At 42.5% G+C, this 144,179-nt stretch overlaps 2 protein-coding genes across 4 annotated transcripts; one reads left to right on the forward strand and one right to left on the reverse strand.

Annotated features, from left to right (window-relative positions):
• Positions 1 to 8,318: 8,318 nt before the first annotated feature.
• LOC139267429 (zinc finger CCCH domain-containing protein 6) lies at positions 8,319 to 75,231 on the reverse strand. The gene is made up of 13 exons (XM_070885742.1): positions 74,769 to 75,231; positions 47,194 to 47,383; positions 46,920 to 47,036; positions 45,157 to 45,238; positions 44,302 to 44,490; positions 30,757 to 30,887; positions 25,126 to 25,254; positions 24,143 to 24,254; positions 23,152 to 23,261; positions 22,041 to 22,378; positions 19,851 to 20,422; positions 18,560 to 18,790; positions 8,319 to 10,787 (listed from the first exon to the last, which is right to left on the reverse strand). Exons 1-13 carry the CDS (start codon positions 74,861 to 74,863, stop codon positions 9,274 to 9,276), a joined length of 3,810 nt encoding a protein of 1,269 aa, XP_070741843.1. The 5' UTR covers positions 74,864 to 75,231; the 3' UTR covers positions 8,319 to 9,273.
• Positions 75,232 to 75,448: 217 nt separating this feature from the next.
• LOC139267431 (ADP-ribose glycohydrolase OARD1-like) lies at positions 75,449 to 120,804 on the forward strand. 3 transcript variants are annotated; one of them, XM_070885745.1, is made up of 7 exons: positions 75,449 to 75,550; positions 80,793 to 80,898; positions 99,063 to 99,139; positions 99,642 to 99,801; positions 112,398 to 112,456; positions 114,442 to 114,554; positions 120,518 to 120,804. In XM_070885745.1, exons 3-7 carry the CDS (start codon positions 99,104 to 99,106, stop codon positions 120,618 to 120,620), a joined length of 471 nt encoding a protein of 156 aa, XP_070741846.1. In that variant the 5' UTR covers positions 75,449 to 75,550; positions 80,793 to 80,898; positions 99,063 to 99,103; the 3' UTR covers positions 120,621 to 120,804. The 3 variants fall into 3 exon arrangements, with proteins under 3 accessions (XP_070741846.1, XP_070741847.1, XP_070741848.1); XM_070885746.1 differs by having other exon boundaries at positions 99,066 to 99,139; XM_070885747.1 differs by lacking the exon at positions 80,793 to 80,898 and having other exon boundaries at positions 75,466 to 75,550.
• The last annotated feature ends 23,375 nt before the right edge of the window (positions 120,805 to 144,179 follow it).

Raw genomic sequence — 144,179 nt, forward strand, 5'->3', positions numbered from 1 at the left:
TTCATCTTTTAAAATTTGAGGAACACACATCTTCAGTAAGATAGTCTAATCCCTTATTTTCTCAACATCCACATACAAGGACAAAATAATGCATAAATTGATAGTGGTACTCTGGAGGCCTGTCTTCAGGGTAGCCAGGAGCACAGCAGTACCAAAGCATTTGTTATTCATGAACTGTCCAGGTGAAGACAATGATTGAAAGCATACACAAACTGCTCCATGTAACTGCCTTAAGAAAAACCTTAAATGAACTGTGACTTTGCCTGACAGGCCCTGCCCTACCTGAGGAATATTGTAGAGAGGTAAATTCCTATTACCATTTCCAATTGAAACATACAACTGCCTGGATCAGTTAAAAACATATTTCCTCCTTTGCAGATAGAAGACTTGGGCCCTGCATACTCTCATCATTTATACGGCGGCAGACTAGGAAAAGGGGAGGTGCAACGAGACCTGGGTGTCATGGTTCATCCGTCACTGAAAGTGGGCACGCAGGTACAGCAGGCAGTGAAGAAGGCAAATGGTATGTTGGCCTTCATAGCTAGGGGATTTGAATATAGAAGCAGGGAGGTCTTACTGCAGTTGTACAGGGCCTTAGTGAGGCCTCACCTGGAATATTGTGTTCAGTTTTGGTCTCCTAGTCTGAGGAAGGACGTTCTTGCTATTGAGGGAGTGCAGCGAAGGTTCACCAGACTGATTCCAGGAATGGCTGGGCTGTCATATGAAGAGAGACTGGATCAACTGGGCCTTTATTTACTTGAGTTTAGAAGGATGAGAGGGGATCTCATAGAAACATGTAAGATTCTGACGGGACTGGACAGGCTAGATGTGGGAAGAATGTTCCCAATGTTGGGGAAGTCCAGAAACAGGGGACAGAGTTTTAGGATAAGGGGTAGGCCATTTAGGACTGAGATGAGGAGAAACTTCTTCACTCAGAGTTGCTAACCTGTGGAATTCCCTGCCGCAGAGAGTTGTTGATGCCAGTTCATTGGATATATTCAAGAGGGAGTTAGATATGGCTCTTACGGTGAAGGGGATCAAGCGGTATGGAGAGAAAGCAGGAAAAGGGTACTGAAGAAATGATCAGCCATGATCTTACTGAATGGCGGTGCAGGCTCGAAGGGCCGAATGGCCTACACCTGCACCTATTTTTCTATATTTCTAATCTGGGAGGGGAGGGGAGAAATTTAGGGCAGCACCCAGTTACGCTGGATCCCCATCCTTTTTTCTGCCCATCACAATCTTCTGTACTTTTGGAGCACAATGGGCAAGAGTATTATGATGCCATACAAATAAGGGAAATACATTACACGTTGCCGATTTCTATCATCTGAACCCTTGGCTGCCAAGGACACCTGTACATCCTAGCATCCAGCAATGGTAAGAGCTTAAGTGGGGGGCGGGGGGGGGGGGGGGGAGGGATTTAAAAGGCCAGTTTCCCTATTGCAGTCAATTGCTGAGTGACTGATTGCAATTTTAAAATCATTCTATTGATAAGACAAAGCAGTTAATTACTTTAAAAAATCTTCGGGCGCACCATCGGGACCACTTGTGTCAGCTGTGGCTCAGTGGGTAGCACACTTGCCTCTGACTCAGAAGATTGCGGATTCAAGTCCCATTCCAGGGACTTGAGCACATAAATCTAGGCTGACACTCCAGTGTAGTGCTGAGGGAGTGCTGCACTGTCGGAGGTACCATCTTTTGGATGAGATATTAAACCTGATCTCTCAGATGGATGTAAAAGATCCCATTGCACTATTTCGAAGAGCAGGGGAGTTAACCCCGGTGTCCTGGCCAATATTTATCCCTCAATCATAACAAAAAATAGATTATTTGGTCATTATCACATTGCTGTTTGCGGTGCGCAAATTGGCTGCTGCGTTTCCCACATTACAACAATGACTACACTCCAAAAGTACTTCAATTGCTGTAAAGCGCTGTGGGACATCCAGTTATCGTGAAAGGCGCTATATAAATGCAAGTCTTTCTTTTTTTATAAAAAAGTGAGATATTGCAGTCACTTTAAAATCCTGCACTAGCCAAAAAATTTAAATACCCAATCGCCAGGAAGTGAAATAGAGCGATGGGTAAAAAAATACTAGGTGTTTGTAGGTCCTGTCCCTCCATATGTATTGCAGCAAAGTGAGTGAAGAGTAAATTCACGCCCATTAAGTAGGAACTATTATTTCAATATGCAGTTCATTAGCCTTCTGTGTATAGACAAGTATTAGTAGTTGCTTTGAATGAGAAAAATCTAGCCTCACAAGAATCCAGATTCTAATATGAAATCCCATGTCGGGGCAATTTATGGAACAAAAAGTATACATGTACCTTGATTCCCAAATCTTGTGAGCAATACACTGGTAGTGAATTGGCCAATGGAGTTTGACTCTTTTCTGCTGTGTTGGAGCCAAAGTGAATTCTCAATGAATATACATTCCCTTGAGGAATAAAAATGCCACTGAAAAAGTGGTACAACCATGGCCAACTAGAGAAGGTAAAAACAGTATTAAGGGTTATGTTACCGGACTAGTAATCCAGAGATACGAGTCCAAATCCCACCACAGCAGCTGGGGAATTTAAATTCAACTAAAAAAATCTGGAAGCGCTAGTGTCAATAATGGAGACCATGAAACCAACTGATTGTCGTAAAAACCCATCTGGTTCAATGATGTCCTTTAGAGAAGAAAATCTGCTGTCCTTACCCGGTCTAGCCTATATGTGACCCACAGCAATGTTGTTGACTCTTTACTGTCTTCTGAAATGGCCTAGCAAGCCACTCAGTTGCAGGTGGCTCACCACTACTTTCTCTAGGGCAATAAAGACTGGCCTTGCCAGTGATGCCCACATTCCATGAATGAATAGATTAAAAGAGGTCTTCAATGTTGCTAGAAAGAATAGTTAGCCTGAGGATTGGGAGGGTTTTAAAAATCAGAGATGGATGACCAATGATAAAGATGGGGAAAATAGGATACAAGAGTAAACTAGCAAGAAATATAAAATCAGATTGTAAGAGCTTCGACAAGTATGCAAATAGGAAGAGATTAGCAAAAGTAAACATGGGTCCCTTAGAGACAGGAGAAATTATAATTGGGAATAAGGAAGTTGTAGAGACATTAAACAAATATTTTGTGTCCGTCTTCACAGTAGAAGAAACAAAGAACATACCAGAAATTGTGGGGAACCAAGGTTCGAATTAGAGTGTGGAACTTGGAGTAATTAATATTAAAGAAAAAAAATACTGGAGAAATTATTGGGACTAAAAGCTGACATCCCCTGAACCTGATGGCCTACATTCTCTGGTTTTAAAAGAGATGGCTGCAGATAGCAGAAGCATTTGATTTTCCAAAATTCCCTAGATTCTAGAACGGTCCCAGTGGATTGGATGTAGCAAATGTAACCCCGCTGTTCAAGAAAGGAAGAGAGAAAACAAGGAACTATAAGCAAGTTAGCCTGACATCAGTAGTAGGGAAAATGCTAGAATCCATTATTAGGGATGTGGTAACAGGGCACTTAGAAAATCATAATATGATTAGCCAAAGTCAATACTATTTTGTGAAAGGGAAATTGTGTTTAACAAATGTATTTAGTTTTTTTTTTGAGAGTGCAACTAGCAGGGTAGATAAAAGGCAACCAGTGGATGTAATATATTTGGATTTTCAGAAGGCATTTGATAAAGTGCTACACGAGGTTGTTACACAAGATTAGGTCTCATGGGATTGGGGATAATATATAGCTCGGATTGAGGATTGGTTAACAGACAGAAAAGAGTAGGAATAAAAGGTTCATTTTCAGGATAGCAGGGTGTAACTAATGGAGTGCCATAAGGATTCAGCTATTTACAATCTATATCAATAACTTAGATGAGGGGATTTTTTTTTAATAAAAGGAGACACTAGTAAATGTTGGGATTCAGGGGGATTTGGGGGTCCTTGTACACGAATCACAGGTTAACTTGCAGGTACAGCAAGCAATTTGGAAGGCAAATGGTATGTTAGCCTTTATTGCAATGGTGTTGGGAGTACAAGTGTAAGGAAGTCTTGATGCAATTATCATCATCATAGGCAGTCCCTCGAAATCGAGGACTTGCTTCCGCTCTAAAAGAAAGTTTTCCTTGAAGCGATTTCTCTGCCCATCTGCGGCTCGTTTGCCGTGTAGGAGTTCCAAATAGAGCACTTGATTAGGGAGTCTCGTCTCGGGCATGTGGATGATGTGACCCGCCCAACGGAGCTGGTTGAGTGTGGTCAGTACTTCGATGCTGGCCTGAGCGAGCACACGGACGTTAGACGTGCGCATCACCTGTGCCATGACAGAAGCCGACGACTGCTGGATGGACCACCGCCTAATCCGCTCCATCATTAACATTAATATAGTCCCCAAAGCAGCGATGGCAACGGAAACAATGCCGCAGAAAAAAACACTATGGCACTCAAAGACCCAGTTAAGAAAGCCCTATACAGCCAGCGCCTCACTACCAACCTGACAACCCTCGATGATCCCAAGACACAGTGCCCACAGCACCTGGTTTGCCCTCAAAGCCTCCATAATCAGCACTTGCGAGGAGACGCTCGGTCACTCAACCAGGAAGCACCAAGACTGGTTTGACAAGAATGACCAGGAGCTAAGCCGCAAGCGCAAGGCATTTCTGAACTAAAAGCAGCTCTACAAGCAGCTGAAGGCCGAGGTCCAAAAAAAACCCATGACCTAAATAGATGGTGGGTGGAGAAAGCACAGGAGATCTGGTGCTGGCCAACAACCATGACCAGCGAGGATTCTTCAGCGCAGTCAAGGCCACTTATGGCCCAAGCACCCAAGGCCCCACCTCACTGGCCAAGAATGGAAAAAGCATTCATCAAGAACACCGAGGCAGTCAGGGCCCGTTGGAAGGAGCACTTCGAAGATCTCCTCAACCGAGATTGCAATTATATAAGGTTTTAGTAAGACCACACCTGGAGACCAGTTTTGGTTTTCTTACCCAGAATTGGATATACTTGCCTTAGAGCTGGGTGTAACAAAGGTTCACTAGATTGAATCTTGAGAGAGGGCTGTCCTATGAGGAAAGATTAAATATACCTATATGGTCTGGAATTTAGAATAGAGGGCTGAATGGCTTAATCCTGCACCTATTTTCTACGTGTCACTTTGAAACATAACATTTTTTAAGGGACTTGACAGGATTGATGCTAAGAGGTTGTTTCTCCTGGCTGAGGGTCTAGAACTAGGGATCATAGTCTCCAGATAAGTGGGTCAGCCTTTTAGGACAAGAAATTCCTTCACTCGTGTTGTGGATCTTTGAATTATTGACCCCAGAGCTCTGTGGATGCTCAATGAGTATATGCAAGACTGAGATCAACAGATTTTGGAGAACTAAAGGAATGAAGAGATTATGGGGATAGGGCGGGAAAGGGGAGTTGATGTAAATCGTGTTAAATGGTGGAGCAGGCTCGAGAGGCCGTTATGGCCTTCTGCTCTTATTTCTTGTGTTATGAATAAATACCAAGGTCCCTGCTTTGAGCAATGTTAAAAGTCTACACATGTAGGGTGAAATTGAAATTATTAGCATTCTGGTCAATGACCAGTCACTCAAATCAGCAGTGACATTAAACTGGTACCCAAAAGCAATACTCAAATTTACTTTTGACTTTTGCTAGAGAACGTTGTGGGGAATTTAGAACACTCCATTATCCTTTCCCCAAATCCAAATGCTCCACCCTTTGTTTCTGATTGGTCCCCTTGGAGGATAAGCCACACCGTGAAGTTTCACAGGAATGTGCCACTGGAACCACCCAAGGTCTCATTGACTTTGCAAATTGTAACTCGATCCATTTTGACTTCCTGAAGCGGACAGAGCTCCCCAGAAGACAGCAAGGGCAAGCCAAAGTCCTGTACCCCAGTCCAAGTACATCCCTCCCCCAGTCAAAGTGCCTTACCCCAGTCCAAGTGTATGCCAAAAAGTGCAGCACGGGCAATGGAGGGAGGGGGTTAACAGACAGCTGTCTGTCAAACAAAAGTGCAGTATAAATAGTTACTTCGAATCCAAACAGCAACAAATGTGGCTCCTTCACTGTATCTTTATGGGAAACACCCGAGAAATATCCTTCCTAACACACAATTCTGATTCTTAATGCCAAATTTCTCCCTACCCTCCTGAAGGAATCAATTCATAAATGCAAAACCCGCAGAGATCACTGGACAGTAATCAAAAGCCAAAATGCCAGCCTATTTCCTCCTCCTTACTCCAGCATTGCCAGGCCAATGTAGTGCCCTCAGCAAAACCTGGTGTTAAGGAAATAGGTCTTAAAAGTTTTGCATCTTGCACGACGCAAAACTCAGGTGATGTCTTTCCTGCTGAACCTAAAACTGGCCATCATTCATGCTGTTCAAGATATAAACTATCTGAAGCATGTTTCACTTAAACACAAAAGTATTGGTTCAATGCAAATATGCAGCCATCCTCAGATGAAAAGGTTGCTTCTACAACTAGTCACTTAGGACCTCAGTACAGTGCAGCAGCTCTATCAGAATACTGCTGGAAAGTCAGATTCAATCCTCCCCCTACCATCTCTTCAATTCATTGTGATCCAAACCAGATAGCTATTTTATTTGACAGTGGCAACCAGACTGTATCTTGTGCTTTCTAATACCCTGTAATTGATCAAAAATGACTGGCAATTTTATCAATGGAAAGAACGTTCATTTAAATAGCACCTTTCACATCAAGACATCTCAAAAGTGCTTACAGCCAAATAATTACTTCTGGTGTATTTTGTCGTTTTGTCGGCAAACATGGCAACCAAAGTGCACACAGCAAGACTGTACAAATAAAATAAATTACTAGTTAATCTCTTTTGGTGCTTTTAAGGGATTAACATTGGCAAGGAATCCCTTTCACTTCTTTGAATAGTGTCTGGAGTGAAGTTAAGAGTCATAACTCAGATGAGAATACCACGAGCCAAGCATACAATTGGAATTCTTCATATCTTATTGGGTACAATCCCATACACCTAGAAGTCACCTCAGAGTTCAGGGAAATCAGTAAGAGTTTGCAAGGCTGGAGTGTCCCAAACTCCATCATATAGCCCATGAACCCATCCATACAGTACACCAGTGTTTGCAGAATAGGCTGTGTTCCAGAGTGGTCTGTCAGTTTTGGAGATCTGCTTTTATAAATGGCTGCTAGTACCTGCAAGGATCCCCCCCCCCAGAGAAAACAGCTCAGTGCACAACTTTTACTTCTTTCCGTCAAAATATTACTCTTCTCATCCCTGAAAAATGAAGTAACAGAAAATTTCAAAACAGATCCGATTTTCCAACTTACAGACTTATTACAAGATGTAGATACAATTACATTTTAATCAATATAATTTATCAACACATTTAGCATGCAAAACCTAAATGCAGATGATCTTGAAAACAAACCCAACTGGACCCTACTGGAGCTTTACTTCTGCATGGATGGACCAGTGCAGAATGACCACTGTGCATTAGTGTTCACAAGAATTACATCAGCTCTTATAATGGTGTAGAATTGTTTAGGTATTTAGACAGTTGGTAACAACAAGCATGCATTTCAGTCAAACTACTGGGTGCATGCATTTCAGTCAAACTACTCGGTAAGTGAAGACAGGAGTCCCAATAGTCTTGTTTTCAATTCAGCCCAAAACAAAGGTGTTAAATCTAAGTGTAATGTTAACTAAAATGATTCCTGGTCTAGGGGTCGTAAGTCCACAGTAGTTTAATTTACATTTTTAGCTCTTCAAAAGTATTGGCTTTAAAAATGGAAATGCGTAATGCAGATGATGGAGCACACAGACCTACAAGATACCAGCACTGCTTAATAAGAAAACATGAAATATTATCAGACAAGGACAAGTCTTCCATTCCCACAGCAACCTTTCAAAAAGCATTTTGTCCAACAAGAATGTTATCATTCCAGAATGTCACAACCATTACAGTAGGTAAGTGTTTAGTTTTGTTTTTTATATAAACATAATGCACTCTTTAATTTGCTACTCAATTCAGTATCTCAATCTGGATCCTGAGAATTATTACTCTAATTTTCCTTGCAGGTCATGTACTTTTCAGTTTTAAAGCTGTCTTTAATCTTAATATTTAGCTTCAGAGACTCAAATTCAAATGACTGCAGGTCAAGTTGAAGTATTATATGCAGCACTACATAAAAATCAACTAAAAATTACAGCATACATTTAAAATATACGTTAAAAGATTTTAATACATTTGTACAAAAAGCTTTTACATTAGGCTTTGTTTATAAAGCTAGCTCTCAGTAGCTCAATATGAAAATATGGTGTCATACGTAAAGAACAAGTTCAGAAACTTTTATTAATTCACAATAATCCACTACTAGTTCCTTGTATTAAATGGATAAGTAGTTGTTCACTAAATTTCGGACTTATTCTAGACCAAACAAAAAGGTTTTCACAATAAATGCTTTATACATTGTGTACATTGATCTTCTGTAAATTATGACATGATTCTGGTTAATTTGCCAATTTAAAAACAGATGATCAGCTGTTACATTTGCTAAACAAAAAACCCACATAATTGTTGAAGTACATAACAAGATGTACAGTGCAATATCTATGAACAGTGTCTAACTGCAAATGGTTCCACACTCGATTGTGACAAAATATCAAAGCAACTAATTTAAAACAAAACTGCAGTGCACGCATGACAGCATCGATTAACAAAACTCAAACTGGTTAGGACGTAAGTATACCATCGTCGGAGTGGTATGATTGAAACTGTACAATATAAAAGTGGCAGTCATTTTTCTCTTTAAGATTAGCTCTCACAACAAAAAAAAGTTACTTGAAAGTACTAAAAACAATATACAGTTTTTCAGTGTACTACTTCAATAATACATAATCACACAATACCCAAGCAGGAAATAACTTAGAATGCGAGAACTGTACAATAGATTTTAAGCAAGTTCAGTACACGGAAAAACGATTACTTCACCGGGAAGAAGTTTAAATGTGGTCACAGGTATATTCTCTCTATACATATATATATATATATTTCTATTACCATAAAAAATTATTCATTCAAAATGTAGTTCTTGCATACTCAGACCAAAAGAAAATGAATCATACAGTCTGGCATGTGCCACTGCATGCATTTCTTTGAACAGTTAAACAGACTGTACATAGTAAAAAAATAAATAAAACACTACCAACAAGCCAAATAAGTTAAAGAATCAGGACAAGCTACAATATACACACTGAATACCAGTCTTTCGACGAGTGGGTTCTAACAGAAAGGTGATGCTGTTGGATCAAAAGTCTTGAACATTTCTTTCAGTGGTTTTTTACCCTTTTTAACGTTTAAATCATCTTCCTCCACTTGGCTAGGAGGTCCAGAATGTTTTGTTTGTCTTGGGTCACTGTACTGTGGTCTGATTAGGCCAGCTAAAGCCTGGATTGGTAGATTATGTACTGCAGGAGCAGGAGCAGAAGCAGCAGCTGCCTGGGCTGCTTCAGACTTTGACTGTGGTTTGTAACTGTCCAACTTCTCTGCGCCAAGATCAGTTGTATTATCTGCACTACTACCTTCCTGCACCAATGAAGATTTATACAGAGATGAATCACACTGAACATTTTCTGATTTTGTGGGATTTTTTGGTACATGTAGTTTCTTTAGTTGCTCTCCCCCTTCCCTAGAGGAATCGGCTTGCGTAGTTAAAACTGGAGTCACCAAGCTTTGTGAAGTCTGTGTCCGTGGGTCATAGAGACTGATTCCACTGAGCAATGTGCTGGGGGATCCAAGACCTATGCCACTTGCAGACAGTTTGGGAGCATATGGAGGGAGTGCAACCTGATCCATCTTAAGAGTGGCTGCTGACACTTGTGACGAACCACTACTTACTTTTGATAAGCGAGGATCTACTCGGGCAATGTGGGACTCTCTTGAAGTAGTATCTGTGCTGTTGCTTTTCTGCAATCTAGGATCTGATGACTTTTGTAAACGTGGGTCTAAAGGTCTGTCAGAAGAAGCCCTCGAGTCTGCGTTCTTTTCTGTGCCTTTTATTGCGCTATTCTCTTTGGACCGCAAAGACAACCGTGGATCAGCAATCTGACGAGGATCACTTATAATACTCAGAGCTCTGTTCAGGCGTTGATTAGCTATTAGTGGAGGGAGAGGTAAATTTATTGAAGATACCGGGTCTGGCTTTGGCAGTGGTAGTGGAAGGAGTTCCTCAGGTGTCCAAGCAACAAGTTTTGCAAAGTGGGGTTTAGAGAGGGTGATGTCCATCTTGATGTGGCTGAACTGCTTCAGCTGACAGCGTGGATCCCGTAATGTTGCACCAGGTATTGTCTCCAAAGGTATTATGGCCGGTTTCTCCCTCAGTTCTCGTTCAGTCTCTTCGTCATCGTCCAGCCCTTGCTGCTTATTGTTTGAGATAGGATGGGAATCATGTTTAGGGCTCTCAGTAACAGAAAGGCCTATACTGGCATTCTCATGTACCTTCATCTTTCTGGGATCTCTTGCTAATCTTGGATCAGCAGAGACTACCTCTGAAGGCTTTTTGACTTCTCCAGCTGCACCTTGTCGTAAATCAGCTCGTAATCGAAGATCTGAAGGTTTATTTTCAGGGGCTTTTTCTTTTACAAGTCTGGGGTCCATGTATGTGTAAGATGTCTGCTCCTTTACAGGAGGCTGCTGGTGCTTCATGGTCTCGCTTTGTTTCTTGAGAGTTTTCAGTATTGATTTTACACTGCTACCGTCTTCCTCTTCATCACTCGAATACCAATTTACAGTCTCATCTGAAACAAGTTAGGAAAACATCAACATGAATTCTACTAGTAAATTCTAAATACCTATTTTGAGTAACCAACATCACTGTAATGAGATGCTTTGCCAATGAGAAGCAAATTTAAACAATTCTGCCCCTTCCAGCGCTATGCATCGTATACTGGAGTGCAGCTTGCTCCCAAGACTACATCAATGCTGTGTTAGATACAGCCAATAGGAGCAAGAGCATGACACAGGCAGCAGTTAACCATTCAGTTGTCGAATTTATGCACAAATGCTGTAGCCATGTCAGTGGAATCAAAATGAAGGGCTCTAGTAAAATGAGTTTAGGCAGTGTTAAACCAGTTACTGCTGAGTGGGACTCCATAGTAAAGAAGTCACATAATTTAGCACCAGCAGACAGTTACAAAAGCTGATCATAACAGAGGTCAATCTGAATATTGTTCCTTAGGTTTTAAGTAAAAGAATGAAAGGAAAATATTTCTTATCGATAACACCTGCCACTAGACACAAAGAATCTGTCTATACAATTTTGATGTACCGAAGACATATAGATTGTACTGACACTTCTAGGTCACCATTAAGCAATTTCAAAATGATCTAAAACACATTACACAAATGATTGTATGCAACAAGCTCAAGTTCACCCTTTAACTAAAGTTATGGTTTAAAAATGGACCTAAAAGGATAAAATGTTAGTTTACATTGAGCTACACAGTGCTAATAGATCATAATCTAGCTATTACTAAATCTTACACTGGATGCACACCTCCTGTCCACAAACCTTACTTCCAGTTGTCACAATTTTTAGCCATGTATTTGTCAACATTTCCCATTCAATTTTGTTGTGTAGCTGGTGTAGTTTAGTCTTTGACCACTAGGTGGCACCATGAAGCAAGATTTTTGAAGGCTTATCCAAATCCATCACCATCTTGTATACAAAGCAATTCATTAAATTACATAGTATTGACGGTACAGAAATAGGCCTTTCAGCCCAACTCTCCTGTGCCAGTATTTATGCTTCATACAAGCCTCCTCTCACCTGAATTCATCTAACCCCATCTGCATATCCTTCTATTCCTTTCTCCATGCACTTAGTTTCTCCTTAAAGTCATCTATGCTATCCGCCTCAACTACTCCATGTGGTAGCAGGTTCCACATTCTAACCACTCTGGGTAAAGAAGTTTCTTCTGAATTCCTTATTGGATTTATTAGTGACTATCTTATATTTATGGCCCTTAGTTTTGGTCTCCACCGCATGTGGAAATATTTTCTCTACGTTTACCGTGTCAGCTGTGGGTTGTGGGTTCTCGGGACTTGAGCACAAAAATCCAGGCTGACACTCCAGTGCAGTGATATACTGTCGGAGGTGCCGTCTTTCGGATGAGATGTTAAGCCGAGGCCCTGTCTGCTCTCTCAAGTAGATGTAAAAGATCCCATGACATTATTTCAAAGAAGAGTAGGAGGGTTATCCCCGGTGTCCTGGCCAATATTTATCCCACAACCAACATAACAAAAACAGATTATCTAGTCATTATTACATTGTTGTTTGTGGGAGCTTGCTTGTGTGCAAATTGGCTGCTGCGTTTCCTACATTACAACAGTGACTACATTCTAAAAGTACTTCATTGGCTGTAAAGCGCTTTGAGATGTCCGGTGGTCGTGAAAGGCGCTATATAAATCCAAATCTTTCTTTCTTTTCTATTCCATCAAATCCCTTCATAATTTTAAAGAATTCGACTAGGTCATCCCTCAGCCTTCTCTTTTCTAGAGAAAAGAGCCCTAGCCTGTTTAGTCTTTCCTGATAGTTATAATCTTGCAGTTCCGGTATCATCTTTATTGCACCTTCTCCAGTGCCTCCATATCCTTAGCAGTTTTCCACATTGTCGGGTAGATACCAGTGTTGTAGCCGTACTGAAACAGCTTGGCTAGAAGCGCGGCTAGTTCTGGAGCACAAGTCTTTAGCACGATAGACGGAATGTTGCCGGAGCTCATAGCCTTTGCTGTACCCAGTGCGCTCAGCCGTTTCTTGATATCATGTGGAGTGAATCGAATTAGCTGAAGACTGGCTTCTGTGATGGTGGGGCCCTCAGGAGGAAGTCGAACTGGATCATCCACTTGCCACTTTTGGTTGAAAATGGTTGCAAATGCTACAGCCTTGTCTTTTGCACTAGTGTTCTGGGCTCCACCATCATTGACGATGGGGATGTTCATGGAGCCTGTTGTTAGTTGGCTAATTGTCCGCCACCATTCACAACTGGATGTGAGAGGACTGCAGAGCTTTGATCAAATCCGTTGATTGTGGGATCGCTTTTCTCTGTCTATAGTATGCTGCTTCCGCTGTTTAGCATGCATATAGTCTTCTGTTGGCACTTCATTTTTAGGTATGCCTGTTGCTGCTCCTGGCATATTCTTCAGACTCGAGGAAGGTATACAGTGGTGTTCCCCAGGGGTCGGTACTAGTACCACTTCTTTTTTTGATATATATTAATGACTTGGACTTGGGTGCACAGGGCACAATTTCAAAATTTGCAGACAACAAATTTGAAAGTATAGCAAACAGTGAGAAGGATAGTGATAGACTGCAAGACAGACAGGCTGGTGGAATGGGCGAAGTGATACATTTTGGTAGGAAGAACAAGGAGAGGCATTATAATCTAAAGGGTACAATCCTAAACGGGGTGCATGAAGAGAGAGAGAGATCTGGGTATATATTTGCCCAAATTGTTGAAGGTGGCAGGGCAGGTTGAGAAAGTGGTTAAAAAAACATACGGGATCTTGAGTTTTATAAACAGAGGCATAGAGTACAAAAGCAAGGAAGTTATGATGAACCTTTATAAAATACTGGATCGGCCTCAATTGGGCACTGCATTTTAGGAAGGATGTGAATGCCTTAGAGAGGGTGTGGAAAAGATTTACGAGAATGATTCCAGGGATAAGGGACTTCAGTCACACGGACAGGCTAAAGCAGCTGGGGTTGAGAGGAGATTTGATAGAGGTGTTCAAAATCATGAGGGGCCTGGACAGAGCAGATAGAGAGAAATTGTTCCCATTGGTGGAAGGGTCGAGAACCAGAGGACACAGATGTAAGGTGATTGGCAAAACAAACAATGAGGACAACAAGGGACATGAGGAAAAACTTTTTTTTTTTTTTTTTTTAAACGCAAGTGGTTAGGATCTGTACTACACTGCCTGATAGGGTGGTGGAGATAGACTCAATCGTGGCTTTCAAAAGGGAATTGGATGAGTACCGGAAGGAAAAAAACAAATTGCAGGACTACGGGGAATGGGACTGCTGAAGTGCTGTTACAGTGAGCCGGCACGGGCTCAACGGGCCAAATAGCCTCCATCTGTGCTGTAATCATTCTATGATTCTAACTGCTCACAGTACTCAAGTATAGTCTAACCAAGGTTCTATACAAGCTTAATATAACTTCTTTGTTTTTTAATTCTGTTCTCGAGAAATGAACCCGTGTTTTGTTTGCATTTTTTATTTGTTCCTCTACCCCATTTTGACTTATTTTACAAGGGGTAGGAGGCCTCCATATTTCTCCGATCAAATGCACCACTTCACACCTATCTATATTGAAATTAATTTGCCATTTACACGCTCACTCAGCAAGTTTTCTATCTTCTTGAATTTTGCCGCAGACTTCCTCAGTAATAACTATATACCCAATTTGGTGTCACCCACAAATTTTGAAATTGTACCTCCAATTCCAGAGTCCAAATCATTTATGTAAATAGTGAACAGCAGTGGAATGCCACTTCCCACTAGTCTGAATAACTACCTGTTTTGTATCCAACTTGCTACCCATTCTGCTACTTGTCCTCTGTCTCCACATGATCTGACCGTAGTCATGAGTCTACTGTGCAGTACATTATCAAAGGTATTTTGAAAATTTAACCTACTACATTACCCATGTCTCTTTGTTACCTCTTCAAAGAATTAAGTAAGGTTGGTAAAGCATGCCCTTCCTTTGTGAAATCCGTGCTGACTATTAATTATATTTTCAGTTTCTAGGTGTTTATTACATCAGTCAGTATGATTCCATTATCTTTCCTACCACTATTATAAATTTATACTTTTATAAATATATAATAGTGCCTCTGTTATCTTCTCTAGCTTCTTTTAGTATGCGTCAATGTAATCCATCTGGACCAGGGGTTTTATCCTCCCTAAGTTGATCAATTATCTGCCCCTTTTCTACCTTAAACGTCTTGATATCTTTTTTGATTTCTTCTTCTCATGTCATGTCCATCCCTTTACTCTCCCTGGTAAATACTGAGCAAAAATTATTTAATATTTGTGGTCATTTAAGTCATTACCTGAGAGTTTATCTTGTGCATCCCTTAGTGGTTCTACTGTTCAACTGAAGAGTTTGCATCCATATGCAAACAAGGTTTGACATTCGATGGAGAAAAATGCTTGGGATACTGCCCCTTTAATAATTTGTGCCTTGTTCAGGTGTTCCTTCTCTAACTTGCTGTAAGGCCTTGTTAAGAACCACGACATTAATATGTGTTCAGAGATGGAGCTAAGTAACAGCAAGAACACCGAAACCTAATACTGCAAGTTTGTCAAGTAGCTACAAGTCAGATCAGAAATGGAACAAGTGACAGGCAGGGAAGAAACATTGTGTCTTGGGATTGAACTTCTTTCAAAGAATAAGGAACACATACATAACAGGTCGTTAATATGCTCTTGTGTTCATTCAACATCCACATACAAAGAGAAATATACAAAGCAGTACAGAAAATTGGTCATGGGATTCTGGACGACCTACAATTTCAGGGTGATTTGGAACACAGATGCTCCAGGCATTTATCATACGGAGTGATTAAGATGAGCTCAAGAGGAATGTTGGGCCAAAAAGCAACCCTGGAATAAGCTTCACTTTGGAAAATCTTACAATCAAGAACTTGTAAACAGCCGCCGTGGGTATTTATCATTAGAAGACATGTAACAGCCAAATCAGATTTTAAGACCAGATGATAGCACAAGCCAGAGCAAGAGGCGCTGTAAAGGGTTAATAGCTTGTAAAGGGTTAATAGTTCACTGAATCAAGTGTCACAAAGGCCAGTCTTGTTAATGGCTTCACTTTCTCGACTATTATGAATGTGCTTGTTAGTTATTGCTTTCTGTCTGTAAAACACAAAGACACGATTCACCAGTAGCTAAAAATACAAAAAATATTGGTGATGCCAAGAACTCAATTTACAGTGGAGGTAAGTGCTTGCCCAAAACATAAATGTATCAAAATTCAAAGAAAAATGCTCAAAAGTTGCAAATTAATTTTATTTGTTCCAGAGTGATTGGGGAAAATAAGTAAATTGTCAGTTGACAACAACAACTTCTTTCTGACCTGGGTTCAGAATACCTGATTAAAAAAAAGACCAGCAACCTCCCTCATAGTAATGCTATAAATTAATTAAATACAGTGTCCAACATTTGGAGTTGGGGAACCAGATACACATGGCAAATCCAGTAATTGGATCATATAGGATTACATATGAGCCCCCCCCCACCCCGCAATAGATAAAAAGGTAACCCCCACCCAGAGTGAGTGTCCTATACATATTTTAAAAAGTGACGCTGCCATTTTCCGTTACCCCATCAACACCTCAACGCATGAAAACTTGGAAGCATCAGTTGTTTAAAGTTCCTGGGCCTGAAGGACTGGAAAAGGCTTCTTCCCAATTGGTGGGTTTTAACCAATCAGGAAGAACGCCCTTTTCAGTCCTCCAGGCTTGAGAACTTTAAAGAGCTGCCCAAATCTGGGTTATGCACAAGTGCGAAGACAAAAGGAGCCAGCAGGAAAGTCACAAGCCAGATCAAGAGGCGCTGTAAAGGGTTAATAGCTTGCAAAGGGTTAATAACTTCACTGAATCAACAGTCACAAAGGCCAGTCTTCTTAATGGCTTCACTTTCTCGACTATTATGAATGTGCTAGTTAGTTAATGCTTTTTGACTGTAAAACACAAAGACACGATCACCAAGGCCAGTCTTGTTGATGGCTTTACACAAAGACACCATCTTTAAGGCCAGATTTGTTAATGGCCTTACGGAATCGACTATTGTAATTGCGTTTGCTAGTTAATGCTTTCAGTCTGAAAGATACGGTCACAAAGGCTAGAGGGGATGGGACCATCATCATAGGCAGTCCCTCGGAACTGAGGAAAACTTGCTTCCACTCTTAAAATGAGTCCTGAGGTGGTTGAACAGTCTAATACGAGAACCACAGTCCCTGTCACAGGTGGGATAGATAGTCGTTCAGGGAAAGGGTGGGTGGGACAGGTTTGCCGCATGCTCTTTCCGCTGCCTACGCTAGATTTCTGCATGCTCTCGCGATGAGACTCGAGGTGCTCAGCGCCCTCCCAGATGTACTTCCTCCACTTAGGGTGGTCTTTGGCCAGGGACTCGCAGGTGTCAGTGGGGATGTTGCACTTTTTCAGGGAGGCTTCGAGGGTGTCCCTGTAACGTTTCCTCTGCACACCTTTGGCTCATGAGATTGGAACACGATAATTCAATCATCAACGGAACAAGGTGAAGCCCCAGACAGCCATCATTGAGGAATGCGACGATTGCATATCGAAGAAAGGTATATGAAAGTTAACTTTTAGACCTCTCACCACACAGAAACGATTTCAAGGAGGATAGAAGAGAGGATTGACCAGCGGAGCAACCCACGTCAGCGCGTTCCGTCGTCCTTGTTGGACGGGAAGTAAAGACTGTGTTTTAACCAAGTCATTACTGTCCAAGTTTGTACAACGCATGCTGTGTGTTTAATAAACTGCTCTGGTTTAGAAAATAGAGCAGTAATAGGACATTCGGCCCTTAGAGTCTGCACCACCATTCAATATGATCATGGCAGATCCTCTATCGCAACACCACTTTCCCGCTTTTTCCCCATACCCCTTGATGCCTTTTGTTTCTATAAATCTATCTATCTCCCTCTTAAATATATTCAGTGACTTGGCCTCCACAGCCTTCTGTGGTAGAGAATTCCACAGGTTCACCACCCTAAGTGGAAAAATTTCTCCTCATCAGTCCTAAATTTCCTACCCCCTATCCTGAGACTGTGATCCCTTATTCTAGACTTCCCAGCCAGGTGAAACACCCTCCCCGCATCTAGTCTATCCAACTCGGTCAGAATTTTATACATTTCAATGAGATCCCCTCTCATTCTTCTAAACTCGAGTGAATGCAGGCCTAGTCGACCCAATCTCTCCTCGTATGACAGTCCTGCCATCCCAGGAATCAGTCTGGTGAACCTTCGCTGCACTCCCTCCATGGCAAGTATATCCTTTCTTAGGTAAGGAGACCAAAACTGCACACAATACTCTAGGTGAGTACCCTTGTCTTCACCATTTATGCCAGTCAAGTCTAAGTAAATAAGGACATTTAAAACTGCCTACATCACTCACTAGGACCACAGGCCACCAGGGCCTACATTCTACCCCACCCCAAGGATGGAGCAAAAAGCAGATATTTTTACATAAAGGTTGAATAAATGAGGAAGAATCCGGCTTAGTTGCATTGTCTCTAGTCTGCCAACACTCATTGTCTAGATGCAGATACAAGGATTGATCACTTAATTAGAAACCTGATGGTTGTCAGCACCCAAACTCCAAGAATTGGCATCTTCAGGACGGAAAGGGAAAAATTGGTGCAGCAAATAAAAATAAATGTGTCTTGGATCGGGAGAGAGTAAACACCATTCTGTCTCAGAAAGAAAATAGTCTCCAACCAATCAAATTAACAACATCTTTTAAGACTAACCTTCATCTCTGCTCTGCAGCAACTGCGACTGGTTATTGTCAGATCCTCCCTCTTCCTGTTGCTTCTGCTTAATTCTTAGAAACAGAGCTTTTTGTTTGGCTGGGAGGAAGTCTGGAACAGTAACAGTAGGCTTACGACCTGTTGAACTGCTGGCATCCGATTCAGTGTCACTGTCTCTAGAATCATCTGTACCCATGTAAGACTGATGATCCCTCTGCTCAGATGCTCCATCTGCATATTTAAAAACAAAGAAATGTGTTACTTTGTGAGTAAATAAGACACGACCAATGAGTCACAAATAAGTCTTCAAAGAAACTAACTTTATTTATATTTTTCTGAAACAGCCATATCTTTTTCAGTTAAATTTTATTGCACTATAATCTTCAGATTAATTTCTATTTTATGTCTTCCTGGTCTAGTTACAAGTAAGGAACCATTTCCAGACATATACCATATCATAATATAGTGTTAGGAGATGTGTAAGACTCGACTGAGTTAAATTGTTTGGCTACACATTTGGTTGGAAGGCAGAAACCCAGTGAAGGCACATAATTCACCATCTGGGGAATTACAAGCAAAAAGTCTATTTCTTCTATACTGTGATACAGCATTCCATCTCAATGCAGTTAGGAACAAATAACTAAATAAACCAGTTTAAAGCACCTAATTGAAATGCTGCCATAATCATAACGAAAACTGTCTATTTCCACCTCCGCTCATCTGCTGCTGAAACCCTCATCCATGCCTTTGTTACCTCCAGATTTGACTATTCAAACTCACTCCTGACTGGCCTCCGATGTTCTACCCTACTTGAGGTCATCTACAACTCAGCTGCCGGTGTCCTAATTCGTACCAAGTCCCGTTCATCCATCACCACTACATTTGCTCCCGGTTAAGCAACGTCTCTATTTTAAAATTCTCACCATTGTTTTCAAATCCTTCCATGGCCTCGTCTCTCCTTATCTTTGTAATCTCCTCCAGCCCCACAACTATTGCCGCTCCCCACCCCCCCCCCCCAGAGATATCTGCGCTCCTCTAATTCTGCCCTCTTGAACCATTAACTTCTGGTCACTTGAAACTGTTACTAGATCACTATACCAGTGGATAGTGGCAATGTGTCCCAACTCCATAGTGGAACCCTGCCAGCGATAATTGAAAGACTAGTTTAAAACCACAAATACAGATTTTAATATCCAAGTGGTGTCTGAACAAAGGTTATTTTAATTGTGACATACTGTTACTTTATGCAGCACCTTCAAGCAAGTTCAATTAAGTGACAATCAAGCCGTACCTCCCATATGGTTTTCTTGCTCCAAACTATGTACTGCTTGCTGCGAATAGTAAGAGTTATAGAAGTCCACTGGATTTTGGATTTGCTGGTATGCGATGTCTTGCTGGTATGCCATGTCTGGCGGCATTTGTTGAGATGCATCGACTGGAAACTGTGGATGAGTCTGATTTTGTGATGGTGGTGGTATCTGATGTTCCATGGGCATGTTCATCATCGCTCCCTGAAATCCCATCTGACCTGGAGTTCCATTTGGTCCTGAATTTATTGGTGGACCTGGAAATCCTGGCGGGAGTGGTAAACCAGGGTGTCCTGGAGGAACTGGTGCTCCAGGTTGGCCTTGTAACACTGGCTGTCCAGGTAAGCCTGGCGGCATGACTGGCCCAGGCATACCTTGTGGAGCTGGAGGACAGGGAGGACCAAAACCACCTGGAGACTCTGGAGGTCCATTGGGTCCTGGAGGCATCATGTTTTGGTCTGGACCTGGACCGGCTCCAAACATCTGAGGGGCAGGCGGTGGTTGGTTTCCTTCAAATGGTGAATGTGGGGGCGACTCGCTGTTATAAAACTGTGGCCTAAAAACAGCAAATGATTAATGAAAAACGGTAGAAAATCATCTCTTCCTCTGAACCAGATAGTGAGACAATTTAAAGTGTCACTGAATATCCTTGCTACCCCTACCCTCTAACAGGTTCAATTATTCTTTAAAAACCACCACCCTTATAAGTAGAGGTCAATCAAATTTATGATGAATGCGTCACAGATCTGTCTTGTGGAAATTACTGCTTTCTTCCATTCCTTGGAGGATACCATCTCTGGTTTTCCAACCCTCAAATGCTGTACTGTGTCCAGATGGTTGACCATGGCACTCTTTTTACAATCACATGACCTCTGCTCAGGACATTTTCTGGTGATCAATTAGTTTCCCTCGTATCCAAAATGTTGGAATCTTTTTCAACCCTCTCGACCTATTGTTTTTGCAGAAAATGTCTGATAGACAAAAATATATTGCTTTATTTAAATATATCAGCCAGATCTCATTACATATTGCAAATCTGATTGATTTAAAGGAACTATTAAAATGGCAGTAAGGGACGAACAAGTTTTAATTATAAATGATATATCCCAAAACGGCAGCAGTGCTCTCAATGCTGATTTGAATTGTTAGATAAGCAGCTTGAAAATATCAGTTTGGAGTTAGAGTTGACTCCAGTTCGAGAAACTGACTGTATGTAGAAAGCACAAACCCATTAATGAAAATCTATTTTGCTGTAGTGCTGTGACAACTACAGACTGGGATAGTCAAGCTGCTTGATTCCTCAATCATAAAAACTGAAGTGACTAAATGTTTTCTTGTTTTCCTATAAAGAGGAAGTCAATTCCAACTCCAAACTGATATTTTCAAGCGGCTTATCTAACAATTCAATTCTATCAGACATTTTCTGCACAAAATAGGTCTAGAGGGTTGGAAAAGATTCCAACATTTTGGATACGAGGGAAACTAATTCCAATGTTCCGATGATTTTCAAAACCAGCTATGCCTTTGCCACAGACCAGATTTGTAGAAAAAAATAGAAGTTAATCACAATGTCAAATAGCTTTAACTCAAACACTGCTCCTTTAAACTGAAAATCAGTACAGTACTTTCAAAAACCTTAAAAACACAGGTGAAGTCAAACAAGCCATTTTGGAAGATAAGCCTGATGTTTGTTACTTTAGGCTGCATTTACACTACACAAGTTTAGCTTAGGAGTGAAGATGCAGGAGGAGTAAAGCGCATACACTAAACTTGCATCATGTAAATGCAGACTTGACCCAGATCGGACTCCAAAATAAGTGGAGCGAGACTCCCCCCTCTAGAGTCTTGCTCCACAGTTAGGCCAGGCCTCAACTCCTTATTAGATATAGTCTGCATCTAGCCAATAACTGTAGCATGAGTGTGAATCAAAATGTCTTTGCACTGAACTAGTAGCGTAAATGCATCATATCAAATCTTGGAGATAAGTTGGATAACGTGTATACGTTGATTATTGGGAGGACACAAGGAAACCCTCAACATATAAAAGATTTCACATTTGCAGTGAGCGTATACTAGTACATTTTAAACTCTGTTCATTTGAATGAAGCGAGTAACCCACTGTACCTGATCACTGGCTTTGATTCCAGTAATAGATACGCATTAAATCAACATACCTCAGTCCCATCTTGTGAACAAAGACACTAGTTGGCTGTACAACAATATCAAAGATAGAGGGAATCTTCCTTCCTGGTGAAGTGGGTTGAGGCTGGTTGCCAGGAGGACCCATCGGCATTGGGCCAGGAAAGTTTGGTAGTTGTGCAGGAGTTGGCAGTAATCCAACCCCTGGTGGCGGCTTTGGGAGAGGACTTATGCCTTGTTTCCTAAGTTCTTCCACTTCAAGTTTATCATCATCTTCATTATACACGTACTCATAATCATATTCATAACCATCAAAATCATTGGTGTTGCCATGGTCATTGTTATCATAATTTATACTTTCACTGTTCAACACCTGACAAAATATAATGAACATTAATTTGTCAAGCAGGCACAAGTTAAATAAACAATTTTGCAAGATTTACAAAAGCAAGCACAAGTTTCTAAAGTTTAGAACTTAACCTAGCTAAGGGTGCAAATAAATTTCATAAAAATAAACCTATAACCAAATACTCTTGCTTAGACCAATAGTCGGTTAATCAAATGCAATAACTTTACCATTCCTTGGTAAGTATATAATCCTCCATCAGACAAATGTGAAATGGCCACACCTAGAAATGATCAATGACCTTTAGCTTTCAACTTGGCCAAGACACAATGTAAAAATGTAATGCAGTTAAACACAACAGAAATCCGACCCCCAATTTTATCAAAATCATTTTAGGTTTCATTCAATAATATAAAATCAATGATTCTCCCATCCCAGTCTGCAAGTTACGATTCTTCATGAGTCTTTAAATAAGCTTCAGACAACTCAATCATAGGAGGCAACATACCTGACCCTATACTTAACCATCCCAGATACACACCCTCACTTACACACACGCCACAGAAGCTGGATGGCCAGTGAAATGGAACCCGTCAAGGATATTGAAGCCAATCTCCGCATCGCCAGTACCATGCTTGCTAAGATCAGCTATCACAGCACAGACCAACAAATGAACCTGGGATTTTCCTGATCTGTACCACTGAAAGGCACATCATATTGTGCATTTACCTACACAGCCAACAGGGCTATTTGTAATACATTTTATGTTTTTAATTATATGCATTTGACGACAAACAAACCTTGTTTAATAGTTCCCTTGTTTCATCAGTAAGTGGAGCATGAGAGAACTTGCAGTTGTCTCCTTGGTAGCACTTTGCTCCTGTGTGGTAGAACTTGCATGGATATTCACGTAAAGGTACATTAAGGAACATAACTGATTTAATTGAAACACTTAAACAGAACAAGGAAATCTGTAGGAGAGAGAAATTTTAGAGCTCGTGAAATCTAAAGGACCACTTCTTACATACAAGTACATTCTCCCATTAATAAAAATCAATGGGAAAATTATAATACACCCTAGACTTATCAATCAAGTAACTTTATGAACCACATTAACACAAACATTCACTTAATGCTATAATAGAGCAACTTGAAAATACACCATTCAAAAACCTGTTAACTATTTCATTTGGCTAGATGATTCCAACTGCACTTGCATTAAGCTCAAAAGAAACTGGATTTTGGAGCCAAGATTTGCTTTAATTTCCAAAATGGACGGGGGAGGGACAAAACAAAGATGGTGTTAAAAAATGCATAAACAACATAAGTGAAGCACAAGGAACATGGTACTGCAAGGTAAATTGGATAAAAAATTAAAGTTATATACAAATGTGTGCAGAGGCAATTGTGGAAGTAGAAACATGCAGAGGCAACCATGAAAGTAGAAACATGTTCATTTTAATATTTATTTTAGTCCATGGTTATTACAATAATAAAGCTATTCCTGGCACAAGTCACTTTCATTACTGTAATGCTAATGGTTGCTTCGGCATAATGTGAACTGAAATGGGACAAAACTAACCAACTCAAGAAGGCAGACATTTACCTAGACCTTTAATAATTGAGGATTAATATTTCTGCATATAAAGGCTTTATTAAATATTTACAAGCCAACCCAAAGTTTAAAAGCTAATCAAGAACTCACTGGCTTCAACACAAGGTCGAATGAAATCCAAAATTTGAGGATGAATATTTACACATACATGCAGCTAATAAAAAGATAAAGGATATCATGCATGAAAATGCATTTGTCGCCTTTGGTACAAAACCCATTAAGGTAGAATTTGCAGATGTCCTTCTTCTTCTGTACGGCTCCATCATGACTATATCTGCATTGGTCCCCCTATTTAAAATTCAAAAAACATATAACAGCTGCAAATCATAGCAAAAAGGAAGCAAATTTGGTGCCGTTAGAAAGTACTCTTGAAAACTTTGTGCAAGTTGCAAATTTCTTGAGGCTCGAGACTTGTAAGTATCAGTTAGAGTGGTACTATATTGGAGTTGTTAACCTGTTCTCAGTTATAAAATATAGAAAGTGCAGTGTGATATATATATATATACACATCTGAAAAATTATGTATAGTCTGCTGAACTGAATTCCTAAAATGCTATTTAGCAGCATCTCAGTCACCTTACTTTATGATTTACAACTGGTGTTAGGAGGCAATTTGTGTGGACTCACTTTCCATGATAGTAAGGAGTTCTAGTCTACAGACACTATTGTGATGGACATGATGCCCCATTCTGCATTGTATAAAATTATTCTTTAACTTGCTTTATATAAATTAAATTAGGTGTTTTAGCCTGAACTACGAAGATGACAGCTTGGCATTTTCAGGAACATTTGGTGGACATCACATATGATTTCTGCTATTAACTCAACAAAGGGATATTATTAACTGTGCGGTAAACCAAGCCTGTTCATTGCAGGTTTTAAATTGTAAGTTCCTGCTCACAGTGATGTGGGTTCACCTATGGAAATCTGTTATGGAGAGAGAGAGATGGAAAAGAATTCAAATATAATAACCATGAATCAGAACTATCCACAATCTACCTTTACAATGTCAATTGGGGGTGGGTGGGGGCGAAAGGGAGGAAGCGATAGGAGTTCCATACTACCTTTTAATCTACAGTTCTAACTGATGCATACCAGTAAGTTACTTTAGATTATTAAGAGAGCATGACGTACACACATTTTGCAATGGAGAACATACCCTAGTACAGCGTCCCTCCAGAAAATACTTGCATATGCCTCCTTTCCTATTCTTTTCCCCTGTACCGTGGTATGAAAAATCTTGATTTTTCTTCTTCTTTCGTGAAAAATTTGTACCTCCATAACCATCCTGCAAAAGACAGTAACGTTGCTTGAAACAGTTCAGGTTTTTTTTCTTCCATTTTACATAACTTGCAGCTCAAAGCTATCACATCAGGGTTAATTAGTACAGCTTTCTAACATTCTCAAGACTTCTGATAGATTAGGTTTCTATCCACCTTCCCAATCATCTAATCATAGAGTTGTCCCTACCCAAAATGTCCACTGTAACAAAAATGTGTATTTTGAATAAATGTGATTTTTTTTTCTACTGCAAACATAATTAAAACAATTGAATGAAGCTTACATTTAGCTCTGGTATGCAGAAGTAAAGAAATCTGTTCACTAGAGAAGAGAATGCTGCCAATGTAGCAGTAAAGGAGGAGACTGTAGCAATATTGGATAGGATAAAAATAGATAAAGAGGTACATTAAAGGTTGACAGTCCTCAAAGTAGAAAAGTCACCCAGTCCAGATGGGATACATGCTAGGTTACTGAGGGAAGCAAGAGTGGAAATTGTGGAGGCTCAGGCCACAATTTTGCAATCCTCCTTGGATATGATGGTTGTGTCAGAGGGCTAAAGGATTGCAAATGTTATAACGCCGTTTAAAAAAGCAGAGGGGGATAAACCTGGCAACTACAGACCAGTCAGCTTAACGTCGGTGATGGGAAACCTTTATAGACGATGGGCTCAAATTTGGCCCACCCTTTTTCAGCACACTTACTGGAGATGCGCCACTTTTCTCTGTTAATAAGTGCGTCGAACAAAATCACTCCCCGGCCTCTACTCGGTCTTCGCGCAGCGTGGCCAGTTGGGTCGGAGCCAGCAAACAGTGAAAGGACGTCTGCACGTGCGCAGGGCAGTGTCCACGCATGTGCAGTAGCTCCTCGCCCCCAGCCTTTGTGTGTGTGTGGGACCCGATGCCTGCCCCTATCCCTGGCCGAGTGGTCTCCCGGTACGATCGACCTCAGGTTTGAAATTTTATGCGCTGTAGCTATTTTTGAACTTTCTTAATGGCTTGTCATTTTCCTGGAATTTTGAATATTTTGAAAAAATTATGTAAATATGTTTTGTGAATAGTGGTGACCATTTGTCAAGCCTAGTCACCTGGTGCTAATGTGAAAGAACATAAGTGACGGAGGAACGCAGAGAATATCTTATTTATTGAAGTAGACTTTATTTAGATAATATGGGCTCAATTTTGGCCCAGTATAATCATTGCAAACAAATAGTTGTTTAAATTAGTTGAGAGATTAGGGTAATTTAATTTAACTATCTTTTACTTCTTTTATTTTTGTAGTTTAAGCTTCCATGAATGCTTCTGTTGTATAGTAAATTAACTTTGCGAAGTTTGTCATATGATGTCCTGTATAGCTGTTTGATCCTATTCACATTCTTTAGTCAAGTCATTAAGTTCTGCTGGCCTCCGATGTACCTACCTGCACTGATTTCTTAACTCTCCGCAAGGGTTTTCTGAAGTGGCCACATATGCTGGCCTAAGTAGATTTGGAGTAACTATTAGCTGGCCAAAGTGGCCTAAATGACCAAAACTGGCGTCGGTGGCTAGTAATGCCCCCTTTTGAGAAAAACGAAACTAAAAAAATCATAACTAACTCACTTACACGGAAATTGAACGTGCAAAATGGGGATTTTTAAGATACTCCAGAAAAATCAAGTTGCTCCAAAAAAAAAACGGAGCAACTCCGAACAAAATTAATTGCCATTTGGAAACATATGGGCTAATAAATGAAAGTCAGCGCGAATTTGTTAAAGGCAAATCATGTTTGACTAACTTAATTTCTTTGATGAAGTACCCGACAGGGTTGATAAGGGTAGTGTGGCTGATGCTGTGTACATGAACTTTCAAAAGGCTTCTGACAAAGTACCAGATAATAGGCTTGTCAGCAAAATTAAAGCCCATGGGATTAAACAGACATTAGCAGCACGGATACAAAATTGGCTAAGGGACAGAAAGCAGTGAGTAGTGGTAACAGTTGTTTTTCAGACTGGAGGAAGGCATACAGTGGCGTTTCCAGGTATTAGGACCACTGCTCTTTTTGATGTATATTAATGAACTGGCCTTGGGTATACTGAATATAATTTCAAAGTTTGCAGAGGACACGAAACTCAGAAATGCAGTAAACAATGAGGTTAATAACAGAGTCAGGAGGACTTAGACAGACTGGTGAAATGTGCAGACATATACCAGATGAAATTTAATGCAGAGAAGTATGAAATTATATATTTTTGTAGGAAGAATGAGAGGCAGCAATATGAACAAAATGGTACAATTTAAAAAGGGTGCAGGAACAGAGAACATAAGAATTAGGAGTAGGAATAGGCCATTCAACCCCTCGAGCCTGCTCTACCTCAACTCCACTTTCCTGCACTGTCCCCATATCCCTTGATTCCCTTAATATTCAAAAATCTATCGATCTCTGTCTTGAATATACTCAAAGACTGAGCCTCCACAGCCCTCTGGGGTAGAGAATTCCAAAGATTCACACCCTCTGAGTGAAGAAGTTTCTCCTCATCTCATTCCTAAATGACCGACCCCTTATTCTGAGACTGTGACGCCTGGTTCTGGACTCCCCAGCCATGGAAACATCCTCTCCCTGCATCTACCTTGTCTAGCCTGGTAAGAATTTTGTATGTTTCAATGAGATCACCTCTCATTCTTCTAAACACTAGAGAACATAGGCCTAGTCTGGTCAATCTCTCCTCATAGGACAATCCCCCATCAGTCTGGTGAACCTTCGTTGCACTCCCTCTATGGCAAGTATATCCTTCCTTAAGTAAGGAGACCAAAACTGTACACAATACACCAGGTGCGGTCTCACCAGGGCCTTATATAATTGCAGTAAGATGTCTTTACTCTTAAATCAAATCCTCTTGTAATAAAGGCCAACATACCATTTGCTGGGGGTGTATATAAACCCACCTTTGAAGCTGGCAGGACAACTTAAGAAGGCTGTTAAAAATGAATATGGAATCCTTGGCTTTATTAACAGAGGAACACAGTACAAAAGCAAGGAAGTTATGCTAAACTTTTATTAAAAACATGATTAGGGATCAGCTAGAATATTGTATAGAATATTCAATTCTAGGCACTACATTTACTGCCTAGAGAGAGGGTGCAGAGGAGGTTTTCTAGATTGGTACCAGGGATGAGGGACTTCAGTTAAGTGGATAGACTGCAGAAGCTGGGGTTGTTCTCTTGGAGCAAAGAAGATTAAGAGGAGATTTGTGAGGTTCAAAATCATGAAAAATGATGAGTAAAAAAAAAAAGAGAAACTGTTTCCAGTGACAGAAGGGTCAGTAGGCAGAGGATACAGATTTAAGGCGATTGGCAAAAGAACCAGAGGCAACATGAGGAAACATTTCTTTTATACAGCGAGTTGTTGTGATTTGGAATGCACTGCCTGAAAGGGTGGTCGAAACAGATTGAATACCAACATTCAAAAGAGAACTGGATAAATATTTGAAGGAAAAAAAATAGGGCTATGGGGAAAGAGCAGGGAAGTGGGACTAATTGGATAGCTTTACCAGCACAGGCATTGATGTGCTGAATGGCCTCCTTCTGCGCTGTCATTCTATGATTTTCAAGGAAATACAATAAATAAAGCTTTTATACAAGTGAACAGAGATTTTAGTTGCAAAATTTTATTATAGATTTATCTCAATTTTTATAAAATAATCTGTAAATGGTTTTATGTTTACAGTCCAGAAGTTTGAGATATAATTTTGAATTAGTGGAACTGTTGATCCAATCTGCTACAATGCCAAACATTTAGGTAATGGGCAGGCTGGAGTGTTTTATGAAGCAGTATTACATCAAGGCGTGTAGACAAAGTAATTAAAGTAAAACGCAAAGGAGTTTAATGCCCCCAAGATCTATTGCTAACAATACACTTACAAATAACAAATATTAATATTAGTGGTTAGCCATTCTATGATGATGGTATAATATCCTTGGCATTAAATATAAAGGCTCTAGCCAACGAACACTTTTGCATTTTCTATTGTCCTTAGCATCATCAATTCATACTTAGAGACCAGGCCACAGCCTACATGTCTGATCTCTGATCCTTTTTCCTTTGGAATGCACTGCCTGAAAGGATGGTAGAAGCAGATTAAATAGTAACATTCAAAAGAGGACTGGATAAATACTTGGAAGGGAAAAAAAACCATAGGGCTATGGGGAAAATCACAAATGACATCCTTTGTGACTGTGACAAAGGAAAACTATCCCTCCTCGTCCTGCTTGACTTGTCTGCAGCCTTTGACACGGTTAACCACTCTATCCTTCTCCAACGCCTCTCCACTGTCATCCAGTTGGGTGGGACTGCACTCCCCGGTTCCATTTTCATCTATCAAGCCAGAGAATCACCTGCAATGGCTTCTCTTCCCGCCCCCGCATCGTTACCTCTGGTGTCCCCAAGGATCTATCCTTGGCCCCCTCCTATTTCTGATCTACATGTTGCTCATTGGTGACATCATCCGAAAACAGAGCGTCAGTTTCCGCATGTACGCTGATGATACCCAGCTCTACCTCACTCGACCCTTCCACTGTCTCTAAATTAACAGGCTGCTTGTCCGACATCCAGTTCTAGATGAGCAGAAATTTTCTCCAATTGAATATTGGGAAGACCGAAGCCATTTTTTTCGGTCCCCGCCACAAACTCCGTTCCCTAGCCACTGACTCCTTCGCTCTCCCCAACTCCTGTCTGAGGTTGAACCAGTCTGTTCACGACCTTGGTGTCATATTTGACCCTGAAATGAGTTTTCGTCACATATCCGCAGCGTAACTACGATTACCTATTTCCAACTCCGTAATATCGCCCGTCTCTGCCCTTGCCTCAACTCATCTGCTGTCTTTGTTACCTCGAGACTTGGCTATTCCATCGCACTCCTGGCTGGCCTCCCGCATTTTACCCTGCGTGCTAAGCATCCCTGATTATAATTGCTTAACCATTGGTGGTCGTGCCTTCTGTTGCCTAGGCCCCAAGCTCTGGAACTCCCTGCCTAAACCTCTTCACCTCTCTTTCCTTCTTTCCTCCTTCAAGACATTCCTTAAAACAAACAAGCTTTTGGTCACCTGCGCTAATTTCTACTTACGCGGCTCGGTGTCAATTTTTTTAATCGCATAATACTCCTGTGAAGTGCCTCGGGGCATTTCACTACGTTAAAGGTGCTATATAAATACAAGTTGTTGTTGTTGTTGGGAAATTCTCAATGATCCATGGATCATTAACCCCTCACATGCGAACTCCAGCAATGAATATAAATTAAAAATGCAACACAGATTAAAAAAACATTTAAAAAAAAACACAATGGTATATTGGATGATAAACAGTAGCAGAACTATCAAACCACATGAATTGAGCTGCATGATATTGGATACCATTCCATTGCATCTTACATAACAACGTATCTTACATTTAGTTCATGTTCCAGTGGCAGAACTTAATGCCTTCATATAAGTTGCTCTGGGAAAGGATGTTACAATAAATTAGCGATTTTTTCCTTTACCTCATCACCTCCATCCATCATACCACCATCAGCTCCTCTTCCAGGTCCCCAAACCTTGCGCTTCTGTTTTGGTTGTCCTCGCATACCACGGCCTCGACCAATTCCTCGGCCTCGACCTTTCTGCATAATACCTGGAACAATTATATATCAAACTAAATTTGCAAGTTTATTTTGTACCCTCAAATCATACATGCCTTTCCTAGCTAAAGACCTGTGTCTGAGTCTGTATATTCTAGAAACTGCATACAAGAAATTTTGAGTCACTGGCCTTCAGCATTTCCCTTATCGGGAGGTGGATTTTTTCATAGCCGAGAGCAGAGAATCTGGAGCGAGGAATCAGACCTGACATAGCCTATTTCAGTTCCAATGCATCTTTGTAAATCATTTAAACGTGGGCATTGTAAAGATACTGATGACTGGATAGTATAGTGTGCTATACACTGGCCTTTTACTTGGGTTAAAATCAAGGAGAAATTGGTGGGATGAAAGTTTCTTCTGTCTGTGGGACTACAAGGGTTCTACGTGAAATGAGCCTAGGCAGTCAACATCAATTCTTAGTGAAAATGGGGCACAGACCAAATCTTCTCCAAATTCAGCATTAAGTTGCCAATTTCACAGATGGCCTGTGCATGGAATAAAAAAGTCACACGCTCTAAGTTTAGGGCTGGGATACATTATTTGGTTAGATTTACTTTGTGTCAATCAATGCTGCAGCTGACTTGGGAATGTTTTGATGCAAACACGTGGTGCCTGATATTGGAAGATGCTCAGTTTCCAAATGCTAACATTTCTTAACATAAATTTCTTCAAAAATATTCTTCAAATTCTTCATGCCCGTTTGATCTGGGCAGGCTGTGAATAATTAATATGCTGTACTGGTAGCTCACTGGGATAGAATGCATCAATATTTTGCATCATGGAGCATAAGAAACATGCTCATACCCCACAACTCCAAGAACATGAAACTGCCCTATCTCAACTGGACCATCTCGGGAGTTAGTGAGACTTCCAATAGGTTAGGGGGAGGGGGTGAGAACTCAAGTTCTTACATCTTTCAACAGTCGCTTCAAGGTTGGTACTTGGAGCAGGGTATGTGCTCACTTACCGATGCCCCTCCACCACCCCAATTTAGTATAAAGAGAAAGTATCTAAACACTGTAGACAACCTGTTTTATTTCATAGAATCATAGAGCACAGGCCATCCTGCCCATCGTGCCTGTGCCGGCTCTTTGAAAGAGTGATACATTAGCTCTTTTGTCACAGTCTTGCAATATTTTCTTTTCAAGTACATATTTAATTTCCCATTGAAAGTTATTATTGAATCTGCATCCACCACCTCTCAGGCGGTACATTCCAGATCATCATAACTCGCTGTGTACAAGAAAAAGGTCTCACTTCCCATTTGGTTCTTTTGCCAATTAGTTTAAATCGGTGTTCTCTGGTTACCGACCCTCCTGCCAGTGGAAACAGTTTCTCCATATTTACCCGATCAAAATCCTTCATCATTTTGAACACTTCCACATTAAATCTCCCGTTAACCTGCTCTACTCCAAGGTGAACAATCCCAACTTCTCTAGTCTTTCCACATAACTGAAGTCCCTCATCCTTGGCATCATTCTAGTAAATCTCCTCTGCACTCTCTCCAAAGCCATGACATCCTTCCTAAAGTGTGGTATCCAGAATTTGATAATACACCAGCTGAGGCCTAACCAATGATTTATAAAGGTTTAGCATTAACTTCCTTGCTTTTATATCCTTCTATTTATAAAGCCCAGACTCCCATGTGTATTGTTAGCAGTCTTCTTAACTTGTCCTACCACCTTCAAAGATTTGTGTGTGAACCCCCAAGTCTCTCTGTTCCTACAACCCCTTTAAAATTGTACCATTTTGTTTATATTGCCTCGTCTCATTCTACATAAGATATACGGCACAAAACCAGTCCATGCAGGCATTATGTTCCACTCGGGCCTCCTCCAGTCTTTCCTCATCTAAATCTATCACCATAACCCGCTATTCCCTTTTCACTCATATGCCTGTAAAGCCTCCCCTTAAAATGCATCTATAACATTCACTTCAACCACTCCCTGTGGTAGTGAGTTCTGTATTCTCATCAGTCTTTGGGGAAAGAAGTTTCTTCTGAATTCCCTATTGGATTTCTTGGTGACTATCTTATATTGGTGGCCTCTAGTTATGCTCTTCTCCATAAGTGGAAACGTTCTCTCTGTAGCCACTCTATCAAAACCTTTCATAATTTTAAAGACCTCTATTAGGTCACCCCTCACCTTTCTTTTTTCAAGAGAAAAAGAGACCCAGCCTATTCATCATTTCCTGTTCGGTATATCCTTGCAAATCTTCTCTGCACCCTTCTCCAGTGCCTCTATATCCTTTTTATAATATGGCGACAAGAACTGCACGCAGTACTGGAAATGTGGTATAACCAATGTCCGATACAGGTTTAGCATAACTTCCCTACTTTTCAATTCTATCCCTCTAGAAATAAATCCGAGCGTTTGGTTTGTTTTTTTATGGCCTTGCAATTTTTAGTGATTTGTGTATTTGTACTCCGAGATCCCTTTGTTCCTCTACCCCACCTAGACTGGCACCCTCCAAGTAATAAACTTCCTACCAAAATGTATCACTTCACACTTCTCTGCATTAAATGTCATCTGCCATGTGTTTGCCCATTTTACCAGTCTGTCTCTATCCTCCTGATGTCTGCTACTATCCCTCACTGTTTACAACATTTCAATCTCATTCTTTTTAGTATTTTATTGGTTTGGAAGTTTTTCCCTTGAGCTTTGCTTTGCACAAAAACAAATGCTTTAAAATGTAATCATTTGAATATAGCACACTTGTATGTCAAGATATTTATCTGACTGTCTTCAATGTAATTCCATAATCTTCCAGCAGGAGGTAATTAAATATACGTAGCTAAGGGACTTTCAATGGCTATGTACATCACTGCCAATGGCTATGAACATCACTTCCACTCATCCGTAATCAATTCTCTTGCAAAGTCATTCTATATAATGTCCCAGAAATGTATAGCATGAAGGTAAATAGTTTTGCAATGAAAATGATATATCATGCTGAGTACAACAGAGAGGAAAAAAAAAGTGCATAGAATCATAGAAATTTACAACACGGAAGGAGGCCATTTTGGCCCATCGTGTCCGTGCCGGCCAACAAGCGGCTATCCAGCCTAATCCCACTTTCCAGCTCTAGGTCCGTAGCCCTGAAGGTTGCAGCACTTCACGTGCACATCCAAGTACTTTTTAAATGTGTTGAGGGTTTCTGACTCTACCACCCTTTCAGGCAGTGAGTTCCAGATTCCCACAATCCTCTGCATGAAGAAATTTCCCCTCAAATCCCCTCTAAACCTTCTACCAATTACTTTAAATTTATGTCCCCTGGTTGTTGACCCCTCTGCTAAGGAAATAGGCCCTTTCTATCCATTATATCTAGGACTCTCATGAGGTCACCCCTCAGCCTCCCCCGTACCAAGGAAAACAAACCCAGCCTATCCAATCTGTCCTCGTAGCCAAGATTCTCCACTCCCGGCAACATCCTCGTAAATCTCCTCCGTACCCTCTCCAGTGCAATCACATCTTTCCTGTAATGTGGTGACCAGAACTGCACACAATACTCCAGCTATGGCCTAACCAACGTTTTATACAGTTCAAGCATAAACATCCTGCTCTTGTCTTCTATGCCTCAGCTAATAAAGACAAGTATTTCGTATGCCTTCTTAACCACCTTATCTACCTGGCCTGCTACCTTCAGGGATCTGTGGACATGCACTCCAAGGTCCCATTGTTCCTCTAAACTTCTCAGTGTCCCACCATTTAATGTGTATTCCCTTTCCTTGTTAGCCCTCCCCAAATGCATTACTTCACACTTCTCCGGATTAAATTCCATTTGCCACTGTTCTGCCCACTTGATAAACTGCAGGAAGATATCAGTCGCTTTCTTCATTATCAAACACACAACTGATTTTATCATCTGCAAACTTCTTAATCATACCCCCTATAGTCAAGTCTAGATCATTGATATGTATAACAAAAAGCAAGGGGTTAAGTGCTGAGCCCTGCAGAACCCCACTGGAAACAGCATTCCAGTCACAAAAATACCCATCAACCATTACCCTCTGCTTCCTGCCTTTGAGCCAATTTTGGATCCAACTTGCCACTTTGCCCTGGATCCCATGGGCTTCTATTTTCAGTTTGCCACATGGGACTTTATCAAAAACCCTGGTGAAATCAATATATACTACATCAAATCTCATCGACCCTCCTTGTTACAGGGGAGGTCCCAGCAGATTGGAAAACTGCAAATGTAACACCCCTATTTAAAAAAGGAGGCAGACAAAAAGCAGGAAACTATAGACCAGTTAGCCTAACATCTGTGGTTGGGAAAATGTTGGGAGTCCATTATTAAAGAAGCAGTAGTAGGTCATTTGGATAAGCAAAATTCAGTCAGGCAGAGTCAGCATGGATTTATGAAGAGGAAGTCATGTTTGACAAATTTGCTGGAATTATTTGAGGATGTAACGAACAGGGTGGATAAAGGGGAACCAGTGGATGCGGTGTTTTTGGACTTCCAGAAGGCATTTGACAAGGTGCCACATACTGCACAAGATAAAAGTTCACAGGGTTGGGGGTAATATGTTAGCATGGATAGAGGATTGGCTGACTAACAGAGAACAGAGTCGGGATAAATAGTTCATTCTCTGGTGGCAACTAGTGACGCAGGGATCAAGTGCTGGGACCCCAACTATTTACAATCTATATTAACGACTTGGAAGAGGGACTGAGTGTAATGTAGCCAAGTTTGCTGACGATACAAAGATGGGAGGAAAAGCAATGTTTGAGGAGGACACAAAAAAATCTGCAAAAGGACATAGATAGGCTATGTGAGTGGGCAAAACTTGGCAGATGGAGTATAATGTTGGAAAGTGTGAGGTCATGCACTTTGGCAGAAAAAAATCAAAGAGCAAGTTATTATTTAAATGGAGAAAGATTGCAAAGTGCTGCAGTATAGCGGGACCTGGGGGTACGTGTACATGAAACACAAAAGGATAGTATGCAGGTACAACAAGTGATCAGGAAGGCCAATGGAATCTTAGTCTTTATTGCAAAGGGGATAGAGTATAAAAGCAGGGAAGTCTTGCTACAGCTATACAAGGTTTTGGTGAGGCCACACCTGGAATACTGTGTGCAGTTTTGGTTTCCATATTTACAAAAGGATTTACTTGCTTTGGAGGCAGTTCAGAGAAGGTTCACTAGGTTGATTCTGGGGATGAGGGGGTTGACTTATGAGGAAAGGTTGAGTAGGTTGGGCCTCTACTCATTAGAGTTCAGAAGAATGAAAGGCAATCTTTTCAAAACGTATAACATTATGAGGGGGCTTGACAAGGTGGGTGCAGAGAGGATGTTTCCACTGATGGGGGAGACTAGAACTAGAGGGCATAATCTTAGAATAAGGGGCCGCCCACTTAAAACAGAGATGAGGAGAAATTTCTTCTCAGAGGGTTGTAAATCTGTGGAATTTTAGACAGAAATAGACAGTTTCTTAAACGATAAGGGGTTATGAGGAGGGGGTGGGGAAGTGGAGCTGAATCCATGATCAGATCAGCCACAATCTTATTGAATGGTGGAGCAGGCTCGAGGGGCCGTATGGCCTACTCCTGATCCTATTTCTTTTGTTCTTATGTTACCTCCTCAAAATATTCAATCAAGTTAGTCAGACACGACCTTCGCTTAAAAAAATCCATGCTGACTACCTTGATTAATCCATGTCTTTCTAAATGACCTTCTGAATTTTTTCCAATAATTTCCCCACCACCGAGGTTAGGCTGACTGGCCTGTAATTACTTGGTCTATCCCTTTCTCCCTTCTTAAATAAAGGTACCACATTAGCAGTCCTCTTACACCACACCTGAAGCCAGAGAGAATGTGAAAATGATGGTCAAAGCCTCTGCAATTCCTCTTTTGCTTCGCTTAACAGCCTGCGATACATTTCATCTGGGCCTGGGGACTTACCCACTTTCAAAGCTGCTAAACCCCTAAATACCTCCTCTCTCACTATGTTTATTTCATCTAATATTTCACACCCTTCCTCCTCGATAACCGTGTCTGCATCACTCCTCTCCTTTGTGAAAACAGATGCAAAGTATTCATTAAGAACCATACCCACATTTCCCCCCTCCACACACAGATTACCCTCATGGTCTCTAATAGGCCCTACGCTTTCTTTAGTTATCCTCATGCTCTTAATATATTTATAAAACATCTTTGGGTTTTCATTGATTTTACTTACCAAGAATTTTTCATGCTCCCTGTTTGCTTTCCTAATATCCTTTTTAATTTCACCCCTATACTTTCTATACCCCTCGGTATCTGTTATGAGCCTCCCTTTTTTTCTTTAACCTATCCTGTATCTCCCGAGACATCCAGGGGGCTCTAGATTTGTTAGTCCCACCCTTTTTCTTTAAGGGCACATATATGATCTGAACTCTCCGGATCTCCTCCTTGAATGCCTCCCAGTGCTCTGACACTGATTTATCTTCAAGTTGCTGTTTCCAATCCACTATGGCCAAATCACCTCTCAGCTTAGCAAAGTCGGCTTTTCCCCAATTTAGAACTTTTATTCCTGGTCTATCCTTGTCATTTTCCATAACTACCTTAAATCTAACTGAATTATGGTCACTAGCACCTAAATGCTCTCCCACTTCCGCCTGCCCAGCTTCATTCCCTAAACCTAAATTCAGAAATGGCCCCTCCAATGTTGAGCTTGCTACATACTGACTAAAAAAAGTTCTCCTGAATGCATTTTAGGAAATCCGCACCCTCTGTACCTTACGCACTAATTTTATCCCAGTTAATATTAGGATAGTTGAAATCCCCCACTATTACTGCCCTATATTTTTTGCACTTCAGAATTTTGTCCTACATATTAGCTCTTTTATCTCCCTCTCACTGTTTGGGGGTCTATAGTACACTCCCAGCAGTGTGATTTCCTCTTTGTGTTTTTCAGTTTGACCCATATGACCTCGTTTGATGATCCCTCTAACATATCATCCCTCTTAACAGCTGTAATAGTTTCTTTAATCAATACCGTGACCACCCCCCACCCCTCCCTTTTTAACCCCCTCTCTATTCCATTTGAAAATCCTGTAACCAGGAATGTTGAGCTGCCATAGCAGAAAAAGGTAGCAATACTATAGCTATGGTCAGAAAACAACCTTTATTAACCTTCACCAGATATCAATGTGGTCTCCAATACTGCAAATCCTCTTCTAGAATTATAGGTAGCTAGAACTAGCCATCCTTCATATTACATAGAAACATAGAATATAGGTGCAGGAGTAGGCCATTCGGCCCTTCGAGCCTGCACCACCATTCAATATGATCATGGCTGATCATGCAACTTCAGTAACCCATTCCTGCTTTCTCTCCATACCCCTTGATCCCTTTAGCCTTAAGAGCCACATCCAACTCCCTGTTGAATATATCTAACCAACAGGCCTCAACAACTTTCGGTGGTCGAGAATTCCACAGGTTCACCACTCTCTGGGTGAAGAAGTTTCTCCTCATCTCGGTCCTAAATGGCTTACCCCTTATCCTTAGAATGTGACCCCTGGTTCTGGACTTCCCCAACATTAATAAGAACATAAGAATTAGGAACAGGAGTAGGCCATCTAGCCCCTCGAGCCTGCTCCGCCACCCAACAAGATCACGGCTGATCTGGCCATGGACTCAGCTCCACTTACCCACCCGCTCCCCATAACCCTTAATTCCCTTATTGGTTAAAAATCTACCTATCTGTGATTTGAATATATTCAATGAGCTAGCCTCAACTGCTTCCTTGGGCAGAGAATTCCACAGATTCACAACCCTCTGGGAGAAGAAATTCCTTCTCAACTCAGTTTTAAATTGGCTCCCCCGTATTTTGAGGCTGTGCCCCCTAGTTCTAGTCTCCCTGACCAGTGGAAACAACCTCTCTGCCTCTATCCTCTTCATTATTTTAAAAGTTTCTATAAGATCACCCCTCATCCTTCTGAACTCCAATGAGTAAAGACTCAGTCTACTCAATCTATCAGCATAAGGTAACCCCCTCATCTCCGGAATCAGCCTAGTGAATCGTCTCTGTACCCCCTCCAAAGCTAGTATATCCTTCCTTAAATAAGTAAGGTGACCAAAACTGCACGCAGTACTCCAGGTGCAGCCTCACTAATACCCTATACAGTTGCAGCAGGACCCCCCTGCTTTTGTACTCCATCCCTCTTGCAATGAAGGCCAACATTCCATTCGCCTTCCTGATTACCTGCTGCACCTGCAAACTAACTTTTTTCATGCACAAGGACCCCCAGGTCCCTCTGCACTGCAGCATGTTGTAATTTCTCCCCATTCAAATAATATTCCCTTTTACTATTTTTTCCCCCCCAAGGTGGATGACCTCACATTTTCCGACATTGTATTCCATCTGCCAAACCTTAGCCCATTCGCTTAACCTATCTAAATCTCTTTGCAGGCTCTCTGTGTCCTCTACACAACCCGCTTTCCCACTAATCTTTGTGTCATCTGCAAATTTTGTTACACTACACTCTGTCCCCTCTTCCAGGTCATCTATGTATATTGTAAAAAGTTGTGGTCCCAGCGCCGATCCCTGTGGCACACCACTAACCACCGATTTCCAACCTGAAAAGTACCCATTTATCTCGACTCTCTGCTTTCTGTTAGCCAGCCAATTCTCGATCCATGCTAATACATTTCCTCTGACTCCGCGTACCTTTATCTTCTGCAGTAACCTTTTGTGTGGCACCTTATCGAATGCCTTTTGGAAATCTAAATACACCACATCCATCGGTATACCTCTATCCACCATGCTCGTTATATCCTCAAAGAATTCCAGTAAATTAGTTAAACATGATTTCCCCTTCATGAATCCATGTTGCGTCTGCTTGACTGCACTATTCCTATCTAGATGTCCCGCTATTTCTTCCTTCATGATAGCTTCAAGCATTTTTCCCACTACAGATTTTAAACTAACCGGCCTATAGTTACCTGCCTTTGAGTCTGCCCCCTTTTTTAAACAGAGGCGTTACATTAGCTGCATTCCAATCCAATGGCACCTCCCCAGAGTCCAGAGAATTTTGGTAGATTATAACGAATGCATCTGCTATAACTTCCGCCATCTCTTTTAATACGCTGGGATGCATTTCATCAGGACCAGGGGACTTGTCTACCTTGAGTCCCATTAGCCTGTCCAGCACTACCCCCACAGTGATAATGATTGTCTCAAGGTCCTCCCTTCCCACATTCCCGTGACCAGCAATTTTTGGCATGGTTTTTGTGTCTTCCACTGTGAAGACCGAAGCAAAATAATTGTTTAAGGTCTCAGCCATTTCCACATTTCCCATTATTAAATCCCCTTTCTAAGGGACCAACATTTACTTTAGTCACTCTTTTCCATTTTATATATCTGGAAAAGCTTTTATATCTGTTTTTATGTTTTGCGCAAGTTTACCTTCGTAATCTATCTTTCCTTTCTTTATTGCTTTCTTAGTCATTCTTTGCTGTCGTTTAAAATTTTCCCAATCTTCTAGTTTCCCACTAACCGTGGCCACCTTATACGCATTGGTTTTTAATTTGATACTCTCCTTTATTTCCTTGGTTATCCACGGCTGGTTATCCCTTCTCTTACCATCCTTCTTTTTCACTGGAATATATTTTTGTTGAGCACTATGAAAGAGCTCCTTAAAAGTCCTCCACTGTTCCACAATTGTGCCACCATTTAGTCTGTGTTCCCAGTCTACTTTAGCCAACTCTGCCCTCATCCCACTGTAGTCGCCTTTGTTTAAGCATAGTACGCTCGTTTGAGACACTACTTCCTCACCCTCAATCTGTATTACAAATTCAACCATACTGTGATCACTCATTCCGAGAGGATCTTTTACTAGGAGATCGTTTATTATTCCTGTCTCATTACACAGGACCAGATCTATGATAGCTTGCTCCCTTGTAGGTTCTGTAACATACTGTTCTAAGAAACAATCCCGTATGCATTCTATGAATTCCTCCTCCAGGCTACCCCATGCGATTTGATATGACCAATCGATATGTAGGTTAAAATCCCCCATGATTACTGACGTTCCTTTTTCACATGCCTCCATTATTCCCTTGATTATTGTCCGCCCCACCGTGAAGTTATTTTTTGGGGGCCTATAAACTACACCCACCAGTGACTTTTTCCCCTTACTATCTCTAATCTCCACCCACAATGATTCAACATTTTGTTCATTAGAGCCAATATCGTCTCTCACAACTGCCCTGCTATCATCCTTTATTAACAGAGCTACCCCACCTCCTTTCCTTTCTTGTCTATCTTTCCGAATTGTCAGATACTCCTGTATGTTTAATTCCCAGTCTTGGCCACCCTGCAACCACGTTTCTGTAATGGCCACTAAATCATACCCATTTGTGCCGTCAACTCATTTACTTTATTTCGAATGCTGCGTGCGTTTAGGTAGAGTGTTTTAATACTAATTTTTAACCATGATTTTTAGTTTTGACCCCTCCTGCAGTCCCTTTATATTCATACATATTGTCCCTTCCTATCACCTTGTGGTTTACACTTACCCCAGTGCTACTCTGCTCTGTTGCCTCCTGCCTTTTGCATTCTTTCTTGGGGTTCTGTTCATCTGAGCTCTCACCAACTCTAACTAGCTCAGAGCCCCCTTCTGGGTTCCCATCCCCTTGCCAAGCTAGTTTAAAGCCCTCCCAACCATACTATCAAAACCACCCGCGAGAACATTGGTCCCGTCTCTGTTGAGGTATAACCTGTCCGACTTGTACAGGTCCCACCTTCCCCAGAAGCGGTCCCAATTGTTCAGGAAACTAAAGCCCTTCCTCCTACAACAACAGGAGAGTGGAGAGCACCGGTTTCAACTGTCACAGGACGGGAAAGTGGAGAGCACCAGTTCCAACTGTCGCAGTAGAGAGAGTGGAGAGCACCAGCTCCAATTGTCACAGGAGAGAGAGTGGAGAGCACCAGCTCCAACTGTTGCAGGAGAGAGTGGAGAGCACCAGTTCAAACTGTCACAGGACGGGAGAGTGGAGAGCACCAGTTCCAACTGTCGCACGAGAGAGAGTGGAGAGCACCAGCTCCAACTGTCGCAGGACAAGAGAGTGGAGGGCATCAGGTCCAACTGTCGCAGGAGAGAGAGTGGAGAGCACCTTTTTGTCAAAAGCCTTTTGAAAGTCCAAATGCACCACATCCACTGGTTCTCCCTTGTCCATTCTACTAGTCACATCCTCAAAAAATTCTAGAAGATTTGTCAAGATTTCCCTTTCATGCTGACTTGGACCGATCCTGTCACTGCATCCAAATGCGCTGCTATTACATTTTTAATAATTGATTCCAACATTTCCCCACTACCAATGTCTATAATTACGTGTTTTCTCTCTCCCTTCTTTTTTTTAAAAAGTGGGGTTACATTAACTACCCTCCAATCCATAGGAACTGATCCAGAGTCTATAGAATGTTGGAAAATTACCACCAATGCATCCACTATTTCGAGGGTCACTTTTCCTGAAGTACTCTGGGATGCAGACTATCAGGCCCTGGCGATTTATCGGCCTTCAATCCCATCAATTTCCCCATCACAATTTCCTGACTAATAAGGATTTTCTTCAGTTCCTCCTACTCGCTAGACACTCGGTCCCCTACCTAGTATTTCCGGAAGGTTATTTGTGTCTTCCTTAGTGAAGACAGAACCAAAGTATTTGTTCAATTGGTCTGCCATTTCTTTGTTCCCCATTATAAATTCACCTGATTCTGACTGCAAGGGACCTACATTTGTCTTCACTAATCTTTTTCTCTTCACATATCTATAGAAGGTTTTGCAGTCAGTTTTTATGTTCCTTGCAAGTTTACTCTCACGCTCTATTTTCCCTCTCCTAATTAGACACTTTGTCCTCCTCTGCTGAATTCTAAATTTCTTCCAGTCCTCAGGTTTGCTGCTTTTTCTGGTCGATTTATATGCCTCTTCCTTGGATTTAACACTATCCTTAATTTCCCTTGTTAGCCACGGTTGAGCCACTTTCCCCGTTTTATTTTTATGCCAGGGATGTACAATTGTTGAAGTTCATCCATGTTATCTTTAAATGTCTGCCATTGCTTATCCGCCGTCAACCCTTTAAGTATCATTCGCTAGTCTATCCTAGTCAATTCACGTCTCATACCATCGACGTTACCTTTCTTTAAGTTCAGGACCCTAGTCTCTGAATTAACTGTGTCACTCTCCATCTTATGGTCACTCTTCCCCAAGGGGCCTCGCACAACAAGATTGCTAATTAATCCTCTCTCATTACACAACACCTAGTCTAGGATGGCCAGCATATTAGTCTAGAAAACCATCCCTTATACACTCCAGGAAATCCTCCTCCACCGTATTGCTACCAGTTTGTTTAGCCCAATCTATATGCAGATTAAAGTCACCAATGATAACTGCTGTACCTTTATTGCACGCATCCCTAATTTCCTGTTTGATGCCATCCCCAACCTCACTACTACTGTTTGGTGGTCTGTACACAACTCCCACGAGCGTTTTCTGCTCTTTGGTGTTCCGCAGCTCTACCCATACAGATTCCACATCATCCAAGCTAATGTCCTTCCTTACTATTGTATTAATCTCCTCTTTAACCAGCAATGCTACCCCACCTCCTTTTCCTTTCTGAATGTTGAGTTCCCAGCCTTGGTCACCCTGGAGCCATGTCTCCGTAATCCCAATTACATCATATCCGTTAACAGCTATCTGCACAGTTAATTCATCCACTTTATTACAAATGCTCCTCGCATTAAGACATAGAGCCTTCAGGCTTGTTTTTTTAACACTCTTTGTCCTTTTAGAAATATGTTGTAATGTAGCCCTTTTTGATTTTGCCTTTGATTTCTCTGCCCTCCATTTTTCCTTATCTCTTTTCTACCTTTTGCTTCTGCCCCCATTTTACTTCACTGTGTCTCCCTGCCATATTAGTTTAAATCCTCTCCAACAGCACTAGCAAACACTCTCCCAGGACATCGGTTCCGGTCCTGCCCAGGTGCAGACTGTCCGGTTTGTATTGGTCCCACCTCCCCCAGAACCGGTTCCAATGTCCCAAGAATTTGAATTCCTCCCTCTTGCACCATTCCTCAAGCCACTAAAAAAAAATATGCAATCATGCTGCCCTGATACAGATAGAGGAAGAAAGTAACTAACACCTGTAAGCTAGTTACCTCCATAATATTGCTCATCTTCGCCCCTGCCTCAGCTCACCTGCTGCTGAAACCCTCCTCCATACCTTTGTTAGCTCTAGACTCAACTATTCCAATGCTCTGCTGGCCGGCCTCCCACCTTGCACCCTCTGTACACCTGAACTCAGACATAACTCGGCTGCCCGTATCCTAACTTGTACCAAGTCCCATTCAACATGCATTTCTACTAAGCCAACATTTCAGATGCAAAATATGTAATTTCTAAAAGATACAGATAGAACAACTGACCTTTCTGGATACCTTTCATTCCAGGCTTTCGCATCTGTCCCATAGGTGGCCCTTTTGGAGATGTAACAGTTGAGGCTTCCTTTGCCTGCTTGTACTGTTTCAGTTCATTAGCAAAGTCATCGCACTCTTCCTCTTCATAGGCATCATACTTTTCCTCACTGTAGTCGCTGTATTCAGCATAGTCCCGGCCCTCAGCATAGTCCCGGCCCTCAGCATAGTCCCGGCCCTCAGCATAGTCCCGGCCCTCAGCATAGTCCCGGCCCTCAGCATAGTCCCGGCCCTCAGCATAGTCCCGGCCCTCAGCATAGTCCCGGCCCTCAGCATAGTCCCGGCCCTCAGCATAGTCCCGGCCCTCAGCATAGTCCCGGCCCTCAGCATAGTCCCGGCCCTCAGCATAGTCCCGGCCCTCAGCATAGTCCCGGCCCTCAGCATAGTCCCGGCCCTCAGCATAGTCCCGGCCCTCAGCATAGTCCCGGCCCTCAGCATAGTCCCGGCCCTCAGCATAGTCCCGGCCCTCAGCATAGTCCCGGCCCTCAGAATAGTCCCGGCCCTCAGAATAGTCCCGGCCCTCAGAATAGTCCCGGCCCTCAGAATAGTCCCGGCCCTCAGAATAGTCCCGGCCCTCAGAATAGTCCCGGCCCTCAGAATAGTCCCGGCCCTCAGAATAGTCCCGGCCCTCAGAATAGTCCCGGCCCTCAGAATAGTCCCGGCCCTCAGAATAGTCCCGGCCCCCAGAATAGTCCCGGCCCCCAGAATAGTCCCGGCCCCCAGAATAGTCCCGGCCCCCAGAATAATCCCGGCCCCCAGAATAATCCCGGCCCTCAGAATAATCCCGGCCCTCAGAATAATCCCGGCTATCAGCCTTGTTGTTATTGTAAGATTTCTGTGCAGGTACAGGTGCAGGGGATTTCATGTAATTTCCAGGTCCTTGTGCATGCTAAAAACAAAGGTAGTTTAGTTAGGTCCAAATACAGAAGTTTTATATCTACTTCAGCTTCACCTTAACATTATCAGTACATTTTATCAACTGAGTAACAGATCCATAACAATGCCTTTTTGCCAGAGACTAAATCCAGATCAAATTAAGTTAAGGTTTCCTCTCATGAGGGTTTTTAAAATAAAATGAGTTCTAAGTATTATGATCATTCTGGTGATGGTAGTTGAATTAACAACCACAATACAATACCAGTTACCATTTAGTACTAAATTCATCAACTTCACCTTGAAGTATGACAACTCAGGAAATGGAATAAGAGAAATACAGTAAAGGTAACATTCTGAAAATATTGTTGCACAACATTGTCAATGCAATCTGGTTGAGAGCTCAGTACTGCACAGGACTAAGTATACTTGATTCCATCACTAACAAGAAAGTTGGAAAAAATCTTCCATCCCACAGAGCCTCATCAAGCAAAGTTTGACTGTAATCTTCATTAACTTTCTCCTTTATTTATGGACAATAATCAAGCCTGGTGCTAGCACTAGGAGAAAAAGGCACTACTGAAGTACTGAATAATGCCTTAAATGCAATGTGGGGGAATGGGAAAGAGGGAAAAATGTTTTAATGAAAGTGATCGCACAAGACATTTCTTAAAGAGACACTGTCCCTAGATGATCCTATAGGGATAATGCACAAATGAACCCAGGTAAGGATTTCTACGCAGATTTGGTCAAAGATGCACAGAAATTATAACTGAAGATTTAAAACCACTCCATTAATAAATGACATGGTAATGCACGTCTTGAGCTTCAGTCAAGTGAAGAAATCTTAACAAAATGTAATATATTTCAAAGCAGTTTAACAATTCCAAATTTATCCCAAAATTCAATTTGAGTATAGAGAGAAAACAGTTAAGGAAAGACCCAATAGGCTCATACAAAATATTAAGCCATACTACTGGACCTCTTGCAGTGCTATTGAAGATGATTCGGAAGATATGGTTGACATTTGAAGATGCCATGACAGTGAAGTGGATATCACTTTCTGATTATTCCTGACTAAATATGAAATTACAATATATTTTGTGTTACCAACAGTTTATTTTGAAAAGTGTCACCCATGCTATATGCAAGACTTTTAGATAAGGCAAAGCTAGAATATCAGAGACAGGAAAGTGGGATTAGAGGACATGAATTTAAATGAGTGATAAACAATTTTAACACAAATCAGGATGGATTTCTTTGCCAAATATTATATTATAAGAACAATCTACCTAAAGAGTGGGGCAAGGGAAGGGTCTCAAGATGCCATAAAAGGATCAGGTTATGAGCTGAATGCCCCACTCTTAACATTAACATGTTTTTAGGTTAAAATTACACTTTGAAATAGAGAAGGATTGCACATTCTTTTCTGCATTACTCAAGAACACTTCCTCGTCAGCTGATTAAAAAGAGCACCACGCATGTTCCTGTAGGTTTCATTTGGAGCATGACTCCCAAGCCCACGTTTTTTGCTCTTCACTGCTTTCCCGAGATTTCCTACAACATCAGGACTGGAGTAGAGTGGTTACTCAACACAAATTAGTACATGCATTGCATTAAACTATATGTACTAGATTAGCCCAAAAATAGAGCCCTCTTGTTTAGAAACCACAACATAACCATCTTTGGTTACCTACCGGAGGGAAAGGAGCATCATATTCCCTGTAGGGTGCAGGACCTTTCTTGTATGACCTTTCAGTATCAATATCAGAGTCATAACTGAAGTCTGAATCACCACTGGAAGGAGAATGTCGCTGTAAAAGAATTTAAGTTCACTCAGTATAATAAGCCCCCACACACTATAAATGTGAATGCTTAAAGAGGATGTATTTTTTCTACAATAACCAAATTATATCTGTAGAAAACAGATCAATAAAACAATAGCTGAACAGGGTTGTCTGTTCACAATACCTTGTGTTTCTCTTTCTTCCTCCTCTTTGCTTTTTTCTTTTCCCTTTCTTTCTCTCGCTTTCTCTTCTTCTTCGATCTTCTGTGGGATGACTTATCCTCTTTCTCACTTTCTTTTGATTCTTTCTTCACGTCCTGGTTTCCTTCAAGTCCATCATCATCTATTTCCCCATCTTCAAGTTCCCCATCCTCCCTGCAAGTCCAAATACCACCACCATAAAAAGGTCACATCATGTGCAAGAGTTGCTACATTTTTAATGGGAGCCTGAGCTGGGTAAAGCTTTTCCTGTCATTTTTTAAAGTTGGCTTTTAAAAAAAAAACACATTTGTCAAACTTTCTCTTCCAAAAAACATAAAACTGCCCTTTTCACAAATATCAGAACCAAATAGTTGATCATGCTGACCAAGTGATCACTTGTGAGAAATTAAATAAGTTATTTATATTAACTTAATTGTGGAGTGCTCATATTTCAGACAAATATGGCAAGCCAGATTCACTTTCCAGTGAGATCTGTAAATCTTTGAACTAAAAATAGTTTATCCACTGCTATTGTATAAATGGATTCCAGGACTAGTTATTAAATACAATCCAAAATTATTCTCACAAAAAAAGAATTATGCCACTGAAGAGCTGACGGTGCCCATTTGAAGCAAAATTAACTGTATTATGGCCCATTTTATTTCTTTGGACATACTCCTCCTCTTTGGGTCACCAATATTGCATGGAAATATCACGACAAATAGACCACGTGTAAGACCAACATCTAGAGAACAAAAGATGGAGTTATAACAAAGGAAAAACATACTGAAACAAAAAGAGCAGACCCGACATGAACGAGAAATTACAGCAACAAGACAAGTGAGGCACAGCAGAAGATAGCAGTTATAAAAGTATTGAGATTTACATAGTTGGTGTGTCCAACTTAACATTTCACTTTTGGAGGTTTTCTTTTCTCTTCTTCACCCACCAACTCCCCCCCCCCCCCCCCAACCACCTCACCAGTAGAATCATAGAATACAGCACAGGAGGCCATTCAGCCCATCATGCCTATGAAGTTGCTCAACAGACAGCACGTAAAATACTTTGCTCACTTCAAACTTATATATATTCTATAATATTTGGCTTGTCAGATCCTACAGTTCCCTTTGTTCACTTCTGGGGTGACCTTCTTTGAAAGAGTTATCCAATTAGTCCCACTCCCCTGGTCTTTCCGCTTCGCCCAACAAACTTTTCCTTTTCAAGTATTTATCCAATTCCCCTTTGATAGTTATTACCGAATCTGCTTCCACCACCCTTTCAGGCAGTGCTTTCCAGATAACAACTCGCTGCATCCAGATAACAAAGTACTTCATCCAAATGGCCATTCTCCACTTGGCAGCCAAGTAGCCAATTTAATTATTGGGAAAGACCATAATCAAGAATAATTATGTCCAGCAGGAGCAGAAGCCCTGGCTGATTATACTCCTAACTAGTGGATATTCAGGTCAAATGAAGCAACACATTAGTTAAAAATCGTACACGCCCAGGATTCGACCCAGAGAGCTTCCTGGTCGATATAGCTCAACTTCATATACTCTACACTTCCCTGGATGGGTTCGGCTGCAACAGTCCAGAAGCTCAACACCATTTAGGACAAAGTAGTCCGATGATCAGCAGCCCATCCAACACCTTAAACATCGACTCCCTCTACCCCCAGCGCACCGTGGATGCAATATGTACTATCTACAGGTGCACTGCAGGCAACTTCCAAGACTTTTTTGCCATCATCTCCCAACCCTGTGACCTTCACTACTTAGAAGGACAAGGACAGCAGATGCATGCAAACACCATCACATTGAAGTTTCCCTCCAAGTCATACACCACCACGACTTGGAAATATATCAGCATTCCTTCATCATTGCTGGGTCAAAAACACAGATCCCGACCTAACAGAGCTGAGGGGTGATCACCACAGGACTGCAGCTGTTTAAGGCGGCGGCTTAGCACCACCGTCTCAAGGACAGCTAGGATGGCCAATAAATGCTGGCCTTTCCAGTCACCAATATCCCAAGAATGAATAATTTTTAAAAAACTGACAATCTACGAGCTCATTAGTGCAGTATATTGTCAGATTGTGCACTTCAGCTATATAAATAAACTGCATAGGACAGATGGATAGTTCTGATCTAAAACTACATAGGCAACTGCAGTACTACTTCACTGAAATTGTACAATCTGAATGGAAATGTTTTTATTTTAAGATACTGCCAAATGGCCCAAGCACCTAATTTAAACACCTTATACTTATAGTTGACATTAAAGACAGTATCAGCTAAATAAGACAGCGTTATTCTACATTTACACTGCATGCATGATTAGCATGCCAATTGATTACCATATACTGTAATTTCTTCCAAAATTGGGCTTTACTTTTATTTAACTGAATTTTAGTAGTTAGTAAGGGTTTTACTAAAAGAGTAGCTAGTCATACAGTTGTAGCTTTCACAATTCTGGCAGCAGGGACTAAAGAAACGTGAGCAATAAGTTTGTTGGACTTCAGTTAATTCAGGATTTTGGGCCCAAGTTTCGAGCCGTGCCTAGAACGGCGCAGTCCCGACCTGGACGCCCGTTTTTCGCGCCACAAAGTGCGCCTAAAAAAAACCCTCCAGATTCTCCACCTCCCTGCTGGTCCTCTGGCCCTCGGCGCCGCGCAGCAGGAGCTGTAGGGGGCGGAGCCAGGTCCCTGCGCCGAATATAGTGCCGGGACCTCTGCACATGCGCGCTACAGTGGGCGCGCAAGTGCAGTAGCTACAGGCGCCCGAAACTATGTGGGAGGGGCCCGAAGCATGCAGCCCCTAGCCCTGGCCGAATGGCCTCACTGGGGCTGCGTGAATAAGGCTCCTCCCACGGCCAGCTCCTGCTTCCTCCTGACCCGACTCTCGCTTCCGGACCCCCCCCCCCCCCGGACTGGACCCGACACCTGCCCCGCCCCCCCCCCCCCCCCCCACCTGACCTCCCCCTCCCTCCCTCCTTCCCACTACCCCCCCGACCCGACCCAACGCCACCTACCTGTAAATCTGGTGCTGGGGACAGGCCTGCCTGAAGTCTTGGGCCCGGCCCGTTCAGCCTCCCTCCCCCTTCTCCTCCTCCCCCCCCCCCAATCTCCTTCCACCCCCCCAATCTCCTTCTCCTCCCCCCTCGCCCAATCTCCTTCCCCTTCCCCCCCCCAATCTCCTTCCCCTTCCCCCCCCCAATCTCCTTCTCCCGCCCCCCCCCAATCTCCTTTCTCCCGCCCCCCCAATCTCCTTTCTCCCCCCCCTCCCCTTCTTCCCCTTCCCCCCCCAATCTCCTTCTCCCGCCCCCCCCCATCTCCTTTCTCCCGCCCCCCCAATCTCCTTTCTCCCCCCCTCCCCTTCTCCCCCATCCCTCCCCCTTCTCCCCCCCTACCCCCCTCCTCTCGCTGTCAGAAACACAGTCACTGACAGACAGAGATTGAGAGAAACACAGACAGACAGAGAGGGGAGGGGGGTAAAAGGAGAAAGAGACACTGACAGAGACACACTGAGGGGGGCATCCAAGCACGCTGTTGGAGGGCACCCAGTGCTGCAGTCGGTAAGTAGAAAATGTTTTATTTATTGATTTAAAAAAAAAATTATTTCTTATTAATTTTTTTTGATTGATTTATTGGTTGATTTATTGATGTATTTATCATTTATTATTGATGATGGCTCTTTATTTGTAAAACTGAAGTGTTTAATGTTTGTAAACTTCCCTTTAAACACCACCCCTCCCCCCCCCCCACCATTCCCTACGCCTGATTTGTAACCTGCGCCTGATTTTCTAAACTGTAGACAAGGTTTTTTCGAGCGTACAAAAATCTTCACTTACTCCATTCTAAGTTAGTTTGGAGTAAGTTTTCACTCATGAAACTTTGAAATCAGGCGTAAGTGGCCGGACACGCCCCCTTTTGAAAAAAAAAATTCTGTTCCAAAGTGAAACTGTTCTAACTGACTAGAACTGGAGCAAACTAAAATGACGAGAATTCCGATTTCTAAGATACTCCGTTCTACACCAGTTGCTCCTAAAAATCAGGAGCAAATCATGTGGAAACTTGGGGCCTACGCGTGGAGCTGATTAGACTTTAAACTGGTTTGGAAATACAATGGAGTTCCATTCACTCATTTATGGGTCAGCACTTATTTAATTATGATCACATGCACAAGTTATGTAAGTAGAAGATTCATATAACTCGTGACTACCTCGGTATTTGAAGCATATGGTTAGTTTAGGTCTTGTATATTTGTATTGTAAACTGTGTGTGCACAACAGTCAAGATACACTTTCCAGACACAAGTCATACAAGTGTATTATGCTTCAAAGTCCAGCAATAAAATTGATTTGGTGGGGGTGGGGGGGGGGGGGGAAAGAGGTGTGAAAGCAGGGGACGATGGAAGAGACAAGACCTAAAATGACAGCACCGGTATTGATAATGTTATGGCAGGCAGAGTTCCCTTCCAATTAAAGACGATCCATGTAGATATAAGCTATTTATTTATTTATTTATTTATTTAGCATGTTGCTCAAATTCCAGAAAGATCACATATTAAGAAATGAATCTGTAACAGCACCACTGCTATTGCTCCCTATTACATATGTAGTTTCTATCAGAAAGGGAGGTGGGAAGGAATGAGTGGCAAAAAAAAACTAGTACAGGGTACCAACTGTGTAAAGTTTGAATTGTACTGAAAAACATAACAAAATCGCTTAGTGCAAGAAGAGAACTAAAATCCAACAAATACTATGTTACCTTGAATTTTCTACAATTTTCAAATAGGCACTACAAATAATTATCCAGATATAATCTACATAAGCTCTGATCCAGCGTCAAGAAGAGATAATATGCACAGAAATTGTTGAGTGCAATTAAGCCAGAGCAATAAGAAAGCAAGTATCGGCAAAGTGAGCTACTCACTGGCTGCTGAAATAGTGTCAGATGCACAGTAAGCAGAATGAAAGCATTTAAGAAATAACATAAAAATTGATTCCAATGCCAGATAAGTATGCTTAAAGAGTACTATTAGCATCAATTAGATTTAAATTATGAACAAACTAGTTTAGCTTCTTCACTTAGCAACCAAGCAATAATAAATGCAGGATTATAACAAACATTAACAAAATTCTCCAAAGTTTTTGCACTTTGGAAATGCACTTCAATTGGAAAATTAGTACCAAACTACAAATGTTAGTAATACCCACATATATTCCCAAATATCAACATAGGTGCTGAGAGAAGAAGCCAGCATGCATGTGAAAATATAATTATAAATTATAAAGGCACAATTTTCAAAGCTACAACCTTTTGGATAAAGTTGGTTCTTCCACTCATAAATGTGTTTTCCATCAGCATTAAGTTGCTCATTTTTGGCAAAGCACAAATTCATCAACAAACTGATGTAACATTTTTTAAGCTATTAATGCCCCAATGAAGCGATCATTTTAAATTTAAATCTTCAACTAACTGATGTTAATTCAGTATTAATGGACATAGAAAGGTATCAGTTTACAGCTTGCTTTACATTAATGATCTAAGTGAAATTTGCCAATTTTAAATTAGCAAGCTTAAAAGTTAAATACAGAACATGAACAGACACTGACACTGGCCAAGTCCCCAAGACTTTCTTAGCTGGAATAATTAGTAATGCAGGGAAACTTCAAGGAAAGAAAAGGGAGAAAATAAGTTTTATAAGAACCCAGGACGACGGTATGAAAATATCTGGGTTTTTAATATTAATGAAGGAATACAGTGCATCTGACAAAACATGCAAAGCAGGTCTTGTCGATAGCTCTGACCATGGCAATTTTCCAAAGGTGCCAAGTACTTAGGAATATATTTAAGTATGGTTAAAATCTAGTAATTGTTTTAAAAAAATGAAATGTCATATAGCATTATTAAATTTTTTTTTCAGAAACTTAGCAAAACCATTTTTAAAAAATACTGGTCTCAAAACATTACCAGGTTCAAAAGGACATGGGTATTTAGGAAACTGAGTAAGCAGAAGATTCTGTTAAATAATTAGTATGGGCATAAGAAACTAAGAGAGTATTTGTTTAATGAACAGTGGCATGTGATCAAGATTGTTTTTAAGATGCAGTGTACTCCTTCAATAACTATGAAAACCCAGATGTTTTCCTGCAGTCAACTGGCATTCATTTCATATTTATTTTCTCCATTTCCCTTCTTAAACTTTCCATACAGCAACTATTGCAGTTATGAAAGAGATCTAAAGTCATTGTTGGTTAGCACTTGGGTGCTGTAAATATACAAATAGCGTATTAGATACAAATCAAAGGGCTGTAGCATTGCTGTAAACATTAAGATCCCACCTCAAGTTTGGTCTCCTAAACATAGTGAGGCTGTTCTTGCCTTGTAAGAGTAAAGAGGCAAATATCCAAGATAATTCCAGAACTAGGAAATAAATTGTAAGATTAAGGAGTTGTCATTGCTCTGTTTGAAAAAAGTAGATTTTGAGGTGGCTTACTGGACCATTGAAGTGTTCGGGGTTCAGAGAACATCAGATGAAAATTTGAAAGATAGGTCAAGCAAAGTTTTTTTCAAAACAAAAGGATGCAATATTAAAAATCTGAGGCCTGCATGCACTTTTTGTCAACTTTTCCATCATAAATTCCCATGAGCACATTAATAATGGAAACTGTCTGTGATTACAACCTCTCCCAGCTGAAGCAGTACTGTGCCATCACTGGCAGGAGGATGCAATCCTACAGATATATATAGGCAGTTTTTATTACAACAAAAAGTTTACAATAAATATGTAATGGCAAAATGTATGACTTTAATATTAGGACTAAATTACATTTGTACCCTGGTCCAAATACCTCTCCCGCCACCTCCACTTGCCCTACTTGACCCGAAGACGACACTCAGTCTTGACACACAGCGTGCAATGTACGAACAATATATGTTTATGGAACAAAGTTATTCGGGAATATTATTGAAGAAAATATTGTGAATTGCCTCAAGTAGTAACTAGATTCATTTCTAGAGAAAGAGCTGGGTTAAAGTATGTGATTTGAAAGATAGGTTAAGCAAAGTTTTTTTCAAAACAAAAGGATGCAATATTAAAAATCTTAGGCCTGCACGCACTTTTTGTCAACTTTTCCATCAACTTTTCCAAGCAGGGTTGAGAGCAAAATGGAAAGGCTTTGTTGGACAAAGGACAGTTTCACATTCTTAAAAAAATATCATAAGTAATGAAGGGCACTTGCCTGTCTCCCTCCTGCTGTCAAACAGCATGTACTAAGAAGGACAGATGTGATGGGCTACAATTGATGGCCACTGTACCACATCCAAGTAAAGGTGGTAGCAGGAACACTTTGGTTGAAGTTATAAATACTATAAAGCTTCAGTGGTTTTCAGATATTTAATTTGTTAATTGTTACGTATTATAGCGCATCACCCATTCAAATGAGGTAGATCACATGTTTGTGATATTTTTAGTTGCTGGAGCTAGTCGCTCAATGGGAGTGGGGCGAGAGGGAAGAAGTGCCTTCGAGATCAAGAACAGCAACATTTAATACAAGAGACTACTTCTGCAATTACTTATACATAGGATATACAACACAGAAACAGGCCATTCGGCTCAACCAGTCCATGCCGGTGTTTATGCTCTACTCGAAGCTCTTCCCGTCTTTCGTCACGTATCACCAGAACCCTTCTCTCTCATATGCTTATTTAAACTTCCCTTAAATGCATCTATACTATTTGCTTCAACCACTCCCTGTGGTAGTAAGTTTCACATTCTCACTACTCTCTGTGTAAAGAGGTTTCTTCTGAATTTCCCATTTGATTTCTTGGCGACTATCTTATATTGATGGAATCTAGTTTTGCTCTTCCTCACAAGTGGAAACACTGTCAAAACCGGTTATCATTTTAAAGACCTCTAAAGAGAAAAGAGACCCAAGCCTATTCATCCTTTCCTGATAGGTATAACCTCTCATTTCTGGTATCATCCTTGTAAATCTTTTTTGCACCCTCTCCTGTGCCTCTATATCCTTTATATTATGGTGACCAGAATTGTACACAGTACTGCAAGTGGTCTGACCAAGATTCGATAAAAGTTTAGTATAACTTTTCAATTCTATCTCTCTAGGAATAAACCCTAGTGCTTAGTTTGCCTTTTTTATGGCCTTAATAATCTGTGTCGCTACTTTTAGTGATTTGTGTATTTGTACTCCGAGATCTCTTTGCTTTTCTAAATTTTTAAAATTTAATGATACATTTCGCTTCTGTGAAAAAAGATAAATTTGTTCAAGTAAAAAAACTATAAAGTTTGGATGGGGTGGTGCTGGTTGGTGATCATAGGTCTCAATCAACATTCTTTGATCTGGTTGCTGCAAGTTACCTGCACAATCCAATGTGCAACAGCTGCTACACCCCATGGGAAACAAACAAGCAAATTCAGGTCTCTGCTCACCAGCTCTCCTCAACAACAAAGTTCAAATTATAAATGGAGAATAAAACGGAGAAAACCACATTCTACAACATTGTTAGGATATCGCTTATGGTCACGTTATTGTTTTAAAAATATATTTTACTTTGTAGGTATGAACAAATGGAAACCATCCCGAAGACGGATAATGCATCACTGTCACAGTAATTTGCAAGGATAGAGTGGTAGAGGGTGTTATTTTAAAGAGGGGGTGATTGTGGGACAGTGTCTCAGGAGAAGGAACTATTTACAATGTCAGCTGGCATGAGGGCCAGGAAGGGAGGTGGGTGGTCAGCAGTTAAGTGAGAATGGGAACGAGGAAGCAGGAGGCAGACCTTATGGTTAAGATGAGTTCAGAGAGAATATGGGGAGCGAGAAGATGAGAGAAACCAGAACGATGGAGGTTCAGGTTGTGGGGGGGGGGGGGGGGGGGGGAAGCTGGCAGAAGATTTCATTTTGTAGACAAGGGGAAGCAGAGGCAGTTGAATTGATGGTTTTTTATCTTGCTGGCAAAGAAGTTCATGAGCTCCTTGCATTTGTTGCTGGAAGCATGAGTGGAGGAGCAGTTGGGAAGAAGGGTTTAAGGAGGTTGGCAGTGGCGAAAAATCACCGGATGTTACCGTAGCTTTCCAGCAGAGTCCAAGAGTAATGGGTGCTTTTGTCAGGAAGAGTAACCTGATAGCAAAGCTGAACAAGGGAAAGCTAAACCTACTGCACAGAAATCAATTGATGCTCGCGTATTCACAAAATTCCACCTAGCATGCTTTTGCTAGCATGTATGCACAGCCCAGACATACAGCAATTGTCAGCATGTGCTAATCAACAATCAGTGAGATTACTAGAAAGGGATGCGAATAAAATACCAGATAAAAATTACCAATTAGACTGCTTAACATTCACCGATATTCGAAAGATGACATCATCATTGGCCAATGAGACAGCTCAAAAAGGACACTTAAGTTTACAGACAGATTACTAAACAAGCTTGACTACGGTTAAGACAAGCTCCACAGCAAAAATTTTTTTAGAAAGTGAAGCTGTACAGAAAACATTTGTATAAAAAAAAATCAAAAGAAATTGTCTAGAAATTAGTGGTAGACTTCAAAAGAATCTCAAATCCAATGACTTCATAAATAGCACAAGTTGTTTTCTTGATTCAAACTGTAGTACACCTACAGATACTGTTCTGCTGTTACAAATGTGCACTTATGACTGAATTAACACCGACCTTGTGGCTGCCCATCACTCTCTCAGAGCAATGAATTTAAAGCTCGCAGTATTTCTCTCTTTCTCCACCTCCCTCCCCATAGGCATCAACTTATTGCGTCTTACAGATTCACAGTTGCTTGCTGCAATCTGGTACTGTGCCCAAGTAGCCGCATTTCTGTAAGCCTCAACGGCAAATGTCAACTAAGATGTTTGAATGGGGGGGGGGCGGAGGTAGGGCGGGTTACCGTCAAAGGTCTTAGCAATCAACAGCAGGAACCATGGATTATCCCACCTGCCAGAGATCTAGAGTTAGTAGCATTCCACTCCTTTCCCAGTTTCAATCAGGGATCAGTCCAGAGATCAAGCTCAGTATCACAACAATAATGCATTGACTAAATGAGCAACTGGAGAGCTCTTGTGGCAATTTAATTTTCCTACAACCTAAACAGAAGCATTACCCAAATTAACATGTTTAATTCAATTTATTCTGATGGATACCATTGGTCCATCTAGCCTATCCTTTCCAAACCACCCATCAGGATTCTTACTGTGACTCTAGCACTAACATACTGTCCATATGGACATTGGACAAGGATAGGATCAAGATGAATGCAATGTCCTCAGAGCCAGTAGCCTGATACATGAATAATGACCACATGCCAAGTTACCAGCACTTGTGAAACTGCATTACAGCAATAAATCAACATATTCAGGACAGGACAAATTGGCAGGGATATAAAGAAATCTTTACTCAGAGAGTGGTTTGAATGTGGAACTCACTAACACAGGGAGTGGTTGAAGCGAATGGTATTGATGCATTTGAGGCGCTAGATAAGCATATGAGGAAGAAGGGAATAGAGGGTTATGCTGATAAGTTAGATGAGGAAAAACAGGAAGAGGCTCGAGTGGAGCATAGACACTGGCATGGACTGGTGGGGCCGAATGGCCTGTTTCTGTGCTGTATATCCTATGCAATCCTTTGATTTTAATGTTTAATGTTTCAAGTCTCAGAATAAAATTAGTTCTTGCTTGGTTTGCTAGGGTGCTTCCTGGAAGTAGGAGTCAGTTATAGAAACATAGAAAATAGGTGCAGGAGTAGGCCATTCGGCCCTTCGAGCCTGCACCCAGTACCCATTTCCTGCTTTCTCGCCAAACCCCTTGATCTCTTTAGCCGTAAGGGCCATATCTAACTCCCTCTTGAATATATCCAATGAACTGGCATCAACAACTCTCTGCGGCAAGGAATTCTTTGAATGAAGAAGTTTCTCCTCATCTCAGTCCTAAATGGCCTACCCTTTCTTCCAATTAACAAAATATTCAAGTCAATACAGACTAATAAATGAAATATAGCTGGATGTGCCCAGTAATGCTGCAATTCAGTTACCAGATCCAAATAAATCAATAACTTAGAACAGCAAGGCATTACTCTTAAAAACAGGTGAATCCGTAGTATTACAACCATTGCTCACACTAACCATCCACTTTTTAGTATCTGAATAAGTAAAATGAATAATTGAGAGAAATGCTGTTATAATGATCAAAAATTGCAAGATGCCACAGAAGGAAACAGTTGCCATGAACTCAGGTGGGAGATAATAGGAATAATATTTTACAGCTGGGAAATCACAAGCCCATAATCCTAAAACATCAAAAATTCTGAACAATCGTACTTAAAGTTAGAAACATAGTTAACCACAATCACAGTGAAGTGGACTGCATGTGACTTCAGCAGCACATACAAAATGAGTAGATTGGGCAGAAAGACCTCAGATGAAATTTACTTGGAGAAAGAATGAGAAGACATATGGACTGTAAAACATTAACTGTAGAGGCACAGACTTATGGGTTCATATACACAAATCGCAAACTCAGAGACCAAGTTGTTAAAACTGAAAAAAAGGATTCAGGTTCGTAGGTTTATAAGCAGGGCACAGTGCACAAAAGCAGAGTGGCAATACTAAACCTATTCAATATACAGTCTAGGCTGCAGCTAGAACACTGTCTAGTTTTGGGCACCCCAGTTTAGGAAGGATGTCAAGGCCATGGAGAGGATACAAAAGAGAGCTACTTATACTAAAGCCATGATGAGCCGCTTTAATTATGAGATACTAGAGAAAATGGGGCTGTCTTCATTAGAGCAGAGTATGTCAAGAGATATTCAAAATTATGAAAGGTTTTAAGATAAATTGGGAAAAACTATTTCTACTAGTTGGTGAATTGTTAACTAGAGGGCATAAATTTAAAATCACCAAAAGAACCAAGGGAGATTAGAACAATTTATTTTAAGCAGAGGATTATTTGGACATGAAATGCTCTACTAAAAACAGTTGTGAAACTTGAATTCACAATAGCTTTTAAAAAAAAAGTGGACAAATATTTGAAAAAGAACATTTAAAGAAAAAAAAAAGAGTACCAGGAAAAGTACAGGGGAATAGAATGAATAAGACAGTTCGGAGCTGGTACAGGCATGGTGATCAAATGGACCTCTATCTGTGTTGTATTCTATTTCTCTGTCCCTGATCCTTAAGAGCGGGTTAATCATTCATAAAGCAGTCAAAACTCATAATCCACCCAAATATATAGTTCTTCTGTAATGCTGCTTTTAGAAATTACAAAATTATATGACAATGGTAGTCTCCATTCATAAGAGTCATTACATGAAAAGTGCTGGTATGCGCTCAACCATAAGGTTACCATGTTAATTATTCTCCTCATCCATTAACAAATTAACATGCCAATCCTATTCAGCTGTATTCCCATTTCTCCATCTTCTCTGCTCAAGCCTTCCTCAGTTTTCTTTTGCAGTTTAGTCTCTAAATCTATTTTCCTGTTTCTGTCCAAAATTAGAGGCCAGAAGAACTTGCAGACGAGGTGAAGGAATAGACAATGCCAAAATGGACTGAAAAGATCCCAAAAATTTGGATGACTGCCTTTCAACACATTTGATTTCACCCTTAGAGTTAACAACTCTCATATTCCAATTGCAGCACTTGGATGAGTCCGATATCCTAGCCTATTATGAAATTTCTATCACACTGTAAAGAAATACTTCCTGACATCTGTCTAAAATAGTTCTTCATAATCTTGAATCAGTGTGCTCTTGTCCTGGAGACTATATAAAATTGCCTGGTGTATCTGCCTGGTTTACAAAAATGGAATAGAAACTATCAAAACCATACCTAGTGTGCAGCAGCCGTGGAGAAACCTACAGCAAAAACTCTCCTCAGCTTGAAGATAAAATAGAGATAGGGAAGCAATTTTTTTAAAACTTTAATCCAAGTCAGTTTGATAAAAGCACATTTTATGCGATACATAAAATTTACTAGGACAGATATTTAGTGTATAGCTGATCACGTAACCAAATGACTTCTGAAAACCAGTTTCACTCACATTTGGGAAAGTGTAACAGCCACTTTTATCCCCCTAAGCATACAAGTTGATAGGGTCAGTGTAACAGTATATGCTGGAGCATTAATCGACTGCTCGGTGGTGAAATTCTAGTCTCCACACATTAATCTTAGCTGTCCAACCACTAGATAAGATTTTTGCTGATAAGACTATCAAGAAATATGAAGCAATGACAGGAAAATGGAGTCGGGGTGCAGATCAGCCATGATCAGAGAGACTGATTGGCCTACTGTTGTTCCTAGTTAATGTAAGCCAGACCTTAGCCCAAAGAGAAGTTAGTAAAAGGGAGTCCCCTGGACACACATCCTGACAGTTGATTTTGGAGAACTCCATGAGTTCTGGGAACAGGTTAATCTTCCTTTTAGCCAGGATGGTACATGGCACAAAAGCCAAGAAAGAAGAACTGACAACCTCAAAGTCATGATTTTTTAATTGTGTAAACAAATGTAAGCAGTCTAAAGATAGCCCGAGGAGTTATTGTGCCCACCAGCACAACTGAGTAAACATCCATTGTGTCATTAATAGTCAGCAACCTCTACTGGAAGTGCATGCATGAACAGATAAGGATAGGGTCATTTGATGCCCTTGTAGCCAAATAGCCTATCAGCATTTACTATCAAGACTTACTCAAATAATAGTCACTTGGGCAAGATATTCATGGACACATATCTGAACAAGTAGTCAATGTCCTTTGGGAGGAAAGGAAGGCAGAAAATTTGGCACAAAGAAATAAAATACACAATGTATGAACATTATGAAAAAGTTGCCATTCAAGACAACTTTACTGACAGTAAACAGAAAACTGTTGAAATATATTGGTTAGCTAGCTACTGAATAAATATTAATTGCTGCTAAAAAAGTTCCATGTTGCAAACCACTATTCAATTTCAAAAGCATGGCCTTTAAATGAACTGTTTGTCATTACATTGAGAGCTAACTAGAAATATGCCTAGCCATCAGCATATTCCTTACTACAAAGAAGTTTTAGCCAATTTAAAAACTCCCCAAAATTATCTATATTCATTCACTACACCACTTCATTGATAAACATTCACTAGATCACTTTTAGACTTTTTAAATTCTGTCTCATCTCATGCAAAGATAAAACCAAATGTCTAATATGAGCATCTAAAGTGATGACATATTGGGCCCAAGTTTCCACATGATTTTTAGGAGCAACTGGTGGAGAACGGACTATCTTAGAAATCGCAATTCTCCACATTTTTTTTTCTGCAGTTCTAGTCAGTTAGAACAGTTTCACTTTGGAACAGAATTTTTTCTTCAAAAGGGGGCGTGTCCAGCCACTGACGCCTGATTTCAAAGTTTCCACAGTGAAAACGTACTCCAAACTAACTTAGAATGGAGCAAGTGAAGATTTTTGTAGAACTGAAAAAACCTTGTCTACACATTAAAAAATCAGGCGCAGGTTACAAATTAGGCGTCCAGAACGAGGTTTGGGGGGAGGGGAAGTCATTAAGTTCTATAATAAATCCTTATTTATACTTATACAAATATTATACAAATAAATCTAACCTGAATAAAAATTTATAAGCAAAGAAAATATTAAATAAACCATCTTCCTACCTGTGTGAAAGTGCTTCAGCCAGAGAGAATGCTGCAGGAAGCCTCACAAGTTGAGGCAGCCGTAAGTTCCCGCGGGGCGGGGAGGAGGAAGCCGTTTCCGACGGCAGGCGGGCAGGGGGGAGGGAAACGGCTGCCTCAACTTTCTGAGGCTTCCTGCAGCCTTCTCACTGCTGCAAGAAGCCTCAGTGCTAATGGCAATGTGCTTTTATTAAAAAATGTTCAAAAATTAAACAGCAACAAAGAACTACAAAAATGGCCGAGTGCCAATGTTTCCTTCACACTGTGCTTGCGCGAACGCTCCAATGCGCACGCGCAGGGTTGCCGGGGAAAAAAAACTAATTTAAATGGTACCCGCCCCCTCCCACTTACAAAATCGGCGCGAGTGGTATGCTCTGCCCCCTGGGCGCCACGCCAAGCAGACATGGAGCTGCAGGGCGCTCCAGAATCGCGCGTTTTTTTCCGGCGCTGTTTTCGGCGCGAAAAACGGGCGCCCAGCTCGGAGAGGCGCCCGTTTTTTATCGTGTGGAAACTTGGGCCCTATGTACCTGTTGCAGAATGGAATGTCAATTTTATAGTTCACTTTTCAGAACTATACTACTTAAGGTGCAGTTACATTGTATCTACCAATTTCGGATCAAGTCACTAAAGCACCATTGGCAGCCACTATTTTTATACTGCCTGGCTGTGGCACAGATCTGGTTCCAAAGGTTGCATTTGAAATGTTTTGAGAGCAAAGCCAGGGCAACCGTACTCAATACATTTAAATAAGCAAGATATAAAGAGTCCAGAAGGTCCAACAGACCCGAGCACTTTTCAAATCCAATTTGACATTGCACTGAAATTATCTTCTATGCGATGTCAACCCCAAACAATGCAAGACTGTGGTGCTAAATCTGCAGTGCAAACACAACCGTAGAGAAATATAGTCCAATGGGAATGCTAAAGATATCCAACTGCTCCAGCTACAAAATACAAAGAATACAATTGCATAAACAATAAGTTAGTTAATGGAATGAATCATAACCATCCTGGGCAAAAGCAACAAACCCAATTTTGCAGGGGTAACAGATAGAACAGCCAACTGAGAGGTGTTTATAAGTTGAAGTTGAGCCTCTCAAACTGTACTCTATTTTTAATCCATTCACCTCAGGCAGTATTAAACTATACGTCTAGCAATGAATACACTGGATGTAAATTTGCAAGAAATGAATAAACAACCTGCTGATAATACATAGCAAGGACAGCTGAGGTGGCTCAAAGGAGTCTGATTGGCTGTAAAGGCAGGCCAGAGCTGTCTGGAAGCCTGGAACATTTAAGTTCCTAAAAATAGAACCGCCAGCTTGAGTTTGGAATCTGAGAATAGAACAGCTGATGTAGAGAAAGAGCAAACAGCGAAAGAAGAAGGAACAGATTAGGAGTGTCTGAGCAACACAATGAGGGAGTGAGGCAAGTTCCTAAATGAAAAATGGCCAGGAGAATCAAGTTAGGTTAAAACATTCAAAAGGGTAGGGTCACCCAAACATCAGGAGAGAAGGGCTTGTAACTGAAAATGTGGAAGCACGCCAAGTGAAGTAAAAAAAAATACGCTAGTGAAATGGACAGGAGATGGATGCAGCAACATAAAAGAACAGAACATACAGAGAGAATAAGGTAGCTATTGCAAATAGTACAAGAACCAATTGCTCTGTGTCTAAATGATATGAATGAGTTGGATTCAGAAACGGAGTAAATTACATCGAATTGACACCATAGAAACGGGCCATTTGGCCCAATAGGTCTATGGTGTTTTAGCACCACATAAGCTTCTTCCCACCTTACTTCACCTCACCCTAACATATCCTTCCATTCCTTTCTCTCTCGTGTATTTCTTTAGCTTCCTCTTAAATGTGTCTATGTTATTCGCTTCAACTACTCCATGTGGTAGCAGGTTCCACATTCTAACCACTCTCTAGTTAAATAAGTTTCTCCTGAATTCCTTATTAGATTTATTGATGACTATCTTATGTTTACATAAAATGTACAGATGATACTAAACAAGGTGGCAGTCAAATCTGATGAGTTAGCCAAGGATCTACAAAATGAAATAAAATTTGAGTTGGTGAAACATGGCAGGCAAAATTCAATACAGATAAATGAAAGGGAGTACACAGTGAAAGTAAACAATGTGTTGAACTATCTTAAGGATGAAGTTGAAAACCATGTAGGGATGTTTGTCGACTATGCACTCAAAATATCCAGTCACTGTGGAACAGTAAATAATACAAATAGACTTGGAACTGTAATATTAAATCTGTATAATTCAAGTTAGAAGTCCTCATGCTGAAACAGTGCAGTATTCTAGTCAGACCATCTCTCAAGTACTGTACCCAGGTTTGGTCACCAAACATTCATCTGGAAGCAATCCAGATTGGAGCCACTAGTCTGATCCCAAATCTGAGGATTGATTTAGAAGGAAAGACTGGATAAACTGGGGTTTTTCAGCCTTGAAAGGAAAGCAACTACTTTTGAACCTTAAAGGTATTCAAGATAATAACCAGTATAGAAATTATAAATCTAGTATATTTGGAACTCTATTCCAAGGTAAACCTAGACAACTGGACAAGTGGGGAAGGTACAGGATCAAACCAGTGAAAGGAAATTAATCTAACAGACAAAAAAACAACACATTTATATAGCACTAAGAAAAAGTCTTGAGGTGCAAGGAAAAACTGGACATCAAGTCAAAGGAGGTACTAGGAATGGCAAAAAGCTTGCTCAAAGCGGTAAATTTTAGAGAGCCAAATGGATAAGTGGAGGAAATTCCTGAGTCTGGGACCTATGGTGGCTGAAATACAGCTGCCAACAATGGGGATAAAGGATCCACAAGAGGATGAAGTTGTCAGAACAGAGAGTTTGCGGGGCGGGAGGTCGTGGATGCAGAAATCAAGATTACAGATAAGGAGGTACAAGGGCATGGGGGCATTTGAGCACAAGGATGAGAATTTTCAATGAGACATTGGGGGACCCAATACAGATCAGCAAGGATAGGGTTAATATGTGAACAGGACCGATTGGACACGGGTAGTAAAGTTTTCTTTGAGCTGAAATTGAGAGTATGGAGGATGAGAAGCAAAACTTGAAATGGAGTTCCAGATAGAATAATGGAGGCTAAGAGTCATTTGAGAGCCAGATTAACAAATGTCGTTGCTTTGATCAGTCTAAAGGTCATCTAGATTGATGACCTAAAGTAGGCAGAATGGTCTCTTCCTCTGCCATACTTTGCTCTGACAACTGGAAGGAAAATATAAAAAACAATGAGAAAATAGGAAAAAGAATGCGAGGGGCAAGGGATGAAGGCAGCTGTAAAGAGCCTTAATTTCAAGCAAAAAAGGACTACAGTACAGAAGATTTATCAGGTCAGGAGGGGAAAATTTTTAAAAATGTTTATCTGTTCTAATCTGTGTTTCAAATGTCACCAATGTGCACTTTAGTGATTCCATAAAACAAATATCCAAAAAACACTTTTACCAGGGGAGTTCCGATTGGTGGTTTGATTGGTTACTGAACATTGGAAATTAAATCGTATTTATTGTAACATGGTTAATCATAAGCAATGAAATATAGTGTAATTTGGGGAATACTAGTTTGTTTAAAATTGTTACATACTTAGAAAGTACATTCCAATGTTGTATCAGTTGAAACGCATATGCTTTATGCGGAGCTCATTCATGGTAAACGAGCCAAAGGAGGACAGCGAAAACGTTATAAGGACACCCTCAAAGCCTCGCTGGTAAAGTACGACATCACCACCGACACCTGGAAGACCCTGGCCGAAGACCGCCCGAGGTGGAGAAAGTGCATTAGGAGGGCGTTGAGCTCTTCGAGTCTCAACGCAAAGAGCACGAAGAGGCCAAGTGCAGACAGCGGAAGGAGCGCGCGGCAAACCAGCCCCACCGACCCCTTCCCTCGACAAATGTCTGTCCCACCTGTAACAGGGTCTGTGGCTCTCGTATTGGACTGTTCAGCCATCAAAGAACTCACTTTAGGAGTGGAAGCAAGTCTTCCTCGGTTCCGAGGGACTGCCTATGATGATGAGTTGAAACTGAACTTATGAAAAGGTGACGTGTGCTGCAAAACAGAACATGCAAATATATAGTAATATAGACACACACAGGCAATGAGGTGTATGAAGGAACTGCTTGTGACGATGAGCTTACATCATATGCTTGTGCATCAGAATGGCTACTGAAGTCAAGTATTTCTTGTGGCCTGACACACCCAAGTATTTCTTGTGGCCTGAAAAATTTGAAGCATATAGCTTCAAAATTAAAATGGCTTTCATAGTAGAATCACAATTTAGGTAAGTAGTCAAAACAAAAATATACCAATTCGTCATTCTTCAGGCTAATAATTCAAGTGACCAAAAGTCGCAACAAATTTACTTCAAAGTTCGAGGTTTGTGTTTAATTTTCCTTAAAATGTTAAGAAAATGAGCATCTTTCAAAAGCTTTACTATACCAACCTTCAACAATTTACTGACAAAAATATTTGGTATACTGCACCCCTAGAGCTAAATTGGAATTGCATAAATACAACTAAAAGCAAACAATACTGAACAATTATCATTGGGCCAGTGCATCTGCTACTTGCTAGCACACACAGCATGAATGCAAGCTACTACTCTTCCAGGTTGCACAAGCTACAATATCAACATTTCCATTCTGTCAACACTTCTGAGCAGGTCAATAGTACAATGATGAAAAAACAAGCCATCATTTTGCAACTGCTGTTTCAGAAACTAAATCTATAAACAATATACAACTAAAATATTTTGGCTGTTGTTCATTTATTATGGTAACTCCTCAATAGAATGTTTATTGGGTCAAGCAAGACTCACAGTAGGGCTCCCTATCCCGTGAAATTCAACTATTTAAAATAGTGAATGGTTTGAATGCAGAGTGCCAATTTGCATCTTATTTTGTGCTTGCAATCCTTTCACTGCTACAATTTTGTACTGTATTTGTTAAGATCCACCCATCTCAATTTCCTCTATTCATGAAAGTACAGATTCATGTTGGGCTACCGTTCCAGATGTGTTGGCTACTTTCCAGTATCTTTTCAAGTAGCCTCTCTTCACGAGCCTCAAAAGTGATTTTTGGCAGATTAGTCATCAATGGGGGCAAGGGTATGGGAGGTACTGATTCCAAACAATCCTGTTCTGTCCTGAAAAGTCCAAAGATACCAATTACGAGTAGGGATATTAGCAATAACAATCAGGAGCAGGAAATAATTTCTCCCTTCTCCAGGTTAGGAACACTGAGACCAACTGTAGCCTCCTGAAGAATCACCCAGCTGAGCTCAACCAATAACCTACAGCACCTTTAACATAGTAAACCATCCCAAGGCGCTTCACAGGAGTGCTATCAAACACAATTTGACACAGAGCCACATAAGGAGGTATTAGGGCAGATGAGATCAAAGAGGTAGGTTTTAAGGAGCGTCTCAAAGGAGGAGAGGTAGAGAGGCTAAGAGGTTTAGGGAAGAAATTCCAAAGCTTAGGGCCTTGGCAGCTGAAGGCATGGCCGCCAATGGTTGAGTGATTAAAATAGGGAACAGACTAGATACTGAACCTAGGACTTTCTAGTCTCTATAGCTTAGTTCCACACTGGGCAATGATTTATCAAATGAGTCAATGGGCAACATGCTGCATTTCTTTTCATCCAACTTACTGCCGTTTGCATTTTAGATTAACATTTTCAATTGGTCAGTATAGCGACAAAGGAATCCTGAGGTAAACTTTGCTAAAAACACACAAATCAAAATGTTTATGACCTTACTATGTGTTGAAGAATTAAAAGCATAGAAGCACATATGTGATCAGCTATTTTCCACATGGGCAGCCAAGAAATGTAGGCAAGTGCTCCTGAAAACTTGCAGTCTTGATTCCACTCCCCTGGCAGCACATCACACAAAGGCAGGTGGAACAAGCTCATTACTGCACTCATTAATATACTCAACCTGGAGAAAGCATAAAAGCCACAGGGATTTGGGTAGGTTGATATTTTGATGAAAATTCTGGGTTTATCAAGACAATGTCAGTGGTGCTGGGTTATACATTCCACACTTTTGATATCTTGTATGCAAATAGAGCAATCCCAGGCCAGGTACAGCATGGGACAGGTGTAAAATAAAGCTGCAACCTGCTACCACCGTGTACCTTAACCTCAGGTTTAAAGTGACATCCTGTACTGAATAAAGATTCATTTTCATTTAGCACACCATCCAACAGTCTGAGTTTGCTCACTTAATGTCAAGTTGCACAGTCCTGGATGATTACCCCACCACCAGCTCTGAAACTGAAGGTAAAAACTGCATTTTTAAAAGGGAACTTACAATCTTTTTAATCATTATACATAAATTGAGTGCAAATAGTGGATTTTAACTGAGGCCATCAGGGCAGTACCATGGAAATGATTGACATTATTCGGAAGAAAAGGGAAGCTACTAAACAAAAGACTAAACGGAACATCTCAACAAGAGCGGGCCATGAACATTGTCAGCATGCATGAACAGACCACGAGCAGAATCCTATGCTTGGTTGGGCAATATTAATGCATGTGGTAATACCATATACTAAAATTTTGTGCCTAAACTTGGGTGGAGCTAAGCTGAAGTCCACCCATGCTGACAAGTGGTGGGAGCCCCATTTCTGCAAATACATAAGTATTGTGCTAATGACTATACTCATTTCAATTTAGACTGAATTATACAAAAATCTTTTAAAACCATGAATTACAGCTCTAGCTAAACATTAGGGACCAGGTTTGTAAATAGATAAATGGTCAGGAAAGAAAAGTTTTCAAAATTACTGTTTTGCTGCACTCTAGAGATGGCATATTAAGACCTATCTAGCGTCATCGCACCATTGATTTTTCTTTAAAGATTATACTTAACAAAATTTTGTATTGCCTGCCCCCCTTTAATTTATTAAGCGCTGGTGTAGTGTATGCACAAGCTTGGAGGAATTACTGAAATCCATAAGAGAAAGTTTAATATTGGCAGTTATTGCCATTAACTCATCATGTAACATCATCAATGTATTTAACTCTCTTGCACTAATGGGTATAGCAATTCCTCCAAGCCAGATCCTCGTGCCAATGGTATACCCTACTGAAACAGCAAGGCTGGGGAATGTCAACAAGACGTTTTTGCAAACACTTACTTTTTAGAAGTCACAAATTCATTCAAGACTACCTCTGTTGGAAATTTGCACGACAGAACTATATTGTCTAAAGGGCAACAATGGTTCATTTCAAGTTATCCAGACTAATTAGAGGTATACAAGTGCATCTCATGGTGACTCTTCCTCTTTCTGCACTGGTTACTATCCACTAAGGGGAATTATGGAAAAGAAACCACATCCTATCATAACATAAGCAGGAGTAAGCCATTTGGCCCCTCGAGCCTGCTTCGCCATTCAATAAGATCATGGACTCAGCTCCACTTCCCTGCACGCTCCCCATAGCCCTTTACTCCCTTATTGCTCAAACATCTGTCTATTTCCACCTTAAAAGATTCAATGACCCAGCCTCCACAGCTCTCTGGGGCAGAGAAATCCATAGAGTTAGAACCCTCAGAAATTTCTCCTCATCTCAGTTTTAAATGGGCGGTCCCTTATTCTAAGACTATGTACCCTACTTTTAGTTTCCCAAGTGGAAATATCCTCTCTGCATCCATCTTGTCGAGCCCCCTCATTGTCTTATGTTTCGATAAGATCACTTCATTCTTCTAAACTCCAATGTGTATAGGCCCAACTCATCCTCCTAAGTCAACACCCTCATCTCCAGAATCAACCTAGTGAACCTTCTCTGAACAGCCTCCAATGCAAGTATTATCCTTCCTTAAATAGAGACCAAAACTGTACGCAGTACTCCAGGTGTCGCCTCACAAATACCCTGTACAGTTCTGGCAGGACTTCTCTGCTTGTTGGTCTTTTTGCAAGGAGGATAGAGTATAAACTCTATCCTCCTTGCAATAAAGACCAACATTCCATTTGCCTTCCTGATTACTTGCTGTATCTGCATACTCACTTTTTGTGTTTCATGCACAAGGATCCTCAGGCCTCTCTGTACTGCAGCACTTTGCAATTTTTCTCCATTTAAATTATAATTTTTTTTCCTATTATTTGTCAAAGTGGATAACCTCACATTTTCCCACATTATACTCCATCTGCCAATGTTTTGCTCACTCACTGAGCCTATCTATATCACTTTGCAGGTTTTTGTGACCTCCTCACAATTTGCTTTCCCACCCATCTTTGTATCAGCAAACTTCACTACATTACATAAGAAATAGGAGCAGGAGTAGGCCATACGGCCCCTCGAGCCTGCTCCGCCATTTAATAGAAACATAGAAAATAGGTGCAGGAGTAGGCCATTCGGCCCTTCTAGCCTGCACCGCCATTCAATGAGTTCATGGCTGAACATTCAACTTCAGTACCCCATTCCTGCTTTCTCGCCATACCCCTTGATCCCCCTAGTAGTAAGGACCTCATCTAACTCCTTTTTGAATATATTTAGTGAATTGGCCTCAACAACTTTCTGTGGTAGAGAATTCCACAGGTTCACCACTCTCTGGGTGAAGAAGTTCCTCCGCATCTCGGTCCTAAGACTGTGACCTCTGGTTCTGGACTTCCCCAACATTGGGAACATTCTTCCTGCATCTAACCTGTCTAACCCCGTCAGAATTTTAAATGTTTCTATGAGGTCCCCTCTCATTCTTCTGAACTCCAGTGAATACAAGCCCAGTTGATCCAGTCTTTCTTGATAGGTCAGTCCCGCCATCCCGGGAATCAGTCTGGTGAACCTTCGCTGCACTCCCTCAATAGCAAGAATGTCCTTCCTCAGGTTAGGAGACCAAAACTGTACACAATACTCCAGGTGTGGCCTCACCAATGCCCTGTACAACTGTAGCAACACCTCCCTGCCCCTGTACTCAAATCCCCTTGCTATGAAGGCCAACATGCCATTTGCTTTCTTAACCGCCTGCTGCACCTGCATGCCAACCTTCAATGACTGATGTACCATGACACCCAGGTCTCTTTGCACCTCCCCTTTTCCTAATCTGTCACCATTCAGATAATAGTCTGTTTCTCTGTTTTTACCACCAAAGTGGATAACCTCACATTTATCCACATTATACTTCATCTGCCATGCATTTGCCCACTCACCTAACCTATCCAAGTCGCTCTGCAGCCTCACAGCATCCTCCTCGCAGCTCACACTGCCACCCAACTTAGTGTCATCCGCAAATTTGGAGATACTACATTTAATCCCCTCATCTAAATCATTAATGTACAGTGTAAACAGCTGGGGCCCCAGCACAGAACCTTGCAGTGCCCCATGGCTGATCTGATCATGGACTCAACTCCACTTCCCCGCCTGCTCCCCATAACCCCTTTTCGTTTAAGAAACTGTCTATTTCTGTCTTAAATTTATTCATTGTCCCAGCTTCCACAGCTCTGAGGCAGCGAATTCCATAGATTAACAACCCTGTGAGAGAAGAAATTTCTCACCTGTTTTAAATAGGCCCCTTATTCTAATATCATGCCCTCCCTCTAGTTCTCGTGTCCCTCATCAGTGGAAACCTCCTCTCTGCATCCACCTTGTCAAGCCCCCTCATAATCTTATACGTTTCGATAAGATCACCTCTCATTCTGCTGAATTCCAATGAGTAGAGACCCAACTTACTCAACCTTTCCTCATAAGTCAACCCCTCATCCCCAGAATCAACCTAGTGAACCTTCTCTGAACTGCCTCCAAAGCAAGTCTATCCTTTCATAAATATGGAAACCAAAACTGCACGCAGTATTCCAGGTGTGCCCTCATCAATACCTTATATAGCTGTAGCACAACTTCCCTGCTTTTATACTCCAATCCTTTTGCAATAACTCAGTCCCTTCATTCAAGTCATTAATATAGATTGTAAATAATTGAGGACCCAGCACCGATTCCTGCGGCACCCCACTAGTCACTGTTTGCCAACTGGAAAATGACCCATTTATCCCAACTTTCTGTTTTCTGTTAGTTAGCCAATCCTCTATCCATGCTAATATATTACCCCCAACCCCGTGAGCTTTTATCTTGTGCAGTAACCTTTTATGTGCCGCCTTATCGAATGCCTTCTGGAAATCCAAATCCATCACATCCACTGGTTCCCCCTTATCCATCCTGCTCATTACATCCTCAAAGAACTCCAGCAAATTTATCAAACACGATTTCCCTTTCATAAAATCATGCTGACTCTGCTTGATTGAATCATGCTTTACTAAATGTCCTGCTACTGCTTCCTTAATAATGGACTCAATGGTACAACACACTCAGACTCCAGTGTGCTCCACTGCTAGTTCACTCTAAACACAAGCACAATTTAAGACATTGATGCCAGTGAAGACCTAGCAATAAACCCATGACATTACAATTTAAAATCCAAAGGCGTAGCATTTCCCAGACATCCCTACAGTAGATCTGTATTTAAATCACAATGGTTCCAAAGCATTTTCGATATGTAATAGATGTCTACTTTAGATTGAACATGATTATCTAACAGGAAATTCTAGCTACTTTCAACCCATAATAGACTATAATAGGGAATGACCAGAATAGCTAGCATCAGCATAGACTCAATAGACTGACTGAACTTCTTATGTGCTTATGTCTATGATCCCAATTCAATAAGCAATGGCTTCCTACCACATGCCCACCAACAATTTGGCCACAAAAATGAGGAAATATGTTGATAAGAGAAAATGATCTCCCAAATTACCTTTACTCCCACTTAACATTTCTGTGAGGCGGAATGACATTGACTACATAAAATCTGATGGGTTGCTTCCTCTAAGTGAAACATTTGCAAAGAATTATGAGCATTTGCTACATTGAGTACTGATGACACTTCAGAAAAAGAGCTTAAAAATGTTGTTTTTACCTTTGGGATATGGGCAAAAATCATATTTATTTCCCATCCCTAACAATCTTGACAAACAAGTGGCTTGCTATGCCATCTCAGAGGGCATTAAGATTCAAATGCAATGTGGGACTGGAGTCATGTGCAAGCCAGACATAGGGATGGCATGTTCCCTTTCTCTTCGGACTTCAGTGAACCAGTTGGGTTTTTAATAATGATCTGGCAGTTTTTGTGATCATATTTTTGATGCTAGAAATTACTCGATGTCAAATCCAATTCCATAACTTATCATGGTGGAATTTGAACTTTTGACTTCTGGTTGAGAGTTCAAATCCCAATATGGCAAGTTGTGAAACTGAATTATTGAGCACAACTGTGGGGGAAGTTATATTATCAGTGGATAATCAGATTCAAAGTACATTCACCATCAATACAGAATCTTTTTCAGCACCCCCTCACATCATTATATTCAGTAACAAGGAGTGCAGGCGAGACTCGCCATTTAATGATTTTAAAAAATAACTGAAAGTCACAAATTATGATTTTTTTAAGACCAAGTGTGCAAATGGTGAAACTGAAGTTAATTACAAATTTTGCCACAGATTCAAGATTTAATCAAAGTAAAAATTTAAATATCTACTGTCCTTACACATAGATAAATGGCCCATAATCAAATGAGACGAGAATCTCAAGTTTAAATCCATTTACAGGCTGCGATACAGCTGTAGTGAAGCTATACTGTTCCATCATTAATCCATTGGGAAAATATTTAGTATTTCAAATCTATACCCAATGTAAAAAAAGCTCATTGAACTTCATATTTGTCTTCACATATGGGGGAGGGGACAAGGGAGGGCGAGAGAAACTAAATTACTTTGTGACTACATTGCCAAGGTCCCAATAGCCTGCACTAACGTATTAATCAAATACAAAGTGATGTACTGAATAGTGTCAGTATCAAACAACTGCCAAGTGCATACAGTACAGGGAATGTTTAAAAGCAAAGATCACCTGCAAATATATTTAAACAAATAACACTTATTATTTTCAAGAATAAAATAAATGTAAAAAGTTACATTTTCGGCAACGTGCTGGTTGATCTATTGTTGCTTGTTGAGCTTAATTTTCCTTTACATTAACAACGAACGTTACCAAATGTTCTTGTTTTTGTAGCTCCTATAAATAGTCCCGTGACAAGTTTATGTAACAAGTCCGGGTGTAAACATTGTATTAGAATTTGAAGATTAATCAAGGTGAAAGTAGAATCGTTTTGGTTTTCCGATTTTTAAAAAAAATCCACGTGACGGTGCTTGTTTTTTTTGCAATTAGCTTTTGGAGAGGGACTTCTTTGTTCTGTGCTCATGGGTATTTCTGTGGTGGCAACAAACTGAACGTTAACATGTCGGGTCACACCATTGATTTACATAAAGGTTCGCTGCCAAAATGGAGGATATAATCCGGTGAGTCGGCATGAAACCGGATCCACCCCAGGCTCCCCGACTTCGAGAGGTTGCACGGACCCAAAATAGACAAAACATTCAATCTCGCTACTACATATAAAATCAAATGGTTGCCTAAGTAAATAAAATGTTTGCTCCCCATTTTGATAAAACTTACAATGAGCGGTGTCTTTTTTTTTAAAAAAAATGGACAAATGAATATTTTTAGTTTTTTTTTTAAAGCCAAGCATGCACAAGTTTCAACTGTTTATATTATATTTGGACAGAAAAAAAGCCCTAGCCAGCAAACATTTACTGTACAGAGAGAAATACAAACTGTATAGTATTCACCTCCCATGAACTGACTTTTTTTTTTCCCCCGGAAAATAAAGTTAAAATTAAAACAGGTAGAGAGAGAGAGAGAGAAAGAGAGAAAGAGAATGGCAATGTTAAAACTTATTTTAAAAATAATTTCAGAATGGTTGATATATAAGAATGTTACTCGACCTTTCGTCCCCTGCAAGCTCAGATTCTGTCATGTTTAGAACATCATTTTTGTCAACTGGGGTTGGGGGATTGGAGAAAAGGCTTTCAAAAGCCATTTTTCCCCCACACAACAGTACAAGACTGAGAGAGAGAGAGTCTCACTGAGACGTTGCTGGTGTGACTGTTGATAAAAAAATAAATAAATAAATATCTCACGATAAATTTGATGAGAGAACAGTATTTTTTCTTTTTTTTTAAGAAAAAAACACAAGAGCGTTCAATCTTACGCGAGTTCTTATTTGGTTAAACTGTTTGCGTATTGGTTCTAAAGAGTTTGATACCCCTCTTTTTCCGCCGGTTTTGTTCTTGGTGATTTTGGTTGGCGAGAGCAAAAAAAAAAGGAAAATTTTCACACGCTGTGGTTATTCCTCACAAACATGGCGCTCGATGCTTTCTAGTGCAGCGACGGTGACAGGGTTCTCTACCGATTTTACACAGAGGAAACGAATGAGCCCTCGCACCCAGCCTCAACCTAACCTAACAGCCTCGGGGCGCCGCCCCCCTACCACTCCCATTGGATGCCTGGGCATGATGGGCGCCACCCTCGCCGACCGTAAATAGAGCGGCCGCTCATTGCTGATTGGCGGGGTAGTGTGTCAATCTAGCGAAGGCGGATGGGGCAGTTCCGGTAGCAGGTTCGGTTGAGGAGATTGGACGGACGCTTCTGGAAGAAGGGGGGAAAAAAAAGGGCGCGCGCACGCAGAGGGCGGATGGATATTTGCGAGAGTGCTGTGGTGATCTAGGTAGGTGGGTGGGGTTAATGCAATTTAATCATCCTTTTAGTCATCCGTGCAATTACATTTTTCTTTCAAATTTGTTTCTTGCTAAAGAAAGGATGGTTTGTCGGCGATCACAAGATTTTTGCTTTTTCACATTGAGAGCGACAAAAGTTGGGTGCAACAATTTAGCCCGAAAGAACATTCGAGATAATCTGACAAAATGGCGCCTACAGGAAATGGTGGGAGTCCAGAGGGGGACATTTTTAATGTACAACCATTTACCGTCAAAACTGAGCAGTACGGAACCAAGTGTAACCCTTTACTGAGGTTTAGGGAAAGCCCATGGGTAGACAGTTCTTTGAGATAATATGCAAAAAATATTTCTCGTGTAAATGGTGTTTTCTTACAAGATAATAAATTTGTAATGATAAAGGGAATAAATAATGACAAAAGAATGTTCATTTCAAAAGCATACTGAAATTTGGCTGAAAATAAGATGTGGAGGATACTTATCATTCAGAGAATACAGACAATGGTAGATCATTTATTAGTCCTCAAAATATTAACGTTTTTGTTTTTCTTTATCCTCGAATATAAAAAATAGGAGTAGGCCATTTGGCCCCTTGAGCCTACTCCCCATTTAGTAAGATCATGGCTGATCTGGTCATGGACTCTGCTCCACTTCCCTTGACTCCCTTATCGCTCAAAAATCTGTGGAAGGCATTAGAAACATAGAAAATAGGAGTAGGCCATTCGGCCCTTCTAGCCTGCACTGCCATTCAATGAGTTCATGGCTGAACATGCAACTTCAGTACCCCATTCCTGCTTTCTCACCATACCTCTTGACCCCCCGAGTAGTAAGGAGTTCATCCAACTCCTTTTTGAATATATTTAGTGAATTGGCCTCAACAACTTTCTGTGGTAGAGAATTCCACAGGTTCACCACTCTCTGGGTGAAGAAATTCCTCCTCATCTCGGTCCTAAATGGCTTACCCCTTATCCTTAGACTGTGTCCCCTGGTTCTGGACTTCCCCAACATTGGGAACATTCTTCCTGCATCTAACCTGTCTAACCCCGTCAGAATTTTAAACGTTTCTATGAGGTCCCCTCTCATTCTTCTGAACTCCAGTGAATACAAGCCCAGTTGATCCAGTCTTTCTTGATAGGTCAGTCCCACCATCCCGGGAATCAGTCTGGTGAACCTTCGCTGCACTCCCTCAATAGCAAGAATGTCCTTCCTCAAGTTAGGAGACCAAAACTGTACACAATACTCCAGGTGTGGCCTCACCAAGGCCCTGTACAACTGTAGCAACACCTCCCTGCCCCTGTACTCAAATCTCCTCGCTATGAAGGCCAACATGCCATTTGCTTTCTTAACCGCCTGCTGTACTTGCATGCCAACCTTCAATGACTGATGTACCATGACACCCAGGTCTTGTTGCACCTCCCCTTTTCCTAATCTGTCACCATTCAGATAATAGTCTGTCTCTTTGTTTTTACCACCAAAGTGGATAACCTCACATTTATCCACATTATACTTCATCTGCCATGCATTTGCCCACTCACCTAACCTATCCAAGTCGCTCTGCAGCCTCATAGCATCCTCCTCGCAGCTCACACTGCCACCCAACTTAGTGTCATCCACAAATTTGGAGATACTACATTTAATCCCCTCGTCAAAATCATTAATGTACAGTGTAAACAGCTGGGGCCCCAGCACAGAACCTTGCGGTACCCCACTAGTCACTGCCTGCCATTCTGAAAAGTCCCCATTTACTCCTACTCTTGGCTTCCTGTCTGACAACCAGTTCTCAATCCATGTCAGCACACTACCCCCAATCCCATGTGCTTTAACTTTGCACATTAATCCTTGTCGAAAGCCTTCTGAAAGTCCAAATATACCACATCAACTGGTTCTCCCTTGTCCATCTACTGGAAACATCCTCAAAAAATTCCAGAAGATTTGTCAAGCATGATTTCCCTTTCACAAATCCATGCTGACTTGGACCTATCATGTCACCTCTTTCCAAATGCACTGCTATGACATCCTTAATAATTCATTCCATCATTTTACCCACTACCGATGTCAGGCTGACTGGTCTATAATTCCCTGTTATCTCTCTCCCTCCTTTTTTAAAAAGTGGGGTTACATTGGCTACCCTCCACTCCATAGGAACTGATCCAGAGTCAATGGAATGTTGGAAAATGACTGTCAATGCATCCACTATTTCCAAGGCCACCTCCTTAAGTACTCTGGCATGCAGTCCATCAGGCCCTAGGGATTTATCGGTCTTCAATCCCATCAATTTCCCCAACACAATTTCCCGACTAATAAGGATTTCCCTCAGTTCCTCCTTACTAGACCCTCTGACCCCTTTTATATCCGGAAGGTTGTTTGTGTCCTCCTCAGTGAATACCGAACCAAAGTACTTGTTCAATTGGTCCGCCATTTCTTTGTTCCCCGTTATGACTTCCCCTGATTCTGACTGCAGGGGACCTACGTTTGTCTTTACTAACCTTTTTCTCTTTACATATCTGTAGAAACTTTTGCAATCCGTCTTACTGTTCCCTGCAAGCTTCTTCTCGTACTCCATTTTCCCTGCCCTAATCAAACCCTTTGTCCTCCTCTGCTGAGTTCTAAATCTCTCCCAGTCGCTGGGTTCGCTGCTATTTCTGGCCAATTTGTATGCCACTTCCTTGGCTTTAATATTATCCCTGATTTCCCTTGATAGCCACGGTTGAGCCACCTTCCCTTTTTTATTTTTACGCCAGACAGGAATGTACAATTGTTGTAGTTCATCCATGCGGTCTCTAAATGTCTGCCATTGCCCATCCACAGTCAACCCCTTAAGTATCATTCGCCAATCTATCCTAGCCAATTCATGCCTCATACCTTCAAAGTTACCCTTCTTTAAGTTCTGGACCATGGTCTCTGAATTAACTGTTTCATTCTCCATCCTAAAGTAGAATTCCACCATATTATGGTCACTCTTCCCCAAGGGGCCTCGCACAACGAGATTGCTAATTAATCCTCTCTCATTACACAACACGCAGTCTAAGATGGCCTCCCCCCGAGTTGGTTCCTCGACATATTGGTCGAGAAAACCATCCCTTATGCACTCCAGGAAATCCTCCTCAACCGTATTGCTTCCAGTTTGGTTAACCCAATATTTGTGCATATTAAAGTCATATTATAACTGCTGCACCTTTATTGCACGCACCCCAAATTTCCTGTTTGATGCCCTCCCCAACATCACTACTACTGTTTGGAGGTCTGTACACAACTTCCACTAACGTTTTTTGCCCTTTGGTGTTCTGCAGCTTGCCCCCCCCCCCCCCCCCCCCCCCCCGCATCTCTCGCCCCCCCCCCGCATCTCTCGCCCCCCCCGCATCTCTCGCCCCCCCCGCATCTCTCGCCCCCCCCGCATCTCTCGCCCCCCCCCGCATCTCTCGCCCCCCCCCGCATCTCTCGCCCCCCCCCGCATCTCTCGCCCCCCCCCGCATCTCTCGCCCCCCCCCGCATCTCTCCCCCCCCCCCCCGCATCTCTCCCCCCCCCCCCGCATCTCTCCGCCCCCCCCCGCATCTCTCGCCCCCCCCGCATCTCTCGCCCCCCCCGCTTGTTCCTCAGGCTACAAATTTTGCCTATTCTACAACCTGTTATTTTTCCTTATCCCTATTCTGCTACAATATTCTTTTAAAATTAATCCTTGCATCAATGCACCTTGAATTTTCAGTCTTATAAGCCTTGACTGTTCATCTCAGTTTCAAAAATGATCTTTTATTAACCACCTTCTACATTACAATAGGGTTGAAGATTAATTCAGTGCAGTACTGAGGGATTGCTGCACTGTCAGAGGTGCTGTCTCAGATGAGCCTTGAAACCAAGGCCTCTCTCTTTGCCCTCTCTGTTAGATATAAAATAATCCCAATGAAAGAAAATCAGGTGAGTTCACCCAGTGCTTTGGCCAACTTTACCCCTCAACTAACACAAGCAAAAAAAGATTATCTGTTCATTTATCTCATTGCTGCTTGTGGGACCTTGTAGTGTACAAATTGGCTGCCGCATTCCCCTGCATTACAACAGAGATTGTACTTCAAAAGTGTTTATTTGGTTATGAGGCCATTTAGGACATGACCGGTCGATGTCGTGTATTTGGATTTCCAGAAGGCATGCGACAAAGTGCCACATAAAAGGTCACCGGTTTGAGGGTAATATGTTCGCATAGATAGAGGATTGGCTAACTAACAGAAAACAGAGAGTCGGGTTGGCAAACTGTAACTAGTGGAGTGCCACAGAGATCAGTGCTGGGGTCTCAACTATTTACAATCTATATTAATGACTTGGATGAAGGAACCGAGTGTAATGTGGCCAAATTTGCTGATGATACAAAGATGGGTGGGAAAGCAAGTTGTGAAGAAGACGCAAAGAATCTGCAAAGGGATATAGACAGGCTAAGTGAGTAGGCAAAAATTTGGCAGATGGAGTATAATGTGGGAAAATGTGAGGTTATCCACTTTGGTAAGAAAAATAAAATAGCAAATTATTATTTAAATGGAGAGAGATTACAAAATGCTGCAGTACAGAGAGACCTGGGGGTCCTTGTACATGAAACACAAAAAATTAGCATGCAGGTACAGCAAGTAATTAGGGAGGCAAATGGAATGTTGGCCTTTATTGCAAGGGGGAATAGAGTATAAAAGTAGGGAAGTCTTGTTACAACTGTGCAGGGCATTGGTGAAACCACACCTGGAGTACAGTTTTGGTCTCCTTATTTAAGGAGGGATATACATGCATTGGAGGTAGTTCAGAGGAGGTTCACGAGGTTGATTCCTGAGATGAAGGGGTTGTCTTATGAAGAAAGGTTGGGCCTATATTCATTGAAGTTTAGAAGAATGAGAGGTGATCTTATTGAATCGTAAAAGATTCTGTGGGGGCTTGATGGTAGATGCAGAGAGGATGTTTCTCCTGATGGGGGAATCTAGAACTAGGGGGAATAGGGAGGTCTTAAATGAAGAAGAGTTAAACAGAGTGGTTTATTCAGGAATTTGGTAAGAGTGGGAATTCAGAGAAGAGGGGAGGATTAATTTAAAAATAGGTAAGTGATATTTCACAGAGGCAGCGGATCTGTGTGGGAGCAGCAGCGGGAGCTGATGAGGCTAAAAAGGCAAGGCTCAACAGGCAACATTTGAGAGGGACGTCAGAGTTTAAAAGTGATGTTGGTACAAGAAGTAGCTGATTGGTGAGTGTTTTTTGTCTCTCTTAAGTTAAGGCAGCTTAAAGGCAGTGGCGGCAAGCAGGTTGGTGACTGCGACGAAGTGGAACTGGGCAGCTACATTAGACGTCACAGGAAAGCAGGGAGGTGATTGGTTGGTGAGTTCTCCTTTCTTGCTTTTCTTAATTATTTAATCAACTGTTTTCTAAATAGCAGTAGTGTGTGTTTTACTAAGGGTTAGAATTCTGTGGCATTGGTGGGACTAAAAATAAAACTTAATTAAATACATTAAGATGTCAAGGCGGGTGATGTGTCAGTGCTGCAACATGTGGGAGCTGCTGGACCCCATTGAGGTCCACGGTGGCCACGTCTGCAGTAAGTGTCTTCAGCTCGAGGAACTTTGGCTCTGCATTGATGAGCTGGAGTCCGAGCTGCAAACACTGCGATACATCAGGGAGGGGAAGGGTTACCTGGACACTGTTCCAGGGGATAGTCACACCTCATAGGTTAACTAACTCAGATTTGGCTAGTGATCAAAGACAGGTGGGTGTGACTACAAGTCAGGAAGTTATGGGATCCAGGAGGTAGTGATGGAGGAGCCTCGGCCCTTGCTCTTATCCAACAGGTTCGAGACTCTTACTCCCTGTGTGGACGAGAGCATGGACTGCAAGGAGGATGAGCAAACTGACCTCCTGTGGTACAGGAGGCCATTCAAGCGGGGGGAGTAAAAAGAAACATTGTAGTAGTAGGGGACATTATCATTAAGAGGATAGATACAGTTCTCTGCAAGCTGTGAGCGTGAGTCCCGAAGGCTGTGTTGCCGGCCCCGGTGCCAGGATTAAGGACATCTCCTCGGAGCTGGAGAGGAACTTGGAGTGGGAGGGGATAAATCCAGTTGTCGTGGTCCACGTGGGTACGAATGACATAGATAGGACAGACAAGAAGGTTTTGTTAAGGGATTATGAGCAGCTAGGGGCCAAATTAGAAAGCAGAACCACAAAGGTAATTCTGCAAATTTACATAGGTTACATAAGATCAGAGAGCTAAATTCGTGGCTCAAAGACTGGTGTGGGAGAAATGGGTTTTGGTTCCTGGGGCACTGGCACCAGTACTGGGCTAAGGGAGCTGCTCCGTCGGGACTCCACTTGGAACGTGCTGGGGCTAGGCTCCTGGCGAACTGAATAACTAGGGCTGCAGAGAGAGCTTTAAACTAATTAGTGGGGGGGAGGGTTCAGGTGAGCAGAAACAATGGGGAACAAAGAAATGGCAGACGAATTGAACAAATATTTTGGTTCTGTCTTCACAAAGGAAGACACAAATAATCTTTCGGAAATACTGGAGGAACGAGGGTCTAGCGAGAAGGAGGAACTGAAGGAAATCCTTATTAGTCAGGAAATTGTGTTCGGAAAATTGATGGGATTGAAGGCTGATTAAATCCCCAGGGCCTGATAGTCTGCATCCCAGAGTACTTAAGGAAGTGGCCCTAGAAATAGTAGACGCATTGGTGGTCATTTTCCAACATTCTATAGACTCTGGATCAGTTCCTATGGATTGGAGGGTAGCTAATGTAACCCCACTTTTTTTTTTAAAAAAGGAGGGAGAGAGAAAACACGGAATTATAGACCGGTTAGCCTGACATCGGTAGTGGGGAAAATGTTGGAATCAATTATTAAAGACGTAATAGCAGTGCATTTGGAAAGCAGTGACAGGATCAGTCCAAGTCAGCATGGATTTATAAAGGGAAATCATACTTGACAAATCTTCTAGAACTTTTTGAAGATGTAACTAGTAGAGTGGACAAGGGAGAACCAGTGGATGTGGTGTATTTGGACTTTCAAAAGGATTTTGACAAGGTCCCACACAATAGATTGATGTGCAAAATTAAAGCACATGGTATTGGAGGTAATGTATTGACATGGATAAAGAACTGGTTGGCAGACAGGAAGCAAAAAGTAGGAATAAACAGGTCCTTTTCAGAATAGCAGGCAGTGACTAGTGGGCTACTGCAAGGTTCAGTGCTGGGACCCCAGCTATTTACAATATACATTAATGATTTGGACGAAGGAATTGAATGTAATATCTCTAAGTTTGCAGATGACACTAAGCTGGGTGGCAGTGTGAGCTGTGAGGGGGATTCTAAGAGGCTGCAGGGTGACTTGGACAGGTTAGGTGAGTGGGCAACTGCATGGCAGATGCAGTATAATGTAGATAAATGTGAGGTTATCCACTTTGGTGGCAAAAACAGGGAGGTGGAATATTATCTGAATGGCGGCAGATTAGGAAAAGGGGAGGTGCAATGAGACCTGGGTGTCATGGTACATCAGTCATTGAAAGTTGGCATGCAGGTACAGCAGGCGGTGAAGAAGGCAAATGGCATGTTGGCCTTCATAGCTAGGGAATTTGAGTATAGGAGCAGGGAGGTCATTCTACAATTGTACAGGGCCTTGGTGAGGCCTTACCTTGAATATTGTGTACAGTTTTGGTATCTTAATCTTAGGAAGGACATTCTTGCTATTGAGGGAGTGCAGCAAAGGTTCACCATACTGATTCCCGGGATGGCAGGACTGACATATGAAGAAAGACTAGATCGACTAGGCTTATATTCACTGGAATTTAGAAGAATGAGAGAGGATCTCATCGAAACATATAAAATTCTGACGGGATTGGACAGGTTAGATGCAGGAAGAATGTTCCTGATGTTGGGGAAGTCCAGAACCAGGGATCACAGTCTAAGGATAAAGGGTAAGCCATTTAGGACTGAGATGAGGAGAAACTTCTTCACGCAGAGAATTGTGAACCTGTGGAATTCTCTACCACAAAAAGTTGTTGATGCCAGTTCGTTAGATATATTCAAAAGGGAGTTAGATGTGGCCCTTATGGCTAAAGGGATCAAGGGGTATGGAGAGAAAGCAGGAATGGGGTACTAAAGTTGCATATTCAGCCATGATATTGAATGGTGGTGCAGGCCCGAAGGGTAGAATGGCACCTATTTTCTATGTTTCTATGAAGCCTCAAAGCTTAAAGAACAAGGTGAAGGCAATAGAACAGGGTAGCATTGGGGGAAACGAAAACCAGAGCGTGACAGGAAGGGACAGAATCTATAAACATAAGAGAGTATCAGGAACTGGGGCCATGGCAGGAGAAAATGGTAACAAAACACATTTGAAAGCTCTTTACCTGAATGCACGCAGCATTTGTAACAAATTAGATCAGTTGTCGGCACAAATAGTTACAAATGGGTATGATCTGGTAGCCATAACAGAGACCTGTTTGCAAGGTGACCAAGACTGGGAACTAAACATTCAGGGGTACTTGACAATTCGGAAGGATAGACCAAAGGAAAAGGAGGTGGGGTAGCTCTGTTGATAAAGGATGGAATCACTGCAATAGTGAGAAATGATATTGGCTCAAAGATTAGGATGTTGAAACAGTTTGGGTGGAGATGAGGAATAATAAGGGGAAAAAGTCACTGGTGGGCATAGTCTATAGACTCCCGAACATTACCAACTCTGTTGGTCGGAGCATAAACCAAGAAATAATGGGGGCTTGTAAAAAGGGAACAGCAATAATCATGGGTGATTTTAACCTCCATATTGATTGGACAAATCAAATTGGTAAGGGTAGCCTTGAGGAAGAGTTCATAGAGTGCATAAGGGACGGGTTCCTTGAGCAGTATGTAATGGAACCAACCGAGGGGAGGCTATCTTAGATCTGGTCCTGTGTAATGAGACAGGATTAATAAACAGTGGCCTTCGAGCACCATCGGAGCAGGCCGGGGAGCGGAAGGAGTAGCGTGGCGGCATGCCACTGCAAGGTACAGCACGAGCTGGTGCAGGAGAGGGACGTCAGCAAGATCCAGGTCGGTGATTGGAGCGTGGACAGGCACTGCAGGAGCGGAGAGGTTGGGGCGAAGGCGTGGCAGGAGATTGTAGTGTGACGTGATCGGGGCCAGGAGAGGTGCGAGTTCAGGGCCCAAAAGAGGCCAGGGCCCAGGGGCAGCACGGGTCAGCTCACACTGCGATATGTGTGCACACTAAGTCCATGCAGCAAAGCTGGTTAATCCTTGCCACAGGACCAAGTCCTCGCTCTGTCAAGCCCGTGTGGTGGCTGATGTGCAACAGTCACTATACATTAAAAAAATCCATGCACAGGCATCTTCCTGTGCATGGATTTCAAGATTTAGTCGGAACCTGGAATGTTAGGTCCTTCATTGAAACACCTGTGAACTTTTTGATGTGGAAGCAAGTCATCCTCGATTCGAGGGACTGCCTATGATGATGACATTTAAGGAGATATTTCATAACTCAAGAAAAATATATTTCAGTGAGGAGGAAAGGGTGTAAAAGAAAAGATAGCCATCCGTGGCTAACTAAAGAAATAAAGGATGGTATCCAATTAAAAACAAGGGCATACAAAGTGGCCAAAACTAGTGGAAGGACAGAAGATTGGGAAGATTTTAAAAGCCAACAAAGAATGATTAAAAAAATGATTAAGGGAAGACAGACTATGAAAGTAAACTAGCACGAAATATAAAAACAGATAGCAAGAGTCTCTACAGGTATATAAAAAGGAAAAGAGTAAATGTTGGTACCTTAGAGGACGAGACCGGGAAATTAGTGATGGGGAACATGGAGATGGCAGAAACTCTGAACAAATATTTTGTATCAGTCTTTACGGTAGAGGACACTAAAAATATCCCAACAGTGGATAGTCAAAGGACCTATATTATAGGCGGAGTGGGAGGGAGGAACTTAACACAATCACAATCACTAAGGAGGTGGTACTCAGTAAGATAATGGGACTAAAGGTGGATAAATCCCCTGGACCTGATGGCTTGCATCCTAGGGTCTTAAGAGAAGTAGCAGCAGGGATAGTGGATGCATTGGTTGTAATTTACCAAATTTCCCTGGATTCTGGGGAGGTCCCAGCAGATTGGAAAACTGCAAATGTAATGCCCCTATTTAAAAAAGGAGGCTTACAAAAAGCAGGAAACTATAGACCAGTTAGCCTAACATCTGTGGTTGGGAAAATGTTGGAGCCCGTTATTAAAGAAGTAGTAGCAGGACATTTGGAAAAGCATAATTCAGTCAGGCAGAGTCGGCATGGATTTATGAAAGGGAAGTCACGTTTGGCAAATATGCTGGAATTCTTTGAGGCTATAACGGACAAGGTGGATAAAGGGGAACCGGTGGATGTGGTGTATTTGGACTTCCAAAAGGCATTTGACAAGGTTACTGCACAAGCGAAAAGTTCACGGGGTTGGGGGTAATATATTGGCATGGATAGAGAATTGGCTAACTAACAGAGAGTCGGGATAAATGGTTCATTCTCGGGTTGGCAATCAGTAACTAGTGGGGTGTTGCAGGGATCAGTGCTGGGACCCCAACTATTTACAATCTATATTAACGACTTGGAAGAAGGGACTGAGTGTAACATAGCCAAGTTTGCTGACGATAGGAGGAAAAGCACTGTTTGAGGAGGACACAAAAAAACCTGCAAAAGAACATAACAGGCTAAGTGAGTGGGCAAAAATTTGGCAGATGGAGTATAATGTTGGAAAGTGTGAGGTTATGCACTTTGGCACAAAAAATCGAAGAGCAAGTTATTATTTAAATGAAGAAAGATTGCAAAGTGCTGCAGTACAGCGGGACCTGGGGGTCTTGGTGCGTGAAACACAAAAGGTTAATATGCAGGTACAGCAAGTGATCAGGAAGGCCAATGGCATCTTTGCCTTTATTGCAAAGGGGATGGAGTATAAAAGCAGGGAAGTCTTGCTACAGTTATACAGGGTATTGGTGAGGCCACACCTGGAATACTGTGTACAGTTTTGGTTTCCGTATTTACAAAAGGATATACTTGCTTTGGAGGCAGTTCAGAGTAGGTTCACTAGGTTGATTCCGGGAATGAGAGGGTTAACTTATGAGGAAAGGTTGAGTCGGTTGGGCCTCTACTCATTGGAATTCAGAAGAATGAGAGGTGATCTTATCAAAACGTATAAGATTATGAGGGGGCTTGACAAGATGGATGCAGAGAGGATGTTTCTACTGATAGGGGAGACTAGAACTAGAGGACATAATCTTAGTTTTAAATGGGCAACCCCTTATTCTGAGATGAGGAGGAATTTCTTCTCTGAGGGTTGTAAATCTGTGGAATTCGCTGCCTCGGAGAGCTGTGGAAGCTGGGTATTTGAATAAATTTAAGACCGAGATAGTTTCTTAACCGATAAGAGGTTATGGGGAGTGGGCAGGGAAGTGGACCTGAGTCCATGATTGGATCAGCCATGATTGTATTAAATGGCGGATCAAGCTCGAGGGGCTGTATGGCCTACTCCTACTCCTGCTCCTATTTCTTATGTTCTTATGTTCTTACAGTTTCAAAATAAGAGGTTGCCTATTTAAACGGAAATGTGGAGGAATTTCTTTTCTCAGAGGTTCGTGAATCTCATTGAATATATTTAAGGTGGAGATAGACAGATTTTTGAATGATAAGGGAGTCAAGCGTTATGGGGAGTGGGCAGGGAAGTGGAGTTGATGCCAAGATCAGATCACTCATGATCTTATTGAATGGCAGAGCAGGCTCGAGGGGCCAAATGGCCTGCTCCTGCTCCTATTTCTTAAGTTCTTATCAACGGTGTGATAGAAATATAAGTTCTTTTTTGTCTTTTAACGGATGGAAGGTGGACTGCATGGATATGTAACGTTACCTACATGCAAATAAAATTTGCCAATTATTAAGTTATGTTGAGAAAAGAGTTGAATGATGCCTAGGTAGCTGTCTCGCATCCTATTTATATTGCAAGTTTCAACTTAGCTCAGTTTGTAGCATGGTCACATCTGAGTCACAAGGTTTGAGTCAATCTAACTTGATGCTTTCGTGTAGTACTGAGGGAGTGTTGCAATGTCAGAGTTGTTGCCTTCTAGATAACATGTAAAACTGAGGACCCAGCTGGCTGTCCATGTGGTTGTTAATTATTCCATGGTGCTATTTGAAGACCAGGAACTTCTCTAGGTGTCCTAGCCCAGTGGTTCTCATTTTTTTGGTTGAAGAACCCCTTTTCAAATGGATTAGTAATCGCGGACCACCATCTAAATTATAATAGTATAAACTCCTTACATATTTACATTTCTGAATGTAAAGTTCATCTGTGTCCTGTTAAAGGGAATTGCATAGGAACACTGGCACCGTTTCAGGTGTAACTCTACACAGTCCGCCTACTGACTGCACAGCTGCTGAGTGTTTCAGGGTTTTTGCCTGATGTGTTGTCAGGGCGGTCCAATATAGGTGAGATTGATGATGTGAAAACTTTTATCTTGCCTTTAGCTGAAAGGTAACTGCAGGTTCAGCAATATGCCTGTTGAATATGACACCTCCCCGTTCTTCCTGGAGTGAGATTAGGCTCGATGGCTCCTGGCATCATTTCAGGTGTGACCCTACACCGCCCGCCCATTGACTGCACAGCTGCTGAGCGTTTCAGGGTTTTTCCCCTCCCCCTCTGCTTTTACTGGCCTGTCTGTGCGGACCCCAGTTTGAGAACCACTGGATTATTCTTCCATTGTCCAAATACATGGGAGGGCTGCTGTCATATCCAATTACTAAATTACAACAACAAGTGTTCTGATTGACCTTGGGCAATGCTACATTACTGGATATCGGCATATAAGGTCACTTCAGTTAATTGGGTATGTGGGCTTCCCTACAGGCATGATCAAGAAAACCATTCGGTTCAGTCTACAAACTTGAACGCCCTCCTTATCATCATCTTCTTTCCTGTCCCTTACCCATCTATCAGTCTCCTCCTTTCCCTTCTCTCCCCTCTCCATTGTCTCTTTCTTTCACCCCCTTGCCTCTGGTCTCATTCCCCAACCCCTCTGGTTTCTCTCTTCTCCCTTCTCCTTCCATTCTCTCTCCCACGCATCTCCGTCAATTACTCTCCCCTGTCTCTGTCTTTTTCCAACTACCTCTCAGTTTCTTTCTCTCAACTCTGTCTCTTTCTTTCTGCTTGCTCCTGTATCTCACTATCTTTTGCCCTCAGTGGCTACACATCTTTCTACCTGCCCAGTCTCTCTCTCTCTCTCTCCTCTCTCTCTCTCTCTCCTCTCTCTCTCTCTCCTCCACACTCCTTTCTCCCCCTCCCCCTTCCCCGCCGCATCAGTCTCTTTCTTTTGCTTTACCTTCCCCCTCTTCCCCTTCCATCGGTCTCAATCTCTTTTTCCCCTCCCCTGCGTCTCGTCCTCTCTCTCCTTGTACCCCCATCTCTCCCTATCTCTTGCATTCCTCTCTCTACCTCATATATCTCTCCCATTCCCCTCTCAATACCCCATATCTCTCTCCCATTCCTCTCTCTCTACCCCTTTCTCTCTGCATCAATCTTCCCCACACCTGTCTCTGTCTCTTGCTGAACCTCCAAATCTCTCCCTGTTACCCCCACCCCATCTCTTTGTGCCCCTCTCTAGCTCCATCTCTCACCCTATCTCACCTATTCCCCTCTCTGCACCTCCATCTCTTTCCCCCGTCACTCTTCTACATCTATCTCTTACTGTACTCCTATGTCTCCCTTTACTCTGTCGCTCCATATCTCTCTTTCTTTGTACCCATATCTCTCTCTCACTTGGTTACTCTTTTTGCATCTTCATCTCTCTCCCTGTCAATCAATGAATCTTACAGCTGATAAGCTCTCAATCAAGCATCTATTGGCACGCAGTCTTTATCCCTCCCTCCTTTTCTTCCTGCATTGCACAGTCGCTGCTGCCACCACTATAGTAACTATTAACTGCCCCATTCAGCAGCGCCCGGCCGTTCCACAGCAGCTCGCTTTCCATCATCAATTGGGGTTTTTTTGCAGACCCCCTGGAAAATATCTACAGATCCCAGTATGAGAACCACTGTCCTAGCCAATGTTACACCCTCCCCAATGCCGCCCAAAAAAAAACGGGTCATTCATTTGGTGTCAGTAAAGTGATCAGGAAGCAATTGGATTGTAGAGTTTACCCACAACAGTGACTGCACTTCTAAGTTATCTCTTGATTTTGAAGCAAATCCTTTTTCTCAAAATCCAAGTAGCAGTGGTAGGTAGCTGCCTCACTGATTCTATTTAATTTTTAGATAAAGATTCAATTCTAATCAATCTAGTGATTCTCCACTATTAACATTAAGAAACTTGGTTGGAGCTTATTTGTGTATGGTAGCTCATTCCTTTATCTCTGAAAATTACTTGATAATTTTAAGAGAGGCTGGCGTTGTTATCCTCCAATGGTGTTTCAAGCTGGAATCACTGATTCGCATATGCATTAACATTTTAAGATCATATGTATGATGTTTTTTTAAAAATTCTTTCACTGGTTCCTGATCTTTACTATCCTGTGAAACCATTCACAATGTTCTTGGCAATTGAGCTAATTGATCAGTGTAACTTTGCTAATTCTGATACTTGGGTAAAACAATACTAATGGATAACTACTGGGAGGCCAAAGCATTGTAGAGGAAGGCAACACACTCTAGTAAATTTATTAATGGAAAGAAAGTACATCACATTTATTTTCTCCTTTGGTGGGTCACTTCCTCTGGCTGCCAAGCAGTTGCCCTGAGGTGACTTTCTATGCCTCTGCCAATAGTGGGTAAATAACAAAGGACAGTCTTGTATCAAAAGCCTGTGGGGGAAAAAATGCATCAACTTGTGTTGAAAGAGAGTAAAATTGGATAATGTCAAGCTTAAACCAGATGATGTCACCATTGTGATGACTGTCCATTGGCCATTTTTGGTGCAGACTATCACAATGTGAAAGGATTGTACTTACCCAGAGAACATTACAGTAGAGTTAGTCAAGAGCTCCAATGACCAGAGGAGAGTAACCTTCATCAATTTTGTGATTGTGCATATGCTTCATGGTTATCTTGTGGTCATGTGCTTATTACCAGATTGTATAGCACAGGACTGACAGCACTTGTGTCTTGATCTAGCTGACTCAGCACTGACTCTTTAGTAAATCCAGTGTTGGTGTTGACATATGATTTCTTGAGAGGTTTCCAACACTGGTTTCTGAAGAAGTGGGAGCAAATCTGTGAGCCCAAAGTGGTTTTAAGATGTACCTGAAAGAATCCTAGAAATGTTCTCTTGAATTGCTTCCCTTTTATTAACTGATAATGCCTACTCTAGGGCAAAACTAACAGGAATGGTTTACACAGGTGAGGATTCTGCAGCGGGAAACCTGTAGAACTAGAGTTATCCAATACATTTTCAGCACTGGAATTGGATAAAGATGGAACTGCAGGCCATGGTAACCATGAGCAAGCCAGTGATATAGGGCAGCAAGTGGGTGCTCAAGGGGGAAGAGGAAATAGATGAGATTAAAACAACATAATAGTTTTAGGGTATTTCTTAGTAAGGAGGATTGAAAGGATCTTGTGAAAGCATGACAGAGCCCTATTAGGTTGCTTCCCAGGCTCAGGCTGTCAAGTGAGTTGATTAGATCTCGCAACAGGAAGGGGAGAAACCAGAAGTCTTGCTTCACGGGAACCAACAACATAGATAGGTATAGATTGGAGGTGCTGTAAGAATTGAAGAAAAGGGCTTCCAGGATAGTAATTGCAGCATTACACCCCATGCCACATCCTATTGGAGACAGACAGATTAGGCAAGTCAGTGCATGGCCCAACACATGGTTTTGGAGGGCAAGTTTTAAATTCTCTGTTTACTGGGTGGGGCAGAAAGGCAGTAGCTTTGAGTCAGGCTGCCTAAACCGAGGAGGCATGTTCATCTTAGTTGATACGATAAATATAATAATTTGTAAGGGCTAGAACTATTGAAGCAGAGGGAGTGCTATATTAATTTGAACCAGCTCTTGAGGAGGCATGTGAATACAGCAAGGAATGATCCAAGATGTATTTAACATGAGTGCTAGTTGTGTAAAAGAGACAGTGGCTGAATTAAGGAACTAATTAGTATCACTGGAGTTACTGAAACCTGACTCCTGGGCATGTTATAAAACTCATCTAGGTATCCGGACATGTGAAAACACTGAGGATATAGGAAGATATGATGTGTTTAGGACTACAAATGTAGTCCTAAACACAGCAACAAAAAATATCTAAAGTACAAAAGGTTAAAAGAACCCAAAAACTCATGGGGAGGAAATAAAAGATGCAGAGTTATCCTAGCTACTCTTATACACTTCCTCATGGCTGGTTTCAGAGCAATTTTGATAGAAATCTGGCAGCTGGTTGCAACTGGCACCCTCAAGTCAGGGAGAGTGTGGTGCAGGCAGACCCAAGAAGAATACATATTATTCATCATGTCACTGAGCAACAGATTAAACAGTTTTCTTCTGCAGCTAAAAACCTGAAAACAGTTTTCCTGATCATGCTAAGAAAGAAAGACCAAACGTGTATTTATATAGTGCCTTTTCCAACCTCGGGACGTCCCAAAGTGCTTCACAGTCATGGTCACCGTTATATAAGGAAACTAAACATAATGGACGTCTTAGCTTCTGTTAATTCCCTATACAGTACCATAATTTTGCAAAGCAACATTACAGATGGCTCAAGGCTGAGGTCCAACAAAAAACCCGGCACCTAAAGAATAGGTGGTGGATGGAGAAAGCGCAAGTGATACAACAACTAGCCGACAGCCACGACACGCGAGGATTCTTCATTGCAGTCAAGGCTACCTACGGTCCAAACTCCCAAGGCCCCATCCCACTCCTGGCCAAGAACGGGGAAATACTCATCAAGGACACCGAGGCTGTCGGGGCCCACTGGAGGAGCACTTTGAAGATCTCCTCAATCGAGACTCTGCCCTTGACTCGAGTGTTCTCAACTCCATCCCGCAGCATGCAACCCGCCATCACCTCAGTGAAACTCCAACGCTGCACGAGGTAGGCAAAGCCATAAAACAGCTCAAGAATAACAAGGCTACGGGTGCAGATAGAATTCTGCTGAGATGCTGAAGTATGGCGGAGAGGCGCTGTTGGCGCTGATACATGACCTCATCGCTCTCATTTGGAGAGAGGAGAGCATGCCGGGAAATCTCAGAGATGCAGTGATCGTGTCCATTTTTAAAAATGGGAGCAAATCCAACTGCGGCAACTACAGGGGAATCTCCCTGCTATCAACCACTGGGAAGGTTGTCGCTAGAGTTCTCATCAACCATCTTCTCCCTGTGGTCGAGGAGCTCCTCCCGGAGTCGCAGTGCGGATTTTGTCCCCTACGGGGAACAACGGACATGATCTTTGCAGCATGACAACTGCAGGAAAAATGCAGGGAGCAGCGACAGCCCTTATACATGGCCTTTTTCGATCTTACAAAGGCCTTTGACACTGTCGACCGTGAGGGTTTATGGAGCGTCCTCCTCCGTTTTGGATGCCCACGAAAGTTTGTCAACATCCTTTGCCTGCTCCACGATGACATGCAGTCCATGATCCTTATCAGCGAATCCATTACAGACCCATTTCATGTCCGGACCGGGGTCAAACAGGGCTGTGTCATCGCTCCAACCCTCTTCTCAATCTTCCTTGCTGCCATGCTCCACCTCACTGTCGATGAGCTCCCTAATGGAGTGGAACTAAACTACAGAACCAGTGGGAAGCTGTTTAACCTACGTTGCCTCCAGACCAAGTCCAAGACCACCCAAACCTCTGTGTCGTTGAACTGCAGTACGCGGACGACGCCTGCGTCTGTGCACATTCTGAGGCAGAACTCCAGGATATAGTCGATTTTATTCATCGGGCATATGAAAGCATGAGCCTTACGCTTAACATCCATAAGACAAAGGTCCTTCACCAACCTGTCCTCGCCGCACAGTCATCAAGATTCATGGCGAGGCTCTTGAAAACGTGGACCACTTCCCATACCTCGGGAGCCTCTTGTCAACAAAGGCAGACATTAATACGGAGATTCAACATCGCCTCCAGTGCAGCCTTCGGCCGCCTGAGGAAAAGAATGTTCGAAGACCAGGCCCTCAAACCTACCACCAAGCTCATGGTTTACAGGGCTGTAGTAATACCTGCCCTCCTGTATGGCTCAGAGGCATGGCCGACTTACAGAAGACACATCAAGTCGCTGGAGAGATATCACCAACGATATCTCCACAAGATCCTGCAGATCTCCTGCGAGGACAGATGCACCAACATCAGTGTCCTTGCCCAGGCTTATATCCCCAGTATTGAGTGTGGCCTGTGCTTCAATCAGCTTCGCTGGGCAGGCCACATAGTTCACATGCCAGACACGAGACTCCCTAAGCAATTGCTCTACGCGAAACTCCTTCATGGCAAACGAGCCAAAGGTGGGCAGCGGAAACGTTACAAGGACACCCGCAAAGCCTCCCTGGTGAAGTGCAACATCACTTGGGAGACCCTGGCCGAAGACTGCCCTAGGTGGAGAAAGGGCTATTCGAATCTCAACGCTGCAAGCATGAAGAGGTCAGGCACAGGCAGCAGAAGGAGCGTCCGGCAAATCAGTTCCCCGCCCCCCCCCCCCCACTTCCCCCGACGAATATCTGTCCCACCTGTGACAGGGTCTGTGGCTCTCGTGTTGGACCAAGGAACTCCCTTTAATAGTGGAAGCAAGTCTTCCTCGATTCCGAAGGACTGCCTAAGATGATGACCATAATTCAAATCAGTCATTTTTTTCCTAGACTACAGTTGTTTCTAAGGTTGCAGTTGTGGTTTTCCTTCTGACAAGGGAATGTGGAATTGTTCCCACACTCTTGGGCAATAGTTCATTGTGCTCTTTCTTAATACATTGGTATTAGCGTTCTCTTTCTTGCTGTCTGTCTGTTTTTCTTTAGCAGTAAGGGGTATTTATACAAAAGCCAGCCAGTCTTGTGTGGTGCTATGAATGGCAGCTGACTTTTCCATTAATGCCACTCATTACGGGGTGGTTTAAAGCACACTCTAACTGCTGCAGCTGTTCACCAAGCTTTGGATGTGCTGCAGTGCTCCCTGCTCTTTGTGTGACATTGCCCAGTGTCACTCAGACTTCCTAGCAGCTCCCTGACAACCACAAGAATGTGGTTCAAAGCTTTCCATAGTTTTCTCTGCAGTGGTGGGAGTGAATGTTTCAGTATTAACCAGCAGTAAAAACAAAATGTCATGCGGTTTAGTTGATAAATTATGATAAAATAGTCATACTGTGAAAGCTATGCCAGCTGCTGATTGTGGAAACTTTTCCCGAGAATTATCTTGTGTTTTGTGGGGCTTCCCAGTAATTCAGTTACCATAGAAAGGTATTTGCATAATTGTGAATAGAAAGTATTCTTTTTCAACTTCATCCTTGACACTTTCAGCACCAAGCATACGAGAAGATCTCCTTTGGCATTGCTCACAGTAAGTCAGTAGATACAGCCTGTGTTTTTGTTAGTATTTTGCTTCTGTTTTTTTCTTTTCTAATTCCACTTCTCTTTTCTGCTCATCTGTGTTTTTCTTATTTCTTGATTTTCACCTAGTTAATTTGCTCTGTATTAACTTTAAATCAGCTGGTGGTTCTTGTCCACATCTCAACTTTTGATATGGGAGTGCATGCCTGATCCAAGAACAGACTATCCGTTCACTCTCCTATAGATTTCCTGAATAGATATTGCAGTGCTCTGCAACTATGGGAACTCCTACAGGAAAATAGAACCCAAAAACAAAGCACAGAACAGTGAGTAAGGAAAGCTAGTTAAATAGGAGGGGGAGGGGGGAGAATAGCAAAGGGGGAAATAGTTTTATGTTCAAATAGACCATGAACAGGCTGCATAGTCCATCTGCTAAAAGGGAGGGGAACTGCTGACGAGAGACGTCAGTGCTTAAAAGGATACAGCACATCAGGCTGTATGAATGATAAACCAGGACTTCACAGGGCACATGAAACATGGTAGGCAGGCTTATGAGATCCTTAGAAGATTTAACAGTGCATCAGTATCAATGAGCAATTTTGCTGTGGAAGGGGTAATGTTCTTCAACAGATGCAACTGTTGTACTTCCTGTTGGAATCTGGTGCAGGTTCAACCAGGAAGAAGAGCTGGAGTGGGGTTTGAGGCTTGAATGAAAAAAAACTAAGTTAAGTCTGACCATAAAGAAATGTGGGAGTGGGGATTCGGATATGAGCAACTGTTGGGAAGAGGAACAGGGTGAGAATGGATGTTACTGATGGATGCATGGAAGTGACTGTATTATGAAGATGCCGGTCATGTCAGGCTGGGTCAGATGAAGGTAGTAGATGCAACAGCGCTGCCTACTGTTCAAAGACCTACATTGCAAGATAAATAATGGCAAATGTAGGAAATTTAAGCAAGTGTTAAACAAGGCATGACTAAATAGTGACACAGTTTGGTAGGAAGTGTGTGTAGTTGCAGAATTTGTAGAATATACACACATTTAAATATATTATGCAGGGATTGCTGTATTTTCATATAAAAAGAATATCTGCCACTGTTCATTCTCAAGATTACCTTGCTGCCAAGGGTGCTCCCGTATATGTTAAATTATGATGGTAACACAAGACAATTTGCCATTGCTATCATTCTTTATCCATGCCTGCAATGTAATCTGAGATTAGATTTATTAATTAATTAAAAAAAAAATTGAACCAAACCTTTAGAAGTTATTTAAAGTGCTTTTAGCTATCTCATTAACGTTTCAGGAAAAATTGTACTGGTCAGTATTGAATTCTCAAATCACTGACTTGCAATTGATGCATAAACACAAAAGTGGGGTTGGAGGGATGAATGGAGGATTTTAAAAGACTTTAAGAGAACAGAGACAGGTTAGCAGAATGGCAGATGTGGCAATGGCAAATTTAATGTGGAGAAGTGAACAGTAATGCTTTTTTGGAGGAAAAAGGTCTGGGAGTGTACACTCAATGAAAAGGTATCGAAGGGTGTGGATGAGCAGAGATACCGAGGGGTTCAAATACATAATTCCTTGCAAGTGCAGATGGGTAAAACCATAAAAAGGGTGATAGCATGTTGGGTTTTATACAGAGTACAAGAGTACATTTTATTATGTAAGGATTGCTGTAAAACATTTTCATATAAAATTTATACAAGGCAATGTTTAAGCCACAGTTATGGAAAGGCCTTTAAAGTCATAGAGGTCTTGCACCAGGATGATGCCAGAGATACTGGGATTATTTCCATCAGAGCAGAGAAGTTTAAGAGGAGAATAAGTGAAGGTTTATAAAATTATGAAGCGTTCTGAAAAATGGAATAGGGAAGGACTATTTCCTCTGGTTGGTGAGTCAGTAACAAGGGGGTCATTCATTTAAATTAGTTTGGTTTGCTCGAGCAATGGGTTGGCACAGTCATGATAGATTAAAAGCACACCATTTGTACTATAAACTTGTGTTGTTCTAAATTGTTTCTTTAATGCATCAAAGATACCCCAAAATATTAGAGCAAGTCAAACGTCAAAAAATAGCTGTTACGAGGGTTGCACAGCGGGTTGGTATACCGAGGTGCAATGTAGATATGCAGCTGTGAATCTCCATGCAAGAGTTTTCAATGCCAGTCTATTTTTGTGAGGATGTTCCAAACAGATTAAGTTTTCTTCCCTTTAGAAAGGGAAAATTGGCGATCGGGTTAATACATGTATGTTTGACCTCAATAGAGCAGGTAGTTCAGAATGACCTTGACAAAGAATAACAACAGGAAAAGTAAGAAAGACTTGCATTTATATAGTGCCTTTCAGAATGCATGTCCACAGATCCCTGACGGTAGCAGGCCAGGTCGTTAAGGTGGTTAAGAAGGCATACGGAATGCTTGCCTTTATTAGCCGAGGAATAGAATATAAGAGCAAGTGGGTTATGCTTGAACTGTATAAAACACTGGTTAGGCCACAGCTGGGGTACTTCGTGCAATTTTGGTCACCGCATTACAGGAAAGGACCTGGTTGCACTGGAGAGAGTACAGAGGAGATTTATGAGGATGTTGCCGGGAGTGGAGAATCTTAGCTATGAGGACAGATTAGATAGGCTGGGTTTGTTTTTCTTGGAACAGAGGAGGCCGAGGGGAGACCTGATTGAGGCGTATAAAATTATGAAGGGCCTGGATAGAGTGGATAGAAAGGGCCTATTTCCCTTAACAGAAGGGCCAACAACCAGGTGGCATAAATTTAAAGTAATTGAGGTTTAGAGGGGATTTGAGGGGGAATTTTTTCACGCAGAGGGTTGTGGGGGCCTGGAACTCAATGTCTGAAAGGGTGGTAGATGCAGAAACCCTCACCACATTTTAAAAAGTGCTTGGATGTGCACTTGAAGTGCCTACAGCTGGAAAGTGCGATTAGGCTGGATAGCCTCTTGTTGGCCGGCACAGACACAATGGGCCGAAATGGCCTCCTTCCGTGCTGTAAACTTCTATGGTTCTACGAATGTCTCAAAGAACTTTACAGCCAATTAAGTACTTTTGAAGTGTAGTCAATGTTGTAAAGTAGGAAAGGCGGCACCCAATATGCACACAGCAAGGTGCCACAATCAGTAATACGGTAATGACCCGATAATTATTTTTAATGACGGTTGAGGGATAAATATTGGCTAAGGCCAACGTTCGCACGGCCACGCTGCGCTCCCGGAAACCCATGCAGCTGGCTTGCTGTCTTTTCAATGTAAAAACCGTGCATGTGCGGTATTTTTCATGGCCCAAGTGGCCACTTAAAGGGAATTAGCGGCAAAGAAAAATAGACGGAATATTGGCCAGGGCCAGGAGACCTGGATAACCCAGAGGTATGGTTGCATAGTGGTTATATTATTTGACTAATGATCCGGAGACATGAGTTCAAATCCCACCACGTGCAGCTGCGGAATTTAAATTCAGTTAATTAAATAACTCTGGAATAAAAAGCTAGTATCAGTAATGGTGATCATAAAACTACTGGATTGTCTAAAAACCCATCTAGTTCACTAATGTCCTTTAGAGAAGGAAATCTGCCGTCCTTACCCGGTCTTCCCTATATGTGACTCCATACTCTTAGCAGTGTGGTTGACTCTTAACTGCCCTCTGAAATGGCGGCTCACCACCACCTTCTCGAGGGAAATTAGGGATGCAAAATAAATGCCCACATCCAGGAACTAATTTTTTAAAAAACTCCCATGCTCTTCAAATTAGTGCCATTTTTGGGAGAGGGTGAATGGGGCCTCGGTTTAGCATCTCAGTTGAAGGATGGCACCTCCGACAGCAGCACTCCCTCAGTATTGCACTGAAGCACCAGTCTAGACTTTGAGCTCAAGTCTCTTTGGGACTTGAAACCACAGCCTTCTAACTCAGAGGTGAGAATGCTACCACTGAGCCACAGCTTACAGTAGAAAAAAACTAAGTGAGTAACAGTTGATAACATTTATTTTTCTATATTTAAAGAAGGAAGCACGAAGTAAATAAACTGAACGAAAAGGAGAAAAATGACTAGTTCTTCAGACAAGCCACCAGAGGGCAGTGTAAGTATGGGGCTCACTGACTGAGTATACTGCACACTCTCCTCTTCCTGTTAAAGCTAATAACAGTCTATTCTTGATCATTCAAAGTTGCTTTTTAAACTTAAAAAAAACACCGTAAAGTAGGAACTTGGTGTTTTAAAATGAATTATCAGATAATTTGAATGAAGAAACTTTGAATTAAGTATAGTTCTTGATGTTGTATGTTCCCGGAGGTACCTACAACTCACTCTATGCCTTGTCCGAGTGGCCAAAGAAACGGTGCTTAGATGTATTATTAATAGGTGTGACCAAAATACTGCATGGACTTAGAGTGAACAAGCTTCATGGTCTGAGTGGCCTTTCCCATTTCTAATTTCTTGCTTTCTCTGCCCCTTTTCAAAAAAAAAATTGTGAACTGTATCGAATGCATTCAACTGAAAAATATTCAACTATTAAAAAGACTTGTGGGAATGGCAAATCCTTCAAGGGCTGTAAACATCTAATGATGTCTTTTCATTGGCAGCCGCAGAGCTTTGAGATCTGTTACATGAAAGGTGACTTGTTCTCCTGCCCAGAGAAGGAAGCACTGGCACATTGTATCAGTGAAGATTGTAAGATGGAGGCAGGGATAGCGGTTTTGTTCAAGAAGAAATATGGATGCGTTGAGGAGCTACAGAATCAGAGTAAGAGAGTAAAATTATAGAAGTCATCTTAAATTGCCTTTCACTGCTGTTGATTTACCAAAGTGTTTTTTAGACCCATCAAATTCTTAACCCTTTGGAATGAAAATCAATCAAACGATAAGTTCTTTCAGAAGCAGTAAGGTGTTTCATTGTCTAACCAGCCCATGTTAGTGTTTATCTTCCACTTGAATAGCAGTCCTAATCTCATGTCCTGTTCCCATGTCCCTTTATTCCCCTTTCTTCCAACAATCTATTCTTAAATGTTGGCATGGTTTCTGCTTCAATCACGAACTCTGGTAATGTCATCTGTGTAAAATATTACTTCAATACTCTATCCTAAATCTCATGTGTTTACTTGTATCTATGCCCCCCCCTCCTTTCCCTCCCACCCCTCCATTCTAGACCACAACATAATGGTAAGTACTACAATTCATCCCCAACATGATTGAGTTTTCCAAAATCATAAAAGTAATTTCCAGGTTAGATAGGGGATGGGAAACCTGAGAATAGATTCAATAGGGAAAGAAGTAAAGCAGAAATTGGATAGCAAGATTTTAATAGCGAATCTGTACGACAGAGGAAACCAGGATTAGTAAGTAGTAATCAAAGAAGTCTTCCTGTGCTAAATGGTATATACTTTAACGCAAGGAGTCTAGCGAATAAGGCGGATGAGCTAAGAGGTCAGGTAGATACTTGGGAGTATGACATTATAGCCATTACAGAGACACGGCTGAAAGAGGGGCAGGTTTGGCAGATCAATATTCCTGGTTACAGGATTTTTAGCCAAGACAGAGAGGGGGTTAAAAAAAGGGGGTGGGGTTGCGGTACTGATTAAAGGAGCTATTCCAGCAGTGAGGAGGGATGATATGTTAGAGGGATCATCAAATGAGGCCATATGGGTCGAATTGAAAAATACAAAAGGGGCGATCACACTGCCGGGCGTGCATTACAGACCCCCAAACAGTGGCAGGGAAATAGAGAAGCAAATATGTAGGCAAATTGTTGTGAAGTCCAAAAACCATAGGGTAGTAATAGTAGGGGATTTTAACTATCCTAATACTGATTGGGACAAATATAGTGTGAAGGGTATAGAGGGTGCGGAATTCTTAAAATGCATTTGAGAACTTTTTTAGTCTGTTTGTAACAAGCCCAACACGAGAGGGGGCGGTTTTGGATTTAGTTTTGGGGAATGAAGCTGGGCAGGTGGAAAGGGGTATTAGTGGGAGAGCATTTGGGTGCCAGCGACCATAATTCAGTCAGATTCAAGTTAGTTATGGATAAGGACAAGGATAAGCCTGGAATAAAAGTCCCAAATTGGGGAAAAGCTAACTTTGCTAAGTTGAGGAGTGATTTGGACACATTGGGCTGGAAACAGCTACTTGTGGATAAATCAGTGTTGGAACAGTGGGAGGCATTCAAGGAGGGGATCAGGGAGGCTCAGCCCAAACATGTGCCCTTAAAGAAAAATGGTGGGAATAACAATTCTAGAACCCCCTGGATGTCTAGGGACTTACAAGGGAGGATAAAGAAAAAAAGGGAAGCTTATGTCATATACCGATGGCTAAGTACTATAGAATCTTTGGAGGAATATAGAAGGTTAAGAGGTAAAATTAAAAAGGATATTAGGAATGCTGAGAGAGAGCATGAAAAATTCTTGGCTAGTAAAATTAAGGAAAACCCAAAGGCGTTCGATAAATATATTAAGAGCAAGACTAAAGAACGGGTAGGGCCTATTTGAGACCATGAGGGTAATCTTTGTGTGGAGGCGGAAGATGTTGGTATGGTTCTTAATGAATACTTTGCCGTCTGTTTTCACAAGGGAAAGGGGCAATGCAGATTCTGCTATCAAGGAGGAGTGTGAAATTCTGGATGAAATAAACATAGTGAGTGATTAGATATTAAGGGATTTAGCAGCTTTGAAATTAGATAAGTCCCCAGCCCTGGATGAAATGCATCCCAGGCTGTTGAGCGAAGTAAAAAAGGAAATCGAGGCCTTGACCATCATTTTCTAGCCGTCTTTGGATTTGGGCATGGTGCTAGAGGACTGCTAATGTAGTACCCTTGTTTAAGAAGGAAGAAAGGGATAAGCCGAGTGATTACAGGCCTGTCAGCCTAACCTCCGTGATGGGAAATTTTTGGAAAAAATCCTGAAAGACAGGATAAATCTACACTTGGAAAGGCAAGGATTAGTTGGGGACAGTCAGCACGGATTTGTTAAGGGAAGATCGTGTTTGACTAACCTGATTGAATTTTTTGAGGAGGTAACTAAGAGGGTCGATGGGGGTAGTGCATACGATGTATGGACTTTGCAAAGCTTTTGATAAGGTCCCACATGGTAGACTGGTCACGAAGGTTAAAGCCCATGGGATCCAGGGCAAAGTGGCTAGTAGGATCCAAAATTGGCTTGGAGGTAGCTAGAAAGAAAGTCTCTGTTGGGATCTCATCACGACATTGCTGATTTCTGATGAAGAGTAAAAATATGGATGATGATGAAGAAATATGGTCATAATCTGGGGAAGTCACAAGCTGAGCCTAAATTCAGTAACTTAAATCATAGGTAAGGCTCATTGCATTATAAAGTAGAATTGCAGCTCATCCTGTCAACACTACAGTTGAAGTACTCAAAAAGGAATTGGGCTGAATCTCGGTTTAGCAGGCAGCAAAAGATTTATGGGACACCAAAGCAAAATACTGCGGATGCTGGAATCTGAAATAAAAACAGAAAATGGTGGAAATAATCAGCAGGTCAGGCAGCATCTGTAGAGAGAGAAAGAGAGTTAACGTTTCAGGTCGATGACCTTTCATCAAATGATTTATGGGTTTGGCATGAAGATAAGAGGGAAACTAAAATAAGGATGAGCTAAACTCATGGCCCTTGCTCCATGATCACAGTGTGGTATTGATTATTGTCTTGGAAAAATATATAGCTCAATTTATACTTTCTCTCCTGGCTCATCATCATAGGCAGTCCCTCGAAACTGAAGCTTGCTTCCACTCTAAAAGTGAGTTCTCAGGTGACTGAACAGTCCAATATGGGAATTACAGTCTCTGTCACAGGTGGGGCAGACAGTCGTTGAAGGAAAGGGTTGGTGGGGAGTCTAGTTTGCCGCACGCTCCTTCCACTGCCTGCGCTTGCTTTCTGCATGCTCTCGGTGTTGAGACTTGAGGTGCTCAGCGTCCTCCCGGCTGCTCTTCCTCCACTTAGGGCGATCTTTGGCCAGGGACCCCCAGGTGTTGGTGGGGATGTTGCATTTTATCAAGGAGGCATTGAGGGTGTCCTTGAAATGTTTCCTCTGCCCACCTGGAACTTGCTTGCCGTGTAGGAGTTCAGAGTCTTGTGTCAGGCATGCGAACAATGTGGCCCGCCCAATGGAGCTGGTCAAGTGTGGTCAGTGCTTCGATGCTGGGGATGTTGGCCTGGATGAGGGCACTAATGTTGGTGCGACTTTCCTCCCAGGGGATTTGCAGGATCTTGCGGAGACATAATTGGTGATATTTCTCCAGCTATTTGAGGTGTCTACTGTATATGGTCTACGTCTCTGAGCCATACAGGAGGGCGGGTATCACTACAGCCCTGTAGACCATAAGCTTGATGCCAGATTTGAGGGCCTGATCTTCCTCAGGCGGCCGAAGGCTGCGCTGGCACACTGGAGGTGGTGTTGAGCCTCGTCGTCGATGTCTGCCCTTGCTGAAAATAGGCTCCCGAGGTATGGAAAGTGGTCCAAGTTGTCCAGGGCCGCGCCATGGATCTTGATAACTGGAGGGCAGTGCTGTGTAGCGGGGTCAGGTTGGTGGAGGACCTTTGTCTTACGGATGTTTAGTGTAAGGCCCATGCTTTCATACGCTTCAGTGAAGATGTTGACTATGACTTGGAGTTCATCCTCTGAATGTGCGCAGACGCAAACGTCGTCCACGTACTGTAGCTCAACGACAGAAGATGGGACCGGCTTGGATCTGGCCTGGAGACAACGAAAGTTGACAGGTTCCCACTGGTTCTATAGTTTAGTTCCACTCCAGCGGGGAGCTTGTTGAGTGTGAGGTGGAGTATTGCAGCGAGGAAGATCGAGAAGAAGGTTGACGCGATGATGCAGCCCTGTGGTGGATTGGGTCTGTTGTGGATCCGTTGGTCCGGATCATGGCTTGCATGTTGTCGTGGAGCAGGTGGAGGATGGTGACAAACTTTTGGGGGCAAACGGAGGAGGGCGTTCCATAGTCCCTTGTGGTTAACAGTGTCTCCTGGCTAGAGGGATACATGCCAGCAAATTACATACAGGAGAAGTTAGAGCGGTTGGGGGAGAAAGATGGAGAATAAGTTGGCAATGTTTTTTAAAACCACCATCTCTTTTTATACTAATAAATAAGCTTCCACAATCAACAGACCTGGAAAAGTCATGTTCCTCTAACCTTAATTGGGAAGCCAGTGTATAAATAGGTCATTAGTATTGCTTGACACAAATAACTATTTGTGAAGAATGCTGGCATCTTCACAGCAGTGATGCCAAGCCCAGTGCACAGTAAGCCTACAGGAAGGTTGAAAACCTAGTCATGCAAACATAATCATCAAATTTGACTCAACAGATCTATAGTATGAAGCTATTTTTTGCAAAAACTTTACAATTTAACAACGCTTTCAGATCCATTATAAGAACATCTCTCATTGCAGTGCTGCTTGATGTTGCCTGGGTAAGGACATTCCACTATTTGGTCACGAGCACAATCATTTGTGTGTCATATGCATTCCATAGTCAATTCTACCCTCTTGATTCACTTGAGGCGTAGCTTAGAACCTTCCATCACAAAGAGATTTGTGAAGAAAGCCCTTAATTGCTCACTATGAAAATAGAACTCGTGTATAGTATAGCACCATACATAGAAATAACTAAGTAACTTGCTTTTAGTAGAAAAGCTAATGATACTGCTTCAGCTACACAGTAAATGCCCTCTCCACATTTCACACAGTACCGACACTACCTCTATTTGCACTGCAGCTGTTCACTGTAAAAGTGTTGTTGCTGTGCTCATTTCTGAGAGCGCAATAAAACTGAGTTATCTCCTGATCCATGACCCATTAGAATATGTCTAACTACTAACACAATAAGTAGCAAGTTTTTTGTTTCTATAACAGGATTGAAAAGGCCCTTGCCATCCCATGAGCTTATTGTGGATGATTGCATCTCCATCATGGCCCTGACGGAAACCTGGCTGAGGGGTGATGACACTTTACCCTTAAGTGAAACGTCCCCGCCTGGTTATACCTTCCACCACTTGCCACGCACAGACCCCCATGGCGGCGGTGTGGCTCTCCACCAAATCACACCTTGGTCTGTCCCCCTACTCCTCCAGCACTTTCTCCACATTTGAGCATCTCGCCTTATTCCACCCCTCTCACCTCTCATTTAAAATTCTCATTTTCTCAAATTCTCAAAACACCCAAGTACCATAAATTTTTTTATTACCGAGATATATTCAATGCTTTCCACCCTCACCCTCTTCACCGAATGACTTCTCATCCTTAGTGATTTCAACCTCCATCTCAATTCATCATGCTCTCTCTCCTCTGAGTTCACCAACCTCCTATCCTCCCTTAATCTCTCACTCCATGTAAACTCCCCAGTCCATATTCACGGCCAGCCCCTCGACCATGCCATCTCTTATGACCTCGCTACTCCCACCATGTCAATCGCGGATAAGGCCATCTCTGACCTCTTCCTTGTATCACTCGCCACCTACATCCCCCCACCCCCAGCAAACCTACTTCCTTCTGTGTCTGACCCTGGGGGATAAAAACTCCTTATGAAATCCAAACTGTCCAGCCTTTGGCCCTCCATTTACCATGACATTTCTGCTCAACCACATCCTCACCACCACCGTTGCCCTAGTCCCTATTAAAACAATTACTCTCTCTCATCCTGGCCATTCCCCCAGGTACGGCCCTCATCTTCACTCCCTTGAGTCCAAGGGAGGCAGACTTGAATGGATATGGCAGACGACTGGTTTAGCCAGTTTAAAAAAGGAGTCCGACAGAAAGCAGGAAACTATAGACCAGTTAGCCTAACATCTGTCGTTGGGAAAATGCTGGGGTCCATTATTAAGGAAGCCATAGCAGGCCATTTGGAAAACCATAATTCAATCAAGCAGAGTCAGCATGGTTTTATGAAAGGAAAATCATGTTTGACAAATCTGCTGGAGTTCTTTGAGGATGTAACGAGCAGGGTGGATAAGGGGGAACCAGCAGATGTGGTGTATTTGGTTTTCCAGAAGGCATTTGATAAGGTGCCACATAAAAGGTTACTGCACAAAATAAAAGTTCACGGGATTGGGGGTAATATATTAGCATGGACAGAGGATTGGCTAACTAACAGAAAACAGAGAGTTGGTATAAATGGGTCATTTCCGGTTGGCAAACAGTAACTAAATGGGGTGCCACAGGGATCGGTTCTGGGGCCTCAACTATTTACAATCTGTATTAATGACTTGGATGAAAGGACCGAGTGTAATGTAGCCAAGTTTGCTGATGATACAAAGATGGGTGGGAAAGCAAATTGTGAGGAGGACACACAAAATCTGCAAAGGGATATAGACAGGCTAAGTGAGTGGGCAAAATTTGGCAAATGGAGTATAATGTGGGAAAATGTGAGGTTATCTATTTTGGCAAAAAAATGGAAAAGCAAATTATAGTTTAAATGAAGAAAAATTGCAAAGTTCTGCAGTACAGAGGGACTTGGGGGTCCTTGCGCATGAAACACAAAAAGTTAGTGTGCAGGTACAGCAAGTAATCAGGAAGGCAAATGGAATGATGGCCTTTATTGCAAGGGGGATAGAGTATAAAAGCAGAGAAGTTCTGCTACAACTGTACATTGTATTGGTGAGGCCACACCTAGAGTACTGTATACAGTTTTGGTCTCCGTATTTAAGGGGAAGGATATATTTACATTGAAGGCTGTTCAGAGAAGGTTCACTAGGTTGATTCCGGAGATGAGGGGGTTGACTTATGAAGATAGGTTGGACCTATACTCATTGGAGTTCAGAAGAATGAGAGGTGATCTTATCAAAACATATAAGATAATGAGGGGGCTCGACAAGGTGGATGCAGAGAGGATATTTCCACTCGTAGGAAAAACTAAAACTAGGGGACATAGTCTCAAAGTAAGGGGCCACCCATTTTAAACTGAGATGTGGAGAAATTTATTCTCTGAGGGTTGTAACTCTGTGGCATTCTCTGCCCCAGAGAGCTGTGGAGGCTGGTTCTTTGAATATATTTAAGGCAGAGATACAGATTTTTGAGCGATAAGGGAGTAAAGGGTTATGGGGAACGGGCAGGGAATTGGAGCTGAGTCCACGATCATAGAAACATAGAAAATAGGTGCAGGAGCAGGCCATTCAGCCCTTCTAGCCTGCACCGCCATTCAATGAGTTCATGGCTGCTTTCTCGCCATATCCCTTGATCCCCCGAGTAGTAAGGACTTCATCTAACTCCCTTTTGAATATATTTAGTGAATTGGCCTCAACTACTTTCTGTGGTAAAGAATTCCACAGGTTCACCACTCTCTGGGTGAAGAAGTTTCTCCTCATCTCGGTCCTAAATGGCTTACCCCTTATCCTCAGACTGTGACCCCTGGTTCTGGACTTCCCCAACATTGGGAACATTCTTCCTGCATCTAACCTGTCTAAACCCGTCAGAATTTTAAACGTTTCTATGAGGTCCCCTCTCATTCTTCTGAACTCCAGTGAATACAAGCCCAGTTGATCCAGTCTTTCTTGATAGGTCAGTCCCACCATCCCGGGAATCAGTCTGGTGAACCTTCGCTGCACTCCCTCAATAGCAAGAATGTCCTTCCTCAAGTTAGGAGACCAAAACTGTACACAATACTCCAGGTGTGGCCTCACCAAGGCCCTGTACAACTGTAGCAACACCTCCCAGCCCCTGTACTCAAATGCCCTCGCTATGAAGGCCAACATGCCATTTGCTTTCTTAACCGCATGTACCTGCATGCCAACCTTCAATGACTGATGTACCATGACACCCAGGTCTCGTTGCACCTTCCCTTTTCCTAATCTGTCACCATTCAGATAATAGTCTGTCTCTCTGTTTTTACCACCAAAGTGGATAACCTCACATTTATCCACATTATACTTCATCTGCTATTCATTTGCCCACTCACCTAACCTATCCAAGTCACTCTGCAGCCTCATAGCATCCTCCTTGCAGCTCTCACTGCCACCCAACTTAGTGTCATCCGCAAATTTGGAGATACTGCATTTAATCCCCTCGTCTAAATCATTAATGTACAATGTAAACAGCTGGGGCCCCAGCACAGAACCTTGCGGTACCCCACTAGTCACTGCCTGCCATTCTGAAAAGTACCCATTTACTCCTACTCTTTGCTTCCTGTCTGACAACCAGTTCTCAATCCATGTCAGCACACTACCCCCAATCCCATGTGCTTTAACTTTGCACATTAATCTCTTGTGTGGGACCTTGTCGAAAGCCTTCTGAAAGTCCAAATATACCACATCAACTGGTTCTCCTTTGTCCACTTTACTGGAAACATCCTCAAAAAATACCAGAAGATTTGTCAAGCATGATTTCCCTTTCACAAATCCATGCTGACTTGGACCTATCATGTCACCATTTTCCAAATGCGCTGCTATGACATCCTTAATAATTGATTCCATCATTTTACCCACTACTGAGGTCAGGCTGACCGGTCTATAATTCCGTTTTCTCTCTCCCTCCTTTTTTAAAAAGTGGGGTTACATTGGCTACCCTCCACTCGATAGGAACTGATCCAGAGTCAATGGAATGTTGGAAAATGACTGTCAATGTATACGCTATTTCCAAGGCCACCTCCTTAAGTACTCTGGTATGCAGTCCATCAGGCCCTGGGGATTTATCGGCCTTCAATCCCATCAATTTCCCCAACACAATTTCCCTCAGTTCCTCCTCCTTACTAGACCCTCCGACCCCTTTTATATCCGGAAGGTTGTTTGTGTCCTCCTTAGTGAATACCGAACCAAAGTACTTGTTCAATTGGTCCGCCATTTCTTTGTTCCCCGTTATGACTTGCCCTGATTCTGACTGCAGAGGACCTACGTTTGTCGTTACTAACCTTTTTCTCTTTACATACCTATAGAAACTTTTGCAATCCGTCCTAATGTTCCCTGCAAGCTTCTTCTCGTACTCCATTTTCCCTGCCCTAATCAAACCCTTTGTCCTCTTCTGCTGAGTTCTAAATTTCTCCCAGTCCCCGGGTTCGCTGCTATTTCTGGCCAATTTGTATGCCACTTCCTTGGCTTTAATACTATCCCTGATTTCCCTTGATAGCCACGGTTGAGCCACCTTCCCTTTTTTATTTTTACGCCAGACAGGAATGTACAATTGTTGTAATTCATCCATGCGGTCTCTAAATGTCTGCCAATACCCATCCACAGTCAACCCCTTAAATATCATTCGCCAATCTATCCTAGCCAATTCACGCCTCATACCTTCAAAGTTACCCTACTTTAAGTTCTGGACTATGGTCTCTGAATTAACTGTTTCATTCTCCATCCTAATGCAGAATTCCACCATATTATGGTCACTCTTCCCCAAGGGGCCTTGCACAATGAGATTGCTAATTAATCCTCTCTCATTACACAACACCCAGTCTAAGATGGCCGCCCCCCTAGTTGGTTCCCCGACATATTGGTCTAGAAAACCATCCCTTATGCACTCCAGGAAATCCTCCTCCACCGTATTGCTTCCAGTTTGGCTAGCCCAATCTATGTGCATATTAAAGTCACCCAATATAACTGCTGCACCTTTATTGCATGCACCCCTAATTTCCTGTTTGATGCCCCCCCAACATCACTACTACTGTTTGGAGGTCTGTACACAACTCCCACTAACGTTTTTTGCCCTTTGGGCATGATCTTATTAAATAGTGGAGCAGGCTCGAGGGGCCAAATGACCTACTCCTGCTCCTATTTCTTATGTTCTTAGTCATTCACCGCCAGATCTGGCTGGACCACATGAAGCATTATCGGATCCTGCTGTCGTCTGTCAAAATTGTTCACTATTCCAGAATCATTTTGGAATGCAAAGATGAACACCGGCTTCTATTCTCCACTGCTAACCATCTTCTTAAACCCCTCTCCCCTGTCTCATCCATCCTCTCCTGCAACAACAAATGTGAGGAGCTCATGGACATCTTTTTCTCTAAGATTCAGACCATCCGTTCAGCTGCATCTGCCACTTCCCTTCCTTCCCCTAGTCCACCAGGCCAAACTTCCTCTAAGTTTCTCTCTGCCCTAGCCCTGCTCACATCTTTCTCCAGTTTCTCCGATCTCCCTTCATGACCTCTCCGTGCTCACCTTGTCCATGAGACCTGTTTCCTGCTCCCTTGACCCTATTCCCACCAAATTGCTGACCACCCAACATCCTTTTCTGGCTCCCATGTTAGCTGACATTGTTAACGGTTCTTAGGTACTGTCCCCCTCTCCTTCAAATCTGCCGTCATCACCCCCTCCTCAAAAAAAAAACCCTTGACCCCTCTGTCCTTGCAAACCACATCCCCTTTCTTCTCCAAAGTCCTTGAACGTGTTGTCACCTCCCAAATCCATGCCCATCTTTCTCATAACTCCATGTTTGAATCCCTCCAATCACGTTTCCACCCAGCCACAGTAGCGAAATTGCTCTCATCAAAGTCACAAATTACGTCCTTTGTGACTGTGACAAAGGTAAATTATTCCTCCTCGTTCTTGACTTGTCTGCAACCATGGTTGACCACTCCATTCTTCTCCAATGCCTCTCCACCATCGTCCAGCTTGGTGGGACTGCACTCGCCTGGTTCCATTCTTATCTATCTAATTGCAGCCAGAGAAACACCTGAAATAGCTTCTCGTCCCGCTCCCACATCGTTACCTCTGGTGTCCCCCAAGGATCGATCCTTAGCTCACTCCTATTTCTCATCCACATGTATGCTGATGACACCCAGCTCTACCTCACTACCGCTTCTTTCCACCCCTCCATGGTCTTTAACTTGTCAGACTGCTTCTCCGACATCCTGTTCTGGATGAGGAGATATTTCCTCCAAATAAATATTGGGAAGACTAAAGTCATTATTTTTGGTCCCTGCCACAAATTCCATTCCCTAGCCACTGACTCCATCCCTCAGCCTAACATTTGTCTGAGGCTGAACCACACTGTTTACAACCTTGGTGTCATATTTGACCCTGAAATTAGCTTCTGACCACATATTCGCAGCATAACTAAAACTGCCAATTTCCACATAAATAACATCGCCTGGCTCCACCCTTGCCTCAGTTCACTCACTGCTGAAACCTTCATCCATGCCTTTGTTACCTCGAGACTTGGCTATTCCAACGTGTTCCTGGCTGACCTCCCACATTCTACCTTATGTAAGCTTGAGGTCATCCAAAATGCGGCTACCCGTGTCCTAACTCACACCAAGTCCTGTTCACCAATTACCCCTGTGCTCACTGACCTACATTGGCTCCCGGTTAAGCAATGCCTCGATTTCAAAATTCTCATCCTTGTTTTCAAATCCATCCATGCCCTCGCGCCTCCCTATCTCTGTAATTTCCTTCAGCCCACAATAAACCAAAAGTGGGCAGAGGAAACACTACAAGGACACCCTCAAAGCCTCCCTGATAAAGTGCAACATCCCCACCGACACCTGGGAGTCCCTGGCCAAAGACTGCCCTAAGTGGAGGAAGTGCATTGGAGAGGGCGCTGAGCACCTCGAGTCTCATTGCCGAGAACATGCAGAAATCAAGTGCAGGCAGCGGAAAGAGCGTACGGCAAGCCTGTCCCACCCTCCCTTACCCTCAATGACTATCTGTGCCACCTGTGACTTGGACTGTTTAGCCACCTAAGGACTCATTCTAAGAGTGGAAGCAAGTTTTCCTCGATTCCGAGGGACTGCCTATGATGACAATTCCCCCAGAGATAGACAGTTTCTTAACCGATAAAGGATTAAGGGGTTATGCGGAGTGGGCAGGAAAGTGGACCTGAGTCCATGATCATATCAGCCATGATCGTATTAAATGGCGGAGCAGGATTGAGGGGCTGCATGGCCTATTCCTGTTCCTATTTCTTATGTTCTTTTGTGTGCGCTCCTCTAAGTCTGCCCTCTTGAGCATCCCTGATTATAATCACTCAACCATTGTTGGGCGTGCCTTCTGTTGCCTTGGCCCTAAGCTCTGGGATTCCCTGCCTAAACCTCTACGCCTCTCTACCTCTCTTTCCTCTTTTAACACGCTCCTTAAAACCTACCTCTTCGACCAAGCTTTTGGTCTCCTGCCCTAATTTCTTATGTGGCTCGGTGTCAAATTTTTTGTCTTGTAATACTCCTGTGAAGCGCCTTGGCCATTTTACTACGTTAAAGGCACTATACAAATATAAGTTGTTGTTGAAAATTGACCAGATTATTAGTTGTTCTTCTGTTCCTTTTCCTCAAATCAGATTTCTATTTGCTAACGTAATGCGATGTATAATTTTAGTCATGTTGCTTTGTCATCAGATTGTTGCACCTTCTCTGCATTGACATGTTAACTAAAATCATAACTATTTTAATTGGTGATTTTCTTCACAGAAAAGAAGACCGGGGATGTGGCAGTGCTGCAGAAAGATCAGAGATACATTTACTATTTGGTAATGGATCCAACCATATTTTAGTCAATTGAGTATTACAGGAAAGATGTGATTGCACTAGAGAGGGTACAGAAGAGATTTACGAGGATGTTGCTGGTCTGGAGAAATTTAGCTATGAGGAAAGATTGGATAGGCTGTGTTTGTTTTCTTTGGAACAGAGGATGCTGAGGGGGGATTTAATTGAGGCATATAAAATTATGAGGGGCCGAGATAGAGTGGATAGGAAGGACCCTATTTCCCTTAGCAGAGGGTCAACAACCAGGGAGCATAGATTTAAAGTAATTGGTAGGAGGTTTAAAGGGGATTTGAGGGGAAATTTCTTTACCCAGAGTATGGTGGGGGCCTGGAACTCTGCATGAAAGGGTGGTAGAGGCAGAAACCCTCACCACATTTAAAAAAAATACTTGGATATGCACTTGAAGTGTAGTAACCTAAAGGCTACGGACCAAGAGCTGGCAAGTGGGATAGGCTGGATAGCTCTTTGTCGGCCGGCTTGGACACAATGGGCCACAATAGACTCCTTCCGTGCTGTAAATTTCTATGATTCTATGAGTAATGGGATTATTATTTAACATATAAATTATCTAAACATCACGGATGCAGAATTATTTGAAAAAGTACATTTTCACGGTTTTGGCATGAAATCAACAAAATTGTTGCTTTTGATGTTACATTTTCTTTGTATTTTTTCAAAATACAGTACACACCTTATAACAAGTTTGTGATATACCGTATATACTCGCGTATCCTACGATCTCACGTATCATGCGACCCCTAAATTTTCGTCCCCAAAACATGATTTTATCATATATCTTATGTATCATGCGAGTCACTTTTTTGAGATACTAGATGCCACTAGGCTAGGCTTTCAAACAAGTTTAATAAGTACCCAACACGTAACAAGTACCCTAACACATAACAACGATCGAATACAGACCTTAACAACCGAATCATGAAACATCGAGTGGATTCTGTTGTGAAAGCTGTTCGCGAATCGAACACCGATATAGCAATCATTCCAGCTGGCTTGACTAGCGTCGTTCAGCCACTTGACGTATCCATTAATAAGCCATTTAAAGACAATATAAGAAAGAAATGGAATGACTGGATGATGGAAGGAGAGAAATAATTTACGAAGGGAGGGAATATGAAGGCTCCGGATTTGCCTCCACTGTGTTTGCGGGTAAAAGAAGCATGGGCTGAGATAGATGGAGATTTGATTGTTAAAGCCTCTAATAATGCAGCAAACTTCAGAGGGAGTTGTGGGTGGCGATCTCTAGACCACAGCAAAGATACAGTACAAGTGACAATAGATGCTGCAATCCAGCCCAGGAGATACCTGCCGAGATTCAGCGTGGATACGGTCTGCTTAACAGCCTAACAGCCTAATCTTGGCCAGCACTTCACACCCGCAAATTTTGTATCTCGCGTATCATGCGACCCCCCAAATTTAGGTTACAATTTAGGTCTTCAAAAGTCGCATGATACGCGAGTATATACGGTACCTGCAAAAATGAAGTAACTGCTCTTCAATATTTTTGTTAATCAGAAGTAAAAATACAGCATTCAATCTCTTATTAAAAAAAAATAACAGTTTTCTTATGTGCTAGACTTGACTATAAACCCATCAATCTTCTGCTCGCTCACAGTTCTGTCATTTTATGTTTGTACAACCTTCATCTATTATTTGCTGTCAAACGAGGCTTTAATTTCTACTTGCATTTTGGTGCTTTTAGTTAATGATCTAACTCAAACGTGCCAACTTCTTGCTAAGTTATGAATATAATATAAAGCAGTTTAAAGTTGTAATATCTTCCTCATCTAACTGACTTTCTGATACTCATGTAATCTAGGTGAGCCAGTGCATTTGGGCACAAACCCAGGAACATCTCCACTTTAATACTTCCTAATCATCATTGCCTACCTCATTATGTGAGACAGTTACAGGGAGTTGCCTGAAATTAAGTGATTTGATTCTTCTACAGATCACTAAAAAGGTGGCATCAGATAAGCCAACTTATGATGACCTGCAGAGCAGCCTCAAGGCCATGAAGAACCACTGCCTGGATAATGAAGTCTTGCACATCTCAATGCCTAAGTAATAATGATGGAGAAGTTGAATTTGTTGCTTTTACTACAATTTTATCACAATTGTCTATTTGTTTTGTATTATAGATAAACTTGATTGTTCCAAAGTCTTCCTTTCTGGCCTGCAATCCTCAACCCTGCACAACTTCCAACTTTTCCAAAGTTGAACTGCCAGTATCCTGTCCTACACTGTTACCCATCACCATGTCCAAAGTAATGTGCACTAGCTTTCTGTTCTCCAGTGTACTAAATTTAATGCCTAATCCTCATCAGATTCCTCCACAATCTTGCCCACCCTATTTCTGCAACTTCCATTTATCTCTTTTCCCCTCTACACAACAAACAAAACTTCAATCCCCTGACTGTCCTTCTTTGCATTTCCGCCACTTTTCCTTTGAAATATAGAAACATAGAAAATAGGTGCAGGAGTAGGCCATTTGGCCCTTCGAGCCTGCACCGCCATTCAATGAGTTCATGGCTGAACGTGCAACTTCAGTACCTCATTCCTGCTTTCTCGCCATACCCCTTGATCCCCCTAGTAGTGAGGACTACATCTAACTCCTTTTTGAATATATTTAGAAACATAGAAAATAGGTGCAGGAGTAGGCCATTCGGCCCTTCTAGCCTGCACCGCCATTCAATGAGTTCATGGCTGAACATGCAACTTCAGTACCCCATTCCTGCTTTCTCACCATACCCCTTGATCCCCCTAGTAGTAAGGACTTCATCTAACTCCTTTTTGAATATATTTAGTGAACTGGCCTCAACAACTTTCTGTGGTAGAGAATTCCACAGGTTCACCACTCTCTGGGTGAAGAAATTCCTCCTCATCTCGGTCCTAAATGGCTTACCCCTTATCCTTAGACTGTGTCCCCTGGTTCTGGACTTTCCCAACATTGGGAACATTCTTCCTGCATCTAACCTGTCTAACCCCGTCAGAATTTTAAACGTTTCTATGAGGTCCCCTCATTCTTCTGAACTCCAGTGAATACAAGCCCAGTTGATCCAGTCTTTCTTGATAGGTCAGTCCCGCCATCCCGGGAATCAGTCTGGTGAACCTTCGCTGCACTCCCTCAATAGCAAGAATGTCCTTCCTCAGGTTAGGAGACCAAAACTGTACACAATACCCCAGGTGTGGCCTCACCAAGGCCCTGTACAACTGTAGCAACACCTCCCTGCCCCTGTACTCAAATGCCCTCGCTATGAAGGCCAACATGCCATTTGCTTTCTTAACCGCCTGCTGTACCTGCATGCCAACCTTCAATGACTGATGTACCATGACACCCAGGTCTCTTTGCACCTCCCCTTTTCCTAATCTGTCACCATTCAGATAATAGTCTGTCTCTCTGTTTTTACCACCAAAGTGGATAACCTCACATTTATCCACATTATACTTCATCTGCCATGCATTTGCCCACTCACCTAACCTATCCAAGTCGCTCTGCAGCCTCATAGCATCCTCCTCGCAGCTCACACTGCCACCCAACTTAGTGTCATCCGCAAATTTGGTGATACTACATTTAATCCCCTCGTCTAAATCATTAATGTACAGTGTAAACAGCTGGGGCCCCAGCACAGAACCTTGCGGTATCCCACTAGTCACTGCCTGCCATTCTGAAAAGTCCCCATTTACTCCTACTCTTTGCTTCCTGTCTGACAACCAGTTCTCAATCCATGTCAGCACACTACCCCCAATCCCATGTGCTTTAACTTTGCACATTAATCTCTTGTGTGGGACCTTGTCGAAAGCCTTCTGAAAGTCCAAATATACCACATCAACTGGTTCTCCCTTGTCCACTCTACTGGAAACATCCTCAAAAAATTCCAGAAGATTTGTCAAGCATGATTTCCCTTTCACAAATCCATGCTGACTTGGATCTATCATGTAACCTCCTTCCAAATGCACTGCTATGACATCCTTAATAATTGATTCCATCATTTTACCCACTACCGATGTCAGGCTGACCGGTCTATAATTCCCTGTTATCTCTCTCCCTCCTTTTTTAAAAAGTGGGGTTACATTGGCTACCTTCCACTCGATAGGAACTGATCCAGAGTCAATGGAATGTTGGAAAATGACTGTCAATGCATCCACTATTTCCAAGGCCACCTCCTTAAGTACTCTGGGATGCAGTCCATCAGGCCCTGGGGATTTATCGGCCTTCAATCCCATCAATTTCCCCAACACAATTTCCCGACTAATAAGGATTTTCCTCAGTTCCTCCTCCTTACTAGTCCCTCCGACCCCTTTTATAACTGGAAGGTTGTTTGTGTCCTCCTCAGTGAATACCAAACCAAAGTACTTGTTCAATTGGTCCGCCATTTCTTTGTTCCCCGTTATGACTTCCCCTGATTCTGACTGCAGAGGACCTACGTTTGTCTTTACTAACCTTTTTCTCTTTACATATCTATAGAAACTTTTGCAATCCGTCTTAATGTTCCCTGCAAGCTTCTTCTCGTACTCCATTTTCCCTGCCCTAATCAAACCCTTTGTCCTCCTCTGCTGAGTTCTAAATTTCTCCCAGTCCCCAGGTTCGCTGCTATTTCTGGCCAATTTGTATGCCATTTCCTTGGCTTTAATACTATCCCTGATTTCCCTTGATAGCCACGGTTGAGCCACCTTCCCTTTTTTATTTTTACGCCAGACAGGAATGTACAATTGTTGTAGTTCATCCATGCGGTCTCTAAATGTCTGCCATTGCCCATCCACAGTCAACCGCTTCAGTATCATTCGCCAATCTATGCTAGCCAATTCACGCCTCATACCTTCAAAGTTACCCTTCTTTAAGTTCTGGACCATGGTCTCTGAATTAACTGTTTCATTCTCCATCCTAATGCAGAATTCCACCATATTATGGTCACTCTTCCCCAAGGAGCCTCGCACAACGAGATTGCTAATTAATCCTCTCTCATTACACAACACCCAGTCTAAGATGGCCTCCCCCTAGTTGATTCCTCGACATGTTGGTCGAAAAAACCATCCCTTATGCACTCCAGGAAATCCTCCTCCACCGTATTGCTTCCAGTTTGGTTAACCCAATCTATGTGCATATTAAAGTCACCCATTATAACTGCTGCACTTTTATTGCATGCACCCCTAATTTCCTGTTTGATGCCCTCCCCAACATCACTACTACTGTTTGGAGGTCTGTACACAATTCCCACTAACGTTTTTTGCCCTTTGGTGTTCTGCAGCTCTACCCATATAGATTCCACATCATCCAAGCTAATGTCTTTCCAAACTATTGCCTTAATTTCCTCCTTAACCAGCAATGCTACCCCACCTCCTTTTCCTTTTATTCTATCTTTCCTGAATGTTGAATACCCCTGGATGTTGAGTTCCCAGCCCTGATCATCCTGGAGCCACGTCTCCGTAATCCCAATCACATCATATTTGTTAACATCTATTTGCACAGTTAATTCATCCACCTTATTGCGGATACTCCTTGCATTAAGACACAAAGCCTTCAGGCTTGTTTTTTAACACCCTTTGTCCTTTTAGAATTTTGCTGTACAATGGCCCCTTTTGTTCTTTGCCTTGGGTTTCTCTGTTGTAGAGAATTCCACAGGTTCACCACTCTCTGGGTGAAGAAGTTTCTCCTCATCTCGGTCCTAAATGGCTTATCCCTTATCCTTAGACTGTGACCCCTGGTTCTGGACTTTCCCAACATTGGGAACATTCTTCCTGCATCTAACCTGTCTAAACCCGTCAGAATTTTAAACACTTCTATGAGATCCCCTCTCATTTGCTTCAGCCTTGATGGCAGCACCTTCAGCTGCTTTCTTTCTACTCTCTGCCGCTATCTCCCTTTACTCATTTGTGCTTCCTCTTCTATTTCCTCTGAAAACTTGCCTAAAATCCATCTTTTTGACTAAGCTTTCAGTTATCTTTTTAGATCCCTCCCTCCATGCCTTGGCACCCATTTTCCTGTCTATTTCCATTGTGAAGCGCTTTGCGAGGGTGGGATGCATAAGAGCCAGAGTTGAAGGAACAAAGAGTTCTCAAGGATTGGATTAGGTTAGAGATAGTCCGGGGCAGGACCACAAATGGATTTTTACAAGGAGATGAAAATGTTAAATTTGAGCTATCAGTGGTATGAGTCACCACCAGGCTCAGAGAGATGAGTTCACCGCATTGTCTGAATCTATGCATTAAACATGTATATAGGTGAGAAAGACCATTCTCATCCCCTCAAACCACCTGTTGGCTAATCACAGAATACATGCAGAGCAACTATGAAGAAATCTTCAGAACAAACAATTCTGTCCTGGTCACCAGAGAGTGATAGTGTAGAGGATAAGGGAAAATATTTTAAAAATCAAACTGTGGAATCATTGGTGCTCTGTTCATACTGACTGTGAGCACAGATGATCCAATGAGAAATCACTATGGGTGTGGAGAGACTCTGTTCAGACTGATTTTGGTAGTTCAGCTGTATGCGAACAACTTCTTTTGAACAACCATTCAAAACTTTGAAGCTTAAAGAGAGTGGTGATGAAATTGGTGTTAAAATGAGTAAAATAAATAAACTGCCAGTTCTTTGGTTGTTATTTCTTTAGTTCACTAAAGATGTAGTTGTATTTACAAAGGAGTTGGTGGCAGCAGTGAATAGTGAAGCAAAATGTGCTAGAACCTAGTGAAATGTTGTTTGCCACATCAGCATTTGGTTACGAGGATTGTCAGTACATCAGCTATCTTGTATTACTGCAATTACAACATAGTGCTGATTTTTAATGGACCAGCTGAAAGGCATGATATAGATCAAATCATTTCATAAGAAGGCCTTGAGTAAAGAATGACACACACCGTGTGAGGAGCAATGACAGGACTAATAAAGTAATTGCATGGTATGTTAACACCTGAGTCATCCATTTGGGTTCTTGTGGGCATTCAGGACTCATCATAAAAATGCAGTCAGGCACTGATTTTTGGAATAAAAACAGGAATTGCTGAAATACTCAGCAGGTCAGGTAGCATTTGTGGAGAGAGAAACAGAGTTAATGTTTCAGGTCGATGACCTTTTGTCTGAACTGATTTTTGGGTTCCACTGGTTGAGTTTGCTTAATTCACGTCACAACATATGAATTAGGAGCAGGAGTAGGCCAAATGACCCTTCAAGCCTGCTCTGCCATTCAGTAAGATCATGGCTGATCTTCTACCTCAACTCTACTTTCCCACCCGATCCCCATAATCCCTCGATTCCCCTAGAGTCCAAAAATTTATCTATCTCAGCCCTGAATATACTCAACAATTCAGTATCCACAGCCCTTTGTGGTAGAGAATGCCAAAGATTTACCGCCCTCTCAGTGAAGAAATTCCTCCTCACCTCAGTCTTAAATGGCTGACCCCTTTATCCTGAGACTATACCCCCTAATTCTAGACTCTCAGCCCAGGGAAAACAACCTCTCAGCATCTACCCTGTCAATCCCCCTCAGAATCTTGTATGTTTCAATTAGATCACCCCTCTTTTACTAAACTCCAGACAGTATAGGCCCAATTTATTCAACCTCTACTTGGAGGACAAACCTTTCATCCCAGGGATCAATCTCGTGAACCTTTGTTGCACCGCCCCTAAGGCAAGTATGTCCTTCCTCAGATAAGAAGACCAAAACTGCAGTCTTTTAGCCTATAGACTGCTGGCAGGTTCAGAAAACTTCTGGGTGTTTGAGATGCCATCAGCTTTTTTTTCATGTTCACTGACTCCCATTATGTGTGTCATGCTCTACTAAAAGCCTGATTTGTTTCAGTCCATTGAGGCCCAAAACTCTAAAGATTGGCCTAATTATCTCAAGTTATCTCATCTGTTGATAACCCAATTGCAAGTAGGCCAGATAACTTGTGCATGGCACAACAGGTGTTAAATCCTTAATATGATGTACATTGGGATTCAGCAATTTTTCATTCTAATGGTGTTTATTTACCCGGGATCTGGCTTAACTTCATTGTTACGATAATTACTGTTTTCTCTGCAGGATCGGATGTGGACTGGACAACTTGGAATGGGACAAAGTTTCAGCGATAATTCAAGATGTCTTTAAGAACACAAATATTACAATCACTGTGTACACTTTGTGAGGATGTCTGTGTTACAATTGCAATATACTGTAAAAAGCACAAGTATCCTACACATAGTTTGAGCTATTGGGGATAGATGGGCATGAAATGGTGACTCAGGTTCTTTTTATTGGTTACCTGTTTGATTCCTATCATTTGGTGATTAAAGTTTGCTGCTTCTGTTGGCAGATCTTGAAACTAATAACTGAACAATTAATTGTTTTTTTTACGATGTATGTATATCAATAAGTTCATAAGACATCATGGGGTGAAATCCATCTCATAATGGAAAGCAGAAGAGGGCCTGTTGTTTAATCTGCTAGCAAAATCACCATACTTGCGAATCACAAATTTCAACTTGTGCATTCCCACAATTTATTTAATGAATTGATTTTTTTCAGAGAAAAACAAACATTTTGCATTTTTGCTACAGGAATTTCACCTCCATAATGTATGTAGTAATTCAGTTTGTTTTCAGGCTGAGATTTGTCAAAATGCCAGACAATTTTGCATTAATTTAAACTTGATCAGCCATGATCTTATTGAATGGTGGTTCAGGCTCGAAGGGTTGAATGGCCTACTGCACCTATTTTCTATGTTTCTATGCAACTTGAGTGAACCTGTTCACATGTCCTTAATGTATAAGTTTCTTCTCTTACTCTTTATAAATTCAAACCTGTTGTTGAGAGAAGGCTGTTGCCATGGAATTATTGTACTGATAAACAGTATTTTTTTCTGTTACTGTTTACATAGACTTTTATAGCACTGAAGCACCATTCAGTCCACCAGGTTTATGCTGGTGTTTAAGCTCCACGTGAGCCTCCTCCCGCCTTACTTCATCTCACCCTATCAACATATCCTTCTGTTCCTTTTTCCCTCATGTACTTGCTTTCACCTTAAATGCACCTATGTTATTCACGTTAACAACTACATGTGGTAGTGAGTTCCATATTCTCATCACTCTCTGAGTAAAGAAGTTTTTCCTGAATTCCCTATTGGATTTAGTATGGTCCCTAGTTTTGGACTTCCCCACAAGTGGAAATGTCTACCCTATCGAATCCCTTCATATTACCTCTATCAGCTCACCTCTGCCTTTTTTTCAGAGAAAAGAACCCCAGCCTGATCAGTTTTTCCTGATACCCTCTCAGTTCTGGTATTATCTTCGCAAATCCTTTTTGCACTTTCCCCAGTGCTTCTATTTCCTTTTTGTAATGTGGAGACCAGAACTGTACACCGTACTCCAAGTGTGATCTAACTAAGGTTCTATATAAGTTTAACATAACTTCTATGCTTTTGAATTCTATTCCTCTAGAAATGAACCCATGCTTTGGTTGTACAATTATAGCTTTGTTAATCTGTTCCTACTTAATGATTTGTGACCCTGTATCCCTAGATTCTTTTGCACCTCTATCCCATTTCGACTCTTATTTTCCAAGGAGTAGGTGGCCTCCTTATTCCTCCTACCAAAATGCATCACCTCACACTTATCGATATGGAAATTCATTTATTATTTACATGCCCATTCTGCAACTTGTTACTGTCATCTTGTACTTTGTTGCAGTCTTCCTCAGTATTAATTATACCTCCAATTTGGTGTCTCTGTGGTTTTGATATTGTACTTCTGATTCCCAAGTCCATGTCATTTCATCATCATCATAGGCAGTCCCTCGAAACGAGGCTGACTTGCTTCCACGCCAAAAAGGGATGAGTTCACAGGTGTTTCAATGAAGAACCTAATATTCCAGATCCCGAACTACATCTTGAAAGGTGGAAGATGCCTGTGTGTAGATTTTTTAACGTGTGGTGGCGTTGCACACCAGCCACCACACGGGTTTGAAGAGCTAGGTCTTGGTCCAGTGGCAAGGATTACCCAAGACGACTGGAGGTCTGCTCTGCTGCGCGGGCCTAGTGTGTGCACATATTGCAGTGGACTGGCCTGTGCTGCCTCTGTGCCCTCACCTTTTCTTGCCCCGAACTCACGCCTCTCCTGGGTCCTGATCACATCCCTTTGCATTCTCTCTCCATTCCTTCGCCCCGACCTCGCCGCTCCTGCTGTACCTGCCCACGCTTGATGACGTCCCTCTTCGCTGCTGTCACCCTTCTGCAAGAGCTCGCGCTGTACCTTGAAGTAATATGCCGCCATGCTGTCCTGGGGTGGCCGATCGCCGCTCCTTTTATGACCCCGACCTGCCGCTGATTGTTTCTCGCAGGTCGGGGCATTTATGTAAATGTTGAACAAGAGTGATCCCAGCACTGATCCCTGTGCAACACCTCTTTCCACCTTCTGCCAGTCTGAGTAACTACCTTTGCCAGTCTGAGTAACTACCTTTAACTCTTACTGTTTTGTAGCCAGTTTACTATCCATTTTGCTACTTGTCCGCTACCTCCACATGCTCTGACCTTAGTCATGAGACTACTGTGCAGTACCCTTATCAAAGATCTTTTGAAGTCCATTTATATTACATCCACTGCATTACCCTTGCCTACTCTTTTTATTACTTCTTCAAAGAATTCAATAAGGTTGGCCAAGCAAGACCTTACCTATTGAAATTCGTGCTGACTATTCATTATATTTTTGATTTCTAGATGTTTATTATACCTTTGAGTAAAGATTCCACTGACGTTAAGCGAACTGGTCATCTTATATGTTTCAGTGAGATCACCTTTCATTCTTCTAAACTCCAGTAAGTATGGGCCCATTCTACCCATAGGACAACCTTCTCATTCCAGGAATCAATCTAGTGAACCTTCGTTGCACCGCGTCTTAGGTAAGTATTTCACTCTTCGATAAAGAGACCAAAACTGTGCACAGTATTCTAGGTGTGGTCTCATCAAAGCCCTGTACAATTGTAGCAAGACTTCATGGGGCCAAAATTCCCCCTTCCGATAAGGCCTCTGTTGCCTGAAAGGAACGGCGCAGAATGGACACCGAGTTTCCGCGGAGGGACAGCCATTATTTTAATTGCACTTCCTCAGGGTCGGAGCCGTGTAAGGGACCGCTCCGCCCAATCCCACCCCCCCCCACCCCCTCCAAAACCTTGCCGGCGGCGTGCATGCGCCGACCCCTTATCGACTGGCGGTGACCCCTTCATGAATTTGTCCCACGGGAAATATTCCCTTTGTGGAATTGCCCCAAGGGAGCGCCACCGGTCAGAGACCCCACCAGCTTTTTCTGTTGGTGCACTTCTTGGTCGTTAATTTATTTAAAAATCGCAACCCCTTGTGTAAGGGACACTTTTTAAAAGGGGTATCTGGAGGATCGATGTTCCTGCAGACTGGCTATCAAAAATAATCAAAACTGCATTTAGAGGCAGCGAGATAAATGGACGGATTCCCCAACTGGACTCTTCTGCTGAGGAGGGGGAACATGCAGCGAGTGCTGGTCGTGTGTCCACTGTACCCGAATTTCTATCCAGGTGTCTTGTCAATCATGTACAGGGAGGCTAGCCACCCAGTTTTGTGATGTTGCCTGTGACCCCCTGAAAGTAGCACATGGTTTGCAAAACCGGGGACTTCGAAGCTTACCCACGACTGAAGTAAGACTGCTATTAAATTCCAGTCCATCAGCTCAGCAGTGACCACAGGGCTGAATTAATTCACTCCACTGTCGAACTACCCTGGCCACTTCAGTTATCTGCATCCCTTTCTGTGACAAGCCACTAAATGTAAGCAAAACTATCATTTTCTGGCTCGCCCATTTTTTTGCACAGGGGTGTAACATTTTCAACCTTTCAATCTTTGGTACAGTTCCCATTTTCAAAGACTTTGGGAAAATTATAGTAAGTAACTCTACTATCTCCTCCAACCTCATGGTGTTCCCGGATGCAAACCATCTGGGTCTGGTGACTTCTATTTTTAGTACGAATAGCTTATTTTATGAATACAGTGCCCTTTAAAACAATTTTATCTCCAGCAGTGGCTCATCCACATCTTCCTCAGGCACTCTTACATTCCTGCTCTCATCTTCCTCCGTAAACACAGATGAAGTAATTATTTAGCCTCTCCACAGTCAAGTTAAAGGTGGTTTCCTTTGTCTCTGAATAGTCCCATCCCTTCTTTAGCAATCCTTTTACTTCTTATGCTAGTGTACCAATTAGCAAACTAAATTACTCATGTTTTTATTATCTTTACTGACTGGACCCCAGAATTCAGAATCCTGGGTCAGTGTAGCTTCCCTGTTTCCTTTGCTTCTGTTCCTAGCTCAGGTGTCTAATCTCTGGAATCAGTTTAGTTGCCTTCCTCTGCACCTTCTCCAAAGCCAGGAGGCCCCCAGAATAATAGAATAATCACATTTGTAAGTTGTACCCCAATACTCTATACAAGTTCACTATTACTTATGCTTCTGGCTGTACACCTCAGCTAGCTTTGCCACCCCTGGAAGTTGACTAGTTTCAACCACTTCAATCGTTTAAGAAAAAAAGCAGAATGGATAAGATGTCATAATTTGACATAAAATAAGTGAACATTTAAAAATACATGGGTTAATCAAGCACAACCAGCATGGATTTGTTACAGGCAAGACATGCTTGAAAAATGTAATATAGTTCTTTGAAGAGATAACCTATTCAACAGATAAAAGGATTGTAGTGGATATTGTGGTTATGGATTTTTTGCATGCGTTCAATAAGGTGTCTCGAGACTTGTGGAAAAAAAATTCAGTTGTATGGTGGTAAGTGGAAATGTAGCAGCAAGTTAGAAAGTTAATGGATTAGCAACAGCATTTGGATATGTGTTGCTTGGACTGTAGAAGAGGTAGAAGTGCTGGGTCCACTTTTGTTTTGGTATATACATAGGATTTGGGTGTAGGGAACACAATCTTACAATTTTCTGACAGCACAGTTAGGAAGTTTGGAAAATATTGAGGCGGACTAAAAGATGGCAGAAAGATATAGACAGGCTAGTGGAATGGGCAGTCAGGTGGAGGATGCAACTTAATGTGAATGAGTGTGAGATATGTTTTGGGAGGAAAAACAAATGTGAGTATAGACTTAATGGAAAGATACTGAAGTGTGTGGATGAACAGAGTGCTGTAAACTTCTGTAGTTCATTTTAGAAGGACAGCAAACATAGTCATGTCTTATAAACATGAGGACACCAAAACATTGATCAAGACATCGCAAGTGAGAAAGTAACATTCCTGCAGAAGAGAAATATTAACATGTTATAAAGTGAATTAGACGCTGTTTTCTTATCCAAGATGAGATTTCTGTAATAGAATGTTTTGATTTGGCTGAACAACCTGGCACAGACATCCAAACATTTTTCAACTTCATGGAAATGTTACTGTTACTTAACTGTGATGGAACGCTGGTTCTTCACATTTACATAATCAGCAGAATGAAAATAAACCACAAGCACTGTTTTTTAGGCATCCTGTTCATTATACAGTATAATGCATTTTGACAATCAAGGTCACTTCCTTGGTTTGGAAAGACAGCATGATTCCAAATATCCCAGATAGTAGTGCTCATGTTACTTAATTTTACTTGGGATATGCAGCTGTGTAACCCTGGTCAATCTTCCTTCAATAACCTAACCTTGGGGCGCTGTGGGCATTTTGTAGCACACTTGCCGCTGCCCTCACTGGAATCCACTGAGATCAGAAATTGTACTGATTATGATTCAGAAACACAACCTTGGATTTTCCAATTGGACTGCCACCCATTGTCATAACAAAAAAGTTACTTATTTTTCTCGGGTACTTTTCACTTTTTCTAGTGTCAGCTTGGGTCAGTTGGTAGCACTCCTCTGGGTCAGAAAGTTGTGGATTCAAGTCTCACTCCAGAGACTTGAGCACAAAAATCTGGGTTGTCACTCCAGGGCAGTACTGAGGGAGTGCTGCACCTTCAGAGGTGCCGTCTTTCAGATGAGACATTAAACCGAGGTCCGGTCTGCCCTCTCAAAGAGCAGAGAAGTTATCTCCGGTGTCCTAGCCAATATTTAGCCCTCAATCAACATCACTAAAAACAGATTATCTGGTCATTATCGCATTGCTGTTTGGCTGCCACGTTTCCTACATTACAACAGTGACTACACTTCAAAAGTACTTATTTGGCTGTAAAGCACTTTGGGACATCCAGTGGTCCAGAAAAGCGCTATATACATGGACATCTTTTTAGGAGAAGACAAGGCAAATGCCAGCAACATACTAACTAGATAATCTGTTTTAGTGATGTTGGTTGAGGGATAAATGTTGCCCAGAGCTCCAGGGAGAACTCATCTTCCCTTTTTCGAATAGTGCCATGGGATCTTTTACGTCCCTGAAAGAGCAGATGCTGCATCAGTTTAACATCTCATCCAAAAGATGGCCCCTCTGGCAGTACTCTTTGAATCCCTTTTCTCATTTCAAGCCCCTATTGTACCCTGCATTAACTGCCAGCAAACCATGCTATGTCACCCTCATGTCACACACTCTGCTCATTTGGAAACCATTGTAACTTCTCTACCATTTATCCCTTCTCAAAGAGTTGCAAGCTTCAGGAAATCTCGCCCTGACAGCATCTCAGAGCATGTGGTGCAACTCAGTCTATCTTTCTCAAGCTCCATCTTCAAGACATCCACCTGGAGTGTGGTACGAGGTGGAAATAACAAAGCTAGGAGCCCACTGGGCCACATAGAGCATGAGTAAAAAGAAGGACCTGCTGGTGACATGAATGGGAAGTCATTGCTGGCTGGAGGGATAGGTCATGTAGTGCCTCAGCTGAGACATTAGGTTTTCACCCATCTGGCTTTTAAAAATGCCTGCAGAGCATCAAATGTGGGTGGAGGCACCAAGGTCTGTGACAGACAATGCAAATGGCAGCTTGTGTGGAGAAGTATACACAGCACAGCTTTGCAACTCTGCAGTTCACTTTAAAGTGTATGGTAGCTTCAAGGACTTTTGTAGCAGAGCCAGGTCAACTTGCAGCATGTGGCACAGCACAGCAACAGCCTCCTTTTGTAAAGCAAAACCTCTGCAAGCAATACCTCTCTGAGAAATGCAAGGATGTCTACATCTGCTTGTATATTCTGGTAACGTGATGCCAGGGGGTGGGTAGGTGCTATATGATGGGTGCGGCATCTTTCTAAAAGCAAAGTGGGAATTCCCAATGGGAAGCCCATTAGGCACGACATGATTTGGTGGGAGGAAAATAGTAACCCCAGAGCAAATGGCACAAAGACACAGGTGTAATTATTTGGGACTTTTTGTTTGTTCATGGGATTATTGCCCATCCCTAATTGCCCTTGAGTAGGTGGTGGTGAGCTGAACCGCTGCAGTCCATGCGGTGAAGGTACTCCCACTGCTGTTACGGAGGGAGTTCCAGGATTTTGACCTAGGGACAATGAAGGATGGGTAAAATACTTCTAATTCAGGATGGTGTGTGACTTGGAGGGGAACGTGCAGGTGATGGTTTTCCCATGCGCCTGCTGCCCTTGACCTTCTAGGTGGTAGAGGTCACGGATTTGTGAGGTGCTGCCAAAGAAGCCATGGCAAATTGCTGCAGTGCATCTTATAGATGATACACACTGCAGTTACGGTACTGCAGTTACGGTGCGCCAGTGATGGGGGAAGTGAATGTTGAAGATGGTGGATAGCGTGCCAATCAAGCGGACTGCTTTGTCCTGGATGGTGTCGAGCTTCTTGAGTGTTGTTGGTGCTGCACTCATCCAGGCAAGTGGAGAGTATTCCATCACACTCCTGACTTGTGCCTTGTAGATGGTGGAAAGGCTTTAGGGAGTCAGGAGGTGAGACACTTGTTGAAGAATATCCAGCCTCTGACCTGCTCTTGTTGCCACAGTATTTATGTGGCTGGCCCAGTTAAGTTTCTGGTCAATGGTGACTCCCAGGATGTTGATGGTTCAGCTGATTGAAATCAGAAAATCCAAGCTAGACCTTACCTGCAAACCGGGGAATGGTTAAAATGAAATGTGTCAACTGTTGAGTATTAATCTCTTCTTCACAGCTGTTTTCAACCTGGGAGAGAGAGAATTCTGGGACCCTATCAGAAAATATTATAAAGCATAAAAAACAACCATTTGGTTTGCTCATTTGGTGCATGATATAGTTGCACTATTGAAACTTGGGATCATTTGTCTCCCCTGTGAACCGCAAACAGCCCTTGCCAGTGGGATGCATGGCACTATTTCGGTAGTTGTATTTTTGATAGGCTGGGCTCTGTTTTTTGGAGTTGCTTTTTGAATGTTACAGCATTGTTTTCAAGTGTTCAGCAGATCTCAGGAAGCTTACAGCATAGCGAGGGATTTGTGATCCCAAAAAGGCTGGTTTAACAAACCTCAGAAGAATGTGAAAAGTCTTTGTTTAAACTAGAAACCTTGAAAAACAACTTTAGAAAAAAACACGTAGCGTGCTACTTTCTGGCCCACGTTCCAAAGCTCAGGGCAACATTATATCTTCAGCAGCTGATGTAATTTCCCTTTGCAGATAAAATACCATGATGGATTTGGCAGATGCAGAGATTTAGCTTTCTACAATGGACAAGATTGGCTAAGGTTTCTCTGTCCAGCCATTCAGAGCTATTTGGATGACATGTTTCTAAGGAAATATCTGATCATTGGACCGAAAGCATAATTCCACTTTATTAGTTTATGTAGTAAAGTGGAAAGAGGCTCGGAAGCACAGCTCCTATTTTTCACGAAGAATAAAACATGTTAGGAATGGTCTGCCAGGCACTTATACCAGCAGACTGGTCCTGAGGAGTTTCGGGCCCTATATTTCGCTCCCGACAACTGTCTCTAATTCTTTTTCATGTTGCTCTTTTTTCTCCCTCTCACTGTCTCTACATCTCTGGCTGTCACAACTTTTCTCACACTGGTATCTATCACTAGATTTGTCACATTCTTTTGTTAAGTCTCTCCTCCCTCTGCCTTGTCCCCCGGTTGTACATCTCCACTGACTCTGTGGCTTTCACACACATTCTTTTATTGATTTACTCAATGTATGTTTTACAAATTTTAACGGCCAGGATTACAGGAAGATTGGAGGCAACGCATTGGAGGTAAGGGCGGGAGATGTTGACCAAGGGGGGCGGCAACGTGGACAATTGAGGAAGAAGATGGGATTGAGGAGAGACTGGTTGGGGATACAACTAGAAGGAAGCAAGGTGTTGGGATTTCAGTGTGGGAAGGAGGGGGCTATAGGCTAGGAGTGAACATAAAACTGGAGGATAACCAGGAGGGGTGTGGGAGCATGGGAGTTTGCAAAGATAGGTACTGGAAGCATTTAAAGGGTATGGTTGATTCAGGGAGAACTTAGAAGAGTTGGGAGGACTGGGAAGAATGGGGCTGGAAGCCACTGAGGGGGTCCAGGAGGGCTCATGAGAAAGATGGGATTTAGGATCACTGAGGGGGGAAATAGGGTCTGGCAGCACTAAGGACATTGACTGTAAGCAGTCACCTAGTACGCATATGATTATACAAAAGCAAAACACTGCGAATGCTGGAATCTGGATTTAGTTTTTGGGAATGAGGTTGGGCAGATGGAAGGGGTATCAGTGGGAGAGCATTTAGATGCTAGTGGCCATAATTCGGTTAGATTTAAGATAGTCATGGATAAGGACAAGGTTAGATCAGGAATAAAAGTTTTACATTGGGGAAAAGTAAAATTTGCTAAGCTGAGAGGTAATTTAACCATAGTGGACTGGAAACAGCTAGTAGGTAAATCAGTGTCCGAGCAGTGGGAGACATTCAAGGAGGAGATCCGCAGGGTTCAGGCCAAATATGTACCCTTAAAAGGAAAAAGGTGGGACTAACAAACCTAGAGCCTCCTGGATGTCTCGGGACATACAGGGTAGGATAAAAAAAAAGGGAAGCTGAAAAATAGGAGCTGGATCAGTTCCTATGGAGTGGAGGGTAGCCTATGTAACCCCACTTTTTAAAAAAGGAGGGAGAGAGAAAACAGGGAATTATAGACCGGTCAGCCTGACCTCAGTAGTGGGTAAAATGATGGAATCAATTATTAAGGATGTCATAGCAGTGCATCTGGAAAATGGTGACATGATAGGTCCAAGTCAGCATGGATTTGTGAAAGGGAAATCATGCTTGACAAATCTTCTGGAATTTTTTGAGGATGTTTCCAGTAAAGTGGACAAAGGAGAACCAGTTGATGTGGTATATTTGGACTTTCAGAAGGCTTTCGACAAGGTCCCACACAAGAGATTGATGTGCAAAGTTAGAGCACATGGGATTGGGGGTAGTGTGCTGACGTGGATTGAGAACTGGTTGTCAGACAGGAAGCAAAGAGTAGGAGTAAACGGGTACTTTTCAGAATGGCAGGCAGTGACTAGTGGGGTGCCGCAAGGTTCTGTGCTGGGGCCCCAGCTGTTTACATTGTACATTAATGATTTAGACGAGGGGATTAAATGCAGTATCTCCAAATTTGCGGATGATACTAAGTTGGGTGGCAGTGTGAGCTGCGAGGAGGATGCTATTAGGCTGCAGAGTGACTTGGATAGGTTAGGTGAGTGGGCAAATGCATGGCAGATGAAGTATAATGTGGATAAATGTGAGGTTATCCACTTTGGTGGTAAAAACAGAGAGACAGACTATTATCTGAATGGTGACAGATTAGGAAAAGGGAAGGTGCAACGAGACCTGGGTGTCATGGTACATCAGTCATTGAAGGTTAGCATGCAGGTACAGCAGGCGGTTAAGAAAGCAAATGGCATGTTGGCCTTCATAGCGAGGGGATTTGAATACAGGGGCAGGGAGGTGTTGCTACAGTTGTACAGGGCCTTGGTGAGGCCACACCTGGAGTATTGTGTACAGTTTTGGTCTCCTAACTTGAGGAAGGACATTCTTGCTATTGAGGGAGTGCAGCGAAGGTTCACCAGACTGATTCCCGGGATGGCGGGACTGACCTATCAAGAAAGATTGGATCAACTGGGCTTGTATTCACTGGAGTTCAGAAGAATGAGAGGGGACCTCATAGAAACGTTTAAAATTCTGACGGGTTTAGACAGGTTAGATGCAGAAAAAATGTTCCCAATGTTGGGGAAGTCCAGAACCAGGGGTCACAGTCTGAGGATAAGGGGTAAGCCATTTAGGACCGAGATGAGGAGAAACTTCTTCACCCAGAGAGTGGTGAACCTGTGGAATTCTCTACCACAGAAAGTAGTTGAGGCCAATTCACTAAATATATTCAAAAGGGAGTTAGATGAAGTCCTTACTACTCGGGGGATCAAGGGTTATGGCGAGAAAGCAGGAAGGGGGTACTGAAGTTTCATGTTCAGCCATGAACTCATTGAATGGCGGTGCAGGCTAGAAGGGCTGAATGGCCTGCTCCTGCACCTATTTTCTATGTTTCTATGTTTATGACAGATACCGAGGGCTAAATACTGCAGAATCTTGAGAGGAGTATAGGAAGTCCAGGTGTGAGATCAAAAGGGATATTAGGAAAGCAAAGAGAGCATGAAAAATTCTCAAAGATGCTTTATAAATATATTAAGAGCAAGAGGATAACTAAAGAAAGGGTAGGGCCTATTGGAGACCATGAGGGTAATCTGTATGAACATAAGAATTAGGAACAGGAGTAGGCCATCTAGCCCCTCGAGCCTGCTCCGCCATTCAAAAAGATCATGGCAGATCTGGCCGTGGACTCAGCTCCACTTACCCGCCCGCTCCCCATAACCCTTAATTCCCTTATTGGTTAAAAATCTATCTATCTGTGATTTGAATACATTCAATGAACTAGCCTCAACTGCTTCCTTGGGCAGAGAATTCCACAGATTCACAACTCTCTGGGAGAAGAAATTCCTTCTCAACTCGGTTTTAAATTGGCTCCCCCGTATTTTGAGGCTGTGCCCCCTAGTTCTAGTCTTCCCGACCAGTGGAAACAATCTCTCTGCCTCTATCTTGTCTATCCCTTTCATTATTTTAAATATTTCTATAAGATCACCCCTCATCATTCTGAACTCCAACGAGTAAAGACCCAATCTACTCAAACCCGCTCGCCACCACCGAGGGTGAAGTGGAGCAACCCGTGGAACTGGTCATGGCCATGGAAGCCTTTGAGGAGGGCAAAGGGTCAGCCGTCACGGCGAGCCAGATAAGCATCTGGAGCAGCCAAGACCCACTGCTGTCCCAGGTGAAAAACTGTATATTAAGTGGAAACTGGGCAACCATGTATGGAGAGATGCATGGCGATTTTAAGCCGCAAGGACGAGCTATCTGTCCAGGCCAATTGCATTTTGTGGGGAAATCGCATAGTCCTACCCAAGAAGGGCAGAGATTTATTTGTCAAGGATCTCCATAGCACACATCCCGGCATTGTAATGATGAAAGCCATTGCGAGATCACACGTATGGTGGCCCGGCATCGACGCAGACTTAGAGTCGTGCATACGCCGGTGCAACACGTGTGCGCAACTCAGCAACGCACCCAGGGAAGCCCCACTGAGCCTGTGGCCTTGGCCCTCCAAACCCTGGTCCCGTATCCACATAGACTACGCGGGTCTCTTTCGAGGAAAAATATTCCTAGTTGTAATTGATGCTTATTTAAAATGGATCGAATTTGTTATAATGTCGGCCAGCACATCCACCGCCACAATAGAGAGCCTTCGGACAATGATCGCCACCCATGGCCTGCCCGACGTCCTTGTTAGTGACAATGGACCATGCTTTACGAGTTCCGAATTTCGTGAATTTATGTGCTGTAACGGCATAGAAACATAGAAAATAGGTGCAGGAGTAGGCCATTCGGCCCTTCTAGCCTGCACCGCCATTCAATGAGTTCATGGCTGAACATTCAACTTCAGTACCCCATTCCTGCTTTCTCGCCATACCCCTTGATCCCCCTAGCAGTAAGGACCTCATCTATAGAAACATAGAAAATAGCATAAAGCATATCAGGTCGGCCCCGTTCAAACTAGCTTCCAATAGCCAAGCTGAACGGACAGTACAGATCATAAAGCAGGGCATGGAGCAAGTGATGGAAGTCCCCTTGCAAACCCGTCTGTCTCGCGTGCTGCTTGCATATCAGACGAGGTCCCACTCACTCACAGGGGTTCCGCCTGCCGAACTCCTCGTGCACCCAGTTTTAAGTGAGATTGTCGAAAACCGGCTTCTTAAGCAATGTACATGTCATGACCGCAAACATAGAAAATAGGTGCAGGAGTAGGCCATTCGGCCCTTCGAGCCTGCACCACCATTCAATATGATCATGGCTGATCATTCACCTCAGTATCCCTTTCCTGCTTTCTCTCCATACCCCTTGATCCCTTTAGCCGTAAGGGCCACATCTAACTCCCTCTTGAATACATCCAATGAACTGGCATCAACGACTCACTGCGGCAGGGAATTCCACAGGTTAACAACTCTCTGAGTGAAGAAGTTTCTCCTCATCTCAGTCCTAAATGGCCTACCCCTTATCCTAAGCCTGTGTCCCCTGGTTCTGGACTTCTCCAACATCGGGAACATTCTTTCCGCATCTAACCTATCCCGTTCCGTCAGAATCTTATACATTTCTATGAAATCCCCTCTCATCCTTCTAAACTCCTGTGTATAAAGGCCCAGTTGATCCAGTCTTTCCTCATATGTCTATCCAGCCATCCCTGGAAGCAGTCTGGTGAACCTTCGCTGCACTCCCTCAATAGCAAGAATGTCCTTCCTCAGATTAGGAGACCAAAACTGAACACAATATTCCAGTTGAGGCCTCACCAAGGCCCTGTACAATTGTAGTAATACCTCCCTGCTCATATACTCAAATCCCCTCGCTCTGAAGGCCAACATGCCATTTGCCTTCTTCACCGCCTGTTGTACCTGCATGCCAACTTGCAATGACTGATGAACCATTACACCCAGGTCTCGTTGCACCTCCCCTTTTCCTAATCTGCCGCCATTCAGATAATATTCTGCCTTTGTGCTTTTGCCACCAAAGTGGATAACCTCACATTTATCCACATTATACTGCATCTGCTATGCATTTGCCCACTCTCCTAACCTGTCCAAATCACCCTGCAGCCTCTTAGCATCCTCCTCACAGATCACACCGCCACCCAGTTTAGTGTCATCTGCAAACTTGGAGATATTACCCTCAATTCCTTCATCCAAATCATTAATATATATTGTGAAGAGCTGGGGTCCCAGCACTGAGCCCTGCAGTACTCCACTAATTACTGCCTCCCATTCCGAAAAGGACCCGTTTATCCCGACTCTCTGCTTCCTGCCTGCCAACCAATTCTTTATCCACGCCAGTACATTACCCCCAATATCATGTGCATTGATCTTGTACACCAATCTCTTGTGTGGTACCTTGTCAAAGACCTTTTGAAAGTCCAAATGCACCACATTAACTGGTTCTCCCTTGTCCACTCTGCTAGTTACATCCTCAAAAAATTCCAGAAGATTGGTCAAGCATGATTTCCCTTTCATAAATCCATTCTGACTTGGACCGATTCTGTCACCGCTTTCCAAATGCGCTGCTATTTCATCCTTAATAATAGATTCCAACATTATCCCCACTACTGATGTCAGGCTAACCGGTCTATAATTACCCATTTTTTCTCTCTCTCCTTTTTTAAAAAGTGGTGTTACCTTAGCTACCCTCCAGTCCATAGCAACTGATCCAGCGTCGATAGATTGCTGGAAAATGATTACTAATGCATCCACTTTATCTAGGGCCACCTCCTTAAGTACTCTGGGATGCAGACAATCAGGCCCTGGGGATTTATTGGCCTTCAATCCCATCAATTTCCCCAACACAATTTCCCGCCTAATAAGGATATCCTTCAGATCCTCCTTCTCACTAGACCCTCGGTCCCCTAGTACACTCGGGGAAGGTCATTTGTGTCTTCCTTCGTGAAGACAGAACCAAAGTATTTGTTCAATTGGTCTGCCATTTCTTTATTCCCCATTATTAATTCACCTGAGTCCGACTGCAAGGGACCTACGTTTGTTTTCACCAACCTTATTCTCTTCACCTATCTATAGAAGCTTTTGCAGTCAGTTTTTATGTTCCTGGCAAGCTTCCTCCCATATTCTATTTTCCCCTCCTAATTAAACTCTTTGTCCTCCTCTGCTGAATTCTAAATTTCTCCCAGTCCTCAGGTTTGCTACTTTTTCTGGCCAATTTATATGCCTCTTCCTAACACTATCCTTAATTTCCCTTGTTAGCCATGGTTGAGCCACCTTCCCTGTTTTAATTTTACTCCAGACAGGGATGTACAACTGTTGAAGTTCATCCATGTGGAGGGTAGCCAATGTAACCGCACTTTTTAAAAAAGGAGGGAGAGAGAAAACAGGGAATTATAGACTGGTCAACCTGACATCGGTAGTGGGTAAAATGATGGAATCAATTATTAAGGATGTCATAGCAGTGCATTTGGAAAGAGGTGACATGATAGGTCCAAGTCAGCATGGATTTGTGAAAGGGAAATCATGCTTGACAAATCTTCTGGAATTTTTTGAGGATGTTTCCAGTAGAGTGGACAAGGGAGAACCCCAGTTGATGTGGTATATTTGGACTTTCAGAAGGCTTTCGACAAGGTCCCACACAAGAGATTAATGTGCAAAGTTAAAGCACATGGGATTGGGAGTAGTGTGCTGACATGGATTGAGAACTGGTTGTCAGACAGGAAGCTAAAGAGTAGGAGTAAATGGGGACTTTTCAGAATGGCAGGCAGTGACTAGTGGGGTACCGCAAGGTTCTGTACTGGGGCCCCAGCTGTTTACACTGTACATTAATGATTTAGGTGAGGGGATTAAATGTAGTATCTCCAAATTTGCGGATGACACTAAGTTGGGTGGCAGTGTGAGCTGCGAGGAGGATGCTATGAGGCTGCAGAGCGACTTGGATAGGTTAGGTGAGTGGGCAAATGCATGGCAGATGAAGTATAATGTGGATAAATGTGAGGTTATCCACTTTGGTGGTAAAAACAGAGAAACAGACTATTATCTGAATGGTGACAGATTAGGAAAAGGGGAGGTGCAAAGAGACCTGGGTGTCATGGTACATCAGTCATTGAAGGTTGGCATGCAGGTGCAGCAGGCGGTTAAGAAAGCAAATGGCATGTTGGCCTTCATAGCGAGGGGATTTGAGTACAGGGGCAGGGAGGTGTTGCTACAGTTGTACAGAGCCTTGGTGAGGCCACACCTGGAGTATTGTGTACAGTTTTGGTCTCCTAACTTGAGGAAGGACATTCTTGCTATTGAGGGAGTGCAGCGAAGGTTCACCAGACTGATTTCTGGGATGGCGGGACTGACCTATCAAGAAAGACTGGATCAATTGGGCTTGTATTCACTGGAGTTCAGAAGAATGAGAGGGGACCTCATAGAAACGTTTAAAATTCTGATGGGGTTAGACAGGTTAGATGCAGGAAGAATGTTCCCAATGTTGGGGAAGTCCAGAACCAGGGGACACAGTCTAAGGATAAGGGGTAAGCCATTTAGGACCGAGATGAGGAGGAATTTCTTCACCCAGAGAGTGGTGAACCTGTGGAATTCTCTACCACAGAAAGTTGTTGAGGCCAGTTCACTGAATATATTCAAAAAGGAGTTAGATGAAGTCCTTACTACTAGGGGAATCAAGGGGTATGGTGAGAAAGCAGGAATGGGGTACTGAAGTTGCATGTTCAGCCATGAACTCATTGAATGGCGGTGCAGGCTAGAAGGGCCGAATGGCCTACTCCTGCACCTATTTTCTATGTTTCTATGTTTCTATGTTTCTAAATGTTTGCCATTGCCTATCCACCGTCAACCCTTTAAGTACCATTTGCCAGTCTATTCTAGCCAGTTCACGCCTCATGCCATCAAAGTTAGCTTTCCTTAAGTTTAGGACCCTAGTTTCTGAATTAACTGTGTCACTCTCAATCTTAATAAAGAATTCTACCATATTATGTCACTCTTTCCCAAGGGGCCTCACACAACGAGATTGCTAATTAGTCCCTTCTCATTACACATCACCCAGTCTAGGATGGCCAGCTCTCTAGTCGGTTCCTCCACATATTGGTCAAGAAAACCATCCCTAATACGCTCCAGGAAATCCTCCTCTACCGCATTGCTACCAGTTTCGTTAACCCAATCTATATGTAAATTAAAATCGCCCATGATAATTGCTGTACCTTTATTGCACACATCCCTTATTTCTTGTTTTATGCTTTCCCCAACCTCACTACTACTGTTAGGTGGCCTGTACACAACTCCCACCAGCGTTTTCTGCCCTTTGGTATTCCGCAGCTCGACCCATACCGATTCCACATCATCCAAGCCAATGTCCTTCCTTACTATTGCATTAATTTCTTCTTTGACCAGCAACGCCAGCCCGCCTCCTTTTCCTCTCTGTCTATCCTTCCTAAATGTTGAATACCACTGGATGTTGAGTTCCCAGCCTTGGTCACCCTGGAGCCATGTCTCTGTGATGCCAATTACACCGTATCCATTAACTGCTATCTGCGCAGTTAATTCGTCCACTTTATTCCGAATACTCTTCTCATTGAGGCACAGAGCCTTCAGGCTTGTCCCTTTAACACACCCAGTAATGTGTTGTATCAATGTCGATGACCCTGTTTTCGTGCTGAACTTTGGTACGGGCCCCAAGTGGCTCACAGGCACTGTCGTAGCTAAATAGGGTATTCGTGATAAGACTCACTAATGGCCAAACCTGCAAGAAGCACATCGATCAAATAAAATTGAGGTTCACCGATGATCCAGAACTGCTGGGATGATTACAGTGACATCTACTTCCAAGCACAAGCAACAGAACCAGTGGTTCACCAAGAGACAGAAGGCAGCGACACTCCGGTACGGCCGCCCACACCCAGCGTCCAACTCAGACGCTCAACCAGGGTGCGCAGACTCCCGGTAAGGCTTGACCTGTAAACCGCATCTAAGACTTGGGGGGGGGGGGGGGGGGGGGGGGGGGGAAGTGTTGTGATGTATTTGCAGCCATACTCTATATCATGCATTGTACCATGTAATTACATGAAATAGCCAACAGATGGGGAAAGCCCGGAGGCACACATTACTGCACCTCGTGTGCCTCCCTATATAAAGCAGGCTACCCCTGAAATGCTAACTTTTGGAGTTTACATTAAACCTAAAAGTCAAAAGGTGATCAGCTCCAGCATAGGCCATGTGTGATTTATTATAGTGATAAGCATACATATCAAAAGGGAATGCATGTCCACAGATCCTTTAAGGTAGCAAGCCAGGTGGATAAGGTGCTTAAGAAGGCATACGGAATGCTTGCCTTTATTAGCCGAGGCATAGAATATTGCTGCAGCTAAATAAGGTGTTGGTGAGGCCACACCTGGAATACTGCGTGCAGTTTTGTTTTCATATTTATGAAACGATATACTTGCTTTAGAGGCAGTTCAGAGAAGGTTCACTAGGTTGATTCCGGGGATAAGGGGGTTGACTTATAGAAACATAGAAAATAGGTGCAGGAGTAGGCCATTCGGCCCTTCGAGCCTGCGCCACCATTCAATAAGATCATGGCTGATCATTCACCTCAGTACCCCTTTCCTGCTTTTTCTCCATACCCCTTGATCCCTTTAGCCGTAAGGACCATATCTAATGCCGTCTTGAATATATCCAATGAACTGGCATCAACAACTCTCTGCGGTAGGGAATTCCGCAGGTTAACAACTCTCTGAGTGAAGAAGTTTCTCCTCATCTCAGTCCTAAATGGCTTATCCCTTATCCTTGTACTGTGTCCCCTGGTTCTGGACTTCCCCAACATTGGGAACATTCTTCCTGCATCTAACCTGTCCAGTCCCGTCAGAATTTTATATGTTTCGATGAGATCTCCTCTCATCCTTCTAAACTCCAGTGAATAAAGGCCCAGTCGATCCAGTCTCTCCTCATATGTCAGTCCTGCCATCCTAGGAATCAGTCTGGTGACCCTTCGCTGCACTCCCTCAATAGCAAGAACGTACTTCCTCAGATTAGGAGACCAAAACTGAACACAATATTCCAGGTGAGACTTCACCAAGGCCCTGTACAACTGCAGTAAGACCTCCCTGCTCCTATACTCAAAACCCCTAGCTATGAAGGCCAACATACCATTTGCCTTCTTCACCGCCTGCTGTACCTACATGCCAACTTTCAATGACTGATGTACTATGACACCCAGGTCTCGTTGCACCTCCCCTTTTCCTAATCTGCCGCCATTCAGGTAATATTCTGCCTTCGTGTTTTTGCCCCCAAAGTGGATAACCTTACATTTATCCACATTATACTACATCTGCCATGCATGTGCCCACTCACCTAACCTGTCCAAGTCACCCTCCAGCCTCTTAGCATCCTCCTCACAGCTCACACCACCATCCAGTTTAGTGTCATCTGCAAACTTGGAGATATTATACTCAATTCTTTCATCTAAATCATTAATGTATATTGTAAATAGCTGGGGTCCTAGCACTGAGCCCTGCGGCACCCCACTAGTCACTGCCTGCCTTTCTGAAAAGGACCCGTTTATCCCGACTCTATGCTTCCTGTCTGCCAACCAGTTCTCTATCCATGTCAGCACATTACCCCCAATACCATGTTCTTTAAATTTGCACAGCAATCTCTTGTGTGGGACCTTGTCAAAAGCCTTTTGAAAGTCCAAATACACCACATCCACTGGTTCTCCCTTGTCCATTCTACTAGTTACATCCTCAAAGAATTCCAGAAGATTTGTCAAGCATAATTTCCCTTTCATAAATCCATGTTGACTCGGACCGATCCTGTCACTGCTTTCCAAATGCGCTGATATTTCATCTTTAATAATTGATTCCAACATTTTACCCACTACTGATGTCAGGCTAACCAGTCTATAATTACCCGTTTTCTCTCTTCCTCCGTTGTTAAAAAGTGGTGTTTCATTAGCTACCCTGCAGTCCATAGCAACTGATCCAGAGTTGATAGACTGTTGGAAAATGATCACCAATACATCCACTATTTCTAGGGCCACTTCCTTAAGTACTCTGGGATGCAGACTATCAGGCCCCGAGGATTTATCGACCTTCAATCCCATCAATTTCCCAAACACAATTTCCCGCCTAATAAGGATATCCTTCAGTTCCTCCTTCTCACTAGACCCTCGGTCCCCTAGTACTTCTGGAAGGTTATTTGTGCCTTCCTTCGTGAAGACAGAACCAAATTATTTGTTCAACTGGTCTGCCATTTCTTTGTTCCCCATTATAAATTCACCTGAATCTGACTGCAAGGGACCTACGTTTGTCTTCACTAATCTTTTTCTCTTCACATATGTATAGAATCCTTTTCAGTCAGTTTTTATGTTCCCGGCAAGCTTCCTCTCATACTCTATTTCCCCCCTCCTAATTAAACACTTTGTCCTCCTCTGCTGAATCCTAAATTTCTCCCAGCCATCAGGTTTGCTACTTTTTCTGGCCAATTTATATGCCTCTACCTTAGATTTAACACTATTCTTAATTTCCCTTGTTAGCCATGGTTGAGCCACCTTCCCCATTTTATTTTTACTCCAGACAGGGATGTACAATCGTTGAAGTTCATCCATGTGATCTTTAACTGTTTATCCACTATCAACCCTTTAAGTATCATTTACCAGTCTATTCTAGCCAATTCACGTCTCATACCTTCAAAGTTACCTTTCCTTAAGTTCAGGACCCTAGTCTCTGAATTAACTGTGTCGCTCTCCAACTTAATAAAGAATTCTACCATATTATGGTCACTCTTCCCCAAGGGGCCTTGCACAACAAGATTGCTAATTAGTCCTTTCTCATTACACATCACCCAGTCTAGGATGGCCAGCCCTCTAGTTGGTTCCTCGACATATTGGTCTAGAAAACTATCCCTAATACACTCCAGGAAATCCTCCTCCACCGTATTGCTATCAGTTTGTTTAGCCCAATCTATATGTAGATTAAAGTCGCCCATGATAATAGCTGTATCTTTATTGCATGCATCCCTAATTTCTTGTTTGATGCTGTCCCCAACCTCACTACTACTGTTTGGTGATCTGTACACAACTCCTACGAGCATTTTCTGCCCTTTGGTATTCCGCAGCTCGACCCATACAGACTCGACATCATCCAAGCTAATGTTCTTCCTTACTATTGCGTTAATTTCCTCTTTAACCAGCAACGCTACCCTACCTCTTTTTCCTTTCTGTCTATCTTTCCTGAATGCTTAATACCCCTGGATGTTGAGTTCCTAGCCTTGGTCACCCTGGAGCCATGTCTCCGTGATGCCAATTATATCATATTCATTAATTGCTGCCTGTGCAGTTAATTCATCCACCTTATTACGAATACTCCTCGCATTGAGGCACAGAGCCTTCAGGCCTGTCTTTCTAACACATTTTGCCCTTTTAGAATTTTGCTGCAATGTGGCCCTTTTTGATTTTTGCCTTGGATTTCTCTGCCCTCCCCTTTTATTTTTCTTCTTTGTATCTTTTGCTTCTGCCCCCATTCTACTTCCCTCTTTCTCCCTGCATAGGTTCCCATCCCCCTGCCATATTAGTTTAACCCCTCCCCAACAGCACTAGCAAACACTCCCCCTAGGACATTGGTTCCGGTCCTGTCCAGGTACAGACCGTCCGGTTTGTACTGGTCCCATCTCCTCCAGAATCGGTTCCAATGTCCCAGGAATTTGAATCCCTCCCTTCTGCATCACTCCTCAAGCCACATATTCATCTGAGCTATCCTGCGATTCCTACTCTGACTAGCACGTGGCACTGGTAGCAATCCTGAGACTACTACCTTTTAATTTAACTCCTAGCTCCTTAAATTCAGCTTGTAGGACCTCATCCCGGTTTTTACCTATATCGTTGGTACGTATATGTACCATGACAACTGGCGGGAGAGGTTGAGTAAGTTTGGCTTCTACTCATTGGAATTCAGAAGAATGAGAGGTGATGTTATCGAAACGTATAAGGTTATGAGGGCGATTGATGCAGAGAGGATGTTTCCACTGATGTGGGAGACTAGAACTAGAGTGCATGATCTTAGAATAAGGGGCTGCCCATTTAAAACTGAGATGAGGAGAAATTTCTTCTCTCAGAGGGTTGTTAATCTGTAGATTTCACTGCCTCAGTGCTGTGGTATCTGGAATATTGAATAAATTTAAGACAGAAATAGACAGTTTCTTAAACGATAAGGGAATAAGCGGTTATGGGGAGCGGGCAGGGAAGTGGACCTGAGTCCATGATCAGATCTTATTAAATGGCGGAGAAGGCTTGAGGGGCCGTATGGCCTACTACTGCTCCTGTTCCTTATGTTCTTATGTTCTCCTAAGAGCAGGTGGGTTATGCTTGAACCGTATAAAAAAACTTGTCAGGACACAGCTGGAGTACTGCGTGCAGTTCTGGTCACCGCATTACAGGAAGGACATGATTGCACTGGAGAGGGTACATAGGAGATTTGGTGAGGATGTTGCTGTGAGTGGAGAATCTTAGCTATGAGGACAGATTGGATAGGCTGGGTTTGTATTCCTTGGAACAAAGGATGCTGAGGGGATACCACATTTTCGTGTATAAAATTATGAGGGGCCTAGATATAGTGGATAGAAAGGGCCTATTTCCCTTAGCAGAGGGGCCAAGAACCAGGGGCATAAATTTAAAGAAATTAGTAGACATTTTAGAGGGGATTTGAGGACAATTTCTTCAGCAGAGAGTTGTTGGGTTCTGGAACTCACTGCCTGAAAGGGTGGTCGAGGAAGAAACCCTCACCGCATTTAAAAAGTACTTGGATGTGCACCTGAAGTACCGTGACCTGCAGGGTTACGGACCTAGAGCTGGAAAGTGGGATTAGGCTGGATAGCCTCTTGTTGGCCAGCACGGACACGATGGGCCGAAATGGTCTCCTTCCGTGCTGTAAACTTTTATGATTCTATGAAAACAGAAAATGCTGGAAATCTCAGCAGGTCAGGCAGCATCTGTGGAGAGAAAGCAGAGTTAACGTTTCGGGTCGATGACCCTTCGTCAGAGTGGCGAGTGTTCGGAAAGAATGGATTCTTAACAAGCTCTGAAAGGGGGAGGGGAAGAAAGAACAAAAGGGAAAGTCTGTGATAGGTTGGAAGACAGGAAAGATTGGAGAGACAAAAAGGAATGATGGCCCAAAATCAAATGGTAATGCCAGGAGTTAGAAAAACATTAGTCAAGATAAGGTGTGAATGGTGGGATAATGACCAACTGCCTTTAGAGACAAGGAGAAAAAAAGAAAGAAACAGGCAACGGATGGGGAGGGGGGGAGGGGGCGGTGCAGGGGGAGCCAAAGATTGGCAGTGGCTATGCTCTGAAATTGTTCAATTCAATGTTGAGCACATATGATTATAGTCCCAGGTTGCAAGTATTAGGTTAGGTCTTTCAGTAGCCAGAAACCCAGAACAGAGCATCAGTGCCAGTTCGGAGTATAATAATAATAAAGGTGTTGTGCTTTGTTATGTATGCAATAAATGCTCAAACTGGGTACTGTTTTACTAAGCAAGGTACACCCTTGGATCTACTTTATTACGACCCAAAGTGCATGAATCACAAAATGGCTGGCCTTTTATACCAGAGCAGCACCATCAAGAAAGACTGGATCAACTGGGCTTGTATTCACTGGAGTTCAGAAGAATGAGAGGGGACCTCATAGAAACGTTTAAAATTCTGACGGGGTTAGACAGGTTAGATGCAGGAAGA

Source organism: Pristiophorus japonicus, chromosome 7 (assembly GCF_044704955.1).
Source record: "Pristiophorus japonicus isolate sPriJap1 chromosome 7, sPriJap1.hap1, whole genome shotgun sequence".
Taxonomy (NCBI): domain Eukaryota; kingdom Metazoa; phylum Chordata; class Chondrichthyes; family Pristiophoridae; genus Pristiophorus; species Pristiophorus japonicus.

Bases quoted from the DNA above. Each gene is read 5' to 3' on its own strand.
- LOC139267429 (XM_070885742.1), bottom strand. From the start codon at position 74,863: ATGGCTTTTGAAAGCCTTTTCTCCAATCCCCCAACCCCAGTTGACAAA. The intron at 30,888-44,301 runs GTCAGTTGTTCT...TAATTGTTCCAG, and splicing joins AATGAAAGGTATCCAGAAAG to GTATTATGCAGAAAGGTCGA. The intron at 25,255-30,756 runs GTAAAGGAAAAA...TGTCTTTTGCAG, and splicing joins TGATGGATGGAGGTGATGAG to GATGGTTATGGAGGTACAAA.
- LOC139267431 (XM_070885745.1), top strand. From the start codon at position 99,104: ATGACTAGTTCTTCAGACAAGCCACCAGAGGGCAGT. The intron at 99,802-112,397 runs GTAAGAGAGTAA...TTTTCTTCACAG, and splicing joins TGAGGAGCTACAGAATCAGA to AAAAGAAGACCGGGGATGTG. The intron at 112,457-114,441 runs GTAATGGATCCA...ATTCTTCTACAG, and splicing joins AGAGATACATTTACTATTTG to ATCACTAAAAAGGTGGCATC.